We start from the raw sequence: 108036 nt of genomic DNA, 5'->3' as shown, positions 1-108036 counted from the left end.
TAAACTCATTGGAAGTGAGGAGATTATAGATTAATCCTCACCTCTAAAGAGCCCCTAGTAAGGGTTTAATTGGTTCCATAAACTTGAGGTTATTAGGCCAAGCCTTTACCACTTGGTCAAACATTACTTGGTGCTAGCTCGCAACTTGCTAGAGATATTCACGACTCGTGAGTTGATCACGTACTTGAGTAGAAGTTAATTAAGTTGCTCGAGAATAGGGTTGAAATATTTGTAATTTTGAAAATTACATACTTTTAATTAAATGTACTTTAATCGTTTAAAATTTGCACAATTATGAAATTCTTAAAAATATTAGTAAATATTAAATAAACATAATGTTAAATTAGAAATACCATTTAAAACAAAGTATTGTTGTTACTTCTTTTTTTTCATGGACGATCAATAATTAAAGGTAATCAAAATTACAGATAAAGGAGGGCAATTTGATCAAACGACGTATAGTACATAAAACCCTTAATATTAATTAACCAGTCAAAACCTCATTGGTTATTTTAGTACTATTGTTGAACTCATTCAATTCCAAGATTTATACTAAATTGATCTTGAACAGAATCTCAAATTTTGAAACTTGGAAAAGTAATAATAATTTGTCACGAACCCAAAAAATGGCTACGATTGTAAAACTTATATTAATACTAATAAAATATACTATGTATTGAAGGTTTTTCACGAAATAATTACTATACACATGAACTAGAAATTATATGACTAATTATTAACGATATCTCTTTTCGATCCCAATAACAAAACCCCAACAAATTGTATTTATCATATCGGTTTTAGGTTAACTTTTTTTAAAAGAATCATCAAAAAAGTTTGATGCTCCGTGCAATGCATCTTCCAATTTGTTTCTATGGTAGGTGAGAGATTAGGGTGTGACAAAATTAGAGTTTAGAGGTTGGATTATACGAGTAGTATAATGCCTAGCTAGAGAGTACGTTGAGATAGACCACAGAACATTGTGATTGGTGAAGCAACAAACTCCTCATTATATTAATCATTCTATTTTAATTTGTCGATCTACTACCCACCAATTATATTCACTTCAATAAGTGGTCGATCTTAAACAGATTTACGAATAATAGGTCTTGTAAGTATAAGGTGTATAATAAATTTATTGTACAATAAAATAACTTTATTCAACTTTTTGTAAATTTTACCTAGTTTTTGTAACTTTTAATATGTTTTGATTAACTTTTATATTATAGAAAAAACAGTTGATAGATAAACATTTCAAAAGTTTAAATGATTAATTTTATACATTATTAGTGATTTTGGAAAAATAAATTTTATTAAAATGAAATATTTTATCACTGAAAAATAAATAACTTATAAGCATTTTGAGTTAATTTTTACTTCAGTTTATAATATTTATTGTACACCACTTGTAAATACTTCCTCCGTCCCGGAATACTCGCATTGTTTTGACTTTTTGCACTATTCACATAATTCACTTTGACCCTATTTTATTTCTCATATATGAAAACAAATGTTAGTATATAATATATTGGACTATTGGTGGCTTCATCTTAATATGTATTTTCAAAATATTAATATTTTATAAGTTTTTATAATATGTAATTAAAGATGTTGGTGGTCAAAGTTATGTACTGACAAGCGTGTTTAATCAAAACGGTGCGAGTATTCCAAAACGGATGGAGTAATAATTTGTGATTTCTGAACGGGGCAAGTAGAAAAATCAAACAACGTAGTATGAAATTTATGTAATTATACAAATTTTAGGGGAGCCGTAACTAAAAATACACACGGGGACCGGGCCCACCCTAGGCAAAAGGAAGATGTGCTATTAGCCTATTACGTACGTACAACAACAACCTTTAGTCCTCTAAACATGATTAATAAACTAGATTATTCTCTTTAGTTACTCAATTAATGTTCTTTCCTAGGTTACTACTCCCTAATCTGACCATGATAATTGGAATCTTTTATTATTTTTAAGGTGTGGAGTAGTTTTTATTTAACAAATCCATTTGCTATACGTACGTGGTTTTGCCAATGGAAAACTAAGTACAAAATCCCTATACAAAAAGAAATTGAATTTTTTTATCATAACAAATAAAATAAAGGTAAATTTTTAAAAATTATTTTATAAAATCGTATTTTTGCGAATAAATTACCTTATAAAAAAATATTTTTAATTAACTTTCTTATAAAAAAAATTATGTTGTAAGATATACTACAAAAATTTGTATATTTTATGACAACCTAATAACGACGGGTAAAAATCCCGTCGCAAAAGGGCTTTTGCGACGGGGATAACAACCCAACAAAGACGGGAACAACCGTCACAAATGTCTTTTACGACGAGTTAACTACGGGATTTCCCATTAACGACGGCCCCCTTTTATGACGGATTCGCGACGGAAAATCCCGTTGTTAATCAACAATTATTGGCCTTTAGCGACGGGATTTCCCGTCGTTTATGGTACAATTTCTTGTAGTGATACTACATTTTCTCGAATTATGAACGTTGACTCAAAATTTTGGGATTGACTTTACCATATAAATCTTACGCTCAATTTAATTATCTCTTTTCGTAAGATGTCATGTGAGATAAACCTAGTAAAAGCAACCCTGAAATCTTGAATCAATGTTCATAATCCGACCAAATGTAGTATCTTAACATAAAGTTTTTATAACTTAGTTAATTAAAATATTTTTTATATGGTTTTTCTCACAAAACTCAATTGTATCATATCAACGAATCTCTACCATAAACTTGATGGTGTGACGCGTGCGCAGTTTCCTCGCGCGCTGCTCGCAACTACTATGCAGGAGGTTATTGACTGGTGTTACTTAACTTTTTATGTTGATGTTACTTATACATTGTATTTGCAGTTATTTTCTTGTTTTATTGCAGTTTCTTGAATTTCATTTAGAGGTTCCTTGTATAAAAGTATCTGGCCTAAAAACTATAAAAGTATCTCTCCAAAAAACTATAAAAAACACCTCCCCTAAAACTATAAAAGTACCTTCCATGAATCTATAAAACTATATAAGTACATTGACAATAACTATTAAAGTACTTCCCCTAAAACTATAAAATTACCTTCCATGAAACTATAAAACTATAGAAATATCTGAAATAATTAAACTATTAAAGTATCTGGCCTAAAAACTATAAAAGTATCTCCCCTAAAACTATAAAAATACCTCCCCTAAAACTATAAAATTACCTTCCCTGAAACTATAAAATTATAGAAGTACTTTGACTAAACTATAAAAGTATCTCCCCTAAAACTATAAAATTATAGAAGTACTTTGACTAAACTATAAAAGTATCTCCCCTAAAACTATAAAACTACATTTCATAAAACTATAAAACTATAAAATTGCCTGGCCTAAAACTAGAAAAATGCCTGGTCTAAAACAATAAAAATAATTTCCCTACAACAAAACTTTCATTTACCTCTGACCTTGGTTAATGAGCTCTATATACACTGAGCTATTTACAAGTGTGAACATGTCACACCATCAATTTGATGGTATGACTGGTCACATGTGAGAGTTTAGGTTATAAAATAGCTTTTGGAAAATTTGCCATAAATAAAGTAGCTTTTTTACACGTTCTTGTAGCGATAAGATAATTTCTCTCCTAGATTTGATGTTTGTTGTGTTGAGAATTGAAGCATTAAAATGAGAAAGGAGAACTCGTTTTTGCAATGATAACATGTAATGATAACAGAAACACGTAATAGTTTAGTGGTAAAAAACTTTAATGTCTAAACTCAATGTTATGGGTACAAACCTTACGCGAACCATGTTTGACATTTTTTCATGTATATAAAGATTACTTGGAGTGAATAACCCATAAGAAGAGAGTCATGTGTCACGTATACTTTCTTAAAGACATGAAGATAGGATTGAAAATGGGATATGAAGGTGTTTATTCTAATGGAGTGTAGGGAATTGAGAAGTGAAATGAAATGATTAGGTATTGTTTGGTTCTTATAGGAAGTAGAATTTCCGAATGCAAATTCATAGGAAATGAGTTCCTTAATTAAATTCATGGGAACTTCATATGGGTTTTGCGGATTGAATTATTTATTTATAAACTATGAATCATATTGACATAATCAATACGGAGTAGTATACTTTCTAGCTTAGAAATGACATTTGATGTATTTTTGCAAAATCAATATTTACTTAGAAGAGAATAAAAATCAGAAAATGAATAATTGAGAATATATGATAGGGAATATAATTTTAAAAAATTAAAAAAAATTGTCTGTAATAGTAAGTGACAAAGTTCTGTTAAGTCAAGAATAAGCTTAATAATAGTGGCCTTGGCCTGCCTGATATCCTTTGTCCCATGTGTGTTGCACCTGTGTTTTTCTTGTTTGCTGTTCTTCTATTTGGAATTTTTTGTGCAACTATTTTTTAATGACATGTGAACCAAGGGTCCCAGAAAAGAACTTCATCTCCTTTAAAATTTTATTGCCATACATGGAGAAGGAGAAACCTAAACCATGCATTAATGGTTTTTTTTTTTGGCTTTGAATAAGTTACAATGGCAATGCACATGACAAAATAGGGAGGAAAGTTATTTTTATAATGTAATGTCCTTTTACAAAAAAAAATTCTTACCACAAAATTTATTTTTATTGTACTATTTTCTCTCTCTTCACAACCTAGCTTTTACATGTATACAATGCAGTAACGCACAAGCTTTATTTAAGAAAGTATTTGAATGAATGTTAGATATTCAAATGTAAAGAAATGTATGTTCTATAATATCAACTTGTTACGGAGTATTTTTTTTAATTTGTGGTGATATATAAGAAATCAATTATACTAATGTAGTACGGAGTAATTATTAATGATTGAAATTTGCATGAAATAGAGGTCGAGAATATTAAACACTTAACTATTTACAAGAGGAATCATTGAAAATTGAATTCATCTAATTACAAATGGTTAGAGAAACACATTCATGTTGTTTTAATTTTTTCCTTCATCATTAATTCAACTAGTAGTTCTAATATGAGGGAAATCAAAGAGATTTTCTTCCTTTTTCCAAATTAGTCGGTGGCCTTACACTATTGGTGAAAATTGGGAAATGATAAATCCAAGGAAGAATTTTACTTCATCCAAGGAAATCAACTTTAATTAAATGTGGATTTCCTTGGAAGAAGTAAAAATTTCCTTGGATTTATCACTTTCCGTGAAAATTGAATTGCAATTAAATTTGAAGGTTAATTAGCGGGTAAAGGATTGATTTTTCTATAGACAATTTTTCATAACGTTAAACTATCAACCGCATTGGTTTATTTTCCAATACGTCCTAAGGTAACACACCACCAAATTGAAATGAACGTTAGTAAATTACAGTAGTCGAAACTCGATCCACTATAGTAACTAGACCTTTTTCCAAAGGACCACAACTTCTTCCAAGTTCCTACTAAAAATAGAAAACCTCAACTAATCAAAAATAATAATATTAATAAAAATAATATAAAGCATCATTTCAAGGTTACATGAAATGTTTTATTATCATTTAAAAGATATTTAGAAAATTCATTTATGGTATAACGTAACTCATTGAAAATTCTCTATCTATTTGGGTATTTTTCTAGATCGAGTTTATGACTTTTTTGTTCCACTCACTAGTAATTATTGCAAAGTGTTGTCTAACTTGTTGATGGAAGATGCCCTCAGTTAAGGGGCTTATAAAAAATGAAACTTGTAAGGAGAAACAATCAAGGGACTATTTCTCTGGGACTATGTTTAGAGTAAGAAAGAAAGTGGCCCAGTCTATAATTAGGTGTATAAATAAAGTCGTTTTACTTAATTAGTAAAGAGTTTGAGTTAAAATGGGTAAAAATCAAATTATTTGATATAAAAAGTACATAAAACAGAGTAAAACAATTTGTTTGGTCGAGTAGATAAATGAATTTTAACAAAATGTATACCTTAAGAGTTGGATTCAATCCCAATTCTGTCATGATTAGGTATTACTCCCTCCATTTTTTTTTTTTTTTTTTGTTACGTTTGGACTTTTGCATGTTTATTAACGTATAATAAAGATTTTTTTTCTTTTTTATTAAAAAAAATAAATCCAAATAAAACCTCAATCCACTAATCATTACAACAACCAATAAAATTGTTTTATTTATCAAAATGAACCAATAATGGAAAAACACAAATATTGCTAACTTAACATATTTGGCAAAGATATTTAATGAGTTGAAAAATTGGACCAATTAAAATTAAAAGATGGCACAAAAATGATAGTATAATAAGTTTATAAAAGGAAAAATTATCCCACGTAACAAACATTGTGAAACACCCTAAAAGGAATACGTAACGAACAAAAAGAAACGGAGGGAGTACCAACGAAATTGATCACTACCCATAAAAGCATCCGTTTATAAAAAAATCATTGTAACACTACTCTGGTTGTTTGAAGTCATGAATGTAGAGGTAAACAATGATGGCACTAAGATAAGCCTTGCATTGGCTGTTTTTAGCATTTTCATACTTGTCAAGTTTTTAGCATTATCATACTCCCAAGGCATTTCTCCAAACCTAACTTTGCTTTCTCATAATGTTTAGCAACACCAGCTTGTTCATATAAAACCGCTGCATTCTTCCAACCATGTTTAACACTCCCCAAATATGCTAGGCTTACAAAATACAGTCATTCCTGACATTATATCACACACATTTCAACAACACTTAATATGGATCCGGCTATTTGGAAAATGGAGAGAGGTCGGGGATTCTGTGTGCAATATAAACCCTGTCCAACCTACGTTACTCCCTTTACATAATTATAAAATGTATTTGCATCATCATATCACCAAAGTGAGACTACTTCTATAAATTCTAAGTTACTGTTAGTGTGCATTGTCCTCAGTCCACAGCACACTTCACTGCATCAAGGGAAGCAAGAAATCAAAGCTACACAAGACTTCTAGAAGCAAACGACATCAGCCACATGACATCGGCTCTAACAACCATTCCTAGAATTTAGGGAGTTAGTTAGAGGTCAGTTTGTTAGCTGACATGTAATAGATCCTACTGATTTTTGTAAGAGATCATTGTAGATGCTGAGCTGTACATTTGCATTCATCTGATTGGTTGAGACACCTCGCCAATCAGTCTGTATTTATAGCTTTACCACTTGTTGTAATCATTCTGATTCATTCATTCAATAAGAACTTCTTTCTCTCTAGCTTATTCTTTCTTATTCTTGCTGTTATTCAGCAATAAGTTCATGCTAAATCATGAACTTTAACATGGTATCAGAGAAGATGATCGTTTGATCCTGCAATTTTCTTCTTTCTGTCAAATTTTTCTGTGATAATCTTCAAGAAACTATAGAATTGCATCAACAAAATGCCTAGAGAACAGCAAGATCCAACACAAAATCCTAACTCTGCTTACTATTTGAGTAACAGTGATTTAAATGCCACAATGTTAGTCAGTTTTGAGTTCGAAGGAGAAGGAAAAAGTTCCAGTGATTGGAGAAGATCAATGATGATATCATTTTCAGCTAGAAACAAGTTGTGCTTTGTTGATGGCAGTTTAAATCAACCGGCAGCAAATTCTGCAAACTACAGAATCTGGATCAGGTGCAATGACTTAGTCATTTCTTGGATGTTAGCCTCCTTGGAACCTAAAATAGCAAGAAGTGTTCTATATCTCAAGACAACAAGAGCAATATGGCTCGAGTTAGAAGACAGATACTGCAGAGAATCAGGACCTCAACTCTTTTCTGTACAACATCAACTCAGTGAACTAACTCAAGGTGATGATGAACTAGTTGCTAGTTTTTTCACTAAAATTAAAATGTTATGGGATCAGCTTGACGGTTTAGAACCACTACATGTATGTGTATGCACTGGCTGTAGTTGCACACTCACACAACAACTACTCAAAACACAGAAGAACCAAAGACTAATCCAGTTTCTTATGAAACTAAACCAGAAATATGAATATCCTAAGAGTAATATACTCATGATGAATCCCTTGCCTACAATCTCAAAAGCTTATGGTTTGTTACTTCAGGAAGAACAACAGAAAGAAGTGAATAATCATAGAGTTCAGACACACTCAGAATCTAGTGCATTCAGTGCTAGGAGATTTGACAACAAACCTTATAGGAATCAGTTTAATTCTGGTTCTAGTTCTCAGTATACAGGAACTGGAAATCAATTCAGAAATTCCAATGATCACACTCCAGAAACAATTTGTTTTGTGAACACTGCAAGATGAGGAATCATACTATTGATAAATGCTGGAAACTTCATGGTTATCCAAAGGATTTTAAAGGAAAAGGAAAAAGAAAAAGAGTGGCAGCAGAAGCCAAGTTGGATGGTTATACTTCTCAAGACACTCAAGAAGATTCAGAATCTGGTGTAGTCCATGCCACATTAACTGAAGAACAGTACAGTCAACTAATGAAGTGTCTGCATAGCCAACAAAGTGCTAGTCAAGTTGAGAATTCAAGTTCTCACTCACTTGGATTGGCAACTAATTACCAACCTCAAGGTACATTCTGTCTCCTATCTAATTTCAGATTAAAGTGGATATTGGATAGTGGTGCTAGTGACCACATGTGTTCAGATTTGTCTCTTTTTACATCATTTGAGCCTATGCATAATGGAAAACATACAATTACCATACCTGATGGAACTGAATTGCAAGTAAAGAACAAGGGTTCAGTACACTTAGGTGGAGGAATTATTCCCAGAAATGTCTTACATGTTCCAGGGTTCCAGTTCAATCTGATATCTATTTCTAAACTGTGCTATGATATTAATTGCTCAGTTTCATTTACAAATGGTGAATTCTATATTCAGGACCTTTCCAAGAACAAGCATATTCTGCTTGGTAAGTTGGAGAAGGGTCTATACAGCTTAAGTGAAGATCTTTTGACACCAGGGAATAATCTAGGTTCAAAAACTTTTGCTCTTTCAACTACCAAGTCTGCTGCAGTACAGGAAGCCAAGCTATGGCACCTTAGACTAGGACATATGTCTTTTGGTAAAATAAAAGGTCTGACAGGAGTTGATGTACATGGTTGTTTAGCTGAAACTTTTTGCCAGTTAGACATAAATAATGCATTTCTTCATGGCAATTTGGATGAAGAGGTCTACATGAAGGTTCTTGAGGGAGTCAATGCTCCTCTTGGTCATGTTTGTAAGCTTACCAAGTCACTCTATGGCTTGAAACAAGCTTCCAGACAGTGGTTTGCTCGTCTCCTTGATGAACTCAAGTCTCAAGGTTACAAACAATAAAAAATGATTACTCTCTTTTTATCAAACATCAGTCATCACACATCACCATTGTTATTGTATATGTGGATGATATAATCATCACGGGATCTGATGAGGCAGAAATTTCTTCTCTCAAAGCTCATCTTCATAACACCTTCAGTATCAAGGATCTAGGTTTACTAAACTACTTCCTTGGCATTGAAGTTACTCACACACCTGATGGTTACATTCTCACTCAGAGGAAATATACTAGGGAGTTGCTATCTGAATATGACTTGACATTACTAAACCTGCAGTCACTCCCTTTCCTCTGAATCTCAAACTATCCACAGCAGGTGAACCTTATCCCAATACTGATTTATATAGATGCTATGTTGGAAAGCTCAATTTTCTGACACATACCAGACCAGACCTTGCATTTGCTGTACAATCTCTTAGTCAATTTATGCACTCTCCTAAGCTTTCTCACATTGATGCTCTCACTCACACTCTAAGGTATGTCAATCATACATCAGGCCAGGGTATTCTCTTAAAAGCTGCAGATCATCTCACCCTTCAAGCTTTTTTCTGACTCTGATTGGGCAGCTTGTTCTTCTACCAGAAGATCAGTCACGGGTTACATCCTTCTTCTAGGCAACTCTCCCATCAGATGGAAGTCTAAAAAGCAATCTACTGTGTCTAAGAGTTCTTCAAAGGAGAATATAGAGCCATGTCACAAGCTGCCAGTGAAGTTTCTTGGATTGTCAGACTCTTGGATGATTAGGCATCAATGACCTACAACCTGTTCAACTCCATTGTGACAATCAATCTGCTCTTCACATAGCCAAAACTCCCATATTTCATGAAAGAACAAAACACATTGAGGTGGATTGTCATTTCACCAGGGATAAGGTACTTGAGGGTCTTCTACAACTAAGATATCTTCCTACTACACGCCAACTTGCTAACATTTTTACCAAGATTCTTCCTGGATGTCAACATAGAACTTTGTCTTCCAAACTTGGCATGGTCAATACCTTACTGTAGACACCTACTTTTGTCCCCATTCCCGAAAGGGAAAGGTTCGATGATGAAAGCATAAATCTCCACTTGACAACGCATCTCCTATAAAATAAACGAATCTCAATTCCCCTTTTCATTTCACCCGAAACCTGATATTTATAAAAAAAACTGCTATTTATGGAAACCTGCTAAAAATAGTAACTGCCGTAAAAGGTAGCTTCTAAAAGTGGCAAATCATAAAGGATAGAAACCTGTCAGAATTAGGTGTTGCATTCCAACATAAATCCTAAATGAGATAGAAAACTGCGAGAATCCTATTCCTAATATGATTCGGAAATAAGAGTTACGTATTCATTAAAATCCTAACGAGCCTAGAGTTCGTAACGGGCCCAGACGCATCCCGTCGCAAGGTTAATACACACTAAAAGACTCGATTAAGTCTCAAACTCTACGGATTTCAGGAATCTGAATCTGACTAAGAAAACAGCCCAGACCCTATTTTCAACGCCTGGCTCTGGGCGCCGAAATCTTCGGCGCCCAGGCTTGGGCGCTGAAAATACCTGGGTACGTGTTTTTTCCTAATTCTTTATGGATTAGAACTCTGCAATTCTATCTTTCCACGAACTCTTCCCTATAAATACAGCCCCAAATTCGACGTGAAAAGAACACACAACACACAATTATATTCTGAGTATTGACTCCAACCCTTAGCCTAAGCCTCACGCTGCGAAATTGTTCACGCGTTCTGTCGCAATCGATCCATAAATCGAACAGAACGTATCATGTCCCATAATTGAGATTCGTTAAATAAAAAGAAGAAATAGCAAAGTCAAAGTGGTTAGTTTTCTGAGAACCGTGACGCACCTCTCAAGGGTGCGTCGTAATGTGTCCCTTCTCGATGATTTAATTGCTTTCCTCGCCCTTTTTATGAACTGTTAAACTAACTAAATCTTATTGTTCTATCACGCCTAACAAATATAATATTTTCGGGAAATTGGATTATCATGCTAGGTCCCTCAATGGTACTTAAATCAGATAATCGCGATCGATCTAGTATTATATGTTGCATATTGCTAAAATCAACTCAGATTAGTTTAATAGTTAACGCATGTCCCTTCAATTATTTATGCTGAGCTAGTAAGGATATCCTGCCTCTGGAGTTATCGACGAGCGAAGTACTCCTCTCGGTAGTTACAGTCCCCCGAACCCTCAATCTCTACCTTGCGGGTGTATGTTGAGAGATCCCCACACCAGGGATTACAAGGGAACCTACGGCCGTCGTGGTCAAACATAATTGCACTCCCTTTATGTCACGATAACCGGGTTTTGTCAGTTTTTCTCATTGCCGTTAAAAACTGAATGGCGACTCCTATATTACTAGTCAATTGGGTGTAAACTCACAGGAAATCCAATTACACTTTATTGAATAAAAAGAATCGTCACACCCACGAGGGACGAGGTCACGCATTAGCCTCGTGCTTTTTCGACCCCCTCACAGTGGCGACTCCACTGGGGAAAGTGAAGGAAATACTCGTGCTTGTAGGTAATCAAAATAGCCGAAGGGTGAAACGATCCTACCCCGCGTTTATTTCCCCATCAAGTTGGGACGACCTGAAAATCAGCATATTAATGTGAACGGGCAGAACCGCATAACGAATCTCGGCTCCCTCGGGAGTTGGGACTAAGGATACCTTTTTTCGCCAATAGGGGGGTGCATACGCCGCGCATGTTGCCCACTCGGTACTTGTGCAGGTAGTACACCTATCCCGAACCCAATCGCTCGCTCATTAGGTCCCTCTCGCCTGCATGCCCCCTTGGCTTGCACTTGCGGGTTGGCCTCTTGGGCGAAATTCGTCTGTTGAAGACACTACCTCGACCGGGGCAAGTGTTGGATCTACGATAGAAGCGGTACCAAGCCAGGCGCAAATAAACTACCCATAGAAGCCTATCATAAACTACGTGGCATATTTAATTTTCAAATCCATGTTTGTAATGTAGTTATGTGTAGCGAAATATGTGATTGTGTGTGACAAACTATCCTAGAAAACCAACGACCTTAAAAATTGCCCAAACATTCATAGACTAATTTGCCAAAGAGTTATACCGAAACACGTGTTCCGCAAACCCGGATGATCGCCACAAAAATAAGCGACGCTCGGGATGGCCTGTAACGAATCCCACAAACGCTGCTACGCGTAAAGGACGTTATTAGGCAAGCAAGCAAATCGAAGTCGCATAAACAGAAGACAGAAAACGAGAACCAACCAGGGACGCATTTTCAACGCCCCTGGCTGGGCGCCAGAATTTCTCACGCCTCTCGCTGGGCGCTGAAGTTGCTGTTTGGCCTTCTAGTCAGGCGCAGCAGCCTCGGTGCCCGCGCGAAAGGAAAATACGTAGCGCAAAAAAAATTGCTACGAGGGCGTAAGAAAAGCACTCGATTTCAAAAGCGACCCGTGAAAAAATTAATAACTCTTTGTGTCGTTGTTAGGCCTCCTACGACGGCAATGCTCGGCACCAAAATCGAACACGCTAATAACTGTGAATGTCACACGGGCAAGTGTTTCGAAAATCCAAAGAATGACCAAAATAAATAAAAAACAAAAAGTGTACCAACAAAAGAAAGAGTGAAAAACCAATAGAGAGAGTCGAAGTCTAGACTAAGTAATGCTTGAAACTTTGGGAACCTAAACTTTAGCTTATCTTATGCCTAGGACTGGTCCTGCCACTTGGTGCCGATCAGGGAATCAACGGTTAGTGCGTCTCGAAGATACATCACCAACATCAGGTTTAGTGACTCCAAGCTCCGTCCGACGTCCCTCATTTCAAGGATCTCCGCTTCCCCAACCTCGATTCGCACCTTCAAACATGTCCATCAAAGATTTGTGACCAGATGGTCCAAATGACCCAACTTATGGGCCAATTGAAAATGGAAAATGAAGCTTTAGCGGCTGCGCAAGCCAAATATGACCTCGATAACGAGAAGAGGATTGAAAAAATGGTCCTACAGCAAACCATGGGGAGCAAATACTTCTCCCTCGATCCTGAACCTTTTCCTGGCAAACTACCAGAAAAGTTCAGTTCATCTGACTTACCAAAGTTCAAGGCCACGGACAACCCCCGCGATCATCTACTAAGCTTTGTGAATGCCATGAACTTGAAAGGCGTGGACAAGTCCATGTATTTACCTGTCTTTCCTTTGTCCTTGGAACCTGTGCCGCTCAAATGATACTATCACCGGGACCCTAAGATCTTCCCCACTTGGGAAGACTTTGTCAATGTCTTCATCAAGCAATACTCGTCGAACATGGATTTCCAAGTCACCATGCGCGAGCTGGAAGTTCTCTTCCAAAAGAATAATGAGGGTTTCACGACCTACTTTGCTAGATGGAGGGACCAGGCGGCCCAACTAATCAATAGGCCTCCCGAAACAAAATTGGTCCAAAAATTCATTGACAACCTGGACCCGGCTTACAGACAACACCTTAGGTACCTGGGACTTGACACTTTCAAAAGAGTTTATGATGTGGGAATAAAGATCGAGGACGACCTCGCCAAAACCATACAAAGCAAACCCACATATAAAAACAACACCTATAATCGGGGTAACACATCCCAAGCCCAAGAAGTCCATGCTGTAAAAGAGACTCCCGCCCGAAGAAGCCCTGGAAGATGGGTCCGAGACCGAAAGTTTGCCCCACTCGGGTCGACTTTGGTACAAGCCTTTGAAAGACTAACCAATCAAGGAAAGTTGAGACCTATAGGCCCCACCCGTGACCCTCCTGTCAAAAGCAAATATTGGGTCGAAGGTACTTACTGCAAATTCCATCAAGGAAATGGGCATGACACTGAAAACTGCTGGAATCTAAAACATACGATCCAGGACATGATAGAGGATGAAGTGATACCTCTCCCTAACGTTGGAAAACCCAACAACAACAAGAGCCCACTCGGCTCTTGTCACATCTCTCTCGACCAACCAGAGAATTTCGACCCCACGGTGTATATTACACCTCAAGGTGCACCACTCGCTGTGGTCCCTATGGATCGAATCGAGAGAGAAGTATGCGGTGTGTGGAATGATGATGCTGAAGATATTTACCTATCTCAAGTATCGGGCCAGGAACTCTTCACCGAAACTTGGCCCGGGTATGCTCTCATTGACACCACCCCTCAGGAGCCCGAGGTCGACAACCTCACCCGATCCGGGAGAATATACCAATCGGATATTCACCCACCTCCTATGGACGACATCCCGGTTAGGCAAACTCCTGAGAATGGACGGCACGCCACCGTCGCAGAAGTCATTGAAAATCCTCTCCTGAAACAACTAAAAAGAACCAAGGCCGAGATTACCATCTGGGATCTCATGTGTACTTCAAAGGAACATCGCGAAAAGCTTATTCGCTCACTTGACCTCATCTCAGTACCTACAGATATCACACCTGACTCATTGGTTAGCCATGTCACGAGAGATGCTGGAGAAAAGGCCATAGTTTTCACTGACAAAGACTTGCCCAAAGAGGGGGGTGCTCACAATAAAGCCCTTTATCTAGTGGTTGGATGCAAAGGACAAAACATCCCTCTAGCGCTCGTAGATAACGGTTCGGCGGTTAATGTCTGCCCATTGCGAACTGCCCATTGCTTAGGGCTAGGAAACGATGACTTCCAAACCTCCACGCAAGGGGTACGAGCTTATGATAACTCCCGAAGGCCTGTATTGGGAAAAATCAATCTTACCATACAAACCGGGCCTGTGGCACGCACCACGGAGTTTCAAATAATCGACATCAAGCCCACTTTCAACCTCCTCTTGGGGCGACCTTGGCTCCATGACTTAGGAGGTGTGGCTTCTACCTTGCACCAAATGGTTAAACTTAACCATAACGAGGTAATACTAGAAATCCGCGCCCCTCCTCTCGACGTCAGTTGCACTATGGTTGGAACGGCCGAAACTGCAGATGACCTTTACGGGTTTCAAATGGAAGAAACAATCCAGTTCATCGAAGTTTATGATCCAGCATTCCTAGACCCGCATGCATCCCGAGTCATCCCTAGAATGTTGTTAGCTCAAGGTTATTTCCCAGGAACCCCATTGGGCATAAGGAAGAAGGAATACACATTCCATCCTTTTCCCGACAAATCTACTCCCTTTGGCTTAGGCTATGAACCAACGGAGGAAGATATTGCTGACCGCCTGTCTAGGCTACGCCTTAACAAAGCCAAACAAACCACCCTCCTTCCCCCGTATCAAAGGACCCTTAACGGGATGTTCGTTCGGGAAGGAGAAGAACACCCATGCTGTGATTTCCCTGAACCCTTCGTTCAGGATGGCTTGCTAAAACCCGGATTTGAAATTTTCCATGACTGCCACACCTTGGATGAGGCACCCCACCTCACCAAGACTAAAACAGCTGAAATATTGGACAACCAGGCTCTATGGAAATTGTTTAACGAATCGAGGCCTATGGAGAACGAGACTGTGATGACTACCCTAGCTTTACAAGATGAAGGTTTCGATCCAACCCGGTTAATCTCTCCTGCATCAACACTAGAAGAGGTCGAGAACGGATGGGTGAAGACGTATTAGTGGGTCAATGCAAAAGGAATGGAATTCAAGATGAGTACCGGTGAAGGACCAAAGTTTTATGAGACTAAACCCCAGGCTTGAGCCACATAGAGCACCATTAGTAAAAAGCGCCTAGTAGTTCTTTAGATTGATAAAAAAAAAATTAGAGACTTTAGATGGTCCTAAGGCCCCTTAGAATATGGGTCAGTTTTATTTCACTGTGTTTTCCTTACTTTCCGAATCAATAAAGGCGTAATATTTCTCCTAAAAATTTTATTCTAACACTAAATAAACACCAAATGTACTTGCAAAACACAAAAATAAAGAGGCAGCCCACTCCAGGCCCAACAAACAAAGCCCACTCGGTTTTGAAATAGTGCCATGGGAACCAATTCCCAAAACCCACAAAATAAACCACACTATCCCATTCATATCCCCAAAAACCTAAAAAGCCAAACAAGTGTCATCATAAGAGTCAATCCATGCAACCAAGAATCAAAGGAAATCAAAATCCAAAACAATGCAAATGTTACCAAAAAAACAGATTCATAAAACACAGATTCCATCATACCCTTCACTAACAACACGCACTTCAACCCATCTCAAAAGCCTACACAAAGATCTCCATGACTTCTGCACCCTAACCCCATTTTCAAAACTGTTTCGAGTCACGAATAGAAAAAAATTGATCCGGACAAAAACGCATTTCACGCTAACAGTCAAAAAAGCCTCCAAAGTAGCCTCAAAATTGGCTTTAAATACGAGCAAAATATCAAGGCACAAAAAAAAAGAAATAAATGCAAGAACATGTGAAGCAAAGCGTCAAAAACTGACCGCCCAAGTCATTTTCAGCGCCCAGGGCTGGGCGCCGAAATTTCTGACGCCCCAGCCTTGGCGTTGAAACTCTCTGCCTGACAAAAATTTTCTTTTCAGAAGTGCTCGTCATTTTATCCGCACACAACGGAAAAATAACGAACACTTGGGGGGTACAGTACGTATCCACGTATCCAAATAGGCTTACCAACCAAGAATATAGCCATACAAATTAGTCGAATTTCGAATTTCATATTTTACGCGACTTATGGCAAAAAAAAAAACGGCAGATGAAAATAATGATAATACTTCACTCATTTGACCGATTAAGTAATATGTTTCCACCTCAGGGCATATCTACCGAAATCCGGCATACTAGAACTTATTCTAGAGCTAGAACTACGCGCGACCTGATTCTGACAAGATACGTAGGCAATCCTTACCAAGGATTCGGTCCAATAAAAAAAAACGAATATTCTTTGTGCAAAAAGTGTTAGACATATAAAATACATAAAAAAGAGGAGAAACAAAATAAATGAAAATGAAAAAATAAAAATACGCCTTTATTAAAAAAATAATAAGAAGGAAAACAAAGTGCTAAGAATAAAAACAAACACAACTGAAATAAATAAAGGGCACCTACACCCTAGCAAGAACTACACTACTCTAGTTCTTCCGGATCATCAAATAAAGTATTGTAGAGGGCAATGTTCGCAGGGTCCACCCCCACAGTCTTCTGCGCTGCACCAATATCAATCTCCATAAGAACCGGCTCCTGAACACTAACTTCCAAAGGTGCCAAAGCTTCAGAAACATTCTCAGTTATAGCCCGCTCAGCCTCGAGGGCACAGACAATGGTGGGAGAAGGATTATTATCATCAACTAGACTAGCCACTGTTTCTACAGGCAACTAAGCCTTCCTGGCCCATACATTGTTCCGACGACGATCTCCGCGAGAGCTTGCATTTCTTTTAACAACAGCAGGCCCCTTCATGTTAGGCATCTTTTTAGGCCTAAAACTGGAACGGGGAGGAACTTCCTTTCGCTTTCGATCAGGACGAGCTTTCACAGTCTTAAAACTATAGGTACGAGGTCTGGCAGAATCAGGACCCTCGTACTTAACACGAATACGAGGTATCAAAAGCTCAGCCGGCTCCCCATTTCGAGCCTCGGTCCTCACATCTTTATCATCGGAGCTCATCCACAACTTGTAGTTTTCAGAAAGACCCACAAAGCCATTTGTAGCTACGGCCCAACGCGGGAGACCATCATAACACTTAGCCCACGCTAGGACCCGTATTTGTGAAAAGGCCGCTACCTTAGGTGGTACCGTACCAGAAAAGGGGATAGTCTGCCTTAAACCATATTGACGCATGACTCGGTAAGGGAAAATATAAATGGGACGAGATAGCCCCAACAAAGAAACATAAACCGATACATCAGAACCCCCTGTCATAGTAGTCAAACCCCACCATGGTACCACCCACTTAATAGAACAAATGCCATAAGTAAAAAAAGAGGTCCATTCGGCCTCGTCCTGGCCTTGGTGCAAGTATTTTCGGTTACCCAAGGCTATAGGGCGATAATGTTTAGGATCGGCAGGAGCTTCCAAAAGTCTAAGCCGTTCCGCAAGCCAAATCTGCAAAAACAGGTACGATCGAATCAAAAGAATGAAAAGAAAGAAAAAAACGGTTCCTGGGGCGCAGTTTCAACGCCCAGGACCAGGCGCCGAAAACTCCAGCGCCCAGCCCTGGGCGCTGAAACTCAGCCCCAGGCAAAAGAAATATATGCAAAAGTGGCGTATGCGTGCGCAAAGAAGAAAATTGATTACCTGCAGTAATAGGGGGCTTCCCTTAAAATGTTCAGATTTGACATCCTTCTTCAGCTCATCCGCACTCAGCAAAGTCTCGGCAACAACCAACGGCATGATAGAATAGCAACTTTCCATCTGGCTAATCAAGGGGATCAACCTTATGTCACTGAACTCACCATTGTTATTTGATAGCAAATAGTGATTCAACAAGCAAAATACAAGGGCTCGAATATTCAATTTCTGTTCGGTCATATTCTTACTAGGCCTAAAGTGATGTTTTACAAGTTTTGCCAAGTTAACCTTATCATCTACAACAATTTCAGCAAACATGTTATCATCTAGTCCTAGGAAAGCCCTTATGGTTGTTTTACCCTCTTCAATAGTGCCAGGAGTAACAGGAGTAGCATTAGTAGGATAACCAAGGATCGCAGCAAATTCATCGGGCAAAGGACATATTTCGTTGCCCCGAAAGGCAAAAACATGATGATTGGAGTCCCAAAAGCTTAGGGCAGCATGCAGAAAGTTATAATCAATATTAATTTGTTGTAAGACTAAAAGTGCCTCTAAGTGGTATTCTTTTAACAAAGTTTTTTCTGTAGGAGTAAGGGCCCGTAGCCAACGCCTAACAGTCCGTTGGAGTGAGAAAGTAGGGATCGACATGGCAAAAGCAATGAGTAATTAAAGCACAGCAAAAAGGAGAGAAAGAATTTGAGAGTGGTGGAAAATAGGGACGTATCTAGCCCCTATATATAGCTGAACGCACCCAATGACATCCTGATCCCATTCGGAAACGTGTTAGGAAATCCGAAAGTCAAATATCACCAGGAAAAGACTTTCAGCGCCCACGGCTGGGCGCCGAAATGTTTAACGCTTGGCCTTGGGCGCTGAAAATGCAGCAGAAGGCCCAGATTTCACGAAACACGGAACAGGAAAGGACTTAAGACCGTGTTGCTAAACACGAGGCCCTATTGCAAGTAGGATCAATCCCAAAGCACCTTTAGCTCCCAAATAAGCAAATATAAACATTAAAACTTGGTCGAAACTTAGACTCGTCTCAGAAAATACTTATGTACACTTTTCAAAAAAAAAAAAACAAGTTAAATATCATGGTCATTCTTCGAAACACCAAAAATATGTGTCGTCAAGTCGTTGGTTTTCCAAATAAAAAATGTTTGTGTGTTAAAGGATTAACCCGGGCCAAGCTAAAGCCGGATGTCGCTTGAAAACTAAAGTCGCATTCCACGGCTTCGCTAAAGTAGCACACCACTATAAAAGGTCGCTCGCACATACGAGTATGACCCCAAACATGATTACAAGATGCAAAAAACAGCCAACGAGCCCCAGTGCTTGGGGGCTCGCGAAAAATAGACTCCAACAAGGAGCGCACGATCTAAATCACATTCACGGACTGCGCCATACACCATATCATGTTTGGATATCTCAAAAAAAAAAAAACAACAACAGGTTCGTCCTCATCGAAAGGTCGTCATTGACACTTGTGCACGGTCCTCTGATCGAAGACCAAGTCGAGCCGTAAAGACTAGCTTAAAATCACGAAAGCAGACGGTTGCAAGACAAAGGTCCGTCTGAACACGTTGTCAGCCCACGTTCAGGTTACAACTAAATTCGAGCATCCCTCGAAAGAATTCGCTCTTGCAAGAATGAATAAAAAGAAATTCTCAAAAGAAATCACAAAGAACCAAAGAAATAGGAACATGCCCATCTTCAGTCGACAAGATCGCGTCACAAACCGCGCGAGTTCCGAAATCGAAAAAAACGAATTCAGGGAAGTCCACCCTTAGCGGACAGGGCTCGCCCACCTTCAGCGGGCGGGGTCTGCGTCACTAGCCGCGCAGGTCCTCAGTTTTCGAAAAATAGAATCTTCAAAAAACAAAATGAAACAGGTTCGCCATCTTCAGCCAGCGGGGTCTACGTCACAAACCGCGTAGGTCCTTATTTTCAAAAAAGCACAAATAAATTTCAAAATAGATTCGTCCACTTCTATCGGACGGGGTGTCCACCCTTAGCGGACAGGTTCGCCGTCTTTAGCCGGCGGGGTCTACGTCACAAACCGCGTAGGTCCTTATTTTCAAATTTCAAAAACAGATTCGTCCACTTCTATCGGACGGGGTGTCCACCCTTAGCGGACAGGCTCGCCATCTTTAGCCGGCGGGGTCTGCATCACTAACCGTGCAGGTCCTTAGTCGCTGCAGCGATAACTTTTTCTGGTTTTCCCTTTTCCAAAAATTAAAAGGATTGGTTTTCCGTTTTTTCCAAAAAAAGAGCGATGTGCTGGATTTTCCTTCGTTTTACGTCCCACAAAAACAAGGGGGTTTTCTCGTTTAGCTAGCCCTGAAAATGAGAATCTTTAAAAACATTTTTACCTCGTGGTTGGGCTTGGCCATGCCCAATTACACTTTATAGCTTTGATTTCGAAAACATCTGTAGCTACTCCCAATGACAAAGTGAGGGAGTTTCTACGCACCTTTAGATCCTTCCAATGACAAAGTGAGGAAGTTTCTATACTATCAGTTGACAAATCCCAATGACACGTGAGGGATATGTCGACACTTCAAGTGATGACCCTTAAGTCAAATGTTATCACTCGGGGGCTCGTGAGACCCTCGCAAAACAGGTCACATACACCATGGCTTGTGTGACGCACTCCGTCTAATACTTTGACCATCGTCGTACTCCAAGACTCAGTCAAAGTGGGGGCTAACTGTAGACACCTACTTTTGTCCCCATTCCCGAAAGGGAAAGGTTCGATGATGAAAGCATAAATCTCCACTTGACAACGCATCTCCTATAAAATAAACGAATCTCAATTCCCCTTTTCATTTCACCCGAAACCTGATATTTATAGAAACTGCTATTTATGGAAACCTGCTAAAAATAGTAACTGCCGTAAAAGGTAGCTTCTAAAAGTGGCAAATCATAAAGGATAGAAACCTATCAGAATTAGGTGTTGCATTCCAACATAAATCTTAAATGAGATAGAAAACTGCGAGAATCCTATTCCTAATATGATTCGGAAATAAGAGTTACGTATTCATTAAAATCCTAACGAGCCTAGAGTTCGTAACGGGCCCAGACGCATCCCGTCGCAAGGTTAATACGCACTAAAAGACTCGATTAAGTCTCAAACTCTACGGATTTCAGGAATCCGAATCTGACTAAGAAAACAGCCCAGGCCCTATTTTCAACGCCTGGCTCTGGGCGCCGAAATCTTCGGCGCCCAGGCCTAGGCGCTGAAAATACCTGGGTACGTGTTTTTTCCTAATTCTTTATGGATTAGAACTCTGCAATTCTATCTTTCCACGAACTCTTCCCTATAAATACAGCCTCAAATTCGACGTGAAAAGAACACACAACACACAATTATATTCTGAGTATTGACTCCAACCCTTAGCCTAAGCCTCACGCTGCGAAATTGTTCACGCGTTCTGTCGCAATCGATCCATATATCGAACAGAACGTATCTTGTCCCATAATTGAGATTCGTTAAATAAAAAGGAGAAATAGCAAAGTCAAAGTGGTTAGTTTTCTGAGAACCGTGACGCACCTCTCAAGGGTGCGTCGTAATGTGTCCCTTCTCGATGATTTAATTGCTTTCCTCGCCCTTTTTATGAACTGTTAAACTAACTAAATCTTATTGTTCTATCACGCCTAACAAATATAATATTTTCGGGAAATTGGATTATCATGCTAGGTCCCTCAATGGTACTTAAATCAGATAATCGCGATCGATCTAGTATTATATGTTGCATATTGCTAAAATCAACTCAGATTAGTTTAATAGTTAACGCATGTCCCTTCAATTATTTATGCTGAGCTAGTAAGGATATCCTGCCTATGGAGTTATCGACGAGCGAAGTACTCCTCTCGGTAGTTACAGTCCCCCGAACCCTCAATCTCTACCTTGCGGGTGTATGTTGAGAGATCCCCACACCAGGGATCACAAGGGAACCTACGGCCGTCGTGGTCAAACATAATTGCACTCCCATTATGTCACGATAACCGGGTTTTGTCAGTTTTTCTCATTGTCGTTAAAAACTGAATGGCGACTCCTATATTACTAGTCAATTGGGTGTAAACTCACAGGAAATCCAATTACACTTGATTGAATAAAAAGAATCGTCACACCCACGAGGGACGAGGTCACGCATTAGCCTCGTGCTTTTTCGACCCCCTCACACTTACCCATACCAATGTTGAAGGGGGGTGTTAGTGTGCGTTGTCCTCAGTCCAAACCTAACTTTGCTTTCTCATAATGTTTAGCAACACCAGCTTGTTCATATAAAACCGCTGCATTCTTCCAACCATGTTTAACACTCCCCAAATATGCTAGGCTTACAAAATACAGTCATTCCTGACATTATATCACACACATTTCAACAACACTTAATATGGATCCGGCTATTTGGAAAATGGAGAGAGGTCGGGGATTCTGTGTGCAATATAAACCCTGTCCAACCTACGTTACTCCCTTTACATAATTATAAAATGTATTTGCATCATCATATCACCAAAGTGAGACTACTTCTATAAATTCTAAGTTACTGTTAGTGTGCATTGTCCTCAGTCCACAGCACACTTCACTGCATCAAGGGAAGCAAGAAATCAAAGCTACACAAGACTTTTAGAAGCAAATGACATCAGCCAGATGACATCAGCTCTAACAACCATTCCTAGAATTTAGGGAGTTAGTTAGAGGTTAGTTTGTTAGCTGACATGTAATAGATCCTACTGAGCTTTGTAAGAGATCATTGTAGATGTTAAGCTGTACATTTGCATTCATCTGATTGGTTGAGACACCTCACCAATCAGTCTGTATTTATAGCTTTATCACTTGTTGTAATCATTCTGATTCATTCATTCATTGTTGTTATTCAGCAATGAGTTCATGCTAAATCATGAACTTTAATAGTTACCTAAACGAAGACATAACAAATACGGTCAGGAGGTAGAATTCAACATGAACTCAACACCAAAATGTGATTCACCCAAATGTTTTCATTTGATTTGATAAATCAAATGTTGGAAGTCCTTGTTGAAAGTGTAAAAGAAAGGAGTGGAATGAGTGAGAAGATGAAAAGTCCCACATTGATAAAAATAACAACTTTACTCCTTGTTAATTTTTGGAGCACAATACTTGTTTAAGAAAGCATGAGAGTAGCATGGGTGGGCTCATATAACACACGCACGCGGCTGGCTAGGTCGGGCTCGATCCTTGGAATGCGGTTCGCGGGCGTGAGGTGGGTTTTGGTCAAAAGCGGTATGGTTAATTCTTTATGTAACGGTCAGAAGAATTAATCAACCCCACTAAATGTTGTAACTGCTCCACTACTTCCGGGTTTTTTTTCTAGCCATTTATGACTGTTACAGTTCCCAGAAACTCTCACTATATATTTTCCACTTCCGTTCCTCAAAACACAAATTCACAGAAACTGTTAACTCAATTCTCTCTCTCAAATACTCTTCTGTTCTGGGAAAATATACTGATCTCCAGTTGAGGCTTGTGAGTGCACACAATTTTGGGTGTCGTATTAACCCTGGAGGGAAACCGCAAGCGTTCTACTGCACCGGAGTAGCGTGGAATTGTCTTTTAGAGCAGTGGTTCGGCCACGATGCGACAATAGTTCAGTTCGTATTTCGTAACATCCAGATAAGTTGTTCTAATTTTATTGATAACAATCTAAAAGATAATTATGGAACTCAATTCAAAATTCCTGATATGTGTAAGTTAAAAAAATTAAGCCTTTTTAATGTCACGTGGCCAACACGTGTCAAAGCCAATGTCGGAAAGTTGGGTCAACTTCCATAATCTCACCAAAGGTCTTAGTCAACAAATAAAAAATAGTTTAAGGTCCTATTTTTGCCACTTTCTATATAAGGTCTTTTCCACACAAACAAGCTTATGAAAGGTCATTTCTAACAAAGTTTCCTATAATTATCTACGTGTTAATCTATTTTTTTAATTCAAAAAAAAAATTAAAAAACTTTTTTTTCATTGGCCGAAACCATTAGATTTCCTATGTGGCGCTCTAAGAATTCAACAGTTATGCCTCTTTTATAGAGCGATTTCCTACAATATTGCATAAAGATTAAATAATTCCCAAAATACGCTACTTTCTAACTTAATTCCCACCATACCGTCCACGTCAGCAAGGGAGAAAGAAAAGTTCTTTTTCCGGTTCAGCGTTGAACCGCCATGTGAGATGGCGGTTTTGTTTTAAAGCAAACCACTATCTCAGATGGCGGTTCAATGTTATAAACTGCTATCTGAGATAGTGGTTTGCTTTAAAACAAAAATGCGCGGTTTTATTATAAAACCACGCGGTTTTATAAGTTTTATTATAAAACCGCGTGGTTTTATAAAGGGTTAACCTCCACCTGAAATGGCGGTTCATTAAATACATAAGCCGCTATTTCAGATAGCGATTTACCCCTTTAAACCGCTGTTTCAGATAGTGGTTTATTGTGGATTTTATAAAAAAAACAATTAGACCGGCTTTCTTGCTGACGTGGAAGGTAGTGTGGGAAATAAGAGCATCTTCAACGGTAAGCTAATTTAGCAATTAGCTTGTCATGCCACATAATATATCAAGCTACTTTCCTTTTTAGCTAGTTGGTACCCCCAATGTTTAGCTACTAGCTTGATATTAATGTATAGATATTTATCAATCAATATTTCAAACATAATTTTTTTTAATATAATTTCATTGCCCAAGTTTTTTCATTTGGACTCCAATGGTTAAGCTAGTAGCTTGAAATTTTTTAAAATTGCAAGCTAGTCCCTAGTTACAACCATTGGAGATGCTCTAAGTGAAAAAGTAGCGTAATTTGGGAATTTACGAATCTTCAAACAATATTGAAGGGCATCGCTCACTTTTATATATACTAGTCAAAATATATAAAATTAAAAATTGAGTTAGTACAACTAATCTTAATAAATACTCCTTCCGACCCACATTAATCGTTACACTCTTTGCACAAATTTTAGGTGGCTTATGAAATGTCATTTCTAACAAAGTTTCCTATAATTAATTATTTACGTGTTAATCGATTTTTTAATTCAAAAAAAATTAAAAATCTTATTTTTCATTGGCCGAAACCATTAGATTTCCTATGTGGCGCTCTAAGAATTCAGCAGATATGCTTCTTTTATATATACTAGTCAAAATATATAAAATTAAAAGTTGAGTTAGTACAACTAATCTTAATAAATACTCCTTCGACCCACATTAATCTTTACACTCTTTGCACAAATTTAAGGTGATAAATTATTGTTTGGTTATCAATTATTATTTTATTGAAAAAGTAGATTTTATAAGAATTAATGAGTAATTTTTGTTAATTGAATGAGAAAGTGTGTGGGGACATCTTTACTTTAGTCGTAAAGAGACAATATAATAATTGTGGGGACTCTTCTAATTTAGAAGTGTAACAAATAATTTAGGACTGACGAAAAAGGAAGAGGTGCTATGCAAAAAAAATTGTTCAAAAGTTCAGAAACGGTGACATGATAATGCAGATAAGATGTCAATTCATAAAAATAAAATGAATTCGAAAAGTCATTAAAACTCCATACAAACCTCCAATTACATAAGATTACATGTATATCAATAACCTGATTAGGCTAATTTCTAGCTATATTGCTAATTTGCTATACATATGGTCATACAGAGCATGGGTTACCATGGTATTTGATTTGTAAATACATCTAAATTTGTCCAAGATAGACGACTGATTTTCTATTCATTTTGGGTGTTGGTGAGTTTCTGTAAGAGAAGAGAATGTAGTAAATGTTAATTACACTTGTAAAAACTACACATGTGTGGGGATTACTACTTAGAACAAATAGGTAAGATATGGTTGCTCAAGATTTGAGTTTGCTCTTATTTTACCATAAAGATGAAATTGTAAATTTATTTAGTGTAAAGAAACAGACGATGTAGTGTCTTGTTCAAGGCCATAATCGACACAAACAGAATTCAGAAGGCACCCAATATTTTTATTTCCAACCTTCAATGCAAGATTGCATTATTCTAAAATAAATGACCTTGCTCCACAAATTGGCAAGACTTTAGAAAAATAGGAAAATGAGCTATTGGATCAGATAATTGTAGTCTGTAATTTTAGTCGACATATTTTACATTCCAACACTTATATCATCACTTCAACCGCTCCATTTTCATAATCATATCCTCAAAAATTAGTACCAAAATCAATAAAAATTAAGAAATCAAATGTAACTTCATATAAAAAAAAAAGGTTTAGAAAAATAGGGAGAATTTAGAGAGAGAAAAGCTCAGAAGGATCCATTGGTAATTATTAATCAAAGAAACAATGAAGTTTCTCAGAAAATAGGTAGTTGTGAATCATCATTGCAATTTCTCTAATTTCTTTCAAATTAAAATAACAGAAAATGCAATAAAACGAAAGAAAAAGACGAAGCAAGAAGATAACTAGGAAATTGATAGTTGTGAAATAGGGTTTATATGTGATTACAGCAGTTGTGGATTAGGGTTTGAGCATAAAAGGATATATTAGTTTTTTAGTTGGGGACACCAGATATTGGTATAATACAATTCATCCCTTCTTCACTTATGTAATAGAAATATTAGATAAGATTCGTCATAATGTAATTTTATTTTAAGCTATATTTTCTTTGTTAACATTTAATTAAATATTTGTCTGATGTTTATTAGTCATAATTTAATTAAGAATTTTAAGATACTTAATGCATTTATTAATAATTATTTTAAATTAAATGATTCAATAGAAGAGAAATTATGCTGGGATAGGCTAAAAATAAAAGAGATAAAATATATCCAAAATAAATTGGACAACTATTAAAAATATTTGGGCATGGTTGGTCATAGGTTTGGTTATGGTTGAGTTGGAAAAGTAAAAAATATTAATTTTTTTGTTCAGTTTTTGTTCACCAAAATATTTGGGTCCTTTGCTCTAAGCAAAAAGTATATCATGTTAGTGGAATATGGAAGAATTGGAAAAAGATAGGAGAGAAATCATTTTTCACTTTCAGTCACGAAGGTGCGGAGTTTAAGACATTTAAATTGACTTATTAATTTAATGAATGTTAGTTGATGGTGGGTATTTTTTTAATATATTTAGTGGAAATGTGTAAGAAGTGAAGGGTGGTGAGTGGATATGGGAATTTTTAAATGATTTTTTATAAGAAATAGGGGTGTAGGTGGGATTAGTAAGTAAGTGTGAAAAATAATATATTATTGGTATAAATTTTCATTTATAGAAGCGGTGCGGGACAGAGGGAGTATGTGCTTATGGCCAGTGTATGTGTATTTAAAGGTGTGTATCAGATCACAAAACTTCAGCACAGATGTCTCAGACAGGGATAACTGTGATATTTATAAATAAATCTCATCATTCACACCAATACAACACACTCCCCAAATTAATTTAAAAGCATCAAATAATTCACTTGCACATTATTTGAATTAACAACGACCAGGGTTCGATTCTTGTTCGGATCAACAATAATTTATATTTATCATAACCAACGCCATTTCAAGTGAAATAATATTCAAAACATACTAATCATCTGCAGTCAATTTCTCCATTGATATTTTTGTGGTTATCGGTTAATCAAAGAAGCGTACAAGCTAATTCTATTGTGATACTCCGTAGATGGCTGGTCGGTTATTTTTTATACTATTTTTATTTATCCATTTTGGAGTCTAAAATGGGATTTAAAACATTTAACAACTTTTTTATTAAAACGCGAATTTTGGCACAAAACAATACTCCCTTCGTATTTATTTAAGAGATAAACTTTTCTTTTTCGGCTGTATTTATTTAAGAAACACTTCCTAATAACGTATCAACCCCACTATCTAATTAAATAATGTATCTAATTTACCCACCCTACCTCCAACGCCAAAATGCATCTAATTTACCCACCCTACCTCCAACCCCCAAAATACATTGTCCTCATTTATTTACTTATTAAAATATCTACCAAACCCCACTTACTTTATTAGTGCCCGGTCAAATTTATCTCTTAAATAAATACGGAGGGAGTACAATTTAGAACAAAATGGTTAAATAAAAAATAGTATAAAAAATAAAGATTTCAAACAAAGAACTCTTCTTAACCACCAGGAAATTCAATAACATAACTATGTTCAAAATCTTTCTTTTAATATAAACGATGGAATTTAAAACCCACACAAAAACAGGACTAAAAGAAGTTAAAATAAAAGTTTAAAAACCAATAATAATTAGATCAATTTTGTGGGCAGTAAAAATAAAGTGTGTCAGATCACAAATTTTCAGCACAGATTTCTCAGACAGGGATAACTGTGATATTTATATAAATCTCATCATTCACACTATAATTAAACTACTGCCAACAAAATTCAATAAAATTAACATAGTTATTCAAATTAGCTTAAAATAAATGTTTTAAAAATCAAATTTAAAACAAGAAAATTCATTTTCATATCGAAATTAGCCTCAGACCGTCCTAGTACAAATTTATCAACAATATGCGTTTGCATTTTCTGCAATCAACCATAATTTTACATTCATCACCGGCTATTTTTCTTTAAAACTAAAAAATAAATCTGAAAAAATGGATAAAAATCCGATGAAATTTAGGAAGAAAAAGTAAAAGAGGACGCATCAGATCTTCCTATCTAAAAATGGTGATTATCATGCACCCAGAAAGATTCTGAGCAATCACTCCATCGTAAATTGCATCATTTGCCCTCTTCAATAGATAGAACGAAAATGGAGAGATTTTACAGAAAGCGGCGGATTTGCTAATTAGGGATTTAGGGGTTGCGAATTGCTCACGTTTGTAATTGTTGAGGTTTTAGTGGTCTTTTATAGTGAGAGGTGAATAAAGGATTTGGGTGTTTTCTGGTGAATTAGGGTTTTAGAAAGTTGGCGACTTGCAATTTGGGGAAGAACATGATGGCCTGGGTTTTAAAAGGCATGAGGCCCATGATCAGAATCTTCTAGGTTTAAATGACGGCCTGATCTTTTTTTCTTTCTTTTTAGGAAATTGGCCAATATGGTTTAGGGTGGAGTATGGAGAAGATTACCGAGGCCCAATAACTTTTCTTATCTGAATTTATCGAAACTAATTATAGGTAATTGTAATTTATTAGATCGTACATCAAAATTGCAAGAGAGTAAAGTTGAAAGAGTAAATCTATTGCACCTAACTGAACCTGGTTATAATTTATATGAACTCATTCGTACTTTTTTTTTATATGTTATAGATAAGAAAAATTAATTAGGAGGTCTCCTCTCAAGGGTTACACTTAAATGGTCACTATCTCAACTTTTATGTAATATCTCTACTAAAAACAAAAGGCACGTTAATCACTCTCTCTCTCCTTTTCTCTCTTTCTAGAGTTTATTCTCTTGGCCGTCGTATGTCGGAAATAGTTTAATTACTTTGGTAATTAGACTATTTCCGACCCTTTGTCTTCAATTAATTCATCTATTGTCTCTCAAATTTAATAAATTTTCACCGTATGGTCGGAGTTCGTCCTTGTTCGTTAGTCTCCCTATGGTGGAGTTAGTTTTAGCTAGTTAATTTGGTTTGTCGTTCACTCGTAATGGATTTATGCAGAATTGATCCATTGGTAAAGTTTATGCGAGATCGCAACATATATCAATTTTTCGAGTACATTCAGATGAATCAAGTGGAAATCATCCTCGCGGCTACAACAAATCGTTAAACTCTCTCTCTAAAAATGTTGCATGTTCCAGCGTTATATACGGGAGACGTTCTACAGTTCAAGATTTATTCAACGACTATATCTTTGATGAAGAAAACCTTTATTTGATTCAATTTGTCATGTATTTGTTAGATCTATTTTTCTCTTGTAGCTGTCGTATGACTCTTTATAAATGAATTAATTTTTCTTTCAAAAAAAATGTAAAATCTCTACTAGTCTTATATGCATGTTATGCGTACGTTAAACTATAAGACCATATGATTTTATTATGATTATAACCTTTTATAAAATTGTCAAACATGTATCGCGTGCATAAATAATATGACTATGCATGTCTAATTGATAACCCTAATTAATTGTAAGACCATATGATTATATTATGATTATAACCTCTTATAAAATTGTCAAGTATGTATCGCGTGCATAAATAATATGACTCTACATGGCTAATTGATAACCCTAATTGTAACTCTTGGAGTATTTGTTTTGTCAACTTTGTCAATATATTGATAAGTGCATACTCAGATAAAAGAAACAGAAGCTCAAAGTAAAATAAATACATTAGAACAAAAGAATTTGAAAGAAACCAAAGAAAAAGATGAAATTGGTTTAAACCCTTAACATTTTCACGAATTTGTGTTGATTTCAATTCTGCATCGTTGTTTGAGCTGGCATTTTAATAGTTACTAGTGTTACTACTATGATTCAAATTTCAAGTAAACCAAATAACAAAATTAATAACTTCAAAATTAATTTTAATTTATTTCTTTAGGAAATTGTATTTAAATTGTTTTATTAATTATTTCCTTAAATTTTTCCTTTTCTAAATTTTTAATTAAGATTTTGCTTAATTTAAGTGAATTCCTAAATAAAAAAATTACTTAAATACTGATATGATTTCACTGGAAATGTCAAATATTTTATTGAATGAAATGTATACATCAATTATGACCTAAATTAGCTTCACGATCAATTATAATAGTCATTTCAAAATTACTTGAAACCATTAAGTTATTTTCTTGTTGTTTGTTATAAATTGCATAATTTATTGAATTGGTTAAGTAATTAACTAGATTACACCTCTAATTGTTTACATTTTAATTGTGATTCTTAAAGTATTTGTAGATTACACCCTTTCTACGAATATATTATGATGATGTAATTGAAAATTTTCATATTTATAGTGGTATTGAATATTGGTGTCAATTGTGCCACAATGAGGTTTTTTTATTATTATGATTAACACTTTTTATAAAAGGGTCTTGGGAGCAACAAAAGAAAGAAATAAAACAAATCAGGCAAAATATCATAAAATCATTTACTTTATGAATAAAAATCATTGATAATGAAAAACATGTTGGCCAAATAAATATGAAAATTAGGTACTCCGTAAATAAATTTATATATGGAGAGAATATTTGTCTTCAAATAAATTAATAAGAGAAATAAGAGAAATAAATATTCTTGCTTTCCTGTTTGATGTAGAAATTAAATATTATTTATTGATTTTTTACTGTCAAATTACACAGTGGCTTTTAGAAAGGAAAATAGGAGAGGTTCAACGTGTGATTTTCATTAGAATTTTCTTATTTGTTATTTATTGACATTAATTTTTTTTTATTTTTTTAATTACTACAAGTCAGTTTGATAAATAATCAACTTTTAATTATTTGTAATTGTCATTAAGTTTCGTAATTGGTGTTCTTGCTAGATGTAGAAATTAATTAATTTGTTGACTTTTTTGCTGTCAACTTTAACAATTGTTTGATTTATGCGATACACTTTCATAATTGATAATTAGCATTTAATAGTCCATTTTTTAAATGAATTCAACTTGATAAAAAAAATTCAGTGTTTTTTTTTAATCTATCCCATATGAGACACCAAAGGGTGTTTATGTCTATTATATAGGGGGATAGCAGGAATAATATTATTTGTCTATTTAAAAAGTTGCTTAGTAATTGATTAAAAAAGCAGAGTAATTATTAATTTTCAAAACTGAAAATTTAGCAAATAAAGAAAATTCATTTATATTGCGGTTAATGAAAATCAAGCTAATACACGTAATACTAGTCTTATATGCACGCGATGCATGCGAGAATATTAAAGCTAGAAAATGTGTTATTACATATATCCCCATAAATTTTAGGCATAATTGTTCACAAAGTTCATTTACAAAAAATTATGAATCATATAGATGAGGAATTAGTAAGTTCATTCATTGGATTTACATAAATCTGGGTGTGATATATTGTTGAAAAAGATGTTCCTATTTGTAGTATACGTTATATAATCATACAAGTATATATAATATATCCTGAAATATTAAAAAATAAAAATAAAAAATACATGTGGATGATTCATGTATTTGGATGGTGTACATATAAACTCTTGATAAAGAACACATTCACCACATACAACAATAACTGGACAAATTAATATCCAACTTGATTAAGATGTTCATCACCAAGGGCACGCACACGATCATTCCAAAATGTTATTTCATAATTGTTCATTTGCGAATAGAAAAATAATATTATAAGGTCAGAAATGGAAATAATAGAAATACGAACAAGTAAGAAACTGTTGTGAAATAAAGAGTAAGAGAGGAGAAATTGGGAGATAACAACTATGTATATTATTTTATGAACAATGAGATATATATACATATAATAGAATAGGGTTTGCTTGGAGAATAATAAACCCTAAGATCTAGAATATTCTGGAAAGATACTAGGGGTATAATGGGCATCCACATAACATTTCATATCACTCCCCTTGGATTTCCATTATTGAATATTATGCCTTGTTAAAACCTTACTAAGAAAACCCCGTGGGACAATAACCTAGTTAATGAAAAATAGTACATCATTTTTTCATAATACGATTGAGATGTTGCCTCATTAAAACCTTACCAGGAAAATCTAGTGCGACAAAACCTTGGTTAAGGAAAAAAGAGTGCAACGCGTATTTCTCCCTCTGATTAATACATCATTTGAGATCTTCTAGTGCAATCAATCCAATGTTGTTGAATAGTTTCTCAAATGTAGCAGCAATGAGTTCCTTGAAAATTGATTCTCCAAAGTTTAACTTCAGTCTTCTATTCTCCACTTGAACATGTGAGGTGAATATCTACATCATTAATGTTTAGAAAATAATACAAGTTAAATCATGTGATTTTCCCTATCACATTCGATACCTTTGTTTTCAAGTTTTCCGATTCATATTATAATAATACTTTAGTTTCACATGAGATAAATACATTTTCTTGTACATGATATTACAGAACTTATCTACACATATTGGACATACATACCTTGTTTTGGAGGTCGTAAATGGTAGTTTTTTTATCAATATTGATCAAACTTTCTTTGCAATACATGATAAATAACAATATCATCGTCTAATTTGGAGGTATAATATAGCTAATAATGTTATTTATGGTTTTTCTGGACTATGAAATAATATCCATTATAAAGACATTACATACCCTTATCTTTATTTTTTAAGATAATTCATATTTGTATAAAAATTATTTCATGAATGAATTAATATGTATATTTCATAACTCGCAAGTACTCAAATTATTGGTTGAGACGACATTTCAAAAACGCTCTTTAAGAGGTTTGACAATATTTCATTCATTTTATGATGTTCATATGCAAAACTTAAAGGACTAGATTTGTAATAACATCATGTATAAGTTCTTCAGAATTTTTTTTAATTTAATTTTAATGATTCACAGCATGTTATTCAATCAACATTATATATATTTGTTAAGCAACTATTAGTCCAATGGAGTACAAATCTCCTCGATCTTATAATTTTCCTTAAAGTTACAAATTCATCTTACCATTCTTTGGATGCATATCCATACGACATCATAATAGTTTTGAAACTTATGTATGCAATATGAAATTATAACTGGATAAATCAAAATCATATGATGATAAAATATTAAACAAGCTAAATGTATGATGAATGATGCATTTACCTATTAACTACACATGTATATGAATATAAGACTCATAATGTAAAATATTGTACAATGTTGATTTAAATCAATAACTTGTTAGACTTCAGGTCCATGAGCTCATTTAGAGAATTATGATTATGTCGACATAAAAATGGACATAGATTTCTGATCCCATCTTAAGTCTATTACTTTTAACATATGCATGTCGGTTCCATCATATACCAGTATCATCAAGTATTATTTTAATATATATACTTTGCATGTCATTTTATCAATGATATCTAAATACATCTTCAAATGGTACGTTTATATTTTTCTCCTAGGCCGTCTATTATAAATTCAGAAATCTATACCACTTTGATGGTATTGCATACACTATAAAACAGATTTCCTTCTCTTCTGGAGTATCATCAACTTCACTCTATTGCCCTTTTCATATATAAATATGTCAATGTGGTGGAACAATATATAATCTACACTTGGGTGTAGAAACTCACAAAATATTTGCAAGATATATAAATCTCAATGTTCAATTAATAACATCACTATGACCAATATATACCTTTTATATGCCTCTCAATGGGTCATAACTTAATATAATCAAACCATAGTGATTTGTGTTCAAACTTCTTTCCGAGAACATAAAGTTGACATGTAACTTACTAATATAGGGATCAATTTTTTTACCTTTTAATTTTGTCAAATTATTCACCAACTAATAATACACTTTTTACATGTATTTTGATAAATGATTTATAGTTTATTTATTTTTTGTCTCTTCTGGAGTTCATCTATATCAATGGTGATTACATTTATTGTGCAATTAATTTTCTTGTTATTTATTTTCTCGTGTGCTGATATATGATTGACCCAATTAAGAGGTTTAAACTTGTACATGGATTATAAAACGCTGGAAAGTAGTTAAATTAACTAAGGTTTATAAAAATGCACCCCTATTGATTAATGGTCGTTAACGCTGTAAGTCATTAACGCCTAATCAATTAATTTACCCCTAACTAACCAGATTAGTCTCTAAATAACCCTAGGTAGTGTTCGAATACATGCATTTGGTTTCAAATTCTTTATTTGAAATCTAGAAATTCAAATTTCAACTTTCAAATCCAAATTAGTTGTTTGGGAAATACTCAGAATTGTAAATCCATCATTTCAATTCAATATTTTGTTCGGAAAGAAAATAAATTCCAATTTCGGAGTTGAAAACCTTCAATTGTTAAAAAATCAAATTGAATTTAACAATTAAATCAATGAGTAGTACTATAAACACAAAAATTAATAAGGTAGCCTTACTTTTGTCATTTTCCACCCACAAACACAATGAGCTATGGAAAAATTATATGATAAAATTTTTGGAAAACCAAATCGGAACTCTTTAATGAAGAAAACAATGAATTCTAATTGTATTTCCACTATGATGGAAGCAATACAACATATTCACTCCATCAATGAACAATATTTCCCAATTATCATCTCCAGAAAGGTCATGTGACACTCGTTCACCCTCTCTTAACCCTAAAACAAAAAGTTAATCAACTAATTTCAATTTTTGCATCAGGAAATTGATATCTTTTTGTTGTTCACTTACAAATATATAGATTTTCACTTTTAATTTCATCTTATAACTTATTCTTGAAGAGCTTTTCATTCCTCAATCTCCAATTTCTGAAATCTTAGAATTTTCTCTTGAGTTTAGACACAAAGGATTTGATTAATGCCGCAATTAAAGGATTGTCGATGATTCTGGTGGCGGCTAAAGAGAAACTTAATTGCAAGAGAGCATTGAGAGAGTGGTAAAATTGTGGCTGGAGTGTAGGGAGTGAGTTGGGAGAGGAGAGAGAAAATGAGTTAAGGAACATGTAAAAAAGAAAAGGTGATTGGTAAAAGTAAACATGGTGGGTTGAGGAGAGAGAGGGGTGAGACCAAGAGCCAAGGAATTGAAATGATGTCATATGGATTGGAATTTCAAATTCATAAAAGTGAACCTCATTCTTTATTGGCTTGGATTTGGGCCAAATCCATTCCAAATTACAAGTATTTCTAAACAAGTGAATTGGGCCAAATAGAAATTCCAAATGAAACTCTAGTCCCAAACATAGCATAGAGGTATTCAATGCATTTCTGAAAATTTGAGAATATTTCATGCATTTCATTAAACCTAAGGACATTTAATAAAAAAAATCTAATAATTTTAAGCTTATCACTAAACAAAGAAATAACAAAAACTCCTTATAATTTACATGTATCGTAGTAACTTTTAAACTGAATTAACTACTCCGTATTAATTTAATACTATAAAATATTTACTGTACACCACCTTCAACTTTTGTGTTAATACCCTCGGCCGCCACGGCCTTGGTAATACAAAATGCAATGCGGCGAGGTAGACCGAAGCCATGTCTTTGAGATTTGAGAGGGCGGTGATTCAACGAATCCGGTTTGATAAGATAAGACGGTCAGACCAAAGTCCGAAAATCACGGGTTTCTCTTCCCTTAAAATATTAAAATAATTATTAAAAAGTCAAAACGCGTCGGAATGAAATTGACATTCACACCAAACTCACATGAAACCCAAATCTCCAATTATTTTATTTATTTATTTATTTATTTTTTAAAACATAAAAATATTATCACACACTCATACACACACAAAAATAAAAAACTCACACAAAGACAGAGGAGAGAGAAAATCGCGAAAAATCTTGGCGCTAGTCTGAAGAGAATCCCATTATCTTTTTTTTACAACGATCTTTGTATCTTCTTCTTCACGCACAAAAGTTCACCATTTCCAGAATCATCTCGTGCAATCCTTTTTGGCGAAGAAGTTGCACAAAGGTGAACTCGACCTTTTCTCTCATCTTTAGTGAAAATTTCTACTGAAAGTCACTGAATTTCTGTTTTCTAGGGTTTTGTGATTTCTGTTGAATTGCTGTTTTGGCTGTTGTTTGAACAATTTGGGATTTGTGTTGTTGTAATTAAAGGAGGAATATTTTTGAGGGTTTAAGGAACTTTGTGAAATTTAGGGTTTTTGAATTTGTAATTTAGATGGAGGGAAGTGATGAAACTGGGGTTATGCAGAGAATTCAATCGTCGTTTGGTAATTGTTCGTCTTCAGTTTATAAGCAAAGTGTTAATCAATTGGGGATTAATGGTCAAATGCAGAATTTGAGTGTATTAGAAGGGAGTAATCATAATGTTAATAGTAAGAGACCTTCTGGTATACCGCCATCACACCCACATTCTCACTTTGTAGCTCCGAAAATTGTTCCCCAGCAAGTCGTGGTTACTCAGAACTTTAATACGGGACCGACACATTCGAGGTCATTATCTCAGTCGTCGTTCTTTTCGTTTGATAACTTGCCTCCGTTAAGTCCTTCGGTGTTTAAGGAGTCTGGTTCGCCGATTTCAGGGTCTAATGAGGTTCCTCTGCAGGAGAGAGATGGTGGTTTTAGAGGAGGGAGTGGGTTTCATGTCAATGAGGGGTTACCGCCTCCGCCTCGTAAAGGACATAGGCGGTCTAGCAGTGATGTTCCTTTGGGGTTTGTTTCGACTGGGCAGACTTCAGGGTCTCAGTTTATGGCTAAGGAGAAGGAAAGGGAGAAGCCGGCACAGCTTGTATTGAAGCGAGAGTCGGATTGGGGTGGGACAAGGAATGCTAGTGGTGAAGGGGAAGCTGAGAGGAAATCTGAGGGTGAAGTAGTGGATGATCTGTTCTCTGCTTACATGAATTTGGATAATCTTGATGCTTTGAATTCTTCTAGTATGGATGATAAAGATATGGATAGTAGGGCGAGTGGTACAAGGACTAATGACAGTAGTGAGAATGAAGTTGAAAGCAGTACAGCTGGTAATTCTCATGGTATTCATGGGGATACTTCAAGAGCTGTTAAGAGAGGCAAGAGAAGTGCCCCTGGAGATATTGTTCCAACTGGTCGGCATTTCAGAAGTCTTTCTATGGATAGTTTTATGGGGAGTCTTAATTTTAATGATGATTCACCCAAGCTTCCACCTTCCCCTGGTATTCACTCAGCTCAGCATTCACCCAGCAACTCATTTGATGAGAATACCAATCAGTTTAGCTTGGAGTTTGCCAACAGTGATTTTACTCCTGTAGAGCTCAAAAAGATCATGTTAAATGAGAAATTAGCTGAGCTTGCAATGTCAGATCCAAAGCGTGTAAAGAGGTTTTGAACTATGCACCAACTGTTTGATTAATAATCATGCTTTTTATTTCTGATCTTTAGTCTTCTTACTTTTTATTTGCTTTATTCTTCAGGATTTTGGCAAACCGTCAATCGGCTGCTCGTTCTAAGGAACGAAAAATGAGATACATGTCAGAATTGGAGCATAAGGTGCAAACATTACAGACAGAAGCTACCACACTGTCTGCTCAGCTCACACATCTTCAGGTGTTTATGAATTGTGTTTTTGGTTGACAGTTATTGTTCTGTTTTGCTGCTCTTTTAAATTTCTTCTATTATCAGCCGAGACCTATATAAATTCAATTCCTTTCCTTCTTCAGAGGGATTCTGCTGGACTGACCAATCAGAATAATGAGTTGAGATTCCGTCTTCAATCTATGGAGCAACAGGCCCAGCTGAAGGATGGTAAGCTTTTCAGCCGTGTCATCCTTTACATTTCTTCTGTGATTATGCACCGGTCCTGAAGTGTAATTTGCATGCCATAGTGATGACTTGCGCATTGATGTTACTTCTAGTATCTTTGGTTTTGATGGGCTAAGCGGATGATCTATTCAGATGATGTGGAGCTTTCTGTCTAGGACAATAGACCATTTGGTACTGGTCCAAGGCTAGAAATGGTCAATAGGTTAGAAATTATGACTGCAAGTTTGCAATGTCTCCATTCGATCGAAAAACTTCTGTTGTAGCAGCCCCTCCATATTGTCACTGCAAGACCTCATATCCGAGTTATTTCTTCTTCTCAATTGATATCTGTTACTACTATTTCCTTCCTCTTAAATGGTCATTTCTACTCACTATGAATTAGGAATATGAATCAGATTCACTGTTACCCAATTTGCTAACCCCTCCGCAAACTATGATTTGAATCGCACTTGCTACATGTGCGTTGCTAGGGTGGTACACTTTAGAACTATTCGAACAAAATCAGGTAGCACATTGTTTATGTGCTACTCCCTAAATAGCTTGGGGAGTGATCCCTAATGAAGTAGATGAGGTAATTGGTAGGTTGTTGCCTTGCCGGGCCTACTGAAGTTCTAATTGGCCTAATCCGAGTAGTTGTGGGAAATTTTATAAAAATGGGAAAAATAAATAGGTTTTATTGTGGTGTGTTGTATTGAGAATTGTTAGTTCCTTTCTACATTGGTCACTACTTGAAGCAACGATTCTTTTCAAGCTGTGTCAGTTGACCACAATCTAGAAAATGATCATGATGTCTAGTTTTCATTATTTTATTGTTCAAGAAATGATCCTTTCCAGATTTTCTCTAGTCCTTTGACTCTTTCAAGTTTCTGCTTAAAGTTTCCTTTTAAAAGTAGGAATCCCAATTATCTGTCATATTCATAATACATTCCAGTGATCCATGTGTTTGTGTTATTATATTTTCCTCATATAGCTTGATTCTGAAGAACTTTTCAGTCCGGTTATATTTTTCATTTTTCATTTTTACTTCTATTCTGATTTTTGTCCTTTAAAATTCTAAAGGAACAAAATATATTGGAATTGGCTCCCTCTAATTCTTATGAACTAATTATTTCGGATCCTTGCATTATTTCCAATTAATCATCACGGCAGTTTTTGGTTGATTTTTGGGCCGTTTTACACTAACCATTATTTTGATACTGAAATGAAAATTTCTTTGGTATCTGAAGTTGGTTTTATGGCCACTTTGTTTGTTATTGTCCCCCCCCCCCCCCCCCCCCCCCCCCCCCCCCCCTCCTTGTGTTGGTTTGCACATGTATCACCAAAATTAAGTCAATTAAAAGATCTCTTCCTGCTGGAAATTTAGGGTGTTAAAATCCTTTATGTTGGTCCTATTTTTTCATTGAAATATCTGTCATGAGTTTAATTCATCAAATGTCAGCTTGTGATTTAAGTTAGAGCGGATAGTAGACCTGTGGAGTGTATATTGCTAATTTGCTATGAAAACTCAAAAATCTAGGTTGTTGCTCTTGTTTCTGTGTTTTTAAAACATGAGGATGTCATGTGTTTGTATCAACTTTTCTTGATTCGATAAAAGATCCACTATGTTTGGCAATTGGAATAAATGTTAAAAGATACTTTAAAAATTGAAAGAGAATGTGATTATAATAGAGATGCCCTCTCAGCTAGTAAAAGAAACTGATATGTGATTTACTTGTATGATTTTTCTTTAGTTTGGTTTATAATAGTTTTTTGTTGAATTGGACCTGCTTTTACTTAATTCCAAGTTACAATTAAAACAATTGATCTCCCTTGTCACTATGAAATTGAATTACAGAATAGGGTCACTAACAATCTTTAATGGCATTATTTATTAAACAGAAAACTCCCCAGTGGCCTTATTCCTTTGTACTTCTTTTAGGGTAAAAGTTTAAGAAGTTTTATTGCATAGAACAAAGAATACAATGTTAAGTAGGGCATTCCCTCGCCCAAGCCCAAAAAGGAAAGCATTTCTTTGTACTTTATTTTTTATACGACCCAACTGGAGGAAGTTTGGAATTGGGAGAGGACAGCTGGCAATACCACCCCCTCTCCAAAATCCACTAAGCATATTTAATAATGTCTTCAACCAAAATCAGTTCTTTATCCTCGACCACCATCTGCTCTGTTCAATAAAATGTATATGAATTGAGGACGAGTATACAGTAAAGGAAAGAATACCATCTCAATATATCTTTGGAAAGGATTAGAATGAAATGAAACTGATAGAATGTGTCATTTATCAAAGGAAGCTGAAGCTCAACTGCCAACTCAATCCTGCTTGAGAAAATTCTCCTGGAGAGAATGTGAAGAATATTAAGCACCTACCGCTGAATTATCACAGAGGCAACTGGCCAATGTGTGGTAAAACCAGAATGCATACTGCAACCAAACATTTATGGGCTGGGATCTGAACGTGTTTTATGCGGTTTGGTACTTGCAAATAGGTTAATATATATGTGATGCTTGAAAGAACATTGCATTGAAGATGTCCTAGGAGAAAAGGCACTATATGCGATTTAGCTAGAAGCAAGTCTAGCAGCTGATTCTTTTATTCATTTAGGGATGACGACTAATCATCAGTTAGTGTTTCTTGGATGATGATGATTTAAAATGAATGTTGATTTGATTTTTCTACTCTAATTATTATTCATTTTTCTTCCATTTCATTTTTAGGATTGCTTAAATAATTTCCCTCACCATGATTTAGTGGCCGTCTTGGTCTTGAATAGCTGAACTACTGATTCAGACAAACAAGTAAAGGTCAGGTACAGTGCTTGAAGTGCTCTGCAAATCTTACAAACTTATGTTGAGACTTGATTTAGTTTGGTAAAAGGAGAGTGAAACTTTCACTGTTTACCTGTTTATTGCACTATATTCACTAATAACTTTATCCCTGAATAACGTTGATTGAAACTTCGTAGCAAGCTGTACAAAGTTACAACACCCTTTTGGTTAACAATTAGAATGACAAGGCTGCGAAACGCACATTATATAAGCCATCCTAGTAAGTTATCCAGCCTGTCATTTTCCGCTTGAGTTTCACTTTGTGAGTTGATAGTTTGGTAGCTCTTGCTTGGAAGATTGATATCCGTCTTCAGCTGTTTATTCTTGTGATTGTGTGTTGTGTGTGTGTGATTTAGCAATCACTTTTTGTAAGCATGTATGCATCTAATTGATTTACCCACGCATTCCTACAACTCCTGGGCAGGAGTTGTGTTTTGCTGGAAATGTTGGGGGTGATGTTATTGTATGGTATGTTTGCAAGTTGAAAGCATTGTTAAAAGTTTGGAGCGTGATGTGACTTGTAGAACCTTTTTACTCCCAAGTCCAAAAGACAACCAGAGAGAGTTATGCTACTGTTTTTATATTTTCTTTAGACGAAGAAAATTTCCAGTGGAAAAGAATAAGTAACCATATTACAGCTTCAGGACCAATATGTGATAAGTAAATAAAATTAACAAAAAAGGCATTGAGAGTTAATATTATTATTTTATTGAACTTGTAGAATTAAAACCTCCAGCTGGGTTCTTCTAGGGTGGGAGAGAGGGGGGTGGGCCGTGGGGATGGGGGTGGGGGGAGAGTTGTGTTAAAAATAAGGTCTTATAAGTTCGAATAAGATCCAACGAATAAAATATGTAATATTATGATATTAGTACCATTATTATGTATTTGACTATTAGTTACGTTGTTGCATCAAATAAATCATAGTTGTATTGTTATATAAAAATAATTTATGGTTACTAATTTATGAATGACATGTTAGTATTAATTACTATGTTATTATTAATTATTATCAATATAACTATAATGGAAAACTTAATTAACATTTTACAAATTACGTGTACATCACGAATCGATTGTTATAAATATTCTAATTGCTAAATGTTTAGAAATCATTTAATAAACTTCAAATAAGGTTTAATAACGTTCGATAAGGTCTTATAAGGCCTTATATAAGACCTTATTTTCAGGTCCAAGTTGAAGAGAACACACCCTTAAATTATCAAGGTTGTCTTTTTCTTGGATAAACAATATTTGACTTACATAAGTATCTTTTATTAAGAGTTCCGGCCTTAATCCAGGTCAGATATAGAGTACATTTCAAAGACCAAATAATATTCCCACGTTCTTCTACAAAAAAAAAAATTGAAAAAATTGTGACAGTCATTGGTTTAATATTAAGCCATTTGAACATCTGCATGTTTATGCATATCCTTGTTTTCTGGCTCCTTGTTTGAGACCGCCCTTTGGCAAGGTACGGTAGGGTTTGGTAGTGTATTTCCACGTTTCTAGAAAAAGGCAAGTCATAATTTCTGCTGGATGAGTGTCCAATGTTCTATATTTGTTGAGTTGTGTGAATTCTAACAATTCTCAGAATGGGAGAGACAGCTTTGAACTCCACATGCTTTAATTAATTAATTAATTTTCTGGGTGCCTGATATTGCAGCTCTGAATGAAGCACTTAGGGCAGAAGTCCAGCGTTTGAAGCTTGAATCTGGTGAGCTAAGAGGTGAGGCCTCTCAGAACATGTACCGGCAAAACAACGCTAACCAGCAAAACAACCAGATGATGCGGATGCATCCTTCTCTGTATAATAACATGTACCAGCAAAACAACGCTAACCAGCAACAGCCACCACAACAGACCCAAGACCCTCAACAAAGCCAGTCCACTGATGCTGCTCCTAAGAATTAGACAAGATTCTATCTTTTCACAACTTGTAGTAGGGGCCTTTCTAAGATCATTAGCAATCTGTTAGCGTACATATGTTGAAGTATATGTGTATTTATATCCCAATTCATTATCATGATATCTATTCGTTCAATCTTTTATGTGTATTGTTTAGTCGACACCAATGCTATATGTATGATGAAATTTATAAACCATACTTGATACCCTCCTCATGGCTTCTCACTTCAAGGGGGAAAGTTGACAATTGTATAATACTATTAGTAATTTATAAAGTATTTGGTTAGTGTGGTTTTTTTTATTTTTATATTAACTATCGACTTCTGTATTTTGTGCTTCAGCTACCATAAAATGTGTTTGATTTATGGTTTTTAATCGGCTTAAGAGTCACTCCATTGATGTTTTCGGCAATATTTTAGGTATACGCAAGACTTTTTTTTTACTCATGTGCTTGTACCGTGTGAGCATATGGGCAGAAAAATAGTCTTTCACTCGCTCTTACCATGCCCCCACAGGCTACTAGGTTTATGTGGTCAATGATAAATAAGGACGCAAACTGGGCTGTGTAGTGGTTTGAAGCTGAATTCAGGGAGGCAGTATTATATGACAACCCAAGCAAACAAAAAATCATTCAATTATAAAAGATTGCCAAAATCTCCACAAGAACAATGTCCATTGACAAATCTATGGAGTCGCTTACTATCACGGACTATGATTTCTCTGTCAGTAATTTCAGAGACAAACTTGATGAATGTATGACAGTCCCTGCACATACTAATACTCTTGACGATTCGTAGTGGAAAACCGTGTCTTGTTTGCAATAATCCGAAAGCAGTGGCTAACTTTTCACTGTGATGTACAGAAGAAGTTACAGTTTCTGCTTCATTATCCTCCCCATCAGTTACTTGTGGGCTCTGAGATTCGTATCCCTTACTCTTGATCTCATCAACCAACATGCTCAAGTGATTCTCGACCTCTGTTTTATGAGGAAATGACCATGTTTTTGGTGAAAATGAGTATACTTTATCCTTAATGCTTAACCAACTCCAATCCTGCAACTTTCCGAGCTTTTCATCCTTCATCAGTTTTCTTACTCTTGATACATCCTGCCATCTTTCTGCTGAGATATACATGTTTAACACTAGAACATAAGTCTCCTTATCTTTGGGCTTCAACTTGAGCAACTGTTCAGCAGCATAATAACCCAACTCCACATTTCCTTGACTTCTACAACCTGCAATCAAGATTGACCAGATAACATCATTGGGTTCACTATTCATTTTCCTTGTCAGATCAAAAGCTTCCTCCAACCGCCCAAGCCTTACATACATGTCTATCAAACATGCATAATGCTCCATTATCGGCTTAATCTTATAGATTTTCTTCATCATTTCAAAGTATTCTAGGGCCTCATCAACCAGGCCGGCTTGACTACACGCAGCAAATACACCAACAAATGTGATTTTATTTGGTTTCTCTCCAGCTGATAACATTTCCTTGAATAGCTTTAGTGCTTCCTGTGATCGTCCATGTTGGGCAAAAGCTGAAATCATAGATGACCAAGATATCATAGTCCTTTTACCCATCTCCTCGAAAGCTTTGGTAGCATTGCCAATGTTGCCACATTTATTGTACATATTAACCAGGGCAGTTCCCACAATCACATCAGCCAAAAACCCACTCTTGATGGTCTGAGCATGAACCTGTTCCCCTTGATCCAAGGCCACCAGAGCACTGCAAACACTCAACACACTTGACAAGGTGAAAAGATCTGGTTTTGTGCCTGATCTACTCATTTTCAAGAAGATGGTTAATGCCTGATTTCCACTTTGGTGAGCAGATATCCGATTCTCAGCAGGATCCATCATTTGGGCATGACCTGCTATCATAGCATTCCATGTAACCAAGCTGATAGAATCCATCTCATCAAATAGTCTCTTTGCTTCATCAACCAATCCACATTTCAAGTACAAGTACATTATTGAATTATCGATTAGTAGGTTTCTATGGAATCCTTGTTTGATGCTCAAGGAATGTATTTGCCTCCCTACTTCCAAACCCTGGATTGCACAACATAAACTCAAGATGCTAGTGAATGTGAACTCATTGAGCTCAATATCTTCTGACAGCATCATCAGAAAGTATCTCAAACCCATCATAGGATCTCCATTATCGCCACAAGCAGAAACAACCGTGGTCCATGATACAACATTCTTTTCTCCTATCCTTCGAAATGTATCAACAGCCGAAGGCAATCTTCTACATTTAGAGTAAAAGCTGCAAAGGGCATTACCAACACTCGTCTCAGATTCTATACCATATTTGACAATGTAAGCATGAATTTGCTTCCCTAATCTTACAAGTAACATAGATGAACAAGCACTTATTATCGTCCCAAATGTATAACTCGTTGGATAAGCCCCAACTTCCAACATCTCTACAAAAATCCGGATAGCTACCTCAGGTTGCGAGTCATGAACATATCCTGTCATAAGTCCTGTCCAACTAACAACATTTCTCCCAGGCAATCGATCAAACACCTCTTGTGCATACTCCATCCGCCCACATTTAGCATACACATTAATAAGCGAAGTCATAACAAATGTATCTTCATATGTTCCAGTTTTTACAATGTGGGCATGCACCATTTGAGCATCTAACACCGACCGGCTTGCGACACATTCTCGCAACAAGGGAACATAGAATGAAGATTCTACTTGGTTACCTTCATTAAAGCTAGACAATGCCTCTTTTAAAGTAATGAAACCCTTCTCCTCCAAGTTAACATTTGGGTAGCTAACACTTGGATTCTGAAATTCCAAAATCCAGCACATAATCAACAATCATACACAAAAATCAACACCCGTCACAAACTATCTATATTTCATAATAATTTCACTGATTTCTTAGCATTTCAATAGAGAAAAGCTAATACAAATTTTAAGTAGGAAGTTCCATTAATCGATTAAAATGAAGTATCAAATTAACGAAGAAAGATGATGATGCATAGACATATCAAATTGAAGAATTTCCAATCAAACAAACAGAAAGATGATGATGCATAGACATATCAAATTGAAGAATTACCAAGCAAACAAACAGAAAGATCACCAAAATTGAGTTTATACAACATGATTTTGGGGACAAAAAAAATGTAAATTAAAAGGTAAAGATGAAATTGAATACCTTTTCGAAGATAGGTGTCGATTTTCTGATGTCAGGGTTGAGTTTGAGATTGCCACTTACAGCAACTGAAGGTAAAGAAGCCATGAAATGAGCGAGGGCATGGAAAGAGATGAGCTTCTTCAGTTGAGATAATACAACGGTTGCTGTCTGTTAGCTTCTTATCTGCTACTCTTCTATCTGTTACAAGTTGAATCCTATTAGGCAAACAAACTAGGTAGCCCAAAGGCTAGCCTTGAGCCGACTAACTCTAACATGGGCACATGGCTTTGGCCCGACTAGACCCGCTTATTTTGCAGGTCGAATCACGGTCAGTGCAGGTCAAAAGCGGGTCGGATAATAAAGGTATTATTTTTAGCAGGTCGGATAATGTACGGGTTAATCGAGGCGAACGTGGGCATATAAACGAGCCAAAGAAAAAGGGAAAAAAGAGTCGTATCTCTACAATATAAGGGAACTCTTGAGGTCATTATAGTAAATGACATTTTGATGTCCCCCTATAGAATAATCTATATTACCCTCATTCATAACTTGAATTAATATAATTTTATTAAATACTTAATTAATGCCAACATTTAGGGAAATTTTAAGGCAAATTTGCAACATGTACTATTTTCCTAATTAGGAAATCAATCCGATTAGAAAAAAGTCAAAACAACATTTAGTGACAATAATTATTCGGTAAAATATGCAAGTAAATACGTGTACTATTTACTTTTCAAGATTAGGAGTAAATATAAAGTACTAAAATGCATCAAATTATATACTACTCGTAAAGGGTTAGTATTCACTTTTCAAGATTATTAGCAAACAATATGATTATTAATTATACACTTGAATGTTGGAAAAAAACTACGTTTACTCGGTAAAAGATTAATGCTCATTACAAAGTAGTAAAAGACAGTGAATCATGCTCCGTATAATTATACATTAAAGATGTAGGGACATCAAAAAAAAATATAGCTTAGTAATATGGTTGATTAATACAATAACAACAACAAAGCCTTAGTCCCAAAATGATATGGGGTCGGCCAACATGAATCGTCATAGGAGATCGTCAATGTGACCAGAACAAACCAGAAAGGAGCAAGAAGTTAAAAGAAAAATAATATTATAAGAGATAATAAAAATAAATAAAGTTTAAAATAGATATAAGTAAAATAAGCGCCTCTATATATATATATTAAAAAAAATTAATTAAGGGCTAAAAAAAATGTTTAAACTAGAAATAAGTAAAATAAGCACCTTTCGAAATAGCATGTTAAAAGATAAAAATAATTACAAAAATAAATAAATAGAAAATAAAAATAAAAATAAAATAAAAATGGAAGATGTATAAGTCAAATGAAGTCATCAACGTATATTCTCTCCCTCTACTCTGTCATATCCAACGCCATATTCTCCTCAATCCAAGGCCGGCTAAAGGGAGGTCCAGGTGGACCTCCAGCACCGGGCCACAAAATTTTGGGGCCCCAAAAAGAAATTATGTTGGTTAAACCCCCAAGAACAAATATTATATATTTAACAACTGCTTATTATGCAATATATAATCTTTATCCCAGTTGGTAAGGACTCATAAGTGTGGTAGCTGAGACCTGGGTACGATTCTTCATAATCCCCCTTTTTTATTTTATTTTTTCATGTCCATCAAACCTTTACATGAAACAATATTAATATAATAATTATGTGTTTTACATTTTATTTTTTCATGTCCATCAAACCTTTACATGAAACAATATTAATATAATAATTATGTGTTTTACATTAAATAATTGCCCGTCAAAATTTATAGGGGCCCAATATCTATATTTTAGCACAGGGCCTCCAAATTGTCGGAGACGGTCCTGCCTCAATCCCAAGTAGGCTCATATCGTACTCAATCACCTTCCTTCAAGTTTTCTTAGGTCTTCCGCTACCCTTTGCAATTATATCACTTTGCCACCCTTTTAGCCTCCTAACCTAGGCATCACTTGATCTTCTGCTTATATGCCCAAACCATCTTAAACGATTTTTCATCATCATAACCTCAATCGGTGCAACTCCTACATTCTTCCTAATAATCTAATTCCTCAAACGATCCTTTCTTGTATGCCCACACATCTAACGTACACATGCGCATCTCCGCCACATTCATCTTATGCACGTGACCATGTTTCACTGCCCAACATTCCATGTCGCACAACAACGCCGGTCGATTTGTCGTGCGGTAGAATTTTCCCTTCAATCTTTGGGGCATGCCTGGATCACATAGGAACCCCCGTGGCACTTTTCCACTTAAACCAACCTGCTTTGATTCTATGAGCCACATCGCCATACAATTTCCCATCCTTTTGGATAATAGATCCTAAATAACGGAACATTTCAAAACCTTGAACAACTTTCCCATCTAAGGTAATCGCCCCTGTCTCTCTATCTTGGACTCCACTAAACTTACATTCCATATATTCCGTTGTTTCTACTCAACATAAAACCCCGAGATTTCAAAGTTTGTCTCCATAACTCCAACTTACTTTCCACTCCTTCTTTGATTTCATCAATCAACACAATATCATCTGCAAACATCATGCACCATGGTATACCATCTTGAATTGACCTCGACAATTCGTCCATGACTATAGCAAAAAGAAACGGGCTAAGTGTGGAACCTTGATGCACTCAAATCGTAATGGGAAATTCTTCTTTCCAATCGTAATCATAATATGGTTGATTAATAATGTTGGTAAAATAATATGTGTAGTTCTAGGTTCTACATTGGACGAAAATGAAGATCGAGATACGGAAGACCGGAGGTCAAAACGAATATATAATTTTTTAAGGGAAACTCAGTATCTGATTTGGTTTTATAGGTTATTGATTCATCCTTGCCCAACACAATTTAGACTTCCTAGGTACTGAAATATAATAAGTACTTCAACAAGTTTCGATCTACTATAACTAAATACTCTTATGACTTTTATTAGCTCATATTGAATTTTACATTAAAAGACAAATCTCATTTTTTTTCTAACTTCAAGGTGGTCTTCTTCTAATGACAGAGGCTTGTTCATGTTTATGTAGCTTAATAAATGTAATTGACTCGGGGAAAAAGAATTCTCCACCTCTGGAACCAAAGCTTTTCGTGGGTGCTACTACACGAAGTAAATTAATGATTTAATCTAGATCATTTCTATAGTGTTAGTTATGTGTACTGCAAATTAATCGATTGGGCAAAAAAGTGCACGTGGTTCGACAAAATATTGCGAGCAAAATAAAAAGAGAAAAATATTTTATATGTGTGATTTTTTCACTGTAGTACTACAATTTATATTTTTCCTCACATAAGGGCATGAGTATTACATTGTTTCACTATTTAGAGGTTTGATTCATGAGATGATGTCTAATTAATTTTTCTTTAGACAAACTTTGTGAACAATTAGTTGTAATATCACAAATTTTAAATTTATATATAGATTCACGCTGAAGTCATGCACGTATCGAGTGCATATGAAACTATAGTGTGAATACAAAGTTAATACACATAATTGATTAGTTTTCAAAAATATCAATCAATAATTGAATACTAAAAGACACACCAAGAACGACACACGGAAAGTGGTTGTTCATCGCCAGTTGGAACATGAATTGTCTCACCATCATCAGTAAATCTAAACTTAACTAAGATTGTAGAGGATGATGATGAAAAACAACAAATAAGTAGAAAATATATGAAAATGGACCATTATATTGAAATCGAAAATGAAAATGAAAATGAAAATGGAGATGAGAAGAAGAAGAAGAAGAAGAAGAAGCTAAAGAAAATGACGAAGAGAAAAGAAGAAGAAGAGAGAGAGAGAGAGAGAGAGAGAGAGAGAGAGAGAAGAAGAGAGAGAGAGAGAGAGAGAGAAGAAGAAGAAGAAGAAGAAGAAGAAGAAGAAAGAGTAAACAGGCATTTAGCGATTAAAAGAAGAGGAAATGATAATAAATGAGAAGTGGGTGGACGGTTACTACTTACTAGTCAAAAGAAGTGGGAGCAGTTAGTTTTTTGGCTTCAAATTTCGCCCAAACCAAAATTGTTGTATTGGGCTTCATTAATCTCCATTAATGAGCTTTAAAACGCGTTGGTCTTATTTACAAACGTGAACATGTCACACCATTAAGTTTATGGTGTGGTTGGTCACATACGAGAATTAGTACAAATAATTGCACTTAAATAGTTAAGTTGTTTTATAAATTAGTTAAAGTATGATACAAATAGTTGCACTTATTAGCCGTATAGTTAATCTATTATATAAATAGTTGCACTATGCGAAATAGTTAAGTTTTTATATAAATTAGTTAAAGTATGATACAAGTAGTTGCACTTATGAGCCGGATAGTTAAGCTATTATCTAAATGAGTTAAAGTATAATACAAGTAGTTGCACTTATGAGCCGGATAGTTAAGCTATTATCTACATTAGTTAAAATAAATACTCCCTCCGTTCTTGAATGTTTGTTCCTTTTGGAATCTAAGACAATTCAATTTAAGTATACTTGTCACATGAATTTAACTCTTGTGGGTAAGAGAGATAAATAATTAAGGGGTATAATAGGGATAAAGCTTTACTTGAGAGTAAACAAGTGGGTTATTTGGATATTTACAAGGGTATAATGGGGATAAGTGTAGGACAAATAAGGAAAAAATCCAAAAGGGACAAACAAATAAAAATAACTCAATACGAAAATAGGACTAACATTCAAGAACAGAGGGAGTACAAATAGTCGCATTTATGAGCCGAATAGTTACGTTATTATACGGATTAGTTTTTTTGAGGGATTAGTTAAGGTATAATATAAATAATTGCACTTATATAAGCTGAATAGTTAGGTTATTATTATTGATTAGTTAAGGTATAATACAAATACTTGCACTTATATAAGCTGAATAGTTAAATTCATACGTAAATTAGTTACAATATAATACAAATAGTTGAACTTATGAGCTGAATAATGTTATGAGCGCTCACTCGCTTGCAAAAAAGAAACAAATTCTAAAATCGTCATGCTGGTGCCTGATACCATGTAACAGCAAGGCCCAAACAATTTACACACGTGTTTTTATATTTCTAAGACCGCCTTTTTAAAACATTTTAGGGGTCGTTCGGAGATGATTTTGTTTCCTGTTTTCCGTTGCGTTTTTTAGAAATATAAAACCAAACATGTTCGTTAAAAACGTTGAAAAAAACAAATTCCATATAATTTTAACCAAACCGCAACGGAAAACTTGCAACCACAAAAAGTGGTTTCATATTTGTCGATTTAATAAACTGACACTGACTGCCTCTGTCACCGATTCAACTAGGAACCACAAACCTGCCCCTGTCACCGCCTTAATGGTTGAACGACTACCGTTTAATCGGATACCTCCGGTATCTCCGCCGCTTTCCACCACCGACCGACACTTTCGCTGCGGAAACTCATGCCTTTTGACTACTTTGCTGCTTCTTTTGAATCCTCTAATTTCATTCTACCCAAAATTAAATTTGCCCAACTCTAATTGAATTACCGAAGACGAGTTTCTTGTACCCATTTATATTTTGGTTTTGTGGCCTTTAGCCTGATTTGCAGAGGAAAAATATCTAAAAGAAGAGGAAGAAAAGCACTGTCAAATGAAGTATTTATGTGCTTTTTCTTTTGGATTTAGTAATATGGACTAATATATGGACTTTTAATGTTGGGAAATAATTTGCTTTTTTATTTATGTTTGAAGGTATAACAATGAGAAATGGAGGTGGAGTTGAAAGACTTGAGAGGAGAGAACTCGGAGAAGTAATAGTGATCCAAAATTTACTTTTGTTTTTGAAATTTGATAATACCCACTCGAGATCCAAAGTGTTGTACACTTGTACAGAGTGCTATTAATTTACGAAGGTATTTTTTAAAACTGTACATTGACTTCATATTTCAAAGTAGTTTTATTTTGGTTTTGAAAACACATAATAATAAAACGGAAATCAGTTTTGAGTTTCTAAAAACAAAAAACTGAAAACTAGCTATGATACCGAACGAGCCCTTAAAAACTTATTTTGATCTTATCTGAACTTATTTTTCTAGAAAGTCAAAGTGTTAGCCTTATACTGAAATATGAGTAGTAGGAAGAAATTCACTCGACGTTAATTTGTATGAAATTTGGAAAGAATAGTCACGTAACAATGTCTAACAAAGTAACAATTATATCCTAACTGTCGAAAAAATTATCCCCAAGTATATGGAAAATTTTCGTTACTATTTAAACATGATCCTCTTGGTGAAACTCGAACCCGGGACTTTTCTTAGGTGGCATCAAACTACTTACCTTTTGATCAAACCCTATATTGGTGGTCCTATTCCACATTTCCACTTAGATGCAAAAAACCACCAATAACCATTATTTTGTACTCCCTCTATATGGAAAATAATTGACGCACTTTGATCGGCACATAGTTTGATGAGGGCACGTGATCGAGTTGATTAAAATAAGATGTAAATAAGGTAAATGGAGAATAAACAATAAACGATAGTGAACAATAATGAACATATTAAAGTATTTAAAGGAAAGAAAGACAAGAAAATGTTGCTAGTGAGATCTTTGGGGTAAGAAGAAAATTATAAAATTGGGGGGGGGGGGGGATTTCCATAATTGAAAAGCACACCAATTAATAAAATGCGATCGGTTATGGAAAGCGCACCAATTAATTATATACGGGGGATAGTTCAAGTGTACTATTCGACGTCCGCGTACACTAAAATCGCTCGCGTTTCTTTACATGAAAAGACGCTTTTGCCCTTATTAAATTCTATCCAATAATGGTATAATAATAATAATAATAATAATCATAATAATAATAATAATAATATAATAATAATAATAATAATAATAATAATAATAATAATAATAATAATAGTAATACTAACACAAACAATGATAATAATAAAAATAAAAATAATAATACGGAGTAATAAATAATAGTAATAATAATAATAATATTAACAATTGAAATAATAATTGAAATTCCCAAAAATTTAAATGTATTACGAAATTAAGTAATGTATTTCTTTTCTAATTTAGGGAAAAACGACTGTTGACATTAATTTAAATCAAACAATTTTTTTTAAACAAAAAATAAGAGTGCCGCCTAAAGAAGGCGACCAATACCGTGGTACAGCCGCTCGGAATTAGCGTCAACGACCATGGCTCAGCCGCGCAAGATCTGCAGTTGGGCCATGGTCTGGGTTGCCTTCTTTGGGCGGCAACAGGGCTTGAGCAGAATAAAAATAAATAAATTAATCGACGTCTCTGTTTTCCTGCGTCTCCCCTCCTCTTGCGTCTCTGTATTCCAGCGTCTCCGCTAAATCTTCTCCTCCTCCTCTATGTGTCTCCGCTAACGTTAATTTAAATCAAACATTTTAAAAAATAAAATAAAATAAGAGTGCCGCCAAAAGAAGGCGGACAATACCATAGTACACCGCTTAGAATTAGCGGCGACGACAATGGCTCAGCCGCGCAAGATTGTCCGTAATGGTCGCAACCGCTATTTCTGAGCGGCTGGGCTATAGTCGGAACCGCTATTTTTGAGCGACTGGGCCATGGTCTGGGTCGCCCTTTTTGGGCGGCAACAGGGCTTGAGCAGAAAAATAAATAAATTTAATCGGACTCCCTGTTTTCCGTCGTCTCTCCTCCTCAATCCTCATGCGTCTTTGTTTTACGGCGTCTCTTTCACCGCAAAATCTTCTCATCCTCCTCTCCGCGTGTCTGTTTTCTTCTAGTCCTAGCGGTTAATTTTTTTATATTTTTATATAGTACCTTTTTTTGGAAGGAGAACATACCAACGAGGTGACGACGACGGTGAATAGAGCAACGAGGCGACGACGGCGATGAGACTTGGAAGGAGAAATGCGGAGACGATGAGACTTGACGGGAGGTCAGTAGCAATGGCCAGGGGAGGGGTGAAGGGGGAGGGAGGATAAAATCTTCTTTTTACGTAAAATATGCGGGCGTTTTTAACGAATGAGATCGTCGAATAAAAAACCCTATTTCAAAACTCGCTCAAATTTCAAATAATGCTGATATAATTACCGTTTTTTTTATTATCACCTACTCCCTCTGTTCTTTTTTAAATAACACAATTATTTAGGCACGTTTCCCAATGCATGGTTTCAAACGTTAATTTCTCCAATTATGGATAAAAAAAAATTATAAAAAGTTGATATTTAAAAAATATTTATTGAGACGAATCTAATAAGACCCCAGACGACTATGTTTTTTCTTAAATATAAATCACAAAATGAAGTCAAAGGAGCTTGAAGAACGGAGGAAGTATTTTAGAAAAACCTTCAAAATGAACCGACCCTTTGAGTTTGAACTCACAGTCTCCTACTATAGTACGGAGTACTAACAAAATGCTTTATCCTCCTTAATTATGCAAAGAAAAAGGAAAAAGAAAAGAAATGTTTCTGTTTCTCTTGGAACTCCCAACACCCAATCCCCGCTTTTTCACTCCTCCTTTATATACTTTCTCGTTTCCCCCAATTCCTTCTTTCTATTTTATCTGAACCACCATACTTCTTCTTCTTTCTCTGATCTAGGGCATAACTAAACCCTAATCGCCGATTTCTCTACAATTACCCCTTTTACCCCATTTCCCGCCATTTTAGTTCCTACCCTTCACTCTTTTCAACCCCAACGGTTAGTAGCCGTTAGATCCGTTGTTCTTTTTTAACATTTCAGTGTGTGTATGTAATTTTCAAATCTTCTTTGTTGTATGTAAGTTTCATTCTTAGGTTTTGCTTTTGATTTCAGCTAAATGGCAGAGGTGAAAGATGAGAATAAATGTGAGGAAGAGGAGGTGAAAGGAGGAGAGTTGCTGTTTTGTGGTTCTACTAATTGGGACACTGTTGGTAGGAAGAAAACTGGGGTTGAAGGCAATTTGTATTCGCTTAACCGTCTTCGCCCTCTTGTCGGAATTGACATTCGCTTCGTTGCCTCCGGTTGTGGTGAGTATTTAGTTCCTGCAGGCTTTTTAAGGGAGCTTGCTTAATTTAGGGGAGTTGGATTTTATTTGAAGTGGGATTATATGCTGGGATCATTAGAGTTTCTGGTTTATGTGGATTTTTTGCTTGTGCGTTGAATTGGGATTTTGTTATGTTTATGATAATCAGAAAGGTCGATTGTGGAAATTTACTGGTGGATTTGTATGACTCTTTTTTGTTTTAAGACATGGATTTGGTGAATTTCGTTGCAAATGGTCCGTTAGATATGTTGCAGATTTTTACTGGTGGGTTTGTGTAAACTTTAATGTGCTATGCTCTTTAAGAGGTTTTGGTTTGTGTAAACTTTAATGTGCTATGCTCTTTAAGAGGTTTTGGTTAGTGTGTTCATTAGAAATATTGGGTGCTTCACCCCAACCCCCTAACTTATACTACGTATGAAGTGTGTCTGTTATATTATATCTGGTGAGTTTATGATTGTGTAGCAATTGCTTTACTATCATGTTGAATAATGTTCATGCAGTTTCATGTCATTGCGTGGCATTGGATGTTGATGGTCGGTGCTATACATGGGGACGAAATGAGGTATGAGTTTGTAATTTTGGAGGTTTAAGGTTTTTATCTGAATTTTTGGGTTAGGTGTTTTTGATGAAAGTGTTGTTGTTATTTCAGAGGGGACAGTTGGGACATGGAGATACTCTGCAACGGGACAGGCCCACCGTCATATCTGAACTCTCTAAGTATGTTTTGTGTAATTCATTGTTGGTGTCTAGGCTCATAGATGCTGTTGTTGGTGACCTCTATGTTAAATCTTTTTGTTCATTTTTTTTAAAAAAAGTTCATATCTTTCAAGTTTCAAATAATCACTGACACACAAATCAGGAAAAAATATCAAGGAATTTTGCAAACTTTCCTTAATAGGTTTGAAAAGTTTGAAATTCTATTTAGGTTTACCTTTTCCTTCCAGTGAAAATTTTAAATTTGTTTTTCTAGTTCTGCCATTGTCCTCCCTAGTGGACTTGTCTTTCTATAACTGAACCCTGTTCCACTTTTATTCTCTTTTCTGTTAACACGTAGTCTGTGAGGAATTGAGGATCTTGTGGTTTTCTGGCAGGCATAAAATAGTGAAAGCAGACTCTGGGAAGTCACATACAGTAGTCATGACTGATGATGGACAAGCCTTTGCCTTTGGTTGGAACAAACATGGACAACTGGGAACTGGTTCACTTAGAAATGGTAGGATTCATTGTGCATTTAATAATCAAGGAACTTTTGTAGGTGTTGGATAGCTGGATATGAAGTTCAAGGTTTATTTTCTGTTATTACTGCTGCTTGAAAGAAGGGTTCTTTTCTGTAGTGTGAACAGATATAATTGATTTCCCCCCACAAACTTTCATTTAATTGTGAAATTAATCAGCAATTGATTGTGGCTCCACTTCAGTTTAGGTCATTGGGATAAGTATACATTGGTCCTTCTTGGCTCTTTAAACCTTTGTGGCTTTGCCAACATGGTTTTGGAGACCTATCCTTGATTTTGTCTGATTTTTCCTGCAATCTAGCGTTTTGGGTTTGCCTTGATCATCATGTTGACTTTTAACCTGTATGTGCTTTCGTTTAATGTGGAAAATATAAGCTATTTTGTGCCTTAAGTCACAACCAGCGACTGTTGAATACTACTTTGTGTGATGATTCTATCTCACATGATGGTGTTTGCTTCTCACTGGCGCCTGTATGCTCTGTGACACTTAAAAAGGATCTACACGTTCCTGTAGGCAAGTTTCATCAAGTTATTCATGTAGGCAATGCCAGTCATCGATATTTATGATCTGTACAAGTTGATATGTTTCTGTTAGTTGTGAGAGATCTATAAAGTTGTCTGAATGTGAACATTGCTTTTATTCTCAGCAAATTGAACGGGATTGTCTATTGTATTGTCTATTCATTTCTTATGTCAGGAAGGCGTTGATTTTTTTAATTGAGTGATTGTTTTATTTGTTTATGAGATTGCAACCTGAAAGTTGTGACTCGTGAGGTATCTCAGTCATTATATTGTTAAATCTTAACTGTCACAGTTTTACATACTTATGGGTTTGATCTATTTTCTTGTTTTTGTTATTATGATTTGTTATGGTGAGTGAAGGGATAGTGATTCTACAGGTTTGTGTCTGGGTGGGTATTGCCAGTTGTGAAAGCAAACCATTCGCTCCTGTATAATAAGTGTTTTTTCAGGTCTCTCTTGGAAGACTTAATAATTTTGTTTTTGTGGAACTAATAATTGGGTACTTCATGGGGGGTTTAGATGGAGTCCTTGGAGTTGTCTTCAGTGCAGTGTTCGAAAAGGACCAATCCGCTCTATGGGGAGGCGTGGCACCATTCTCAAGGATGATTATCTGCGTTAAAACATAATTCAGACGCAATAAACCAGTGCGCCTTAGTTCAATTAGGTCACTCCTTTTTAAGTCCTTGGCCAACAGTGCTTGAGGTGTGCCCTTTTTAACCACTTCTTCAGAGCAGGTGATGATGGAAGTTATAAGGTCTTTTACCTTTTTTTTTCCTTCTGTTTGTGATCTATTTGGAAGAGCCGTGTGTTATGGATAAACTTTTTTGCACTTCAAGGAAATTGATAAATTTCATTCCATTTTGTGTGCTGTAGATTATTCCCTCTGTCACAAATTTAGTTGCCACATATTCTTTTCTCGGGAATTCCAAGTTTAGTATACAATTTAGGTAAGCCAATTCACTATACATTTTCTCTTAAGTTAGACTCCTTCACCCCAGAGACACTCATTAACTGTTCTCTCTCTACTTTTTTCATTCTATTTGAAATTGTGCCAAATGAGAATGTTGCATACAATTTAGGACAGAGGGAGTATTAAATTGCTCCAAAGGGGAAAGGTGGTTTTTTTTGCTTCTAATTTCATGGTGTAAGCAAATGATACCAAGCGCACGAGGGACTGCAATCATATAGTCCCTTGTGATGAATAACTTTTCTATTCAAATTTACCATTAAGGCTGAGATATCACACCGTGGCCAGCTTACTCTTGGAGGACAAGCTGGTGAGGTTTTAGAACAATGCTTCATTTGAGTTTATTATTAGAATGTCAATGGATGACCTTCTGTATCAGATCAAATAGGAAGCATAGGTAAGGGTGTACAAGCAGTCAAGCCTCACATGGCCTGTGCCAATCACGTTCTTCTGGAACTTAAAATTATGCATTGTGCAATTATCAATAGGAAGGATTTATTGGGAATACATTCTTGAAGTTTACTGCGGTGTATGATTCCCAGAGGTAGTGGTGGTTGTGTGGCCACTAATGGGAAGCGATGCAGTGGTTGACTTGCGGCAACTCTATTCAGCCACTGCCGTTATCGTTGATCATGGCATGACTCTGGCTATCATCCTCCACCATAGCCACAGCCATCCTCTTTCTTTGTTGACCTAGGTCTCTGATTGTCTCATGGCGCTCTTCTTCATCACCTCCCCACCTGGCACCTGCCTCCTTGCTGTTACCTGGTCACATTTGTCATTCATTTATTGTGGATACTAATTTCAAACCACCAGAGAAAGAAAAACCACTTGATGTTGTTGAACAGGAGAGGAATAGATCATTATCTGGCTGATCAGGAGCATGGTAAATTTGTCAAAGTTCAAACAGAGTCAAGATTGTAATGGGGCAACGGGCAGAGTATTTTTACATAGTTGTTTGATAGTTCAGTTAGGAAGTAGACCATGTTAGTGGTTGTAGTATATATATTTTGTGATGTAATCCTGCTCACTCACTTTGGAATCAGTTTTTTCCACAAGTTCCAATGCACAGTATTATTGTTATAAAAAAATTGGCTTGTCCAATTTCCTAGTGTATATTAGTGGAATGTTTTGACTTGCGGTTGGGTAAAAAAGTTTTTTCTCATGTAGCAGTAGTTGTCTAAGCTATATATCTTTGAAACTCTGCATGGAGAGTTGGAGATGTTTTTCAAATATGAATTCTGCAATTTTCTATGGCTTGCGCGTGTATCTTTGTGCATCTGCTCTTCTAATTTGTATTTTTCTCCTTTTCAGAAGTCGAGTCTTCTCCTGTACGTTGCCTTGTATCTGAAGTCAAGGCAGTTGCTTGTGGTGGGGAATTCACTGCATGGTTATCTTCTGTTGAAGGAGCTTCTATATTGTATGATTTGTGTTATATTTTTTTTATAGAATTTGGAAGGTACCAACAATTGTTTATTTCCATGCAAGTCTACTGATGGTTCTTATTTATTTTTCCATAGAACGGCTGGTCTTCCTCAATATGGTCAACTTGGTCATGGAACTGACAATGAGGTATACTTTTATTTTTTTGAAGTTTCCTAGTTCCTATCGGTTCAAAACTTTTGGAATCAAATATTTGAAATGAGTGTTCTTGTTCAACTTTCAACTCATTGACTCGATTGTCGTTCAATATACTTGTGTGTTTCTGGCTTGTCCTTTATTCTATGTAATTCTAGGTTTCACATGTGGGTATATGTGTACTTGTTAGTGCAAATATTTGTAGCATTTACAATGTACTTGGAAATAGAAGAAACTACACATATTTCTACATACTTTGGGTAACTTTTGTAGATGAGTGACATTATAGGAGTGGATGCAAAAGGATATTAACAAGTAAATTTGCTGGGAGCATGAAAATCCTTATTCTTGATTGTTGAATATTTCGTGTTTATTTATATTTATTAAAATAGAATCTGTATGATATTAGAGTTGTGTTGATGGGGTGACAACAATAAGCTATTTCTATTTTAATTTTATGAGACTCATGACGTTTCCCTCCCACTTAGGCGCCTATTACAAGTTATAACAACGCTTGGCCTTTTGAGCACTTGTGGCTAGCTAAATAACAACGCTTGGCTTGTTGATCACTTGCGGTACTTAAGGGTCTGTTCGAGATGAGTGTGGTTTTTTAGTTTTACGCTTTTTTCTTTAAAAAATAAAACAAAACTTGTTTGGTGAAAGTGTTTAAAAAACAGTTTTCATTAAATTTAAACAGAAAAGCGCAAACCACTTTTAAAAGTGGTTTATGCATTTCGTTTTGAGAAACATGCACCGTTCATTTCTCTCTCCTGTCAGTCACTTTAATTTTCTCTCTCCTCCCTCCTCTCCCTCTTCAGATCTTCTTTCTCCTCTGTCATTTCTTTCTTTCTCTTCACAACAACAATTCAAGAGGGGTATTTGCCAAACAATTCAAGAGGGGACAGTTGTAATTTCCAGACTTCAATAACAATTGTTTGCTATTGAATTTACGTGCAATTTCTGATGGAGAAAGTAAAATCTAGTTTTGAGGAAGTATGTCAAGATCGGCCATTAAAACTAAAGCAACTTAGCAAATGGGTTATCCTCAATTATAACTTAATCTCATAAAATAAACCATAAAAAAAGAATCCCGATTGAAATACAATGTTGTCTAGCAAACGAGTAATCCTCAATAGGAGAAGGAGCTCCAAAAATGATATGATAAGGCTCAATTAATTTTTGAACTGGGAGGAAGAGAAGAACATTTCGAGTTTTGTTTGTAAGTAGTGGGAGAAAATGAAGATGCGTGGCGGCGGTGGTGGAGAGGAGAAGGTTGTTGTACTTGTGGCGGTTCATGGTGAAATAAGGATGGAGATATCTTGGTAAATTTTACTACATGATTGAAATTCTGTCTAGGGCAATTGAAAGTCAATTTTATCTCATTAGATTTGATTATCATACACATTTGATTTTTTTTGTTTTTTTTGGGAGAAGTATAAGCATTTGATATATTCTAAACAATTCTTTTTCTTTTTTGAATGTATAGTTTCTAAAGAGTTAAAACAGAGCCCATGAACAACATAGTTATAAGCAGTGTATAAAAAGGTGTGCCTGAGGCGCAAGGCATTTGGAGCCAGCGCCTTTTGTGGTATGGGCGAGGCGATTTTGATGAGGCTCACCTAAGGGGAACCAAGGCGCACCCCCCGAGACGCACACCATTTTTCACAATATATTTTACTTTTTATTAGGGCGCCTCACTTAATGAAGCGCACCGAGGCTCGCCTAAGGCGCTGGGAACTCCAAATCACCTTGGTGACCCTTGAGCCTTTTTATACATTGGTTATAAGTCTTATAACTTACGGAGTATAACTTTATAAGGGTTCTAGTTTTGTTTAAGTTTTGGAAATATCAAATCTAAAAACTGAAAACCAAAAACTGAACATGATACTGAAAAGCCTAAATACTCAGATGTGAAATCATGCATGTTTTTGTAACGTCTTTTCGTATCAGTTTCCTTTTCCTCTGCTGATTCATTGTAGTGCAATGTGCATTGCTTTTTCTGTGCTCATAAAGTGCATTGCTTTTTCTCTGTCTGATATATTTGCAATTTGTCCTTACAGTACAATACAAAGGATAGCTCTGTAAGGCTTGCTTATGAGCCTCAACCACGTCCAAAAGCAATAGCCTCTTTCTCTGGAGAGACAATTGTTAAAGTTGCTTGTGGGACGAATCACACTGGTAAATTGAGATGTACTTTATACAATTGATCCTTGCTCTGCTTTGGGTGTATTGTATTTTACTTACTTGCTCTTCTGTGGCGCAGTTGCGGTGGATTCCAATGGCTATGTATACACGTGAGTATCTCCAATTGTTCAGCTTTTGTGGCCTACCTTACTTGTATACAACCATACCATTTGTCCTTCTGTATTTATGTACCGCAGTGCGTCTTGTGGCTTCTAATGGTTTGTGTAATTTTTTGCAGCTGGGGCTATGGTGGCTATGGAAGGTCTGTATTCTATGTTGTGTAAACCAATGATTGTTTGTGTTCTGTCCGGTCTTAATCTCTTGAGTATCTGGCTCTCTATATGGAATCTGTTGAATGTGTGTTGAAGAAATTGCTAATCTATATTAGATTGGGACATCGGGAACAGAAGGATGAGTGGGCTCCTCGCCGTATAGATGTTTTTACAAGGCATAATGTTCTACCTTCAAATGCAATAGTTTCAGCAGGTGGTATGAATTCAGCATGTACTGCTGGTATGGTTCCGATTCACCCTTTAGCTGAGTTCAATGCTTATTCCCTCTTTTGTCGTCTCACTGTATGTTTAGTACTTTAGCTAGAGGGAAATACCTAGTATCATTAATAATGTGATTGATTGCTTGTAAAAAGTTTGGAGTATGAGAAATCATCATGAAGGCTAAGCTTTGAAGTTGAACATTATTTGCACGCACTTGTTTGCACTCCTTGTGGAATTCAAGGGCTTCTAGGTCAAGTGCTTCGAGTTTTCTTTTGATTAGTTTTTCTGTTATTTATTCTTCTGTTTTTCAGCTGGTGGGCAATTATACATGTGGGGAAAAATGAAGAACACAGGCGACGATTGGATGTATCCAAAGCCTCTTATGGATCTAAGGTAGTCCGTCCATGATTATTTTGTCGGATTTGCTTTTTCTTTTGTAATTTGAGAATAGAATGAGAATTATTTTTCTTAATTATCATATTGTCAAATGTAAACAACTTATTTATGCAACTAGCCTTTTACAACCATTTTGGCTAAACATCTAAGCTCGGCTCCATTGTGAGTTAGACATGATTTCATGTTCTTTTATATCAACAAAAACCTGCATATTAGCAGGAGCTGAATCCACAACTGTTTTGTGGAAAAACATCAATTTACCCTGAGCCTAACGTTGTAGGGGAAATAGGACTTCACCTTTACCTTATTAGTCATTTTCCAAAAGAATTTGTTTCTGTTACTTTGAATTCATCGAATGTTATATTGTTGCAGGAGAATTAGTGACTAAAAAAATTTACCCATCAAAATGTTATTTTGGCATTAATAGTGGACAACTTTGATAGGGATTGTGCACTCCATCTTCAGCTTAAATTCCTGAAATGCAAAGTTTCTAGTTTCCTTGGATTTTTATTTTTCCGGTGTAATGATTCAAGCTATAGCTAAAAGGTTAACCAAACCTTATTTCACTAGTATTTTTAGTGATCTTTTCTTTTGTGCACGAATCAACACAACATCTGTTCTTTTTGGTTTTTTTTTTTTTTTTTTTTTTGCCACGTGTGGTATTTTTTCTCTCTACATTTTCTTCAAGTGTAGGAGGGAAACTTCAGAGATTTGAGTTTGTGAACTTCAAATTTTTTCTTGGTGTATAACCTCCCTTTTGTACTTTTGTGCTGCACTTGCCTTTATCTTTTTGTCTGGTTGGAACATGCAGCTTTATTTTTTAGAAACCTTCCATTGGATTCCATCATATTATAGGTGTTTATTAAATATGGGCTGCGGATTCTCGCATCTCTTGAAAGTTTAGTGTTTTTTTTTTAAAATGTATTGGTATATCACTATGTTATATATGATACTTGCAGTGGCTGGAATTTGCGATGTATGAATTCTGGGCATATGTTCCATTTTGTTGGTGCCGATTCATCATGTATTAGTTGGGGCCACGCACAGAATGGAGAATTGGGTTATGGACCCAATGGGCAGAAGTAAACCTCGTTTCTTCTTGTGTATTACAATTCTAATTATTCTTTATGCTATGGAGATTGCTCATCTGCCTTCTCTTTTTTCTAGATCTTCAGCTAATCCCAAGAAGGTGGATATGATTGAGGGCATGCATGTTATCAGGTTGAGTTTATAGAGTATAACTCATCAGTTATTCAGTTATATTATCTTGCAATGCACCTTGGAGCATTATGTAACGCCAAATTATTTCGTTTACAGTGTTGCATGTGGATTTGCACATGCCATGGTTGTGGTTGATCGAACAGATATGTGTGATCGTCTTGATCAGGTAGGTGCTTGTTGTCCTTTATGAGAGCAGAGGCATCAGGCATGTAGTTACCTTTACACTGTAACCGATTGTTTTACTATGTTTTCCAAGGGTTAAGTTAACTTTACCAAAGAGGAAAAAAAATAAAATGAAAATGATGGGTAATTGGTTGCTAGCGTCTTGTTCCCTCTTAGATAATAGCAGTATAGCACTCTCCTATTGGTTAGGGATGATTCATTTGACTTTTAGTATCCTGAACTTTTTAGGCCGTGTTTCGCTCAAAGAAAAACATTTTAATACTGAATGTTTTTCTGGGATGTATGTTTCTATGGAAGCCAATTTTTTCAAGCTTCTTTTCCGTTGTTTGTTTTAAATTTCCAAGCTTCATTTCTGCTAACTGTTCCCTCTGATGCAAGTTTATGTTAAGTGTAAGAAGTGGTGCCAGTTTTTAACATATTTGGTTTGTAACAGCTTGATGTCCATGACGGAAAAGCATCTGGAGAAGGTATGCAGTAAAAACATCTCTAGCCCTTGATTCATTTACTTGTGCTGCAAGTAATTGACATATTTCTGAACTACAATACCCTTATCGAACTATGTAGTTACTGAGGACAGTGCGCCCGTAGCTTCTGCTAAGATAACTACAAAGAAAAGCCCCAATGACAATTCCAAGAAGAGAAAGAAGTCAAAGGAGTTGTCTGACTCAGAAGAAGACGACCAAGGAAGTGATGATGGCAGTGATGGTGAAAGTGATGAAGAGGTGGAAAATGGGAGACAACGAGGTGGCAAAGCTGGAGGTAGAGGTCGTGGGAGGAGTAGCACCAAAAGTCCAGCTGAGACTAAAAGCAGTGGAAGAGGTCGTGGTCGCCCTAAAGGGTCAAGAGGGAAGGCGCGTAAGTGAAGATGTTGAAATTCAATTTCCCGCTTAAAAAAGAGGAAATTTTGTCTAAATGTGTAGAGGTGTACTATGTAGGCCTTTGGACCTGTTGACAATTCATTTTTCCCATTCAAACAACAAGGAAAAGTGAGGAAGAGGAACGCTAGGTTCTTTCTTAGTCATCGGATTTTAATTTAATTGTTTAGTGCTAATTAACATTGCGCCGTGAGAAGTGGCACCTGATTCTTGGAAGAAATTGGGTTTGTACCTTTTTTAATCTGAAAGGCATTCCCATTTCTGTTTTTTCAACCGATGAATATTATTAGCGAATTATGGAAAGTGGTAAGTAACTAAGGAGTGTCAATGCAAAATTTCAAACGTTAATATCTCAAATTATGGATAAGAAAACATTATAAAAAGTTGATATTTAAAAAATATTTATTGAGATGAATCTAATAAGACCCCACACGATTACGTTTTTTCTTAAACGTAAATCACAAAGTGAAATCAAAGGAGCTTGTGTGAATAGTGTCATAAATCCAATTGTGTCATGTAAATAAGAACAGAGGAAGTATTATACTTCCTCAGCTCCTCACTTCTACAGTATTATACTATACTTCCTCAGCTCCTCACTTCCTAGGCTTGGATTTAGCCATCATATTGCCGATTCATATTAGAGCATGTATATTGGTTGACTTTTCAAAAGAGCTATTGGAGGGCTATCTACTCTCTCTCTATTATTATCTCCCTACAAGACATACTTAAGAATTCATTTCTAAAAACACTTAACACTTAATATATTATCGTTGTTGTATTAAAATACTGTCACGATCAACAAAAAAAAGGAAATGAAATTAAATAGAAAAAAGTAAAGGGACTACTTAAATGAATGAGTAAAAGTATGTATACGAAGTGTTAAAGTATTGTTATCGTTTGCATAAAAATATTGTCATTGTTGTCGATACTTTGTTTGACTTTTCAACGCATTGAGTGAAAATACTATCATACCCCTGGGCATGGATAAAAAAGCTGCTGGTGTAGTCAACCTCACTCAAGAGCCCCTCAATAACCACTCAAGAGCCAATGATGTTAGGCAAGACATCCATATCAATATCCTTCCCTCTTGATATAACTTATAAGCAGACAATTCCCAATAAAAAAAAAAAACACAGTAAATTGGGAAGTGCTAGTTCAATGGTTGTAGGCCTTGTAGCTCCTAGCAACCAACCTGGACAACCTCTTCGCCCTGCTCCAAATAGTATCAACTATGTGTCGGGTATTCTGGCACGTCTAATAGTCTCTCCACAAGAGTGACACGACGATGCTTCAGGTTTAATGACTTCAGTTGCTGTTTCTATCCAATAATTCATAAGATTAACTGAATCACTCATAATTTTGAGCATGGATCCCACCAAGAGACATGTACTATCAACAACAGACATTGCCAAGTTTTAACAATCTTTTGCAATGAGCATGCATATAGCTTCCTTAAGTTATCTCCAAGTAAACATGAAAGTGGTATAAGAGATTAAGAGATCGGACATTACCATTAGCACTACTTTGATATGATACAACGTAAGATCAACGTGTTGCTCGCGAAGATGAAGTAGAACATCGATTTCAATGTTCTGTTGTTTCTCTGATATCTGCCTTCGCGAGTCAAGATGCTGACGGATAATTTCCTGATCTGACTCCCTAAGAGTTCTCTCAAGTTCACGTCAAACTCCGCTCATTTTATCAACCCAAACCATGAAAGGAAAATAATCTGCAAAGATCAATATTGCACGCATCATTCCACAAACTTCCTCTTCTCTTTCTTTTTTTTTTGACATAGAAACTTCCTCTTCTCGAAGCACAGAAAATGATTGTACCCTTTTGGAGCTAAAGAGATGGGTGACACACTGACACAAAATTGGAAACCCAGGCAGTAGGTTTCAGATGAGATTGACAAAAATGGCTGTGAGAGCGACTCACAAGAAGAAGAAGAAGAAGAAGATAAAGATGACAATGAAGAAGGGCCAGGGATGATTTTTGTTTCAAGGCTCGGAAAAGGAAAGGGCAAGCTACAAAATATATGAGATAGATTGTGAGGACAACTCAACAGAGGGGGAGGTTGAGGAAGAGGTAGAACGACTCATATATATTGAGGATAAGGATGAGGATGAAAAATTGAAAACATAGACGAAAGTGTGGAGCAAGGTCAACTGAAAACCTCCTGTGGCTCTGATTCAGAGAAGCAAAAGGAGAAACCAGAAGCTACACAAAGAGAAACATCAATGAACCGTAATAATAGATCGAGCAATATGTTTTGCATGTGGATGTGATGGACTTTGTTTTGAAGTCCTTTTTAAGTTGATGGCATGCAGTAACCCTATATCTGTCCATTAACATGAAGCTGCATCTTCAGATAATTAATTTACAACATTGCTCCTTCTGTTGGAGAAATACTACATACACCAAGCTCTGGTCAATCATAATTCTTTGAATATCAATCCTATCAAATTACATCTTACAAACAGCCTAACTTTGGCAAAAAGATGAAGCTGTATGAATCAAAAACCCTACTGACAGAACCGGAAAAAAAAAAAGGGTATAAAGTTGCAGATTTGTTGTTCAACTTAAACTGGAACTGCCTCTGCCTCTGCCTCTGCCTCTTCCTTTGCCTCTACCTCTGCTTCTAGTGTAGAAGCTGGGTAATCTTCATAACCAGTGATTCCTGTTATCTTTATACGGGTGATGGGCTGCATACACAACCCAAAATGTAAAATAATCATAAGAGAATGCTTATAACTGACGTTTCAGTCAAGTAGGAAACAACTTCTATACCTGTCTATGACCAATATTTCGTCTATAGTTCTTCTTCTTCTTATACTTGAAGACGATAACCTTGTCATCCAGCAACTACAGCAACAACAGCATAGCTAAAATGGATGAAGACATGATTTTATAGGAGACGAAAGTGGGGACTCAAAAGATGATATTAAGCTACCTGTTCTTCTACAACAGCATGTACTGCAGCATTTGTGACGATAGGTGTTCCTATGTAGGTGCTAGCTTTAGTTCCCACTAGCAAAACTTTGTTCAGAACAATCTGCAACATAGTGAACTTAAGCTTTAGAAGACTCTTGATTGAACTAATTAGAAAGTTAATAGTAAATCAATAGTTGATGATGTAGGAAACTAGGAGCAATCTAAGAACACACTAAGTAAGAAAGTCACGAGGCAAAGCAGATTTCAATAGTGGCCAATAGTTACAAAACCAAGCAGGGAATACAATAAGCAACTGAAGGGAGCTTAGAATCGCACCAAACAATTAAACAACCAGCATAAGTTACATAACACACTAGCTATCTGCTATGACTTTGCTCGAGAAATGCACACAAGAAAGAAATTATCCATTCTGGTCACATCCGTACCATCAAACTTTTAATGCTTTTAGGTAACAGCTTTGTCCAGACTCCTTTTTTCTATTATCTTGGGCCATGAGTCTTGAAAAGGAAGATATAGCCGACCCAGATTGCTAGAACATAGAGAAACCTACATAACACTATTTACTAGTTAAGCTCCATGTGTAGTAGGAAATTAATTCTTCAGCAATTGCAGCAGAATTCTCCCTCTAATATCAACACACTGAAGAACCACAACCCCCCCCCCCCCCCCCCCCCCCCCCCACCTCCCCAACCGAAAAAGACGAAAACAAACACAACTAATTGTGGTTATCATCTTGACCTCAGAGACAAAACAAGAACCTTCACCCAACTTGTTCATCAACCTCAGAGATACAAACAGCCTACTTATTCACGACGAACACAAACCTAGAAACATTAAGGGACAATTGCAAAAGCAGACATTATTATAACAATCGAAACAAGTTTTAGTTTTGGTTCCATTTCAAAAGCAGACATGACCTCATAAATCACCATCACATGCTACACGCTTACACTCATCAAATTTGTAATCCAGCATTTGTGATGATGGACGTTCCTATATAGGTGCTAGATTTAGTTTCCACTAGCAAAACTTTGTTTAGAACAATCTGCAATGTAGCTATCTGCTATGACTTTGCTTGAGAAATACACTCAAGAAAGAAACTATCCATTACGGATTTACGGTCACATCAGTACCATCAAACTTTTAATGCTACAGTACTATTAAACATTGTAAGATCTCTTTCATATCCTAGCAAGCAATAGTTAGAAAAAGGCAAAGGAAACAGATTTGTTCGGTCCCCTTTGGCTTGAAAGAGAAGATACAGCCAAGTAGCCAACCCTAATCGATACAACATAGTGAAATCTACAGAAAACTACTTAGTAGCTCAGCTCCATGTGTATTAGGAAATTAATTGTTAAGCAATTGCAGCATAGTTTGCTCTCTCATATGAAAGAATGAAACACGGAAGACTAACACCAGACACAACTAATTGTGGTCTATCTTTTTTTTGCTCAGATACAGCACAAGAACCTGCACCCAACTCGTTTGTCAACATCAGAGACACAAGCAGCCTACTTCCGACAAACACAAACATCAAAATAAGATAAAAGCTCCACAAAAAGTTTTAGTTTTGGTTGCATTCTACTACCAATCTCATAAATCACCATCACACGTTATGTTTTATCAGATTTGTACACTTGGATCCAGGAGCTTACACAATTTTACTTTGCAAAAAAACATCATCAAAGCAGTCACACTCGACATAAGGCTAGAGCAGATTACAACACCCAATTCTTTTATTTCCGGGTTCTTAAACTAAGCCACACTACCTTACACAAGCCTAGAAGAACACACCAATTCAAACCACCAACAATTGCATCAGCAAGTAAAGGATGTCTAAGACCAAGAGATTCAATTGGGTAAATAATAGTAGTAAGTAATTTGGAAAGGCGGTCTGGCCCTTCTCGAATAAAATAATGACACTCATATCAAACCTTACCTTATCATTGACAGTAGCACCTTTGAGCCTCTGGGTGTAAATCCATCTTCCAGGAATGACAATGTACTGTCTAGAACCAATCTGATGATGAACAAAACATACAACAACAGACCATAACACATCAAAATCGCAATTTTTTTTACTCTAATTCAATAAACCATATGAATTTGCACAATAAACAAAATAAAATATCGAAGTAATCATTTGGGTACCACATAAAATGAAGAACAAAAATAAAAATTGAACAAAAACTCACCACAACAACAGCAAAAATCTCTTCACGGGGAGGAGGAGGGCCTTTTTTGGGAAGGAATTGGTTGATAATATCGTTGTATTCAGGGGTACCAGGCTCAGGAGCCTGGAAATCGTCTGGCAGAACATCAGATAATTGGGGCTTTTGGTTGGGGGGCCTTTGGAATTCTTCAAATTCCGCCTTCAACTCTTCTGGAATTTCCTGAAATCGGCGTCGTTTGGCGGCGACGGGGAGAAGAGACAGCCGAGATAGAGAGGGCGGTGAAACTACGCCGGAAAAGGGTTTAGAGAGAGGTGGAACATTCAAAAGAAGTGGGTTTAGATTTTGAGGAAGTTTCAGTGTTGCACAGAGTGAGGAACAAGAGAATGCTAAAGTTGCAGACGCCATTTTTAGTTGAGCTCTAAACTCTGTGAGAGAGATAGAGAGGAGGAAGAAGAGGTGTTCCTTTTAGCTCTTGTTGCTGGAGTCGGGGGTTTATCACTCTATCCTATCCGGTTTGGCTCAAATGACAACTTTAGCCCCTCGAGTTTTTGTTAAACGGGTTGTTCGACTTGTTCAGGTTGGATAATACCATTTGGGTTATGTACCATAATACCATTTGTCCATTTGGATTGGTAACTAGAACTAGAAGTGCCACTCGAGTATAAATTTGTAACCCGATTTAAGTTCAGGTTGGTTAATAATTGGGTTATATTATGTTATTCGATCGGGTTATAATGATAAAGCACTATAATGTATGGGGTAAAAAATTAGAGACAGAAGGAGTACTAACTAGATGTGCTAATTGAGTATAAATTTGTCAATCTGTGGTTATTGTTAATGGTTAGGATCATTTCTTGTAACTCTTTGACCAACCATCCAACCAATTTATGAAATAAAAACATCTAATTTCAGGGCATTAGAAGACAACAATTAGGTTCTGAACGGTTTTGAACCTTCTTCTATGACCCTAGGCATTCATACCCTCGTAGTCTCGCCTAAGTTTCAGAAAAACATTCAGAAATCGACCAAAAATTGTGTGTAAATTTGTAAGGAAAATCAATATTCATTCTCATGGTAATGTTAGTTCACTCAAATTATCTTTTTTTCTCCATAAATTTCCATTAACAACCATTACCATTTAGGGAGTGACATTGGGAGGGAATGCAAATTTATGAAGAAAAACACTAAGGTTGATATAAAGTTTCATTATCATGGACATTACAATGTTATTTTTCTTGTCAAATAACACTTAGATTTATTCTCATTGACATAATTTATGACCGATTACCAAACGGGCCTTTAGGGTATATTGGTTTTGATATTTGGAAGGCTTAATGTGAAGATTAGTCATAAACTTGTGACTAGAACTATTTATAAACTCCTCAATAAGGAATCAAGGTTATTACGACCCTTTAAGTGATTTCTTAGTGAGAGTTTATGGTTCCAAACAACCTTATATGATCTACCAATACATTTTCCAAAATTTTGGGATTTTGAGAGCCATGTCCCTGAAATCTACATAATTGTTCCAAACAGTGTATTAGACATTATATATGGGACAATTGTGACTTTGGTGTAGGTCCTGAATGATCTAGCAAAGTTCCATTTCTACCTTGTTTTCTAGCCCAACCCTCCTTTTTTTTTTCCAGAATTGTGAACTGAAGTCACTTCTCTCGCAATTAAAACAAGTTTTAGCTAACGGTAAAAAGTGTATCCGTCCATGAAATAGATAAAGATAAATATACAACATAATGAATGACGCATTGGCTCACAAAAACGAGGCATCAAGGATATCTTGGCCAACTTAGTATTAACTTAAACATCATTCTTTTACAAGTAATGAAGTTATGTCTTTGTCCACTACTCTACTACATTCATCTTCTAAGGTAAATGGAAGCTTTCCCATCATCAAAATCTCAAAATTGGATTCATCTTATCATTATAATCTATGTAAAGCGCGCAACTCGGAAGTGAAGGTTCGTTCAAAAGATCAGCAGCTGCATTATTGCCAGTGAGTGATTACCCTTCATAGCTATACAGCAGATTATTCATTCAGCTAGAATCTGAAGCCGGGTCTTTCACTCCCAATGCTTCAGCCAAGTTGAAATTCAAATTCCCCCTCATAGTTCTTCCACCATCTCCAGAGTCACCTTTCTTCATCATTGCAGCAAACTCCCCAAAATCAATACGCCCATCCTGTCAAATTCAAACAAATTCATAAATGCATTGGTAATCCACATCGCTAAAGTTGTAGATGAGTCTGAAATGCTGAAAAGTTGAACCAAACAGATAAAGAGTAAATTATATGGGAGTGGCATATTTCTGCAATGATGAAGAAAAGGGAGGGCTTACGGGATATTTAGGGGCGTTATAGCACTACTGGTATTATTTACAATGCCTAAGCTAATTTCAAAACTATGAGAGGCTAACACAAAAGTTTCCATTATGTTACTCAATTCATGGTGTGCTCTCTTCACCTTAAAAAATTATGTTTCAAATCTAATAACTTCATATAAGTTGTAAGCAGGTCCTATCAAATCAATAAGTTCCAATCAGGTCATATTCTCTCAAGTTTACTCTCTTGCTGTCAAGTCTAACCGGGTTCAACAAGTTTCAGCTCAAGTTTGATCAGGTCCTATCAGGTCAATCATGTACATTCAGTTCCAATAAGTTCATAAAATTTTAGTTCAATTCAGATAAGTTCAGGCGAAGAGAACACCCCCTCAGGTAGTGTTCTCTTCACCTGAATTTGACTTATCTTATCTTATCTTATTGGCCCTGAACTTATCTTATTAACCCTTATCTTATCTTATTAACCCTTATCTTATCTTATCTGAACTTATTGACCCATATCTTATCTTATCTTATTGACCCTTATCTTATCTTATCTTATTGAAACTTATAGTATTACCTTATGTAATATTTACCTCACTTCACCTTATCTTATCTTATCTTATCTTATCTTATCTTATTGGCCCTGAACTTATCTTATCTTATCTTATTGACCCTGAACTTATCTTATTTTATCTTATCTTATCTTATTGGCCCTGAACTTATCTTATCTTATCTTATTGGCTCTTATTTTATCTTATCTTATCAGACCTGAAATAAGGTGAAGAGAACAGAGCCTCAGTCAGAAAGTGTAAATAGAAGTGTTCAACATCAGTAAATTTGATGAAAAGCTATCAGTCACTAAAAGCGCAAAAAGAATTCTAGTTAGAAGCGACTCCTTGACTCCCGTGCTAATTTGCTTTGCAGCTTTCACTAACTACAGGTCAATAATAAAAAATTTACTCCTTCACAGCACTCAACTGAGGGTAGGCCAAAGCCAAGTGAAGGGCTGGAAACTTTGAATGACAACATAGAGGAGAAATAGAAAACAGAAGGATGAAGCCAGATTAAGAGTTAAATGTCAGAGCTATCAGAATCTATGTAACACGCTGTGCCATATATACAGAGTTAGTGCTCCACTTTGGCACTTTCTTTACATAAAAAAGACGACTGAGAAAACTGCTTCTATCTTCATCTAAAATTCTCAAAATATAATGCTATATTCTCCTTTAATGGTAAACCTCGCTAACTTTTGACCCGAAATTTCTCAAAATTACTACAATCTGCAAATTGCATTTTAAAATTCTATCTCAAGACGTATATTCATCAATTGTCATTCCACAGTTTTTACTACGTGACAATGAAATTTTTTAAAGATCATTGTAGACAAAGTTTGATTAAAAGAGCAAAGTATGTCCAATAATTCTTTTGAAACAGAGGCCCAGGGGAGAACTTTTGCTGTGTGCCGTGTCAGTTTTACACGAGACTACTATTTCTAGAGTAGATAACGCCACAATTCATCAAGACTTCATATCAAAAACATGTACAAAAATATTATTCATAAATACTACAAACCTCATACATCAGAAAAAGGCTTTCAGACTGTAAATGTGGCCATGTATATGTCATACAACATTTAACAATGGTCGGATAGAAAATAATCAAACAGAAATACAATGAAATATTTACGGTCATTGGAAATAAAAACAAAAGGAGAGTGATAGCGAGAGACAGAAAACTCACATTATCCAGGTCAATTTCCTTGATTGTTTCATCGAGATGACCTTCACCTAGACCAAATTCTTTGCAGGCCTGTTGAAGCTCATCAATTGTAATATAACCACTACCATCTTTATCAAAATATTTAAAAGCTGCTATTAAGTTCTCCTCCCTCTCCATTTTATTCACGTGAAGGGTGGCAGCAAGGAATTCACCATAGTCAATGGTTCCACTGTTGTCAATATCAGCCTATGAGATGCAATCATAAGGTAAAGACATCAGAAGAAAAATAATAGAGATCTCAAGCCTTCAAACGTCAAATATGCTCAGAAATGTGAACTTACAGCGTCCATAAGAGCTTTGATGTCCGACTCCATCATTTCCGACCCCACCTTTTTCAGCCCAACTTTCAATTCTTCAAAAGTTATGGTTCCACTGTTATCGGTGTCAATCATCTTGAACAACTCTTTCAAACCACCAATTTCTTCTTCTGAAAGACTTTCTGCTATTACCTGCAAGAAGTTTTGGACATAAATTTGATACAATAAGTAAAATACAGGATATTGAAGAACATGCTCTTTGCCATGCATGCAGGAAAAGAGCTGCAGATCCACTATTTTCAAATCACATTGTTACTCTGTTTGCTTGTGGTCCACATAATGTTTACAGGACAGAAGAGAACGAATCAGACCAAGATATCACATTAAACAAGCAGAAAATGTGTAACGTTCACCGATTTCCCTCCTGATAAGTCATTTGCACAGTGCCGCATCAAATGGACATTATTACCAAGAAATACAATACAGAATGTGTTGCAATTTGATTCTTTCAGAGACAGACTAAAAAAAGGGTAATCACCTAACTGATTAACAATCACATAGCTCAATAAAGTAAAGTGATAAAAGCATACATGTAAAGCCATCTTCTTGACTTTGTTCATTGCAGAAAAATGTTTCAGACGTGATAAAACAGCAGAGTCCAAAGGTTTATCGGGCGCAACAGTGTCATCCAAAATCCATGGGTGACCTGCAGGACAAAAATGCAGAAAATATGACTCTCAGAGAAGTTAAAAACATTTTCTTGTCATAACTATTTTCAGAAATATGACTCACATAGAGCTTCATAAGCTGTTATTCGCCTCCTTGGGTCTCTCTCAAGCATTTTACGGATCAGATCCTTTGCACTATCTGAAATATTTGGCCATGGATCAGATTCAAAGTCTAGCTTCCCATGGAGAATCTGTCTGAAGATTCCGGACTCGGTTTCTGCAGAGGAGGTTAATGATATAAAATTATTATGGGCTTCTCGTAGAAGGAGAAATGACATCTTATTGCTCCAACTGCAAAGATGCTAATTTAAAAATTTACCAGCCCAAAATGGCGGAACACCACTTAATAAAATGTAGAGAATGACACCAGCACTCCAAACATCTATTTCAGGTCCATAGCGCTTGCACAACACCTCAGGTGCAACATAGTAGGGGCTCCCAACAACATCACTAAAATATTGGCCTGCATATCAGAAACAGGTGAATGTTAACGACATAATTTATCGGATTGTCAACAAGCTTATTCTGGTAAAAGGTTTTCTTAACGTACTTTGTATACCAGTTACCACCTTTCAAGATAAACTTACTTAACATAAACATCTTATTAGCCTACTTGACTCTATCACCAGGTAATTTCACAGCAAATTGCCCCATGATTGTGATATCACTTTTCACTTACATACAAAGCTTATTACTTATAATGGTCCCTAAACTGCTATCTCCAAATCCTAAAAGAGCTATGGAAACTTACTAAGAATTCGCATTTGGCAAAAGGTAATCATTCATACAATCGAATACTGGTAAACATTACTAGATTTTGCACGATAAATGATGACATCAACTAGAAACACCGAAACAAGTTTTCTGATACTAATCATTGACACACCTACATTCAAGAAAATACAGAAATTGCACTTGGGTTGGTTCAAAATATCAAAAACCGAAGACCCTAGGTCAAAAAGTGAACATTTGCATTATAACCCACATTTCTCCAAACAACATATTTACAAAGTAAAGAACCAAATCAAAACATAATCACAATTCAACTCACATTTCCTGCAACAACAACAACAACAACAAAAAATGCAAAATCGTAATTCAAAACCAACCAATTACACTAATCATTTCAAGACACAAACCCAAAAGAAACTGAAAACACGAAAAATCAGAGGAAGAAACAAACCAGGCTTATAAAAGACAGAAAGACCAAAATCAGTAGCTTGAAGCTTAGCATCCTCGGAAGGAGAATCAAAGAGAAAATTCTCAGGCTTAAGATCCCTATGCATAACACCAAGAGAATGACAAGCCTGAACAACACCAACAATTGTTTTAATCAACTCAACAGCTTGTCTCTCACTATATTGACCTTTGGCAACAATCCTATCAAACAATTCACCACCTGCACACAATTCCATAACCAAATGCACAAACACTGAATCTTCATATGTCCCTTTGATTCTAACAACATTTGGATGTTCCGACAAATGGTGCATTATTTGAATCTCTCTCCAAACATCCTCGTAATCTTCCTTACATAAAAGTTTCCTTTTTGGGATTGATTTACAAGCGTAAAGATTTCCGCTTGATTTCTCTGTACATGAATAAGTCGTCCCAAATTGACCTTGACCCAATTTCTTCCCGATCAAATAATGGTCCCTTAATCTTGGGGTTTGATAGGGTAACACCGACGATGTAGCTTTCGTCGCCGATGTACTTATTAGCTTTCTTACCGGCGCTCCCGGTGAACCCCCTCCTTGCTTATTTTCCGACATCTCTCCGTGACGTTCTCTCTCCTCAAAAGGGTGTAAAATGAACCTAAAAGAACAAAAGATTTCTGGGTTTTGTTTGATTTTCTCTCTTCTCGAAATGGGGTGGATTAATTTGAGAAATTCAATGAATGAGGGGGAAGTCTTTTTCTGGGGATCTGGGGTAATAAAACAGGGTCTTCCTTAATCTTTCAATTTGACGACGCTAATTGAGGGATGGTCATGGATAGATCAATCTGTGTCATTCTTTTCTCTCTCCTGAAATTAATTAAATAAAACAAATACTGGATTAAATAAATGGATTAAGGAAAGAATCAATGGTGGATCTTTGAGGGAAGTGATGACTGTGCAGCATCGTGGGTGATTGGTTGGAGACCACTAAATATCCAAGTCATCGACGTGGATTTGACGGTGAGATAAATAAATGACGAGGGAAATTACATTTAAATCCAAAAATAATTAAACAGAAAATCCGACAAATTATACTGCCACTATCTTGTCGTTAATTAACAGTACATCTACCGAGTGAGTATTAAATATTTCTTGTCATAAAAACATGCTCTAGTTCAGAGTATGTGCCAAGTTTAATTTTTAAAATATAAAATATAAATGTGAGGTTAAAGATGTTGAATTTTCAAATATGTGTACTTTGTACAATTGAGTTGAGCCTACGTAAATGGTAGATAGAATATGAAAATAGATTTGAAAACAAAAGCAAACTTGAGAATTTCTTTTTTTCTATTATTAGAGTGATGCTTTTTACCTTAAAGTAAAATTTTAAGTTTAAAAATTCAAATAAGTTTCAATCAGATCCAAAGAGTCTTAAAATAAGTTTAAATCGGATCTAGGGGTGTTTGGTTATGAGAGGTGTAATACCCCAAAATTTTTAAACTTGATTTATTAAAATTAAAAATATTTATTAGCTTGATTTCGTTTTAAATAATTACGAATAATCGAATTTCGTTATTTTAATCGTTTTTACGATTTATTTTAAACGATAAATTTATAAACGAAAATTTATTTATTTTTCGTTAACGATAATTTTTATAAAGAATTATTTTAATTAAACATTTCTATTTTTAGTAAGTTTCAAAAATAGCAACAATTTCTGAATTTTTGGCCAAATAATGCGAAATTACGAAATTGCCCTTAAAAGAGCCAAAATTCCCCTTTCTCTTCTTCTGCTTGCTCTCCACGTGCAAATGAGTGAAGAAACTTTCTTCCTTCTCCTCTTCCCTTGCTCTCCACGCCCAAAGCAGAAGTCAAGACTTCCTTCTTTCCCTCAATTCAGTCCAAATTCAGATACTTGGACCCCAAGCACCTCTCCTTGTTCTTCACTCTTCCTGTATACAAATTTCATTTCCATTTCAGGAAATTCAACATCAAAAACCAATTTCTCTCATTTTCATCTTCTCTGATTCGAGCAACCACCACCAACAACCATCATCTGCCACCACCATAACCACCACAACCCAGGACCATCATCCCAACACCACTCGACCACCCGTCCTCCACCGCACGCACCACCCTCGCCTCCCCTATTATTTCCCCTCGTCGCACTCCCCTGCCCTTCGCCCCTATCCCCGCGCAAACCATCGTTGCAGCCACTACTCCGGCCACCTTCACCCTCTCGTGAACTGACCTCCGCCGCCTACACTCTCCGTCGAGCCACCTCAGCCCACTCCCAAGCACCACCCGCCACCAAACTCCCCTGTTTCCCTCCTCCGTTCGCACCTCCCACCCTTTCCCTCGCATCCTGCCGCCACAAACCACCACCACCGTCGCCTTCACCGGCGTTTTCCGGTGGTACCGAGCCGTCCAGACCCCAACTCCCTTCCTTCCTCCTCTCTTTCCTCCCCTGCTCTTTTTCGTTCCCCCTCCCCTGTTTCTTGCGTTCCCTTTCCCAGAAACCCAAAACAACCAAAATTAGATTTTTAAAGCTTTAATTTTATTTTCCTCCAACCCATATTAAATTGGGCCAACTAACCATTTGGGCCTTTGGTAAGACCAATCTGAATTTTCAGATTTTTAATTTAGCAATATTTATGTTTTAATAATTTTTATGATATAATTATTTACTAATAAATTGTTATTATTTTTCAGGTTTAATTATCAAATATCGATTTTACTAAAATAAATTATCTTGGATTAACAAAAACGAAATTTAAATAAGATTTTCATGAAAACCGGTTTATGAAATAAATATATATTTCGATTAAAATTTCGATTAATAATATTTTCATTAAATTATGAAATTATATTTATATTAAAATTCTTTATTTATAAAATTCTTGACTTATAAAGGTTATGATTTATAAAATATTGATTTTAAATTATTCATTGATTTAGTACTAATTCAAGGATTTAATATTTTGAAAGAAATTGGACTCGGAGCTCAGGACGAACGAACCAAGGAAAACAAAACCCTTAGCAAATCGCGGAAGTGAGGTAACGGCTATTGCTAGTACCCGCAATTCCCTTATAAATGCGTTTATGAAATTACAACGTTATGATTGATTTATGAACTGAATGTTTTGACATGTTTTATGAATTGCGGGAAATGAAATGTGATTTGATTGAATTATTTATTATAATATGATTGATTGAAATTCTTATAAAATGATCTTTATAAGAAACCATGAATGAAATGAATTATGTTTTGATTGAATAATTTATTATAATATGATTTGATGGAATTATTCCTTATGTTATGATTGATTGAATTTCTTATAAAATGATATTATGATTGATTGAATTTCTTATAAAATGCTGTTTATAAGAAACCATGAAAGAAAGGATGTTTGATCATATGATCCAAAGGAAACATGTTACTTCAACGGAAGTAAAAGGCTAAAATGTAAAATTAAACGAAACATGATAAATGAAAGTGAAAGACCTAGTCCGTTTGGCAGTATATGTTCACAGGTTACGATTCTCGGTCATGGATGTACCCATGGGGCATCCACCCATTGAGCCAAGGCTCTCATGTTTTCGGGCCAATGCCCCATGTTTTATGGACAGCGGTCCATCGTGGAAGACGTTCCACCATGTCATACTTGCCACGGCTAGCATGTGCACCCTAAAGTTATGAATGAATTAAATAAAGGACTTTATTAAATGTTTTACTTATTCTATCCTCCATGTGTTATTAAATAAAATGAATTGAAATGAATTTACGTTGCTAGAATAGTTCGTTACCGAGTCTTCCGCTCACCGTTTTTGTTTTCTGTTTTAGGTACTGCTGGGAACGATGGAAACGAGTAGTGGCGAGGATTTCACCCTTAATAATTTCCACCTAGTTTATGTTTTTTAATAGTTAATTAAAGATTTTTAGTAAGTTATATACTTTTACTTTGGGAATATAAAGGATTATTATGTTAATTTTGAATGATTTAATAGCTTATGATTGATAGTTGCCTTGTAATTCCCAAGAGGGATTTACGGCAGGTAATGTCCCGACCGATTAGGTTAATTCCGCTGCTAATTATGCTTTAAATATTGAATTAGAGGTCGGGGTGTTACAAGAGGTTTGAGGGAAAAAGAGAGGTTTGAGGTGAATTAGAAGTTTAGCGTTTAAAAAAAACCTAATTGAAAGTGTTTGGTTAAGAGATGTTTGAAAGAAAATTTTGGGGTGAAAAAATTAATTCTCAAAAACCTCAATTTTTGAGCTTTTTTGAGCCTTTTGCGATTAGAGGTTTGAGAAAGTGGAGGTAAATGGCTACTTTGTCCTACTATTGCCTTAAATTACAACATTTACCAAGCTTAACACCTACATTATTTCGCTCCTAAAAACATTGCTCGCACCTTCTTTATTTCACTCCTTTCGTTACTCGTTTCTTATTGAAAAATTTTATATTAGTATTTTTAAATACTTGAAAACTATTGCAATTATGCTTGTAACATCAATTAATTAAGAACATTTTTTTAAGGGAAAATAAATTTGTTTTATTCAATTTATTCACTGTTTGTTCAAAAAATCTAGAGAAAATTATTAACATAATAAACTATTTGTCTAATATTAATAAGAAATAAAGTGCCCAACAACAAAGTATGTCATTGTCTTTAATGGTTATTTTTCTTATTAAACTGCTAACAACTAACAACTAACAACTAGTTTACCAAACACTTTTACACAAACATCTAATTCACAGTTAGTCAACGATGTAACACAAACATCTATCAGCTAATCCAACTAGGTATAAGCTAACAACTCCTAACCAAACAGGACATTGATCAAGGATTTCAAATGAAGAAAATGAGCCCGAAAAGTCTAGATTGATTAAAAGAAATATTTAGCACATTCACATATACGTTTTAATAAATTCAATCTACAAGGTATTGCACAAAAGTATCATTAATTAAGTTTACTTATGACAAGCGATTTTCGCGTCGTTATACGAAAACCACCTAATCAAACAAAATTTATAAGAGCACCTAACTAACCAACTATAATGATTATAGTGGCAAGTTCGGGATCGTCCCAAGAGAATGAATATGTTTGACTCTTCAATCTAATGCGTTCAAAAGCTAATTCGAATGGAAAATGAGTTTGAGTATTAAACTAATGAAAGCAAGAAAAGCACGAAATACAAACAAGTAAAGAAATTCTAGAGATTTCGGGAATCGGCAATGGAAATTGAATTAAGGGAAGAACAAGGTCAAAACAATCATGATTATGCAAAGACTTGATGCATAGGGGAATAGAAACTAATGACGTGCTCGCCACCTCTCGGATAGAGCACGCGAAGCATCTAATCTATGGAAAAGCTTTCGCATAGTCCTAAACTAGACCACTTGCATATAAGACCTACTATTCACTTGCATAAAAGAGGTTCACAATGTCTTGCCAAACCTAAACTATGCATTCCAATCAATTCTAATCAACTAGCATTTGCAACTACTACCTAATTAGTCATGGATATCCTATCATCAACTCACATTTAATCACAACATCGATCATGAATTCCCCTATAATTTCCCAAATTCAATCCCAAGGCTTCACCCTAAATCTCTAGACTATGAACTACTCAATTAGCATAATTAAAACTAAGATTAAACTAAAACGAATCCTAATCATGAAACTAATGAAGCAAATCGAACTAATTCAATCCACTAAATCAAACATGAAAATTCAAAGCCAAAATCCAACAAAGTTCAATAAAAAAATATTCAAAATTCAAATCACCAAAACCAAGCATAAACTAATTAGGTTAGAGAGATAACGCCAAAAGGTAAAAAAGAGTATTGGACAGACCAAGCAAAAAAATGGCTTCCTATTAAACAAACCACCAAGCCACTGCTGCAAATTAAATGTAAGCAAAAGGCCAGGAGTTTAGTTTACTAACAACAAAAGGTAATTAAGAGATTTTATGAATTCAACAGGAAGTACATTAAGGATCATACACAAAATAAATCAACATTAAGCTTCATCAGTTGTAGGCATAAGGCAGCTCTTATTCTTTTGATAGCAGACTGCAACACACTTTGGAGGTTGGAAGTGTTAAGTTTCGTTCCACATACATTGTTCTACTCAGATCAGCTAGTCCATGAATTACACTATTTATTGAACGTTTGACATGTAAGATAGTCACCATCCAATCCCTCTTGAGAAGAGCAACAACATCGATCAATTGTGGATTACATTTCCTACGCCAATGCACAATATCGATCAATTGTATCAGATCACTTTAGCACTCTGATCCGATCGGGTCGTATCAGATCACTTTAGCACTTTGATTCATGTAAGATTAGGTCGGGTTGATTTTCGTTCGATTCACGTCAGGTTGTTTTTATTTATTTTGGGTACAGGTCGGGTTCGGATCGAGTCATATTATAGTCAGGTTTAAATTCGGGTTCGGGTCTTGTCTAGTTGGGTTTAAGCTGGTTTAATCTGTAGCAGATTTTTTGGGTTCGGGTCAAGTTTGGATCGGATAATAATGGTGCGATGTTTTTTTTTTTTTTTTTGATACTGGCAAATTGCAACATATAATAACACATAAACAAAATACACATTGAAACTAGAACATTACAAACTACAAATATAATTGAAGCTCTGCTTGTTGGCCTTTGATCGTCTCCTACCTTGCACATTCACATTCCTTTTTTCACTTGGGATGGAGCTTGGGCAATAAACAGTAAGGAGAACCACAGACTTGTAAAACCTGAAAGACGACGAAAGACACGGAAAGATGGCAATTTCACGAAATGGTTGCAACGATCTTGTAAGCAAGGGCCCGGGAAATGCTCACGAACAAACAAGGCACCCTCAAGAAAGGGTACACGAAGTACTCCCGTTGACCAAGAGAGACTAGACTTAGTTAACATGCTATGAACCCCCACCTTTTCATTTGGGGAGCAGTCTTCGGATAAACATTTATGATGGTAATGGGATTACATCTCATCAACAACCTGAACTGAACAACCAAACCCCGTGAACACCATACACTCCTACAATCACCCCTACGACCCTCTTTCTTCATCTTCACGCCTGACATACTACCCTCAAAGGTAGTATCATCATGGACAAGCCCATTAACTACAATGATTGCCTTACTATCAACAACCGAAGGGGAAACACCTAATCCCCAAAACTCAACAACCCTCATCGTCGGACATTCGCACACCGAACACTCAACCATTAACCAACCTTGCAACTCCAACAAAGAAATAGAGGAACCAACAATCCCAACTAGACCTGTCAAACGGGTCGGTCGGGTCGGGTTGTAAAAAATTATTTTCGGGTTAGGGTTGAATCGGGTCGGTCATTTTCGGGTTCGGGTTTACAAATGCTTGTTCAAGACCCAGAACTTTCGGGTTCGGGTCGACCCAACGGGTTGAGAGATTTTAAAACGCGCATTATATTTTCATTAATTTAGGTGATAAATATACAAAGTATTAGCAGAAATTAACAAATTTTCCTACACAAGTTTATATTTAGTCAAATTCAACTATTAAATGACGTATAAGTATAAATAAAATTATATTACACACAACAATAGTAAAAACAACGTGCTTATTATGCTTAGATTTTCTCATAATCTCATTTTTTTAGTATAAATACAATGATTTTCAATCGGTCGGGTCCAAAACGGGTTCGGTCGGGTTTTGACCCATTACTTTTCGGGTTGCTCGGGTTCGGATAAAATCGGGTTACGGGTCACAAAATCTTGTTCAGGACCCAGTATTTTCGGGTCGGGTTCGGGTCGGTTTTCGGGTCGGGTCAATTTTTGACAGGTCTAATCCCAACCTTAACAATTCCAACAACAGAGATTAAACTAGCAACACAACCCAACAAAGTATGGAGAATAGAATAAAAGCCACACCAACACCAAAACCAACGACAGTGGCAACCCAAATTGGACGAAACAATTAGTACCAAACCGGAAACAATAACCTAATTTTTTACCTTTACCGTTAAGATCGACTTTTTTCCGACACTACAAGACGGCGGCGATACAGTTAACTTGAACCAATTAGCTTTGGTATTAAACCATCCGATGAAGATCTGAAAATCCTACCTCCTTAATACCCCACGAAGGTGCGTGGCTTAAATAACTAACAACTGAAAAAAATTAAAACACCAAAAACTACTCACACAAGCTAATACCCAAATAAGAATACCAGATTCTCACCCCTTCAATCGACTAACCAGGGGAGGCGGAGCCGGAAAAGAACCCGATCGAAAACCTGACAATGTCTTGTTGAGTTCCCGACATCTGATATTTGGGATTATAAACCTCTGAGCCGGAAACCTCGGTCTTGTAGAGCAGACTCGCCGACAACCAGAGGAGGTGGAGATTCGGTTGCCGGCGAGCCGCTGGCTGCTTTCCTTGAGTGGCTCTGAATTCCTCGTTTTTTCATAGTATGCGGTGATTGGTTAATTATAATGGTGCGATATTTATAGAACGAAGGAAGTATCAAAATTATGAAAAAATTAACATTCATATTATTTTATACATATTTTTTATTAAAACGGATCCATTGCAGGATCTGGACCGGATCTGGATCTCAAAAACGGGATCCATATCCAGATCCTATCCGCCAGAAACGGGTACAAATTCGGATCTGGATCTGGATCTAGATCCACATTTTGAAGATCCAAATCCATTTTAATCCACCGGATCCCCCAGGATCCTTTGCCATCTCTAACTTTACTAGGTTGTTTGGTCAAAGGAACAATTGTTCTACAACATTTATGCAAAAATATTGATCTACACACATTACACAATCAACGGTCCATTTTGCATAGGGCTAAAATTAATGGCCATTGTCACACAATACTTGCAAGAACTGTATCCATTGAAGGCTACAACCATACTATTTTTGAATGTCTACTGGTAGAAAACTTTTATTTATTGGCAACAAGCACAGTTAAATTTTTTGTTAACGAACAAAGACTATGCAGACAGAATTTAAGCCCATGCCTAGATAATACAGAGGTGACAGCATCAAACCATCATGTTATTCATCGTTCCACCAACGACCGGATGTAGCTGAACAGTTTTGCTGACCACCACCTGAAGGACCCCGGGTTTTTCTGTTCACAGAAGATAAAAGTCAATTTGTGATCTTTCAAAGAATTCAAGTCAAGGAAGAAATTAAAATCTAATGTAATTCAGGAAGAGAAAACACCAGTAAAAGATTCACTTTGTTTTCAAGTAAGGTCACAGAAGCATAGAAGGTGATGCAGAGGTTTAGGCTCCTTCATCTAACGGAAAACATTTTCAACAGAAATTGAGTTTCCAATGGGCTGACAATGGATCGGAGGTGGATCGCATGCATCCATGATCCATCACCATATTTTTCTCTTCATCCACATCCCATCCATCCATCATCCGCGGATGTCGGGTGAAACGGGTGATTAACGGGTGATTTATCACACTTTTAGATTGAAATTCGTACTAGATCGTACTAGTAAATTTCATCGACGAGATGATTATAATTATAATTAGCCAATTAAACACTTCCCCAACCCATTTCCATAAACTACTTAACAATTACAAAACAAAATATAGGAATTAAAATATAAAAAATACATATATGTAGTGAAGTGTATAACAGTATAAGAACAAGCGTATCTTCAAATTGAAAAGAAAAACAAAACCATTTCATATGCAGTGTACAGTATATACTCTTCAAATGCTCTTTGTATGTCTTCTTTCCCAATTTGGATCTAACTGATACACTAAAATAAAATACCCTTCAAATTGATTCTAGTTCATATGAAAGAATGAACAATAGGGAGTGCGGGTATGCAGGAGTGAGTATGTAAGAGAGATTTGAGTCAGGGAGGACAATCAGAGAAAACTGTAATGAACTCCCGTTTACAGAAAGCTAAACAACACAAATTGAGGGAAGATGCTTGATTATATTAATGCTTGAAAGCTCACAAAATGGCAGGGATACAATTTAGCAACTTGAGGTTGCAATTCTCCAAAATAGTGACTTTAGGTCACAAGTCTCTAGGGTTTACACGCACAGAATTCTCAATGCCCAATCCTACTGCTCTCCTTCCTATTTATTTGCAACACTGCTGTTCTGCTACTCCCAACGGTGCTTTCTTCTGACTGTTGCTGTTTGTTGTCTCTTGCTTTTCCTTAATGATCTTTGGCCATATTCTGCTGCTCCGTTTGTCTTCTTCTGGTGTAGGTAGATGTTATAGGTGGGCGATGCCAAGTCATCACATTACTCCCCCCCAAAAGAAGCACCTTGTCCTCAAGGTGGAAGGACGGAAACCTGTCTTGCAGCAGTGTGGCATCCTCCCAAGTGGCCTCAAAATCTGGTAGCCCTTGCCACTTGACTAGCACCTCCAGGCGTGTCTCATTGCCCTCCCTCTTGTAGCGTAATTCCAGCAGGTCCTCGGGTGTGACCACCAACTCTAACTCCGGTGTGATCTGGTCTGGAATGGTGGTCGAAGACGGCAGATTGCCCACAGCCCTCTTGAGTTGAGAGACGTGAAAAACAGGGTGCAACTTGCAAGTATGAGGAAGTTTGAGTTTGTATGCCACCGCCCCCACTTTCTGTAATATCTCAAAGGGCCCATAAAAACGGGCCGCTAGTTTTTCAAATGGTCTCTTGGCTAATGAGCTTTGTCGGTATGGCTGTAATTTTAAGTAAACTTCATCCCCTATCTCAAAATTCTCATCTCTGCGATGTAAGTCAGCATTTCTTTTCATCAGTTGTTGCGCCTTGATTAAATTGAGGTGCAGCTCATCTAGCATGATATCCCGTTCTTGTAAGTGCTCCTCCACACTGTCTACTTGTGTCAGTCCAACACCTATTTTCAGCAGCTTCGGTGGATCCCTGCCGTAGACCACCTTAAAGGGTGTCATCTTAGTGGAGAGGTGAGTGGCGGTATTATACGAATATTCTGCCCAGGCCAGCCATTTAGCCCATGACTTGGGTTTGTCGGAGGCAAAGCACCTTAAATACGTTTCCAGACTCTTATTGACAATTTCAGTTTGACCATCGGTTTGAGGGTGGTACGAGGTGCTCCTTTTCAGCTCTGTTTTCTGTAAGCGAAACAGCTCCCTCCAGAAAACACTCATAAAAATACGATCTCTATCAGTCACAATAGAGGCTGGGTACCCATGGAGACGCACAATCTCCTTGATGAACACCTTGGCTATGGTTAACGCTGTAAACGGGTGTTTTAAGCCCACAAAATGTGCATACTTAGACAACCTGTCCACCACCACAAGGATAGAGTCCACCCCTTGCGAGAGAGGCAGCCCTTCAATGAAATCCATCGAGATGTCAGCCCACACCACTGTAGGAATCGGTAAAGGCTGCAGCAACCCAGCGGGGCTGCGTTGAGAGGCTTTACATTGCTGGCAGGTACTGCACTCCCTTACAAAGTCAGTCACATCCTTTCTCATTCCATACCAAAACCACTCACCCGCGATTCGGAGGTAGGTTTTGACTTCTCCAGAGTGTCCCCCAACCGGAGATGAATGATATTCGGTCAGTATGGCTGGAATTAGAGAGGATGATTTAGATAGGACTAACCTTCCCTTAAAAAACAACCTGTCCGCCTCCAAGTGGAACCCCTTGTGCGTTGGTGTTCCCGCTGTCAAATCCTCCTTGATTTTCTGCAGTAGCGTGTCCTTGCCCACCTCTTGAAGAACATCGTCCCAATTAATATCAGGTAATGAAACCAAGGCTCCGAATTCAATTTCCCCCTCACCCTTCCTGGACAAAGCATCTGCAACTCTATTGGAAACTCCTGGCTTATATTGGATATCGAAATCGAATCCGATCAATTTCCTCACCCACTTTTGATAGTCTGCCCCTATCTCTCTCTGTTGGGTGATGAACCGAAGGCTCTGCTGATCAGTCCGGGTGATGAAGTGACGGCCCAAAAGGTAGTGCTTCCATTTTTGGACGGCCAAGCAAATAGCCATTAGTTCCTTCTCGTAGATGGATTTGTCACGAGCCCGTACCCCTAATATCCGGCTATAAAATGCTATGGGTTGATCCTTCTGCATTAACACCGCCCCCAGCCCGTATCCCGAGGCATCCGTCTCTACCACGAAGGGCTGCTGAAAATCCGGCATGGCAAGAACAGGAGCTTCTCCCATCGCTTTCTTCAACCTCTCAAACGCCACCGTAGCCTCATCGGTCCACCCGAAATTATCCTTCCTTAGCTGGTCAGTGAGGGGGTGGGCCACCCTTGCGTAATTTGCCACAAATTTCCGGTAATAACCGGTGAGGCCAAGAAATCCCCTCAACTCACGCAAGTTCTTGGGCCTGGTCCACTCTTCAATTGCCTTGATTTTGTCTTGATCCACAGCCACTCCCCTGCTAGAGATAACGTGCCCCAAATAGGCTACCTCTTCTCTTCCAAACTCACATTTCTTCCAATTTGCATACAACAGATGCTCATCCATTTTTTCCAGAACCAGTTTCAAGTGTTCCACATGGTCTTCTTGGCACCTGCTATACACGAGAATATCGTCAAAGAACACAAGCACAAACCTCCGTAAAAACGGCCGGAATACGTCATTCATCAGTGACTGAAAAGTGGCGGGAGCATTGGTTAAACCGAACGGCATTACCAAAAACTCGTAGTGGCCTTCATGGGTACGAAAGGCTGTTTTATGAGTGTCTTCGGGTCGAACCAAAATCTGATGATAACCCGATTTGAGATCGAGTTTGGAGAACATGACTGCCCCGTGAAGCTCATCAAGTAACTCATCTATCACGGGTATGGGATATTTGTCCGGAACGGTTTCCTTGTTCAAAGCACGGTAATCGACACAAAACCTCCAAGATCCGTCTTTCTTCTTGACTAACAAGACCGGACTTGAAAATGGGCTAGTTGATGGGCGGATGATCTGGGCTTGCAACATTTCCCGAATCAGTTTTTCTATTTCGTCCTTCTGGAATTGGGGATACCTATAGGGTCTCACACTCACCGGATTACTGCCTTCCCGTAAGATAATGGCGTGCTCATGCCCCCGAGGTGGAGGTAGACCGACTGGTTCCTGAAACACCCCTTCAAACCTTTTGATTACCTGTTTCAAAAATTCTGGGCAGTGGCTACCCTTCGTATCTCCAGTACCCTCACCTTCCTCCAACTGATTCATCTCTACCAGTACTCCAGTACCTTCCTTTCGCAGAACCCGAATCATGGCCTTCAATGATATTTGAGAGCGAGACAAGGACGGGTCGCCTCTCAATGTGATGGCTTCCCCATCCCTCTTAAAACACATTACCTGCGTCTTCCAATTAGTGGTAACCTCCCCCAATTTCTCAAGCCACTGTACTCCAAGTATGAGGTCAGAGTTTCCCAAATCCAAGGGTAAGAAATCGTCCACCACCTCTATTCCTCCTTCTAGCTGCAGCGACACCCCTTTGCACACACCGGCGCCGCGAATAGCTTCTCCGTTCCCCAATGCCACCCCAAAACTAGCAGACCCTAACACTGGAATGCCCAATTCTTGAACCGTTTTCAGGGACACAAAGTTATGAGTGGCCCCGGGGTCCACCATAACAACTACTCCGCGGTTGTAGACGCTTCCCCGGAGTTTTAGAGTTTTGGGGTTCGTCAAACCAACCACCGAGCAGAGAGATATCTCGGCTGGAACACCCCCACCGTCCACCGGCTGGTCCTCCCCACTCGCCTCTGTGTAAAATTCTTCGCCCCCACCGACGTCCTCCTCCGCCACCAAAAGTACACTTAATTCCTTCTTCTGACAGCGGTGGCCGATGCCCCACCGCTCGTCGCACCGGAAGCAAAGCCCCTTCGCTCGCTTCTCTTGGAGTTCACGATCAGTCAGTCTCTTTGTCTCTCCCCCTCCTTTAGTCGACGCCGTGGATCTGGGTGGGTAATTCGAGGCTTGAGAGCCCACTGACCCATATGACCCGGATCCGCCTGACTTATATCCGACTAGGGTGGTGTTGGTTTGTGGGTTCGTGTTTGTGGTTGTTTGGGTTGGGCTGGTACTGGTTATTGGGCTTCGGTGAAAAAATGAAAAAGAGTTGGATTTGTGGCTGACCCCAATCTGACCTTTTCTTAGACTCCCATTTACTTGATTTCGGTGTTCGACCCGAACAGCCAAATCCATAGCCTGATCCAAAGTAATTGGGTTCAATAAACGTACCTCAGATTTGATTTCCTCGTGGAGCCCATTGACAAATTGACCCATTAACAAGCTTTCTGGGATGTCCTCCAATGGCGCGGCGAGCTCGATAAACTTCCGACGATACTCCACCACCGTGGTGGTTTGCGAGGACGCAAGCCACTGCTCGTGAAGTGTTCCGGCACTCATGGTGCGGAATTCTATGACTGCCTTCAGCTTCAAATCCCTCCAACTTCGAATGGGGCGACGACGGTTCTCAAACTGGAACCACCTCAAGGCGTTCCCCTCCATTGAAACTACCGCTGCCTCCAACTTCTCTTCTTCAGTGAGACGGTAAATGTCGAAGAACTTCTCTCCTCGCAAGATCCATCCATCCGGGTCACTTCCGTCGAAGGACGGCATCTCTAGTCTCCGATATTTCCAGTTACCTCCATTCCGCCCATGTTGACCGTTTCCCCCTATCAAGCCACTACCTTCAAACCCCATATTCTCTGCTTCATAAGCGCTATCCTCTTCACGATTCTGGTGACGGTGCACTCCCACCTCCGAGTGGCGGTGGCCTGATTCTGGCTGATTTTCCTTCGGAGCATTCATAAAAGTTCGCATTTCTTGCTGGAATTTCTCTTGATTTCGTTGTAGCGTTGCCATGGTTTGGCCCTGCTCTTCTCGATAACGGTCAATCCTCCCTTCCAACCTTAGGGTGGCTGCCTCCACTACGGCGGCGTTCTTCCTCGCCTCTTCCTCGCCGGCAGCCTTGAATTGCTCGGCTAACGACCTTTGGACAGCCGCGATCCCTTCGGCCACTGCCGTGGCTACCATATTCTGAATATTATTCTCTATTCCTTCAAACCGAGCGTTGAGGCCGTGAATCCCTTCCTCCAAGGTCTCGATTCTCTGTGTATTGCTGTTAACCATTGTTATTCGCCTGATACCAGTGCCGAACTGCTCTGATACCAAGTGTAATGAACTCCCGTTTACAGAAAGCTAAACAACACAAATTGAGGGAAGATGCTTGATTATATTAATGCTTGAAAGCTCACAAAATGGCAGGGATACAATTTAGCAACTTGAGGTTGCAATTCTCCAAAATAGTGACTTTAGGTCACAAGTCTCTAGGGTTTACACGCACAGAATTCTCAATGCCCAATCCTACTGCTCTCCTTCCTATTTATTTGCAACACTGCTGTTCTGCTACTCCCAACGGTGCTTTCTTCTGACTGTTGCTGTTTGTTGTCTCTTGCTTTTCCTTAATGATCTTTGGCCATATTCTGCTGCTCCGTTTGTCTTCTTCTGGTGTAGGTAGATGTTATAGGTGGGCGATGCCAAGTCATCACAAAAACATAAGACAATTGTAAAATAGTCTTCCCTTGTTTATCCCTTTACTTAAAAGAAAAATTATAGGGAAAAAGGAAATGGAAGTGAAAAGAATATTATATGCGAAGAGAGAAAAAACAATGTAAGGAGTTTTCCTTACAAAAAGAGAATGTTTTCCACCTTGGGAGAAATATTTTCCACCTTCCGGAAAACTGTTTTCCCCCCTTAACGAAACAAACAAATGAAAATGGTAAAATCATTTTTCCTACAAAATGCTTTGCGTCAAACAAACGGAGCCCTAGGTTGAAAAAACACAAAAACAATGTTCCCAAATATTCAAAGAAAAAGAACAAATCATTTTCAAGGCATTTGGCAAGGATATTACAAGAACGCCGAGCATTGAACAGAAACCTTGGTTGGAAAAATATTCAAAAGAAGAGCACCACAAATTGATAGGAACAAATGTGGATGTTTCTCCTTAAGGCTCCGTTTGTAAAAATGATTTTCCGAGAAAAAATAATTCTACACTAGATTTCCTGCGTTTGCTTCATTATAAGAAAACTAGGGGAAAAAATAAAAATAAAAAGGAGATGGATGAGGATTGATGGGAAGAGATAAGAGGAAGGTAAGGAGGAAAAGTGGAAAAGGGGTTTCCCTTCTATTAAATGGAAAATGTTTCCTCCTTATGAGAGTTGTTAGAAAATCGTTTAACATCCCTAGCCAAAACAAACAATGGGAAATGATTGAAAGGGGAAAATCATTTTCTAGGAAAACGTTAGACACCAAACTAAACACCCCCTAAGTCTCAGCCATAATATGCTAGCTTGAAAAGGATTAACACGAGGCATGCAGCGGACCTGAATGTGTAATCTTTTGACATGTCGACGGTTACTTAGATAACATATTACGGAGTAACTAGGTAGTGCTACAATGGATAGAATTCTAGGACCTATGTAACCGTAAGTATATACTACGTAGAATATATCTCAACTTCCTTGCTTCCCCAAATAGATACTAAACTTGATTGCATATCATAAATCACAACCAACAACACAAGCACAATTAATATATCTCAATCATCCTAAGCTTTAAGTAAGGATCATATAATATCTACATCATACTTGAAAACATGTTAGACGGATGGTACAAGTACCAATTTTCAAAGTCATTTCTATAATTCAATTATCAAAACTAATAAAACTTGTTGATCAAGAATAAGAGCAAAGAACTATACTTTCAAGCAACGAAACTTGCTCCGGAGTCAGCTTGGCCGAGAATCCAGTGGCCGCGCTCTTGTAAACGTAAATCAAAGATTCCTTGGCTGCTTCTTCACTGTAGCAATAAAGATATACATTCATGAAACATAAAGTTCAACATCAACACAAACTAAGAATACACAGTTTTCAGGTAGTTGCATCCACATCCAAATTCAACCCGTAAATACCAAAACAAATTTGGTGCGCCAACGGATAAATTACATTTTCAAGGAAGCTAAATTGTAGACATATCATTCCTCTCTTAGAGCATGTACATTGGTGAGACCTCTCTCCAACTACCTCTCCACACTCTCTATACCACCATCTCTCTACCAAATACTCTCAAGAACCCTTTCCAAAAAACACCCAACATAGGGGGCTTCTTCAAAAGAGCTCTCCAATCTCCTTTTTACTATTTGGTAGTCCCATATTATACTATTTACCTCATAATTAATTGTCTTTTACAAACAGAGTGACACTCCACTTGTCAACAAGAATCAATTCTTGGAGGTGTCTTGACCAAGAGACCTCCACGAAGACCTACTCGCAAGCCTCTTAAAAGCCCCCAATGTTGGCTAAGAGATAGCTCTTATTAGAGACATACTTGGAGAGTTACTCCAAGATCCCCAATACATGCTCTTACTTGCCCATGAAAAAAAGTGCTTCACACACCAAAATTTCCCCATTAATTTAGTTTCAAAGAACAATTTACCAGCAAACCTCAATTTTTTTAAGAAAAAGAAAATTGAACAGAAACTTCGGGATTACCAGACCACCATTGATGTTACCATTTCCCCATTGTACAATTTCCATCATTTGCAAGTACAATAGTCATCCCTCGCAAATTCATTTCTCAATTGCCACACATTTAATTATATAAATAAAAAAGGAACCAAGTACCAAAAATCATCAAATTATTTCTACAATTCTCCAATTCGATCAATCAACCCTAGAAAATCGACACCATAAATTCCCACAACCTCACATCATCAAGTTAGCAAAAGACACAAATTTTCAAGCAAAATTCCAGTAACAATAAACCTAGAAATAAAAAAATAGAAAAAAATGATATAGGAAAGAAGGATACCTCCCAACAACAGAAGAAAGGGTGCTAAGATGGAAGGATTCATGATCAGATCCCTCAGCAGGTTGCTCGGTGTAGACGATGTAAACATCAGCAGGAGCAGATGATGCTGGTGCAGCTTCAGCCATGGCTACAGTTGATGACGATGATTTCTGAGAATTCGAAATAGGTATTGTAATTGACAATGCGATGAACAAAATGATGGTCCATTGATTAATTTGCATCATCTTTATATATAGGAGGGAGGAAGGAGAGTATCGCGTATGCGTTTTCTTATAAGTCCTTGTCAGCACACATTTTTACAGAAGCAAAATTCAATTTGATGGAATCACAATTGATTTTTTGGGATAAAGATTTCAGGAGTCTTAATTAACAAGTAAATTATTTATTTTGTACATAAGACGTGTCCGGCTCACCTGAAAGTCGGCTAAGTTGTTAAACCGGGTGTGTCAGGCTGGCCAGAAAAGGAACACGCGATGGTGTGGATTGTGGAAAGGGCGTGGTGCGTGGGTTGGTCTAGACCACAGCCGAGATCTAGCGTGGCTAAACCGGATATGGGTTAGTTCTAGGATCAGCCGACTTTGTTTGTGTCCGGACCTAAATTTCCATATCTGAATATTAGACTTACGGGCAACCGAATAAAAAAGCATTGAAGTATAAATATTAGAATAGGTAGCACGTGGCACTGTGGCAGGAGCAACAAATTACAAAAAAAAAAAAGGATTACACAGAGTTTTTATTAGATTGTTGCTACGTTATTTGGGACCCAGAAAACTCGATGTTAGAGCTATCAAAATAGGTCATCGAATCGGGTCTGGGTCGGGTCATTCGGGTCGTAAACAGATCGTGTCGGGTAACTTTATCATTCAGGTGCAGGTCGGGTTCGGTCGTGTTGGTTCTCGATCGGGTCATGTTAGATTATTTTCTCATTTCGGGTACAAGTCGGGTTCGGGTCAAGTCATGTTCGGGTCGGGTTCGATTCGGGTTTGGGTCTTATATACTCGGGTTTGTAGCAGTTAATCTCGGGTTTGGGGTCAAGTTCGGATCGGATAATTTTCGGGTCGATTCAAGTTCGGGTCATGTTCACTCTCGAACACAGGTTAAGATCGAAACAATAACTGATTTGGTCATCTCAAAATCGTGTTAAAGGTCATTGTCGATTTGTCGGGTGTCGAATAGGGTTCAAATCATTGTTTAGTCGGGTATGTTCGATTATCGGTTATCTTTCGGTCGGTGTATCGGGTCATACAACATCAAGTTAAAATCGATTATCAATTTTTTCGGGTTGGGTACAACTCGGGTTTCAGATTACCTGTTTTACCAAAATTTCGGGAAATAGTCGGTTACGGGTTCGTTCGATTCAGGTCGCGTTTTCGGATCGGGTCAGTTTTTGACAGCTCTAAGTCATCATACTGTCCGGCACATATTTATAAATATCCTTGAATATATCAATTCATTTACACATACTAAACAGTAAAACAGGTGATAAGGTGAAGATCAACTCACACAACTAGAGTCTAGAGTGTGACACTATTTCCTTATCAATTTGAACTACAAGATGCTATTTAAGAGAGTTATCTTTAATACATACACCAAAACCATTTGCACAATTATATACAAAGCCTTCCTTGCACTAGAGAAAATCCAGCAGAAGAACAATATACCAACAGCTGAACCAAAGGAAACAGTTCAACACTGCATCTATTTTGAGTTATGTCAGGTGTTGGACGCTGTTTTTTTGGTCGCAACTTCAAGAGCAGCCCCTACCCAGACAGTAAGTATTATGGAGAAAAATAATACTCCAAAAAGATACCAAAATCACATCGTTCAATCTGGGCCTTCAGTAATAGTTTCAGTGCCGTTCAACTTAAACTTAGTTAGATCATCCTGTACTGTGATACCAGCCCATAAGTTATTCATAGACTGCAATTGGCTGAAATCTGGGGACTTGAGTGATCTCTTGTAAAGCTCTTTTAGCTTCTCGACATCTCCAGACCTCTTTGATGATGGAGTTGATGAAGCAACAGCCATTTTGTTCTGACCTGTTGGGGAAGCAACAGCCATTTTGTCTGAGCCTGCTGACAGAGAAGAAGCCAACATCTCCTTCAATAGCTTCTGCAATTGCCTCCAAAACCGAGCACACACATCGGACGTGCCATTTGTGGTATGCAACTGCTCTGAGACATGGCGTCCTTCAAGCAGACAACTCAATGCACTTTCTAGCATCTGCACTATTAACTCATAATTAGCACTTAGCATTCTCAAGAAATCTGAACAAACTGCACCGTAGAATATAACTAAAAGCAACAGGCATTAACTGATAATATTTTTTTAATTGGAAAATTCCTGATCACAACAACAACATTCAAAGAAAAAGAAGAGACTAGAAAACTAAAATAAGAACCTCTTATACGTACCCCATGTTTGTGATAAACAATAGCGAGACTTGACAAGAGAAATGCTCTCTCGATTAAAATGGTTAAGTACATGATGGGATGTCTCTTTGCACTGTAAAACTCAACTGCCTTCTCCCAGTTCCTCTCAGCTAAGGAAAGATACTGATTTACCCTTTGGAGGATGCCATTTTCACCTTTTGACTGATTGCTGCTTCTGTGGCTGAAGTTTGCAAACTTCAAGCAGCTATTCCTCTGACAACAAGCTAGCTGGAAATAAGCATAAGCAACTTCCTGTTTTCGTACTTCACCCAAAGACTCATAAATGGACAAAGCTTCTCTTACGGCATCATTGCCTGAAATCTTACTCTTCTTATGTCCCTTCTTTGCTCTTTTGTCGCTAAGAACTTGAGATCCCAGCGGTTTGTCAGCCAGATTTCCATTTACATAAATATCAGCAACCGAATCTTCTCTTGACAATAACATGCCGAGCCTCAAATAAGTATTAGCAAACTGAGTATAAACTTCATTTCTCAGGTCAGCTAACAATTCATCTGTATCACCATTGGCACTGGTAAGTTCAGACTTCGCAACCCCGTAAAACCTAAGTGACTTCCCATATTCCACTTTAGCAGCGTCCAAGGCCTGCACGTATGCATCACGGAGGATTGCTTTCGATTTAAAATATTCCATCTTTGATACCAATTCCTCGGCCAATGCTCGTCTTCCATGACCCAAGTTACTGTTAATCAGTATAATATTGATATGATCAGAAACTTCTCTAAATGCATCAATTGCCTTGACAAAAGCTGCTTCAGCTTTGGTCAAATTTTTTCTTTCAAGCCAGAATCTTCCAAGTTCATTGCAAACCCATCCTATCTTCTTAAGCACTGATTGCAACTCACGTGAACCAGTAGAAAGCTCACCCAAAGACTTAGTAGCTGACTCATAACAGATTAATGCCAATGAAAGAACGTGATCCGTATCATTGCTTCCAGGACCTCGAAGATACTTAAATATTCCACCACTTCTGCTTTTAGGAGATTCTTCAGATGTAAACGAACTGTCAAAAGAAGAACTGGTATCAACATTTGTGTCTTCCGTGGTAACAGAAGCTAAACCATGGTCATCATCCCCGGAAGTGGAGGACGATGACTGTTCCCTGTTGACATCTGAAGTCATGTTATGCTTTTCTAAATTTGTATCACTGTCTTTTTTGTCCATCATTACCACAGAGTTACTTCCCGGGTCACTTTTACTTTGCAGACTAGTATCTTCTAAGCTGGCAGAGAGAGAGGTTGCTACGCTTCTCAACTGTGATCTCTTACTCTGTCTTTTGCCATGAACAAATGGGGTAGTGCCTCCTTTGCTGCTACTGGCACTGATTCCACTGCTAGCCCTATCGCTCTGACAGCTGCAATTTACGAGGGAGCATGTGCTGCAATTCTCTATATCCTGACCCAGCTTCTTCTTAAGCCTGATGAGTTCCTTCACAACCTCGGACGACATTCGTAACTCTTGAACAGAGGAATGCGTTTGGGTTGATGGTGGAGAGGTCTCTTTTCCTTGCACAGTGAGGAACTCAACATAAACATCCCCAACTAACATCCAAGCCTTGGCCCAAAAGAGGTAGGTTGAAGAAAACTCCTCAGGATTAATACGGTCATCAAAAGAACTCTTGCAAGGTAGGCCTTCATCACTCATTAGAGGTCCTTGCTCTTCTCTATTGTCAGGTCCATTCTGAAAGAATTGACCATTACACATAGAAGAAATAAATTTCGTATCTTGGAGATATTGAGGCACTGACCCATACACAGAACATGCAACTTCAACTACTTTTAAGGCTTGTAACAGTTGTCCATCCTTTATGTAGGCTTGTCCCAGGGCCAAATAAGATTCTCCAAGCAAAAGAATTAGTTTCCACAGCTTATGGTCCAGCATTGAAGTTGGGAGCCATTCCCGAATGTCACAAACTTCAATACATTCAGTGTCCCCACAAGCACAAATGGAAAAATTTCCAGATGAAGATGGGTGCTGCATAGTTTCATCATTAACGAACTCTGATTCAGCACCCTGCAGTTCCCGTGTCCATCTCAGTGACTTGATAGCTTGAGAAACATGATGTACAGCAGCAAGCTTCGATGAAATTGGATCAGCAATGGTCTGAATCACATCCACAGGAGCTGAGGACACATTATGCACTGTGTAGCCCTCTTCTGCTCGATGATGTTGCAGAAACCCAGAACTCTTGGCATCCACAAGATCAGATGCACTGAAGTCATCAGATTCAGAAATATTTATATCCTGAATATCACTTCCAGAAACCTCAGAAAATGATTCTTGGCAGTTGTTAGGATCACTATTTAATGACTCCTGGATACTAGATTCTGATATAATACTAACAATATCCAAGGACTCTTCCTCTTGATCAGTGACTGTTACTTCTGACACCAAGGGAAAAACTTCGGCAGCTAAGTCGAGCTCTTCATCACTATTCAAAATAAGCCTTGCAAATTGTTCATGTGCAAATGCACGGACAACCTATCAAGAATAAAATTATAGCCAACTCAGGAACTATACTTTCATACATTAAATGTACATAGCAGCAACATTCACTCATAAGACATATTTTCCATCAAGTAAATCAAGAACAATGAAAGGCCACAATAAACTTAATCCACACAATAGCAGCATAAGGTAAAGGATTTTACCAGATGATCAGGTTCATCCAACAGCTCCAAACATTTTCGGACGAACCTAGCACACCTGAACCTACTTTCGGGAGCCTACAAAGAGAATATCATCAGAGACAATTCAACCAAATTTACATAGGAGGAAAGAAAAGTGCAGGAGTTAACAGTTAAGAAAAGCAAAAGACTTTATCTGGAGGTACCATGGAAAGTGAGAGCCTATGAGCAATACGGTAAAGGAGAGTTCCAAGGGACAATAAAGAGTCAGATCTTCCTCTGTGGATCAAAGATGGCAAAGAGCTTGAGCAACCATCACCGCTCTCAGGTGGATGGCTTTGAGGGATGACAGAAAGATCAAAAAGTTGAATCACATCTTCTCCAGTGTTTTTATATAGCTGAGAGAAAAACCAAGTCATAATGAAGGAAATGATAAATGAAACACTATGACGTATTATTTATCTAAAAGAAGCAGAACAAAGAGGAAGTAAAGGCAGTCAAAAGAAAGTGGCTGAATACCCAGTAAGCACCAGGATCTTCCTTGCAATTCGCCTGGAGAAACCTCAAAACAGAAAGTCCATTTTTCTGAACAGCATAAGGATGAAATGCTGGTGTACCATCTTCAGAGACGCCCTTCAAAAGATGTATGTCATCTGTTTTCAAAAGCTCATAACCTTTTACTACACCATTTCTATGATAACAGATGGCTAACTCCGGAACACTCGCCATAACATTATCCAACCAGGCTTCAAGCCATGTTAATGGTGTGACCTGATATTTGAGTGAAAACAAAGAGGAAATAAGAAGCTGACATGGGCATAGTGGGGAAGAGCAGAAGCAACTTATATGATACATACCTTTCTAGAAACATCCCATAAATGTAAGCTCACAGATACATATTTGTCATTACTAAATAGGAGTAAATCGCTACCAAGAAGAACACGGAAGTTATGGAACTGCCAAAATAAGACTCTCAAGAACTCGTCATTACTGCATCTATACTTTTCAGATTCCTGCACCGGGCATCTGGGCTTTTCACCAATATGAGAAGCCTTCTTTACATGATCACGAGCCTTACATCTCTTGTTCTCCTTACTCCCCCAATACAAGCCGTTTTGTTTTCCTTTGGAATAGTCAGAATGTCCATCACTTCCTTCATTTTCAGAAACGTTATCAGTCTGAAATTCAGAAGATTTGAAGAAAGTACTCATTGGATCAGATGGTCTCGGGAGAACAGATGACTTAGATTGTCCTTCTGCAGCTGCGGAATGAGTGGGTGGGCAATCACAAGCCTCCATTCGAACTGAATGCATAGCGAAATTCAGAAAGAGAGACTCATCAGAGCATTTTGGCTGGTTTCTCCTTACAAATCTTTCTCCCTCTTCTACATCAGGCCTGAGAATAATAAAGAATAATGTCACTGAAAATCTGAAATGTACATGAGATTCACAAAGCAAACACAAGCAGAGAAATACAACAGACCCAGCATTCAGGATAAGAGTTTGCCCAACACGATGAACTGCAATTGATAATCGAGCCTTTGTGTATGGAATCTTAAATATTTGCTTCAGGATGTCAGCAGGAGCAATGACATCTATCTCATCACCGTACTCAACCAAACCAGATACAGCAAGGGCCTCACCCTTCCTAACTAGGTTAGATGTAGAAGCTCCATCATCCCATGATGCACCTGTTGAAATATCAACCATAAGCATGAAAATTCTACCAAGATCCTAACGGCAAGAAACCATTCACATAAGAAGCACCGTGGTTACTTTGACCAGCACTGCTGATATCCAACCACCAGCATCACACTGTAATATGGGTTTCTAAGGTTTACTTTCAAAGCGTAATAGAACCAACAAGAGATATTGAACTACAGGATAAAAGGTTCATAATGGTGAGGAATTGAATCATCGGCATTCAGCATCTAAAATAATGCAATGAGATTCTTTAGTGTGAGCTTGAAGGAACACGCTTTGCCACATAAGATTGAATGCAGCAAATCCCAGTATCCCACCAAGATATGCTCTATCCTTGTCATCTATATTTTCACACTACGAAGATCTTTATTCCACTTTCTCTAACCACGGCTATCCAAGAACTTGGTTTTTCATAGTGTATGGGAGTTCACTTAGCAAGTAGGTTCTTATTGTTTTCAGCAATTTCTACTAAACCCAACAGGAAGGTTAGGAAAGAGGTACAACAACAGTTGCAATGTGTAACTAATATATTGACCAACCCCCTCTGATCACATCCCATCCCATCCCATCCCATCCCCACCATCACACCCCACCCCGATAGAAAAAGCAACATTAACCATTGATAAAAAAAAAAAAATAAGGCTCATGTATTAGTGTAATACGAACTCTATCTTATCATCTATCATAAAAAGGCACGTCTAATTAAAAAAAAAAAAAAAAAAAAAACTAGTTAAACATGCCCTTGTATTTCACAAATAGATCTCCACTAATCCCCCTAAAAGTGAAAGACAAAATGAAAGAAAACCTACGAATTGTCAAGGTAAAGAAAAAAAAGTTGGCCAGAGTGCAATTCATTTACATATTTACAGAACATTCAAACAATTGAAATTTTAAATTTGCAATGCCAATGGTGATACTACCTCCAATCAATATTTTCTACCCACTATAACTATTTTTTCATCCATAATATCCGTCATTAAGAATACTAATGCATAATTATTTGTCAACATAAGATACGGAGTACTAATGCAATCTATTACCATTGCAGTAACCAACTACCAACACTAACTTCTTAATATCTATATGAAATTTCGTAGTGGTAACAAATGAAGTAGTGGCAATGAATTTATACTAATGAGAATTATAGGAATCCACAACTTAACTACAAGTAGTTAACATAAATAGCACAAATCATTGCTCCTAGATAAACATTAATTAAAATACAAATATCAATATCAAATAATAATAACAGTAGCAACCCAAATATTACGAAGTATAACGGGAAACAATAACCTTGAGTAGCATTAGGAGAGGGTCGCGAATTTGGAACACTCGTCGTCGGCAATGGCGGATTATTAAGATCAGTTTCCGTCGGCAACATCCGATACCTCGGTGCACTCACCCTAATTCATGAATTCAACAGGAAAATTTAAAAAAAAAAACCCCACAAAATGAATACGATAATTCAACAGCAAAATCAAATGAACATAAGCATTCAACAAGAAAATCAAAACTCCATAAAAATGAACTCAGTAATTCAACAAGAAAATCAAATCCCCGCAAAATGAACTCAATGATTCAACAAAAAAAAAATCAAAACCCCATACAACTAAGGAAATAGTTCAACGAAAAAATAAAAGGAAGAGAGAAAAAATGGATACGTTTGAGAAGAAGGAACGAGGTCAGAGCTAAAAGAGTGGAAGGAGTTATCTGTAGTGACAGGAATTGAACCGCAAAGAAATCCAACTGGTTTCGGACTCGCTATTTCCAACTTTCCGACGCATTGCATCTCCCTAGAGCTCGAATTGCTTAGTTTCTCCATTATTGTTGTTAAGCTTCAAATAATTGCTTGATCATCAACCATTTATGAAATGGATTTTCTGGGTTTGGTTACTGGAATTTTCTGAATGTAAATGTCAATTTTTAAAATTGGCCAATATTCAGTATTTGGGGGTTGAGAAATACGGAGTAAGACTAGGCTATCAAAATCAGGGTGTCAAATCGGAGGTCGGATTCATTTGGCTAACGTGTCATATTGGATCGGACTTAAAACTTAACACATCAGATAGGATTTGGTCGGATTTTATATGCACGGGTTCATATCGAATTAAGTTGTAAAAGGATCGCTTGTAGTTGAGTTGGGTTAGATCGGAACGGATTGGAACATGACGGATTGTTAACGGGTTTAGTCGAACTATAACGAGTTCTGGTTCATATCGGGTCGGGTTCATATCGGGTAGCGGACTAAAACGAGTCGGATTGAAACGGATTTATTCGGGTTACATCAGATTCAGGTTCACATCTGTTCCGGTTATTATCGGATCGCGTCCATTCGGTTCCAAATTACTCCCTCCATCTCGTAATACTTGCATCGGTTTGACCGGCACGTAGTTTAAGGCAATTTCATTGACTTATTATTTAATTAGGTGTGGTTGATATTGAGTATTTTTTTCTTAATATAGTTAGTGGGAAATGTGTCAATTTTTCGAGGATGATGGTGATTTTTCAATGTTTTTTAAGATGCTGGAAATTTTTAGCGCAGGCCTGCTGCGTGCTAGAATTTTCTAGCACAGCAGGCTGCTCTAAGGTTTAGCCGTGCAGTTTTTTCTGGTTTATTTTTGTTCGTTTCCGTAGTTTGTTTTGCAGAGTTAGGCCCTTATTTAAGCGTTCGTGCTCTTAAAATTTGTGTGTACTCTCTTTGGGTCAATTTGTAAAGACTATTTATGTTTGTTATGGGTACCAATATTTGATTGAATTAATCCCACGAGGATACCTTTGGTGCAATTTTGAAGATGCGTTATAAAGGATACCATAGGCTTGATAAACATAACGCAAAAGTAAATTTGCATTAGTTCGTCGTTGACTTAACTCAACGAATATTATGGTCGTTTGTTTTTTTTAAAAAAAAAATTAGAAATACGCAGAATTCTGCCATAATATGCGAAGCGTGCGCTACAAATTTCTAGCGAAGAGAAGTCATATGCATTGGAAATAAGCTAGTAGAGCGGGTCTGGTGTGCGCTAGAACTTTTCAGCGATACAGGCTTTTAGCAGTTCAAAAATTTGGATGCAGAAAAACCGACGCTACATATTTCTAATGCGCAAGTTCCCTGCGTTGAGAAATTTGTAGCGTATGCCTGGTATACGCTGGACATTTTCAGCGCATACAGGTTTTTGCAGTTCAGAATTTAAGCCCTTTTTTGAGGAGACTAGGAATTTTTCGAATTTTGTCACAAATAACCTAAATTAAGAATCAATTTGGTTTGGAATGGATGTACTACTAAGAAATACGTCAAGTGGACGTACCTCGAAGCGTTTGCGCACACCCCCCCCCCCCCCCCCGTAGTTGTTGTTATACCTTAGTTTGTACGTTTAGGGTGAAACATAACAAGAAGGCCAGGTTCATGTGTGTTGTCCCACTATTGATCTGTTTGGTGCAAAGTTTTAGAATTTCAAGTCTTACTCGCTTAATCGTGAAATAAAATTTATCTTAGTTTTTTTAAAAGTACAATTTAGTTTTGAGAAAAACTTGATTTAATAACGAAGTTTTATACAAATTTTCCTTTCTTTTACGTATTACTGTAACTAAATTAGTTGATATCTTTCAAAGTCAAAATTGAAAAACCAAATTAATTTTCCACCTTTTTATAAGTTACTACCTCCATTTGTAAAAGTTTTTTACGCTTTCCAGTTTAGTATGTTCCTGAAAGTTTTCTACACTTCACTTTATCCCATTTTTGGCATATAAAATTTACATGTACACCCTCATATGGCCCACCACACCATACAACTTGTAATATTTTATTTTGGCATTGATCAATAATACAACCCAAGCTTTCATCTTCTACAATATATTTTACATGATATCAAGAGCAAGGTTCACAAAAATCTATTTTTTTCATTGCTATGGCAGGTGATGAAGCCATAGCACCTCCTCCATCAAAGCGAATCGAATCAAATTCCCCGTTTATCTAGAAAGTCAAGATCGTACGGAGGATTTTATCACCCCAACTAGGCTTCGAAATAATAAGTAATTATGATGAATGGGCTAGTGTTATTCAAACTGCATTGGAAGCATGACGAAATTCGAGTTCTTGGATCGCACCATCAAAGTTCCTACTCCGCCGTGCACTCAATCCGATTGGAATACAATCAATGCAATGTTTGTTTCTTGGATCACCAACACCATCTACCCCGAGGTAAAATCAACTCTAACCAAATTTAGAGATCCCAAACGTCTATGAAATCAGCTTAAACATCGATCATCGATGTTTCGTTGTTAATGGTCCTAGAATTCAACAACTTAAATCATCTATTGCTCGTTATAAAAAAATAAAGTACATGTCGGTCTCTCAACATTATGGAAAACTCAATGCATTATGGGAAGACTTAGGTAATCTTGAGCCAATTATTTCTTGTACGTGATGTTCAAATTGTTCTGCTACAGAGAAACATGTTCAATGACATGAAATGGCTAAACTACATGAATTTTTTATAGGTCCTTATACCCCAAGTTATGCTCAACAACGTACCAATATTTTTCTCAAGATCCTCTGCCCTCCCTCGATCAGTTATACCAATTGGTCACGCAAGACGAACGAGTCCGACAAGCCAAAACCACGCTGGAGGACAACCCCCCCCCCCACCCTCCCCAAGGTCACCGTCTTTTCTGTCTGTGCAACTGCTAGCACGGAGAAGGAACGGGTCAGCAGTAGCGACACACCAATTTGCACAAATTGTCAAAAACGACCATGATATTTGATCTTGTTGGGCTTTAAATCCTTGTGTCCATTGCAAAAGACACAATCATGCTAGTGATAATTGTTATGAGCTTGTGGGCTACCTAGAAAACTTGACTGGGCAGCCCAAAACATTTGGCCCATCTCGTGGGCGTGGTGGCAACAACGGCAGAAAATGTTATTGGGTTTATCTCAATGTATCTTTTAAATATGTCACTTGTTTATAATTTTTACTGTTCCGGTATGGGAAAAGAACGATTGGAGAGGTCGAGTTGATAGGGTAACTTCAAGTTCGTGATATGATCCTGCACATAAGACAAAGGTAAAACTAGCCTCGGAGGTGATTCGAGGATCCCCCCTCCGATGCTAAAGTCAGAGATGATGAGATATATGTTTTTAGGCTTAATGAAATGATTGGGATTGCGTACCTTTTACAATAAATGCGACCCATATATATAGGAGCGGGTCGGGTGTACGGATTTATCGGGGCCTACCCTTTGGATAGAGACTCGTTGACTTTATCGATGATGGACCTGGGCTTTCTCTCGGCTGGATGGTAGTAGTAATCAGTAGCTACTGGGCCGATTGTGAGTTTTGGTATTCTTTTAGCCTGACAAGTGAAAGTGCTATCTGCCAGCTGATAGCACACCCATACAACTAGCCCCCTCAGAGTGAGCGTTGTTATTCTTGAATGACTACGCTTGCTCTGATCTTAGGTAAAAGACCAGTTCATCCCTTACTAGCCCCCCTAGAAATCGGGAGGCCTGGCCGTTGGCCTTGGGAGTTTAATATTGTGGACTAACCTTTGACTAGCCCTCTCCAGAATTGTTTTACTTCCAATGCCGGCGGTATGGCCTACTGATTTTGTGGGTTGTCTTTTGACGCTGATTTGTCCTGTTGGTTTCGATGCTGACTAGCCCCCTTGAATTTTGACGCAGACTAGCCCCCTTGAACTTTGACGCAGACTAGCCCCCTTGAACTTTGACGCAGACTAGCCCCGTTGAAATTTGACGCAGACTAGCCCCCTTGAACTTTGACGCAGACTAGCCCCCTTGAATTTTGGCGTGAAGACGCTTTCCCAGGCTTCGAAATAACACAGGGGTTTTGAATTTAAAATTTAAAAATTTACCGCTAAAAGGTGGCCACGTGTCTTTCTTTGAGTTTGAACCTTGACACGTGTTGCAATCTTAAATTATTTTTTGACGGTTGAAGTTAAACCGTCGTTTTGACTCCTGCAACTGTCACACATCACCCGCCTTTTGGGCTTCCCTTTTTGACTATTTATGTTACTTCTTCTTCCTCTTTTTCCTTTTTACGCTTTCTCTCTCTTGAACTACTTCTGTGCTTCCTGAATCGGTGTTGGCTGGTTATTTTGTTGTTGGAGTCCTCCCTTTCATTATTTCTGCAAATTGGTGTCCGTACTGAAGGTATATTCTTGTCTCTCTTCTATCTTCTCCCTTCGCTTTTTTGTTTATACTTGGTACTATGTCGAGTGAGGTAGATAGTGAAAACCTGCTAAGTGGGGAAGGGTATGACGACGCTGGTAGTGCTTCTCCGTCGGTGGATGTGAATATTATGGACTCTGATAGGCCGGGAAGCTCTGATCATTTTGAGCCATCATATGTTGATGCGGCGTTTGAGCTGCGGGCCCGTATGAGAAATCAGGTACGCGCCGACATACGTCGCGATTTAAACTTGCTTAGTAGCCCTAAACTTGCGCCAGCAGTGGATGTTCCTCCAATTGCCCTTGACTATACTTTTCGTTCTTGGACGCAATTTATGGACTCTGCCGGCTCCGGAAAGGGTCAGTATGGTACTAATCTTGGCAATGTTGTTGTATCATTTGATCAGGGTGCGGTTAGAGGTGCTCATTTGGAGGGTGTGGCTGGTAGTAG

The 108036-nt window shown here is 37.1% G+C and overlaps 8 protein-coding genes, 1 long non-coding RNA gene, 4 other non-coding genes and 1 pseudogene across 14 annotated transcripts; 4 read left to right on the top strand and 10 right to left on the bottom strand.

Moving 5' to 3' along the window:
• Window positions 1-7383: 7383 nt before the first annotated feature.
• Window positions 7384-8262, top strand: LOC110802956 (uncharacterized). The gene has a single exon (XM_022008417.2). The coding sequence runs from the start codon at window positions 7384-7386 to the stop codon at window positions 8260-8262; it is 879 nt and encodes a 292-aa protein (XP_021864109.2).
• An 18152-nt stretch (window positions 8263-26414) lies between these two features.
• LOC130468353 (uncharacterized) lies at window positions 26415-26532 on the bottom strand (annotated as a pseudogene).
• A 234-nt stretch (window positions 26533-26766) lies between these two features.
• On the bottom strand, window positions 26767-26862 carry LOC130468350 (small nucleolar RNA R41). Its single transcript, XR_008928740.1, has one exon. It is a non-coding gene; the product is annotated as a small nucleolar RNA R41 (small nucleolar RNA).
• Window positions 26863-27796: 934 nt separating this feature from the next.
• On the bottom strand, window positions 27797-27883 carry LOC130468352 (small nucleolar RNA R38). The gene has a single exon (XR_008928742.1). It is a non-coding gene; the product is annotated as a small nucleolar RNA R38 (small nucleolar RNA).
• Window positions 27884-28757: 874 nt separating this feature from the next.
• On the bottom strand, window positions 28758-28842 carry LOC130468351 (small nucleolar RNA R38). Its single transcript, XR_008928741.1, has one exon. It is a non-coding gene; the product is annotated as a small nucleolar RNA R38 (small nucleolar RNA).
• A 118-nt stretch (window positions 28843-28960) lies between these two features.
• On the bottom strand, window positions 28961-29045 carry LOC130468379 (small nucleolar RNA snoR20a). Its single transcript, XR_008928767.1, has one exon. It is a non-coding gene; the product is annotated as a small nucleolar RNA snoR20a (small nucleolar RNA).
• Window positions 29046-36828: 7783 nt separating this feature from the next.
• Window positions 36829-43846, top strand: LOC110802935 (bZIP transcription factor 29). Of its 2 annotated transcripts, XR_008928326.1 has the most exons (5): window positions 36829-38376; window positions 38469-38601; window positions 38715-38799; window positions 41530-41621; window positions 43304-43441. XR_008928326.1 is itself a non-coding variant. In XM_022008390.2 (4 exons), the coding sequence occupies exons 1-4, from the start codon at window positions 37238-37240 to the stop codon at window positions 43549-43551; spliced, it is 1605 nt and encodes a 534-aa protein (XP_021864082.1). In that variant the 5' UTR covers window positions 36830-37237; the 3' UTR covers window positions 43552-43846. The 2 variants fall into 2 exon arrangements, 1 of the variants encoding a protein (XP_021864082.1); XM_022008390.2 differs by lacking the exon at window positions 41530-41621 and having other exon boundaries at window positions 36830-38376; window positions 43304-43846.
• A 315-nt stretch (window positions 43847-44161) lies between these two features.
• LOC110802943 (pentatricopeptide repeat-containing protein At3g12770) lies at window positions 44162-46908 on the bottom strand. The gene is made up of 2 exons (XM_022008401.2): window positions 46732-46908; window positions 44162-46355 (listed from the first exon to the last, which is right to left on the bottom strand). The coding sequence occupies exons 1-2, from the start codon at window positions 46813-46815 to the stop codon at window positions 44181-44183; spliced, it is 2259 nt and encodes a 752-aa protein (XP_021864093.2). The 5' UTR covers window positions 46816-46908; the 3' UTR covers window positions 44162-44180.
• An 8301-nt stretch (window positions 46909-55209) lies between these two features.
• Window positions 55210-65663, top strand: LOC110802930 (uncharacterized). The gene is made up of 17 exons (XM_022008385.2): window positions 55210-55410; window positions 55525-55718; window positions 56236-56297; window positions 56385-56452; window positions 56827-56948; window positions 59774-59879; window positions 59980-60031; window positions 62098-62215; window positions 62301-62331; window positions 62460-62483; window positions 62610-62734; window positions 63027-63108; window positions 64071-64193; window positions 64279-64332; window positions 64429-64498; window positions 64949-64982; window positions 65080-65663. Exons 2-17 carry the CDS (start codon window positions 55529-55531, stop codon window positions 65376-65378), a joined length of 1560 nt encoding a protein of 519 aa, XP_021864077.1. The 5' UTR covers window positions 55210-55410; window positions 55525-55528; the 3' UTR covers window positions 65379-65663.
• A 2026-nt stretch (window positions 65664-67689) lies between these two features.
• Window positions 67690-71141, bottom strand: LOC110802938 (50S ribosomal protein L21, chloroplastic-like). The gene is made up of 5 exons (NM_001426481.1): window positions 70541-71141; window positions 70285-70365; window positions 68344-68445; window positions 68181-68255; window positions 67690-68095 (listed from the first exon to the last, which is right to left on the bottom strand). Exons 1-5 carry the CDS (start codon window positions 70922-70924, stop codon window positions 67973-67975), a joined length of 765 nt encoding a protein of 254 aa, NP_001413410.1. The 5' UTR covers window positions 70925-71141; the 3' UTR covers window positions 67690-67972.
• Window positions 71142-72287: 1146 nt separating this feature from the next.
• Window positions 72288-77678, bottom strand: LOC110802931 (calcium-dependent protein kinase 11). The gene is made up of 7 exons (XM_022008386.2): window positions 76801-77678; window positions 75937-76080; window positions 75682-75834; window positions 75480-75595; window positions 74914-75081; window positions 74594-74818; window positions 72288-72715 (listed from the first exon to the last, which is right to left on the bottom strand). Exons 1-7 carry the CDS (start codon window positions 77387-77389, stop codon window positions 72572-72574), a joined length of 1539 nt encoding a protein of 512 aa, XP_021864078.1. The 5' UTR covers window positions 77390-77678; the 3' UTR covers window positions 72288-72571.
• Window positions 77679-78654: 976 nt separating this feature from the next.
• LOC130467113 (uncharacterized) lies at window positions 78655-80986 on the top strand. The gene is made up of 3 exons (XR_008927275.1): window positions 78655-79384; window positions 79763-79831; window positions 80619-80986. It is a non-coding gene; the product is annotated as an uncharacterized lncRNA (long non-coding RNA).
• A 4616-nt stretch (window positions 80987-85602) lies between these two features.
• Window positions 85603-94945, bottom strand: LOC110802928 (subtilisin-like protease SBT5.6). The gene is made up of 3 exons (XM_022008383.2): window positions 94624-94945; window positions 93515-93612; window positions 85603-85919 (listed from the first exon to the last, which is right to left on the bottom strand). The coding sequence occupies exons 1-3, from the start codon at window positions 94845-94847 to the stop codon at window positions 85831-85833; spliced, it is 411 nt and encodes a 136-aa protein (XP_021864075.1). The 5' UTR covers window positions 94848-94945; the 3' UTR covers window positions 85603-85830.
• Window positions 94946-96033: 1088 nt separating this feature from the next.
• Window positions 96034-103373, bottom strand: LOC110802933 (uncharacterized). Its single transcript, XM_022008388.2, has 9 exons — window positions 103065-103373; window positions 102697-102806; window positions 101183-101390; window positions 100558-101095; window positions 100220-100471; window positions 99907-100098; window positions 99725-99799; window positions 97038-99554; window positions 96034-96846 (listed from the first exon to the last, which is right to left on the bottom strand). Exons 1-9 carry the CDS (start codon window positions 103223-103225, stop codon window positions 96448-96450), a joined length of 4452 nt encoding a protein of 1483 aa, XP_021864080.1. The 5' UTR covers window positions 103226-103373; the 3' UTR covers window positions 96034-96447.
• Window positions 103374-108036: the final 4663 nt, after the last annotated feature.

Source organism: Spinacia oleracea, chromosome 2, assembly GCF_020520425.1.
Source record: "Spinacia oleracea cultivar Varoflay chromosome 2, BTI_SOV_V1, whole genome shotgun sequence".
NCBI classification, from domain to species: domain Eukaryota; kingdom Viridiplantae; phylum Streptophyta; class Magnoliopsida; order Caryophyllales; family Amaranthaceae; genus Spinacia; species Spinacia oleracea.
This window is presented reverse-complemented; position numbering and strand designations above follow the sequence as displayed.

Excerpts from the sequence above, each read along its gene's own strand:
- LOC110802956 (XM_022008417.2), top strand. The coding sequence starts at position 7,384 with ATGCCTAGAGAACAGCAAGATCCAACACAAAATCCTAACTCTGCTTAC.
- LOC110802935 (XM_022008390.2), top strand. The coding sequence starts at position 37,238 with ATGGAGGGAAGTGATGAAACTGGGGTTATGCAGAGAATTCAATCGTCG. Across the intron at positions 38,377-38,468 it reads GATCCAAAGCGTGTAAAGAG|GATTTTGGCAAACCGTCAAT; the intron begins GTTTTGAACTAT and ends TTTATTCTTCAG. Across the intron at positions 38,602-38,714 it reads CTCAGCTCACACATCTTCAG|AGGGATTCTGCTGGACTGAC; the intron begins GTGTTTATGAAT and ends TTCCTTCTTCAG.
- LOC110802943 (XM_022008401.2), bottom strand. The coding sequence starts at position 46,815 with ATGGCTTCTTTACCTTCAGTTGCTGTAAGTGGCAATCTCAAACTCAAC. Across the intron at positions 46,356-46,731 it reads CGACACCTATCTTCGAAAAG|AATCCAAGTGTTAGCTACCC; the intron begins GTATTCAATTTC and ends TTGGAATTTCAG.
- LOC110802930 (XM_022008385.2), top strand. The coding sequence starts at position 55,529 with ATGGCAGAGGTGAAAGATGAGAATAAATGTGAGGAAGAGGAGGTGAAA. Across the intron at positions 62,332-62,459 it reads TCCAATGGCTATGTATACAC|CTGGGGCTATGGTGGCTATG; the intron begins GTGAGTATCTCC and ends AATTTTTTGCAG. Across the intron at positions 63,109-64,070 it reads AAGCCTCTTATGGATCTAAG|TGGCTGGAATTTGCGATGTA; the intron begins GTAGTCCGTCCA and ends TGATACTTGCAG.
- LOC110802938 (NM_001426481.1), bottom strand. The coding sequence starts at position 70,924 with ATGGCGTCTGCAACTTTAGCATTCTCTTGTTCCTCACTCTGTGCAACA. Across the intron at positions 70,366-70,540 it reads AGATTTTTGCTGTTGTTGTG|ATTGGTTCTAGACAGTACAT; the intron begins GTGAGTTTTTGT and ends GTTCATCATCAG. Across the intron at positions 68,446-70,284 it reads GTGCTACTGTCAATGATAAG|ATTGTTCTGAACAAAGTTTT; the intron begins GTAAGGTTTGAT and ends ACTATGTTGCAG.
- LOC110802931 (XM_022008386.2), bottom strand. The coding sequence starts at position 77,389 with ATGTCGGAAAATAAGCAAGGAGGGGGTTCACCGGGAGCGCCGGTAAGA. Across the intron at positions 75,835-75,936 it reads TGTTCCGCCATTTTGGGCTG|AAACCGAGTCCGGAATCTTC; the intron begins GTAAATTTTTAA and ends CCTCCTCTGCAG. Across the intron at positions 74,819-74,913 it reads TCAAAGCTCTTATGGACGCT|GCTGATATTGACAACAGTGG; the intron begins GTAAGTTCACAT and ends TGCATCTCATAG.
- LOC110802928 (XM_022008383.2), bottom strand. The coding sequence starts at position 94,847 with ATGATGCAAATTAATCAATGGACCATCATTTTGTTCATCGCATTGTCA. Across the intron at positions 93,613-94,623 it reads CTTTCTTCTGTTGTTGGGAG|TGAAGAAGCAGCCAAGGAAT; the intron begins GTATCCTTCTTT and ends TTATTGCTACAG. Across the intron at positions 85,920-93,514 it reads GCAAGTTTCGTTGCTTGAAA|AAAAACCCGGGGTCCTTCAG; the intron begins GTATAGTTCTTT and ends TTCTGTGAACAG.
- LOC110802933 (XM_022008388.2), bottom strand. The coding sequence starts at position 103,225 with ATGGAGAAACTAAGCAATTCGAGCTCTAGGGAGATGCAATGCGTCGGA. Across the intron at positions 102,807-103,064 it reads CTCGTTCCTTCTTCTCAAAC|GGTGAGTGCACCGAGGTATC; the intron begins GTATCCATTTTT and ends TTCATGAATTAG. Across the intron at positions 96,847-97,037 it reads TTGTTTATCACAAACATGGG|ATGCTAGAAAGTGCATTGAG; the intron begins GTACGTATAAGA and ends TTAATAGTGCAG.